At 54.8% G+C, this 135768-nt stretch overlaps 10 protein-coding genes and 2 non-coding genes across 27 annotated transcripts in view; 5 read left to right on the top strand and 7 right to left on the bottom strand.

Moving 5' to 3' along the window:
- The window catches only part of Adamtsl5 (ADAMTS like 5), a 7209-nt gene extending 4331 nt beyond the window's left edge, over nt 1–2878 (top strand). The window contains exons 8-14 of the mRNA XM_032907912.1: nt 1–96; nt 657–768; nt 1307–1393; nt 1478–1641; nt 1761–1959; nt 2041–2112; nt 2257–2878. The exon at nt 1–96 is cut by the window's left edge and continues 32 nt beyond it. Of these exons, the coding sequence (XP_032763803.1) occupies nt 1–96; nt 657–768; nt 1307–1393; nt 1478–1641; nt 1761–1959; nt 2041–2112; nt 2257–2558 (1032 nt within the window). The 3' untranslated portion in view covers nt 2559–2878. The remainder of the gene's footprint in view (nt 97–656; nt 769–1306; nt 1394–1477; nt 1642–1760; nt 1960–2040; nt 2113–2256) is intronic.
- Nucleotides 2879–7783: 4905 nt separating this feature from the next.
- Reep6 (receptor accessory protein 6) lies at nt 7784–13202 on the bottom strand. 3 transcript variants are annotated; one of them, XM_032907938.1, is made up of 6 exons: nt 12987–13202; nt 9711–9804; nt 9481–9619; nt 9071–9239; nt 8413–8493; nt 7784–7953 (listed from the first exon to the last, which is right to left on the bottom strand). In XM_032907938.1, exons 1-6 carry the CDS (start codon nt 13099–13101, stop codon nt 7916–7918), a joined length of 636 nt encoding a protein of 211 aa, XP_032763829.1. In that variant the 5' UTR covers nt 13102–13202; the 3' UTR covers nt 7784–7915. The 3 variants fall into 3 exon arrangements, with proteins under 3 accessions (XP_032763829.1, XP_032763822.1, XP_032763814.1); XM_032907931.1 differs by having other exon boundaries at nt 9071–9149; nt 12987–13186; XM_032907923.1 differs by lacking the exon at nt 8413–8493 and having other exon boundaries at nt 12987–13186.
- Nucleotides 13203–13896: 694 nt separating this feature from the next.
- Pcsk4 (proprotein convertase subtilisin/kexin type 4) lies at nt 13897–21923 on the top strand. Its single transcript, XM_032907950.1, is given in 16 exon segments — nt 13897–14076; nt 14294–14398; nt 17193–17285; nt 17368–17496; nt 17588–17664; nt 17762–17850; nt 18028–18200; nt 18284–18496; nt 19209–19309; nt 19386–19489; nt 19562–19679; nt 19978–20163; nt 20308–20432; nt 21039–21135; nt 21137–21165; nt 21294–21923. Coding segments are annotated over 16 exon segments (2088 nt in total). The 3' UTR covers nt 21563–21923.
- Nucleotides 21924–22548: 625 nt separating this feature from the next.
- On the top strand, nt 22549–24717 carry C1H19orf25 (chromosome 1 C19orf25 homolog). Its single transcript, XM_032908032.1, has 2 exons — nt 22549–22900; nt 23409–24717. The coding sequence occupies exons 1-2, from the start codon at nt 22771–22773 to the stop codon at nt 23606–23608; spliced, it is 330 nt and encodes a 109-aa protein (XP_032763923.1). The 5' UTR covers nt 22549–22770; the 3' UTR covers nt 23609–24717.
- On the bottom strand, nt 24671–46399 carry Apc2 (APC regulator of WNT signaling pathway 2). 8 transcript variants are annotated; one of them, XM_032907989.1, is made up of 15 exons: nt 46307–46399; nt 40731–40889; nt 40473–40563; nt 40208–40388; nt 38503–38611; nt 38286–38399; nt 38022–38099; nt 37780–37875; nt 36683–37070; nt 36008–36103; nt 35669–35808; nt 35247–35324; nt 34925–35041; nt 34147–34361; nt 24671–32575 (listed from the first exon to the last, which is right to left on the bottom strand). In XM_032907989.1, the coding sequence occupies exons 1-15, from the start codon at nt 46358–46360 to the stop codon at nt 27577–27579; spliced, it is 6915 nt and encodes a 2304-aa protein (XP_032763880.1). In that variant the 5' UTR covers nt 46361–46399; the 3' UTR covers nt 24671–27576. The 8 variants fall into 8 exon arrangements, with proteins under 8 accessions (XP_032763880.1, XP_032763871.1, XP_032763888.1 ...); XM_032907980.1 differs by having other exon boundaries at nt 38286–38402; XM_032907997.1 differs by lacking the exon at nt 46307–46399 and adding an exon at nt 43380–43582 and having other exon boundaries at nt 38286–38402.
- A 1714-nt stretch (nt 46400–48113) lies between these two features.
- On the bottom strand, nt 48114–49720 carry Rps15 (ribosomal protein S15). The gene is made up of 4 exons (XM_032890688.1): nt 49632–49720; nt 49236–49321; nt 48361–48595; nt 48114–48260 (listed from the first exon to the last, which is right to left on the bottom strand). The coding sequence occupies exons 1-4, from the start codon at nt 49632–49634 to the stop codon at nt 48147–48149; spliced, it is 438 nt and encodes a 145-aa protein (XP_032746579.1). The 5' UTR covers nt 49635–49720; the 3' UTR covers nt 48114–48146.
- A 7341-nt stretch (nt 49721–57061) lies between these two features.
- On the bottom strand, nt 57062–82447 carry Dazap1 (DAZ associated protein 1). 4 transcript variants are annotated; one of them, XM_032908058.1, is made up of 12 exons: nt 82355–82447; nt 71550–71590; nt 71127–71293; nt 70858–70923; nt 67777–67887; nt 67083–67131; nt 64445–64527; nt 62373–62526; nt 61313–61342; nt 61025–61165; nt 60215–60391; nt 57062–57929 (listed from the first exon to the last, which is right to left on the bottom strand). In XM_032908058.1, the coding sequence occupies exons 1-12, from the start codon at nt 82357–82359 to the stop codon at nt 57757–57759; spliced, it is 1197 nt and encodes a 398-aa protein (XP_032763949.1). In that variant the 5' UTR covers nt 82360–82447; the 3' UTR covers nt 57062–57756. The 4 variants fall into 4 exon arrangements, with proteins under 4 accessions (XP_032763949.1, XP_032763932.1, XP_032763942.1 ...); XM_032908041.1 differs by lacking the exon at nt 82355–82447 and adding an exon at nt 78950–79130; XM_032908051.1 differs by lacking the exon at nt 82355–82447 and adding an exon at nt 78950–79112 and having other exon boundaries at nt 67777–67884.
- A 505-nt stretch (nt 82448–82952) lies between these two features.
- On the top strand, nt 82953–85684 carry Gamt (guanidinoacetate N-methyltransferase). Its single transcript, XM_032908081.1, has 6 exons — nt 82953–83213; nt 84040–84185; nt 84290–84353; nt 84725–84792; nt 84925–85035; nt 85380–85684. Exons 1-6 carry the CDS (start codon nt 83033–83035, stop codon nt 85518–85520), a joined length of 711 nt encoding a protein of 236 aa, XP_032763972.1. The 5' UTR covers nt 82953–83032; the 3' UTR covers nt 85521–85684.
- Nucleotides 85685–86869: 1185 nt separating this feature from the next.
- Nucleotides 86870–94543, bottom strand: Ndufs7 (NADH:ubiquinone oxidoreductase core subunit S7). Its single transcript, XM_032908095.1, has 9 exons — nt 94499–94543; nt 94185–94364; nt 90982–91018; nt 90276–90341; nt 89869–89992; nt 88667–88846; nt 88550–88596; nt 87651–87739; nt 86870–87026 (listed from the first exon to the last, which is right to left on the bottom strand). The coding sequence occupies exons 2-9, from the start codon at nt 94198–94200 to the stop codon at nt 86929–86931; spliced, it is 657 nt and encodes a 218-aa protein (XP_032763986.1). The 5' UTR covers nt 94201–94364; nt 94499–94543; the 3' UTR covers nt 86870–86928.
- Trnan-guu lies at nt 94471–94544 on the bottom strand. Its single transcript has one exon. It is a non-coding gene; the product is annotated as a tRNA-Asn (tRNA).
- A 122-nt stretch (nt 94545–94666) lies between these two features.
- Nucleotides 94667–94739, top strand: Trnaf-gaa. The gene has a single exon. It is a non-coding gene; the product is annotated as a tRNA-Phe (tRNA).
- Nucleotides 94740–99239: 4500 nt separating this feature from the next.
- On the bottom strand, nt 99240–116044 carry Pwwp3a (PWWP domain containing 3A, DNA repair factor). Of its 4 annotated transcripts, none has more exons than XM_032908128.1 (14): nt 115980–116044; nt 114198–114304; nt 113573–113658; nt 112419–112489; nt 109871–110707; nt 108701–108811; nt 106209–106279; nt 104283–104359; nt 103763–103823; nt 102754–102829; nt 102314–102364; nt 101521–101957; nt 101202–101290; nt 99240–99690 (listed from the first exon to the last, which is right to left on the bottom strand). In XM_032908128.1, exons 2-14 carry the CDS (start codon nt 114252–114254, stop codon nt 99633–99635), a joined length of 2082 nt encoding a protein of 693 aa, XP_032764019.1. In that variant the 5' UTR covers nt 114255–114304; nt 115980–116044; the 3' UTR covers nt 99240–99632. The 4 variants fall into 4 exon arrangements, with proteins under 4 accessions (XP_032764019.1, XP_032763999.1, XP_032764011.1 ...); XM_032908108.1 differs by having other exon boundaries at nt 108701–108814; XM_032908120.1 differs by lacking the exon at nt 115980–116044 and adding an exon at nt 115876–115915 and having other exon boundaries at nt 108701–108814.
- Nucleotides 116045–135768: the final 19724 nt, after the last annotated feature.

Genomic DNA, 135768 nt, shown 5'->3' on the forward strand with positions numbered 1-135768 from the left:
GAAGGCCACGCCTTCTACCACAGCTTTGGCCGCGTGCTGGATGGCACCCCCTGCACCCCGGGGACCCAGGGTCTCTGCGTGGCAGGCCGCTGTCTGGTGAGGACCCATTGATCCTGCCCCACCACGCCCATTTCCTTGCAGACTCCGCCTTAACGCACGGCTCCACTCCAAACTGTCTCAGGACAGTTACATCAATTTCCACCCCCCTCCCCAGCCCCCCGTCCCTAAAAACTACACTCCACCCCCCCACCGTTCAGGTTCAGACCCCAAACCACACTGGGGCTTCTCTCTGACTCCTCCTTCAGGGCCCCGCCCACATGGCTCCAGGCTCCACCCACCTTCCAGTCACAAGTTATTCGTGGCTTCTCTCAGTCTTTTCTCCAGGCCCAGCACACCAATTTTTCCAGTCTTGCACACCCTCTCGCCCCTTCCTCCCTTCAAATCCCTCCTTAATATTCACGCCCTGCCTACCGCCAGGCCACGCCCACCATCGTGCCCTGTCGCTAGACTCTGCTCAAGTGCCTTGTTCTCACTAGGTCCCTCCCACGTAACCCCTCCAGTCCCGCCCACCTACCAAACCTTTCTTCTCAGCCCCGCCCTCTCCACAGCCCCGCCCGTCCTGACCCAGTTTCCCCCCCCCACCTCCAACCCCACAGAGCGCAGGCTGTGACGGACTACTGGGCTCCGGCACCCTCGAGGACCGCTGCGGCCTCTGTGGTGGTGCTAACGACTCTTGCCTGTTCGTGCAGCGCGTGTTCCGCGACGCCGGTGACTGCCCCATCCCGCCTCACCGCCTGCGCTTGAGGAGCATGGTGGACAGGGGTCCCTTTAACGAGTTTGGCTCCTGGGAGCCAAGACTCTTGCTGATTGGACAGGTTAAGGCCCGGCTCCTCGAGGCCTTCCCCTGATTGGCCTCTGACAGAGCGTCCCACCCTCCCTCGAATAGATGCGCTTTTAACCCCTTCCCAGCCTCCCCTCAGTATCATCTCATTTATCCTCAGCTATCGGTCCCTGAGCGCACTATCGCACCCAAAGTGTAGCTCGCCGCTGCGAGTCCCAGAGCATCCCTCCCCTGCGCATCCCAGAGCGCCCCTGCCCTGCGCACCCCAGAGAATCCCTTCCCTGCGCACCCCAGAGCATCCCTCGCTTGTGTACCCCAGAGTATCCCTGCTCTGCGTACTCCAGAGCATACTTCCCTGTGTACCCCAGTGCGTCCCAGTGCATCCCACCACAGCGCACCCCTGTACATGCCACCGCGTCCCAGAAAATCTTGCCGCGCTACACCCCAAACTCCCGCCTGCCTCAGGTGCCTTCGCCGGCTACTGGAACGTGACTTTGATCCCCGAGGGCGCCAGGCACATCCGCGTAACACAGCGCAGCCACAACCACCTGGGTACCTCGGGGCCTCTGGGGAAACTGAGGCTTGGGCTTGGGGGCAGGCGGTTCCTGCGAGAACGGGCTGACAGATTCTTTGCAGCGCTGGTGACCCGCGACGGGCACTACGTGCTCAACGGTGATGGTGTGCTCAGCCTGCCTGGCACCTATGAGGCCGCGGGCACCCGCGTGGTTTACACCCGCAGTGCGGGTCCGGAGGAGACTCTGCAGGCTACCGGGCCCACCTCCCAGGAGCTGTTGTTGCAGGTGGGCCGATGTGGACAGTTTAGGACGAGGCACAGGCGGGACACTGAGGTCTGTTAGACGGGAGGCACGGTGCTGAGGGGAGGTTAGGTCACCAGCTCCAGTGCGCTCTCCCGCTCCAGGTGCTGCTGCGGGAGCCCAACCCGGGCGTAAACTTCGAGTTCTGGCTGCCCCGGGAGCGCTATGGCTCCTTCCAGGCTCAGGTGCACGCTCTGGGCTGGCCCCTGCGACAGCCTCAGCCTCGGGAGGTGGAGCCGCAGCCTGCAGAGACCCCTGTGGTCCCCGAGGCCATCCCTGCCCGTGTTGCATCCCTGGCACCAGGTGAAGCAGGAACAGTGGTGCTGGGGTTTAGGGGGTACCAGGCAGCGGGCAAAGCTCGTCTCACTCACACCTCTCCCCTAGACCCCTGCGGGCCATGCCCTGACAGCCGTGGTCGCGCACACCGGCTTCTTCACTACTGTGGCAGCGACTTTGGTGAGACCCCTGACCTTTGACCCCTTCCACTGACCCCAGTGATCCTTAACTCCTCCTGAATAGTTGCTTTGACCCTCACCCTTGATCTCAGCTGACCCAAAGGTCCCGAGGGCCCACATGACCTTCTGTGTCCCCTTTATACAGTGTTCCAGGCCCGTGTGCTGGGCCGCCACCGCCTGGCCCAGGAGACCCGTTACGAGGTGCGGGTCCTGCTCATCTACAAAAACCGGTCGCCTCTGCGATCTCGAGAGTATGTGTGGGCACCAGGCCACTGCCCATGCCCACCACTGGCCCCACATCGAGAATACCTGTTGGCTACCAGGCGACACGTCAGCCCTGATGGCACACAGGACCGGCTACTGCTGCCTCAGGCTGGCTATGCTCGGCTTTGGAGTCCTGCGGAGGACAGCCGAGTTCGACTAGCTGCCCGGCGTTGTCCAGTGTAACCCCCCCCCCCGGCGGTCGGGGTCACCCGGTTCCTGTTCTGGTGTCCTATGACTCAGGAAAGTCTCCCACTTGGAAGCTCGTATATCTTAATTCGGGTCTCCCTGTGCGCACAACCCTGGCTGGCCTGGAGCTCTCTATGTAGACCAGGCTGGCCTTGAAGTCACAGAGATCCACCTGCCTCTGTCTCCCTAGTGAATGCTGGGATTAAAGGTGCACTCCATATCTGAGAACTTTAAGGAGCTTCAAAATCCTGGGCTACCTTTCCTTTAAACAACTTCTGTTTGTCTCTTTTCAAATTACTATTTAAGTTTTACAAAAACATGGAAACAAAGAATGCCTTCCCCCTCACGTGTTGAGCTATAGGGACTCCAAGACACTCTAGGAGTGGCAGGCACTGTGCAGACATAAGCCCATTCCCATCTTTTTCTGATGTGACCCAACACCCAACGCAGTGCGCTCATTATGAGACCAACACAAGAAGTCTGGGAGGTTGGGGTGCACAGGAACCGCTGGACCTCCATTCCTCTATGCAATGGGTTCATTTGCGCCTTTGTATATCGTGGGTGTCTGTCCTATAGACACACAGCAAGCTATCCCCAGTGGGGTGTCCTTTAAGGCTATCCCCTCTGGGTTCTGAATCTGTCACGTGGTCTAACCAGTTGCCCCGCCCCTTTGCCTCAGTTCTCATCTCTGCCTGTGGACACTTAGTTCTCCAATGAGCAGCTATTGAGCACCGACTGTATGTGAAAGACCCGGCGGTCCAGGGGAGGTGCAGTGCTGTGCCAGGATAAGCAGGGGTCACTTTGTCTAACAGGGCTTTCTATGGTGCCCAAGAGCTCCCCCCAAACCCCACAGTGTAGCTCCACAGGGATCTGTGGAGTCCTTGCGCCCCCTGGTGGCTGGCCGTGGATTCCCAGGTTGGGAGATGGTCTGCAGCAGGCTTCAGGGACTTCACCCAGCTATAATGGCTGGCCAATGTGACACTAGAGACCAGGACAGGGTCATCCCTGACAGGGTTCCTGTGCTGAGCCTCATAAACAAGATGGAAGTTAAGAGGTGGTGGCACATGACTTTACCCCAGCACCAGGGAGGCAGAGGCAGATAGATTTCTGTGAGTTCGAAGCCAGCCTGGTCTACAGAGTGAATTACAGGACAGTCAGTGCCATACAGAAAAACCTTGCCTTTAAAAAAACAAAATCAAAACAAAGCTCTTGCCTCTTGCTCTTGCCCTCTTCCCCTCTTCTCCTCTGTCCCCTCTCTCCCTATTCCCTTCCCCCCTTCCCTCCACATGCTCATCTTGGCCAGCCTTTACTCCTGTCCTCTTTTACTCTTCTCTCATTAAACCTTTCCATGTGGATAAAAAAAACAAAACAAGGGGTTGGGGATTTAGCTCAGTGGTAGAGCGCTTGCCTAGTAAGCGCAAGGCCCTGGGTTCCGTCCTCAGCTCCGAAAAAAAGAAAACAAAACAGAACAAAACAAAACAAAAAACCCAAAAAACAAAAAAATTAAGATGGAGAGCCATTAAGGCCTCAAATAGCCCAGGCTGGACCCTAACTCCTTGGAGTCCAAATCCTATCCTAGTCCACAGCAAGCTCATCTGTGGTTTAAGAGCCGGGCTAGTGAGGAGCTGGTTTTGGCTTGACCTGGAAGCTTGGAGGGCTTCCAGGAATTCTATAGCCTCCCCACCTCCAGCTGACCTGAGGGAAGGAACTACTGTCAGTCCCCTACCCAGGACTTCCCATGACCCTGACTCAGAGCAAACCTATCCCCCCATGGCCCTGGCCATGCTTGTCATTTCAAAGCAGCGGTTACAAACCCTGCTGCCTCTAGTGGCCAAGGGGACCATCACCTGGGACGAGGATGGGAGTCATACATGACTACCCATGTCCCAAAGCCAAGGCCAAAGCCGAGTCGACCCTCCCTCCTCTTCTACCTCCAATGCTCCAGCTTCAGGGACAACGGCTTGCTCAAGTGCCCCTCCAACGCACCAGGCCCATCCTGCCCCAGAACCTTTGAACAGTGGCTCCTGGTGTCCTTGGAACACACCATCCTGACGACCTCACTTCTATTTCTTACATTCTTTTTTTCTATTCTTTTTTTTTTTTTTTTTCGGAGCTGGGGATCGAACCCAGGGCCTTGCGCTTGCTAGGCAAGCGCTCTACCACTGAGCCAAATCCCCAACCCCTATTTCTTACATTCTTTAAGACAAGTTCTTACTATATAGACTTCGCCATGTAGCCATTGCTGGTCTGCAATTTGCTGTGTAAACCAGGCTGGCCTCAGACTCCCCAATATCCTCTGGTTTGTGCTGTGATTAAAGATCTGCTAGGCCTAGGCTCGCCTCAAACTCCCTATGTAGCAGAGGATAGCCTTGAATGTAAGACTCTTTTCTGGAAACCGTTGGATGCACAGCACCCCCAGGACTGAGTCCCTCCTGGCAGTCACTGTTATGGCCCAATGAGTGAGCAAATATGCTGAGGTCCATGGCTGACCTCACTGCTATGTTTCTAGCAGATATTCTTTTCTGAGAATGAATAAATCTGTACTCTGTACATGAGTCCACTGTCACTGTCTTCAGACACACCAGAATAGGGCATCAGATCCCATTACAGATGGTTGTGAGCCACCATGTGGTTGCTGGGATTTGAACTCAGGACCTCTGGAAGAGCAGTCAGCGCTCTTAACCACTGAGCCATCTCTCCAGCCCCTTCTACTGAACATTCTAATTGAAGGGCCAGGGGTGGAAAGTTCAGCGAAAGTGGGGGGCTCGGGGAGTGGTTGGGGGTGGAGCCCCAGCCCAGTATTCAGGAATTGCTAGATTCCGTTGCAGATCTACAAAAATTAAAATCTAAACAGACATTATAGTCCGCAGCCCCTGCTGTCTGCAAGCATTCACCCAGGCTCTGGCTCTGTCCCACACTGATCGGATGCGCACAGACCAGCCCTCGCCTGCCCAGGCAGAGGTGTCAGGTGTGTCGAGAATTACTTCACAGTCCTGGCTCCCTCTCCAAGCTAACCCTAGCCCTCTTTCCACCTCTGCTTCAGGGAGAAAGGTGAGGGAATGAACCTGGCCACCAATCTATCACAGGGGTGATGGGTCTGTGTAGCTGCGTTCTCCTGAAGACATTTCTCCCTGAGGCAAAATGGAATAGAGAGAGGAGAGGGGGGCTCAGGCAAACCGACAGGGCGCCAGGAGAGATGCTCCCAGCACCTATGTTGTTGCTCATACCTGCAGCTCCGTGTCCACGGGCTCTGGCCCCTCTGCCCTTCCTGGCACCTTGTGCCAAGGCCAGAGCACAGACGTAAAAAGATTAAAAATCTTAGAAAATCCCAAGAAACCTCTCCGGTCTCTGAACAATAACAGGGAGAGGCCTGGTCACCCATGCTGGGGTGACCTGTTCATGGAGACTTCCTGCCTGAGTCACTCCTGCTCCTGTGGGTGACCCCAGTAAGCTCTACCTCACAGGCAGACCTGCCACACCGCTTGTCTTTGGCCTGTGGTGCCCTTTCTATCTGGAGTAAACACTAATACTATATTTTTTCCCCAGGCAGAGGGATGCCATAGCTGTGAAGTAGGAACTTGACAGCTGAGATGGGAGAGCGTATGTTCTGGGCCAGCCTGGGCTATCTATGAAATTTCTGTCTCAGGAAGGGAAGACATAGGTTTCCTGCCTGGGTGTGCTTGTGTCTTGGCCCCTTTAGCAGGACCCAGGGTAGGTGACCTGCTTTCCTCTGCCTCAGTTTCCTTGGGGCCTGACCAGATAGTTGGACACACTCGGCGAGCCTGAGCGGGTGATTTTATTGCGTGCCGCGGAGGTTAGATGTTACATGGGGGACCCCGGATGGTGTTTCACATGCACCTTGATGGATGTTTTGTTGAGGGTGTTTCACATGGGGCTTCGTGGTTGGTGTCTCACCCGGGAGTCCACGGGCAGGTTTGACGTGTGACGGCCTAGCTGGTGGGTGTTTCACATGGCGTTGTGGCAGATGATTAAACTATTTGCATGACGGGTAGTTATTCAACGTGGCTCTTGTATGGTGCTCCGGAGGTCTAGTGCTTCTTGTGGCTCCCCTGGGTAGGTGTCTCTTGTGGTCTCATGGCCCACGGGTGTCCAGGCGTGGCGCTAGTATGCCAGGTGTGGCAGGAGCCAGCAGTGTCTAGGGCAGCGCAGCTGGTGACCGTAGTCTGGCCATTTGCAGGTGATCTCCGTGGTGGACTCGGACAAATAATCCAGAGAGGTGTCAGAGTGACAGGGAACCAACAGCTCGGGCACACAGGTGCTGCCAGCCGCCTGTGTCTTCTGGTTACGCTTGCTGATCTTGGGACCTGCATTCCCTGACTCAACCGGAGCCTTGCCGGCCGCCTGGTTGAGGTCAGGGGATGCGCAGGGAGACGTGACCCTAGGTGAGCCCTGGACAGACACACTGACACGCTGTGTGGGAGTGGTTACAGATGTGGCTGCTGGCGCTGGCACTGGAGCTGCTGGGGCAGCTGGGGCAGCTGGGGCTGCTGGGGCTGCTGGGGCTGCTGAGGCTGCTGAGGCTGCTGAGGCTGCTGAGGCTGGGGCTGGCGCTGCCGCCACCGCGGCCACCGCTCGGCCTGGGCCTGCCGTGGAGACCTGGGGGGTCTGCTGGTTTGTTCCTGTGTGGCGGCCTGTTGTCCGGCTGGGTCCCAAGGACCGGCCTGCTGACTGTGGGGCAGCAACAGAGCGCACGGGCAGCTGAATGGACCCCAGTGTTCCACTGGGCAGCCGGGCGCGCTGTGTGGCCCTGGGAGTCAAACTGCCCCGGCTTCGATGGGTCCGGGTCTTGCTGGGAAACTGGGAGCCGATGACGAAAGAACCAGTGGCCAGCTGACCCCGGGACGCAGACGCAGAGCCTGGGCTGACTGGGGACGGGGACTGCCCATTTGTGGCCCGTGAAGGGCTTCCTAATGGTTTACTTGGACTTGAGGGTCGGCGTGATTGTGGTTGTGATTGTGGTTGTGATTGTGGTTGTGATTGTGGTTGTGATTGTGGTTGTGATGGTGATTGTGATGGTGGTTGTGATTGTGGTTGTGATGATGGTTGTGATTGTGGTTGTGATTGTGGTTGTGATGATGGTTGTGATTGTGGTTGTGATGATGGTTGTGATTGTGGTTGTGATGATGGTTGTGATTGTGGTTGTGGTTGCAGTTGCGGTTGAGGTTGAAGTTGAGGTTGTGGTTGAGGTTGCGGCTGCGGCTGTGGCTGTGGTTGCGGCTGTGGCTGTATCTCCTCTATCTGGGAGTCTGAGGAACTGTCGGAGATCTGGCCATCATCGGCTATGTGTTCCTTGTCAGTGGTTGGGGGCTCTACACACAGACTGCCAGCAGACCTCACTTGTGCTTCAGGAGTGTGGTCTGACTTGACTTGGCTGTGGAGAGAAAAGATCGCCGGTGTGGGTGTGTGAGGGCAGCTGAGGTTGGCTGGGGGCCCTCCCACCAAGTGTGTCTCTGAGGGAGAGCTGGTAAGAATGTGGTGTCAGGGGGTTGGGGATTTAGCTCAGTGGTAGAGCACTTGCCTAGGCGCAAGGCCCTGGGTTCGGTCCCCAGCTCGAAAAAAAGAAAAAAAAAAAAAAAAAAAAAAAAAGAATGTGGTGTCAGCTCTGCTCTGCAGGCAAGCTTGCCCCCACTTTGAGGACATCTGAACATAGGCCTGCAACTCTGCTCCTCATGGGACACGCTTGTCCAGAGGCCCCCCGTACACGCACATATGCAGACGCACACCCAGAGCGGCATTCGCCGTGCTCGTACGTACACACACATGCAGACAATCACACCACATGCACACTGAGTGAACGTGCCCTATACAATCCCTTCAGAGGATTACATACGGTCCGGTTCCAGAGCGGCTGGGGACTCCGATGCTGATGCTGGGGTTACGAGAGTCCGACCCCGAGCCAAGGCCTGTAGCACTGGTTCCCGACAGCCAAGGAGAGAGAGGCAGACAGTAAGAGGATAGTGGAGCCATGCAGGGGGTGGTCGAGACGCAAGACAAGGAGTGTAGCCACAGTCAGGAGGCTCGCAACAGGTAAAGGGACAGATAGGCAAATTCAGTCATGGGGACAGACAGACAGAGGGTCAATCAAGACCCAGGAGCAAGCTAAGGCGGCCTGATAGTGCCATCCCGGCACCCAGGAGGTAGCGGCAGGAAGATCAGGAACAAAAGACCACCCTTGTGAGGAGGGGGGTAGCCTGAGCTACTTGAAGTCCTTTGTCTCAAAATAACCTAATTAGCCATGTGTGGGGCCCTTAATCCTAGCTCTCCAGAGAGAGGCTTAGAGAGGTGGATCTTTATGAGTTTAAAGCCAGCCTGATCTATAAAGCGAGTTCCTAGCCAGCCAGGGTTACATAGTGAGACCTTGTCTCAAAAGAACAAAGCAGAAAAAAATGTAAAAAAAAAAAAAAAAAAAAAAAAGGTGTGTGTGGGGGGGAACAAAACAAATACAGTATCCAAACCAAGCCCCGTGGGCATCTGCCCCATGTACTTACCGTCCCTGGTTATCCCAGCTGCTATGTCCAATGCTCTTCCGCTTAGCTGGCTCGCGGCGCTGTCTAGAGCCACGTGGTGCTTTAGAAACAGAGGTCTTATGACGCGATGATACAGTAGCAATGCCCCGTTCCAGGGCCCGGGTGTCATGCAAAATAATAGGAAGGCGCACTGCATAGGGACATGGAGCTGTCACCACAGGGTCCGGCCCCACGCATGGGGACAGCATGCTGTCACCACAGGGCCCGGCCCCATGCATGAGGACAGCATGCTGTCACCCACAGGGCCCTGCCCTACACAAAGGGACACACCACAGGGTCAAACAGGGCACCTATGCCCCCCCTTCCCCCAGGACTAGCCCACCTGTCCCCCTTGCCTGCCCCCTGCCCCCAGGGCTGGCCCGCCTACCCACCTTGCCCGCGTAGTAGAAAGGGAACCAGAACAGGAGTAGATCGCTGAAGAACTCGACTAGACCGAACAGGGCGTACACCACCCAGTAGGTTAGCCACACAGTGTCGTCTTCCTTGTTTGGGCTCTCGATAGCTTTGACTCTGTCCAGGTAGGAATGCACGTGTCTGCCCTCAAGGTGCCATCTGGGAACACCAGAAGCCCCCCACCCTGTGGACTGCCTGCTACACTCACGAAGCATATGCGGGGTATACAAATCCGATGACATTGCAAAGTAGAGACGCCCCGTAGCCGAACAGAAGATACAGGCCTAGAAGGGTGAGGGCTCCTGCAAAGACAAGAGCTTTGGGCAAGGCCTGGCACATAACACCTATCTGACAGCTCCCTGTGCCTCTTCCTGGTGATGCCCTGGGCAGTGAATCCCTATCACTGAACCCTGGCTTCACACCCAGGTCTCAGTTTTGGATCACAAATTCAGCCTTTTTCCTCCTCTTCTTCCTCCTCCTCCTCAAGACAGGGTTTCACAATGAATGCAGTTCTGGTTGGCTTCAAAGTCATGGAGATCTGCCTGCCTCTGCCTCCCGAGTGCTGAGATTGGAGGCGTGTTCTGCCACATTGACTGTCTTGGGCATTTTGTTTTGTTTGGAGTTTTTTTGAAACTGTCTTACTGTGCAGCCCAAGCTGGCCTTGGACTCTGCCCCCCACTCCCACCTCTGTGTCAGTCTTTGGAGCCCTGGATGACAGAGCACACAGACTACACAGTGAGCTCAATGGCAGCCTGGGCTCCAGAGTCCACGTTTCAAACCCCACTACCCAAAAAGGGTAGGGAGAGATGACTCAGTTGGCCAAATGCTTTCTATGAAGGCCCAAGGACATAGGTTTGGAACTCATGACATGCTAACAAAGTGGAACCAACAAGAACAGGCTTGCTGCAGTGTGTCTGAAACCCAGCACTTGGGACAGGGTGACAGAGACAAACAGATCCTTGGACCTCACTGGAACAGTCATTCTACTGAAGCGATGAGCTACAGAATCGGAGAGCAAGTGGAGAGAAGCCAGCGATGGCTCGGCAGGCAGGGGCACTTGCCAAAAAAGTGGGCCATGTAATCTGATTTCTGGAGCCACGTGATGGAAGACCTGTGTCTCTGTGTCTCTGTCTCTCTCCCTACAGCATGTGCTGGAACTCCCCGCCTTCCAAACAAACAAGGTGAAATATCCCCTGCTCTCAGGTTTCACTTGCTCTCCATGTGCAGGTGTGTCCGGGGTTCACCTTGGCACCCTGGGGCGCTTGTGGTTGGTTGTGGTTCAGTAACTTCCTTACCACACTCCACAGAGCAGCCTTTTGGCCACTAAGACATTCTAGGCGATGAAAAGATGGGAACCACCATTGTGAACTTGCTGAGGGAGAGCCAGGGGCTTTGGGAAAGTGTTTGGGGGAATCTGGGGCATCATTGTGCTCCACTGAAAGTCAGAGGTTGGGCAAAGGGGGGGGCGGTAGGAAGGCTTATCCACTTGAGGGGACCTTTGCCCTCGGGGCAGCTGGGACATCTCCTTCCTCCCCCAGAGACTGTTATCTGCAGGGACACAGGCTTCTGAGTCTAAGGTCAGAGTCCCTGCCCCTCCTTCCATCTGCTCTGGGTCTTATCTCCTGGGACCTGAGGACAAAGAAGGAGGGGGCAGCAGCTGGCCCCAATGACCTTTGTACCACTGCCCCGAATCTAAGTAGCCAGTCTCATTTAGTGTCTGAGGGCACAGTGTGGCCATTTGGGGCAGTTGAGATAAGGGTCCTGAAGCAGATGGGGGATGCCACTCTGTCTCTGGCATTTGTGGGGGTGGAGAGGGCTCTCCCAGTGTACTCAATCTCTTTAACTGCAGCCTCAGCAGGAGGAAGATAACCTTGGACAAAGGCCTTCGGGCAGGGAGCATAGGCATAGAGATGGACGGACAGGACAGGTGAGGGGTTTCCCAACACAGCCCCTGCCTGGTGGGTCTCAGGTCCCCTCCTGGCCGCCCCCTGCCAGGGTACTATGATGCAATTTGCCTAGTGATGTGGAAAGCCAGGACACCTGGGCTTGCCTGCACAGTGGGGCAATGAGCTGTCTTGCAGTGCTGAGTCACAGGTGGAATCTGGACACAGATTTGAGAACCCCCACAAACACGGGAGTACGGGAGTACGGGAGCCCGTCCTCCAGCTAGGGAGGAAGTCACAGTACATGTAATCTTAGGGATCTGTAGCAAAAGGCTTCATGTCCTTCACACAGAGCCACCATAGTCTGGAGACTCAGGGAGGGAGGGGGACTTCAGAACAAGGCTGTGGGCCTCTGAAGACCCCAAAAGAAGCACACTACAATCATTTCAGAAAGATGACGTGCCAAGGACCTTATCACACTTCAGAAGGGTCTGGAACAAGAATGGACCTAAACACAGTTGGGTGTTTGAATGGATGGTCCCTCCAGACAGATTCCCCACTTCCCAAACCCCATCCACCACCTAAGCTCAATAAATATTGACTCAAAGCTCTTGTGCTGGGGCACAGAGGAAGAGGAGCAGAGAGTCTGGGTGCTGGGTCAGTTCCCTCCCAGCCTGGGCCTTAGATGGCCCAGAGATACATGGGGACATTTCTCCATGAGAATATGTGAGAAAGAGTTGGTTGGGAATACACAATGGATTGACTTGACGGGATGGGGGTGTTGTCCCTTGTTTTCCTACCTACATAAGGGCCAGTTGGGCCACTGGAAAAACCAGACTTGCAAAGAAACCAGACTTGGGGCCTGGTATACAGCCAGAGCTCAGAGGAGGCAGGTCACAAGGAGAGGGCTGCAGGACCCTAGGGTGCCCTTTTCCAAAGACCTTGGAGGAGAGGCAAGGCAGGCAAATGAAAATCCCCCTTTTCAGGATTCTAGGATGATATCCTAGAGGTAGGCCAGAGTACCAAGATAATATCAGGATCCATGGGGAAACCAGAATGTGCTCCCCTTCCATGGATAAGGATTCAGGACATCTTGGTTAACTGTTGGGGACCCAGCTAACGCACTCCTTCCCAGGCAGGACCCTACCTCGGTGCCTAGTACCTCATAAGGCCTTTTGCCAGGTCCATCAGAGACCTGAGATATGCACTCCTTCTAGGTCTGAGTCCTTATGGCCTTGTAGAGGCCCTCAGGGACCTAGAATGTGCAAACTTTCCAGGTCAGAGTCCACAGAACCTCACCGTGCCTAAACAGGGACCTGGGATGAGAGTCCACTTGAGAGATGGGATGCCACGACTAGGCCGGAGCTCTCAGGGCCACTCATAACTCGTGGGAAACCTAAGTTGTAAACCCCACCAAACTTCAAGGTGCCTAATCAGTACTTGGGTCGTGCAACTTATCCAGGGATGGGACCCAGGAGCCAGGTCTGGGTTCCCGGGGCCTCCTGGAACTCGTCTAGGACCCATGACATGCGCCCTTTACAGTGATGGGACCCCAGGTGCCCGTTGGGGACCATGCGACATGCACCCCTCTCCAGGCTCACCCGCGGCGAGATACCGCTTCTCTACACCGGTCCTGGCTTCGAGCGCCCCCAGCGCGTCGGTGGCCACGTTCTTCTGTTCCAGAAAACGTTCGAAGCGCTGGCGCAGACCGTCCATTGCAGCGGCGGGCGCGGGGCAGGCCACTAAAGCAAGCCCGCAGCCTCGCGCACCGGTCCCGCCGAGAGCGCACCACTTTGGCCACCCGCACACCGCCCTGCCCCGCCCCCAGCCCGCTGTTTTCCGCCCCCGACCCTGACTCCGCCCCCGCCTCCCGGCTCTGGCCAATGGGAGGGCAGGGCGGACAAAGGAGGTGGGGCTTGCCCCGTCTCCCCGGCCGCATGGCCCTCTGGCCAGGGTGGAGGCCGGGGCGGCAGCAAGGAGTCCTGAGGGGGCGGGGCACCAGGCTGCTGGCATGGTGATTGGTCAAGAGGGTGTGGCACGATACTGATTGGACAAGCAGTAGATTATTGACGGACAGCGAGTGGAGTGGGTGGAGCTAGCTGTGGGGCAGGTGGGAGGGGCCTGGCTAAGGTCAGCGCTGATTGGACAGACCAGAAAAGGCGGGGTTGATCACAAAGGAGGCGGGACTACACTGGAAAAAACGAAGCTGATCTCGAAGGAGGGGCGTGGAGAAAAGTGGGCGGGACCAAAAAGGTTGAAGGCACCTGTTACCTTAAACCTGCTTCTAAGGGGCAGATGGAGGCGTTGCCCTTGTGTAAGTGGGGAAAGTGAGGTTCCCGAAGGCTTAGGTCCGTATGGATGTGATTTTCCGTGTGGGCTATTCCCACCCCTCACGGGTGGGGGAGGAAGGAAGCGCAAGGCCCCTTGGGAGTTGAAAGCTTCAGGTTGCTATGGTGTCCAGGTTGGGGAGGCTTCCTGAAGCCCCGCCCCCGCCCCGCCCCGCCCCCCGCTATGCGGCCCTCCCAGACAGCGCTGTGGCTGGGTCTGGTTTTGTCTTTGGCCCTCCTGGCTGTGGGGTGGGCCTCAGCCCGACCACCCATCTATGTCAGCAGCTGGGCAGTGCGGGTGACCAAAGGTTACCAGGAGGCTGAGCGCCTGGCACGTAAATTTGGCTTCGTCAACCTGGGACAGGTGGGTGGGTCATGGGGTGTGGGCCTGGACAACCTCAGACCTGGACCAATGGAAGGGTGTCCCTAAGACCTTCCCAAATATGCGTCTGTGTGCCCCTCCATGTTCAATTTGGGATTCTGTGGCTCTCATCCGAACCCCTGGTTGAGGCATATAAAGTCGTGGAGACCCTATCAAAGGAGCAGGATCCCAGCAATGCCCCTGTCCATCGCATTCCCAGATCTTTCCTGATGACCAGTATTTCCATCTGAGGCACCGGGGTGTGGCCCAGCAGTCCCTGACTCCGCACTGGGGCCACCGTCTGCGCCTGAAGAAAGAGCCCAAGGTGAGGCTGAGCTCATGACTGCTGTGTTCTAACCAGTGGCCTTCTGTCATTGTTACAAGTGGCCTGTACGGTTGTGAAGTGGGCCTAGTTGGGGAAGCCATGTGTGATCAAGGTGCATCTGTAACACAACCTAGCATCTGGGGGTACTCTTTGATAACCTTGCTTATCATGGATGGAAAGTCTCATGCGCTGTCCTTTTTCCACTGAAAGCCATGGGATGTAGGAAAGGGAACTGGTCCATTTCAATACTCAGGCAAGCTGGAGTCAGTGAGTGTGCAGGTGACCTGGGGCAGAGCCTGAGTTTTTGGTGCTTCTGTAGGTGTCCAGTCTACATTAGGCCAGTCTGCCAGTGGGAACAGCCCTTAGATGGCAGTCATAAAATGGGGGCTCAGTGGTTAAGAGCAATGACTGCTCTTCCAGAGGTCCAGAGTTCAATTCTCAGAGACCACATGGTGGCTCACAACCATCTGCAATGGGATTCGATGCCCTCTTCTAGTGTGTCTGAAGACAGCGACAGTGTACTCATATGCATTAAATAACTAAATAAATAAGTCTTTAAAAAAAAAAAAAAACAGGCATGGAGGTGTGGTAGTATGAGCCATAAAGGATTACAGGAGGGCTGGAGAGATGGCTCAGAGGTTAAGAGCACCGACTGCTCTTCCAGAGGTCCTGAGTTCAAATCCCAGCAACCACATGGTGGCTCACAACCATCTGTAATGGGATCTGATGCCCTCTTCTGGTGTATCTGAAGACAGCTACAGTGTACTTGTATATGATATAAATAAATAAAATATAAATAAATCTTTTAAAAAAAAAGGATTACAGAATACACTCGAGGGGGGGCTCACCCACACCAGGACCTGTCTTAATTATTGCTATGACAAAACACCATGACCAAAGCAATTTATAGAAGGAAGACTTTATTGGACCTTACTGCTTCAGAGGATGAGTCCGTGGCCACCGTGTCGGGGAGCACAGCAGCAGCTGGTCAGACCGGCGCTGATAGCTCACACGGGGGCAGGGAGAGCTAGTTGAAAATGGCATGGCTACTGAAACCTCCAAGCGCACCACCTCCTGATCCTTCTTAAACAGGTCCACCTACTGGGAACCAAACAAAGTATAAAGGCCCATGGGAGCCATTCTCATTCAATCCACCACAGGGACTCAGTGTCTTTAGAGGCCAAAGCCTCTAAGGAAGAGATTGAAGACAAATAGGAGGGGTAAGGGGGAGAGGAGGAAAGGGGAGAGGACAAGAGGAGGAGAGGAATGGTGGATGGACAGAGATCAAGCCAGATCACCCAGGAGAACATGGCTCCTGCGAGAGATTAAGATGGGGTCTAAGGGGAAGGAGACAGGCGATGGTTTTCGCTCATCAACAGCACATGCAAAGGTCCGGGGTAGAAGACAGGACTTTTTCCTGGCCAATGGCTGTAGCTTTGAGAGGAGCAGGCTGACTGCTGTAGGCCAGCTGGGCAGTAAGTGTGAGACTGGAGGAAGGTGGAGGGGATTGGGGCTAAGGCTCAGAGGGTAGCGTGCACAGTGAGATGGAATCCTGCATTCCATCCCAGAACCACCCAGGCATGGCAGCACACTCTAGTCATCCACTCGCTGGAGGAGTGGAGGCAGGAGGATGAGGAATTCAATGTTATCCTCAGTTGCATAGAATTTGGGGCTAGCCTGGGCTACATGAGACCCCCATCTCTGAAAACCAAAATGAAGCGACAGTGAGATGGCTCACAGGGTGAAGGTGCCAGCCGCCCAACCTAGCTGAGCTCAATCCGCAGATCCAGGTAGAAGGAGAAAACAGACTCCCACGGTTACTTTTTTGTTTATTTTTCAAGTCAGGGTTTTTCTGTGTAGCCCTGGCTTTCCCAGGAACACAGAGCAGCCCACCTCTGCTGGGATTAAAGATGTGCACCGCCACCTCCCGGCACCGCAACCTCCTTGCACCTCTGTTAGAATTTAGGATTTTCCTCTTTGTGTTTGTTTTTATTAACATGGATTAGTACTTGGCCAGCCTGTCTGTACCCATGCGTCTGTACCCATGTGTGCAGGTGCTCGAGGAGCTCAGAAGAGGGCATAAGATCTAGTCAGAGCTTGTTCCAGGTACCCGTGAGCCATGTGGATACTTGGGATTGAACCTAGATCCTCTGCCAGAGCGGCCAGCGCTCTTAAGCCTTGGGGCACCTCTCCAGGCCCACAACTTGACCTTTGACCTCCACACATACACCATGGTGCACGCATGTGAGGGCACACACACAGAAATGAGAGGGAGGGAGAGAGAACGAGTGCTGGGAATACAAATGGAAAACAGGAGTAGAAACATGGAGGTTGTGGAGGTCGTGTGACAAGGGCCAGGAGTGTCCTGACGAAGGAAGACTTTCACGCGTGCTGGGGGTTTTGAAGTGCCGCATTACTTTTGACCCCAGCACTCCAGAGTTCAAGGCTAGCTTCATCTCCACAGTGAGCCTCAGGCCAGCAAGAGCTACACAGTGAGACCTTGTCTCATAAGAAAAAAATCACACTGCTGGCCTTGGCAAGAAGGACCTAGGAAAGGGGGGAGGGGAGGAATTGGGCAGACGAGCCACACTTGCCCCTAGCGGTTTGACTCATGAATCATCAGGCCTGATGGTGTCTGAGAACACAGCTTTGAGGATTGTCGGGGACCCAAGCAGCAGCTCCTGCCAACGTGCCTGTCAGTTAGCAAGGACCTCCTCAGAGGTCTACAGCCCTTCTGCCTGTGGTCCCCCACCCCTGGAGGCAGTAGCTGGTTCAGCCCCCATGCCCCCTGCAGGTGCGGTGGTTTGAGCAGCAGACTTTGAGGCGGCGGGTGAAGCGCTCCCTGGTGGTACCCACAGACCCCTGGTTTTCCAAGCAGTGGTACATGGTGAGCACTTGGACTGGATGGGGTGGACAAGGGAGACCATCCCGAGACGCTCTGACCCCAGGTCCCTCCTTACCTCTCATAGAACAAGGAGATAGAACAAGATCTCAACATCCTAAAGGTTTGGAACCAGGGACTGACTGGCCGGGGAGTGGTGGTCTCCATCTTGGATGATGGCATTGAGAAGGACCATCCGGACCTCTGGGCTAATTATGTGAGTTGTCCAGGGATCAGAACAGTTGGCCAGGTCCCCCGGACACAGCTGGCCTCACCTCATTATCTTATTTCCCCTGCTTGCCCTGCAGGACCCCCTGGCCAGCTATGACTTCAATGATTATGACCCAGATCCCCAGCCTCGCTACACACCCAACGATGAGAACCGGTGAGCTAGACGCCGAGTATCAGGTGTTCCTGGGACCTGCAGAGACACCAAAGTCGCACGGGACAAATGTCCGTTTTCCTCCTTGCTCTGGAACTAGGCATGGAACACGCTGCGCTGGGGAGGTGTCTGCCACAGCAAACAACGGTTTCTGTGGTGCTGGTGTGGCCTTCAATGCCAGAATTGGAGGTACCAGGGGTGAAGGCTGGGGACAGGGTGTCAGGCTAAGCTTGACCAGTGCAGGGACCCCCGTTCCCATCACTGATCGCTGAGCAGAGCCAGGCCTCAGGCTGAGGGTGGCAGGGAGGTGGCCTGGTAGGGCAACCAGAGTTGGTGCTGGCGCAAGGCCCACGCCCACCCGCGCAGGCGTGCGCATGTTGGATGGAGCCATCACTGACATCGTGGAGGCTCAGTCCCTCAGCCTGCAGCCGCAACACATACACATCTATAGCGCCAGTTGGGGCCCCGAGGATGATGGGCGCACGGTGGACGGACCCGGCCTCCTCACGCAGGAGGCCTTCAGGCGTGGTGTAACCAAGGTGCACAGGAACCCTGGGCGGAGGGGGTGGGTCCCCGGGGTTTGGAGGGCTAACTCTGTTCTCTCGGGTCACTCCCCACCCAGGGCCGCCAAGGGCTGGGCACGCTGTTCATCTGGGCCTCGGGAAACGGTGGCCTCCACTACGACAACTGCAATTGTGACGGCTACACCAACAGCATCCACACGCTGTCAGTGGGTAGTACCACGCGGCAGGGCCGAGTGCCCTGGTACAGCGAGGCCTGCGCCTCAACGTTCACCACCACCTTCAGCAGCGGTGTGGTCACCGACCCACAGATCGTGAGCATCCAGCCAAGACCACGCCAGGCCCCGCCTACAGGGGCGTCTTCACCTAGGCCCGCCTCTTCAGGCTTCACCCCCAGGCGTCAACCTGGCTCCACCCCTCCAGATACTGGTCCCCAAGCATGTCCTGGGGCCACACAGGCCCTGCCCCTCCTTCCCCCATCCCTGGGCAAGATTTGTGCTAATGCCTAAGCTAGTTTTGCCCCAGTTACATGGAGGCTTCTGGCTCTGATGTTCTCCACCAGGAGGCCATTGCCTGTGTGGTCTCCACTCCCCTACCCCCACTTCACCAACCTTGAAGTCTTGAGTCTTGGCACTTTTTAGATGTAGGGCCATGTATCCTTTTGAACTCAGTGCTCAGTGGTTTTGGAATTTAGTCCTTAGCAGACCCTTAGTCCTCAGGGACTTAGTCCTCAGTACTTGCTAAACTTGGTCGTTAGCATTCTTTATTTGAGCCAGGTGCTCACAGTGTAGACCAGTCTAGGCCAAAAGTCCCAGCTTCTGCCCCAGTGAGTGCTGGAATTAAATTCCTGCGTCACTAGGCCCTCGCAGTACCTTTTGGGCTTAGTCATTCATGTGTTTCCCCAGCTTAGTCTCGTACTTAAGCTGATGTTCAGCACTTTGTAAACTCAGTCCCCAGTACCTTCCACACAAGTTTCCCATCTGGGCTGCGCACGGAGATCAAGGTCCCTCTGCTGTCTGTCCCCAGGTCACCACGGACCTACACCATCAATGCACCGACAAGCACACGGGCACCTCGGCCTCCGCCCCGCTGGCCGCTGGCATGATCGCCCTGGCGCTGGAGGCCAAGTAGGTGACCGTGGGGCCCCGCCCGCCGCCCCGCCCTCACGGGCGGCTCCCGGCTCACCCGCCCTCGCCCCCCCAGCCCGCTGCTGACCTGGAGGGACCTGCAGCACCTGGTGGTCCGCGCGTCCAGGCCGGCGCAGCTGCAGGCGGAGGACTGGAGGATCAACGGCGTGGGGCGCCAAGGTGCGGCGGGGCCAGGCAGGGGAAGGGGATGCCGTGTACGCAGGGCCAGTGACGGCTACCCCTCCCGCGCAGTGAGCCACCACTATGGCTATGGGCTGCTGGACGCGGGGCTGCTGGTAGACCTGGCTCGCGTGTGGCTCCCTACTAAGCCTCAGAAGAAATGCACCATTCGGGTGGTGCACACCCCAACGTGAGAGAGGCCCCGCCCCGATGGAGGGAGGGGCCCCGCCCACTGGAGGGAGGTCCAGAGGTCCAGACCCGACGCCCGCGCGGGGGGTTCTGTCCAGGTCTCCACCCTACACTTTGTTGTAGCCCCCTTCCTCCAGTAATTCCCCCACCTTAGTCCAAGGCAGGGAGGATGCCCCGAAACCTCAGTTTACCCATCTGAGGAAAGAGTGCCCTCAGGCCCTTGGACAGTGCACCCCCAAACCCGCCTCTGGGCTCTACCTGGCCCGCAGCAGACCCACAGGACCGTCCTCACCCACCAGCCCCATCCTGCCTCGGATGCTGGTGCCAAAGAACGTGACTGTGTGCTGCGATGGCTCGCGCCGCCGCCTCATCCGCTCGCTCGAGCATGTTCAGGTCCAGCTGTCGCTCTCCTACAGCCGCCGCGGGGACCTGGAGATCTTCCTCACCAGCCCCATGGGCACGCGCTCCACGCTTGTGGCCATCAGGTGTGAGAAATCCCCAAGGGCCCTGGGGACCAGCGGTGTCCTCCCTAACCTCCCACAGGTGGGACCCTACCCGGTGGGACTCAGAAAACTCCTGTGAGATGACGCAGTGAGCCCTTTCTCTCCTGTGCCACCCACTGGCCACAGACCCTTGGATATCAGCGGCCAAGGCTACAACAACTGGATCTTCATGTCTACTCACTACTGGGATGAGGACCCGCAGGGCCTGTGGACCCTGGGGCTGGAGAATAAGGGCTACTATTATAACACAGGTGAGGGAGTTGGCTGCGAGCTTGGGGCTGCTGGCCCTGCCTTGGTTGACCCTCAGCCACAGAGGGTCCTAGAGGGTTTCTTGGAGAGACCATGCCTTTCTAGCACAGAGTAGATGGCCAAGTCTCAGACATCTGTGAATAGTAGGTGTACAGCTATGGGGGGAGAGGGAGGGAGGGAGGGAGGAAGGGAAATCTGACTCATGGGGAAAGTGAGGATCTGGCTGGTGGTGCAAATTAGGTATAGGGTTACCTAAAGGAGGGGGGCACTGTGAGCACAGTGGCACACAGTAGGTGCAGTCACCTAAGAGAAGTGGGGAGGGGGTCTGGCCACTGGCACACAGTGATGTGCAGGAACCATGGGGGGTGGTCTAACCAGTGGCAAACAATAAAGTACCTACCTGGGAGATGTGAGGTGGTGTGGCCACTAGCACACAGTAGGTGCAGTTGCCCTGAGGAAGTGGGGGCCTCCAGCCACTGGCACAAGTAGGTGTGTAGCAGCCAGGCTTGGTTGAATGGGCCCTGGTTAGGAGGTACTGAGGTCAGCTACAGAGCCTGGCAGGTCACCGACAGCGTGTCCCCCTCGGTGTCCACGCGACCCCTGCCCAGGAACTCTGTACTACTGCACGCTGCTGCTGTATGGGACGGCAGAGGACATGACAGCGCGACCCCAGACCCCCCAGGTGACCAGCTGCGCGCACGCATGTGCAGAGGGACACAGAGGGGCTGTGCCAGGGTGAGTGGCCGCAGCGCATGGTCACTTATTGGGTGAGGAGGCGCAGCGGCCGGGATGGGCGGGCAGGCACTGGCTGCTCCCACCAGCTGCAGCCTCACTCCCTGTGTTTCCATTTTGTCCCTTTGCAGAAAGTCATTGTCCCCTCTCCATCGTGGCAGAACTCTGCCTCATCTCCAGCAAGCAGTGGTGGTGGCTCTACAGCCACACACAGCAGCCAGTGACCAAGGGACAGGACAGCTGTCACCCTCCTACCACACCTGCTTGGCAGCTTGACCAGCGACTACACTGCCTGTTCCCTGCCCCTCATGCTGGGAGTGCTTCAGAGCCCCTCCAAGGCTTGTCACCTCTGGCAGCCATCCTGGCTATCAGTCTTGGGCCATGGTGCTGTCCCTGCTAGCCAGGGCCTTTGGAAGGCCCCTCATCTTGAGGAAGGCCCACCTCTCCCCAGGCTAGATACCCCTGGAGAGCCAGAGATGCCCCACTCTCAGGACAGAAGGCCGGTACCCCAAGGCCCTGTTCCCAGGCCGGGATAGGAACATGCCCCAGAAGGCCAGGGCAGAGATCTGCATGGGTCACGTGACAGCCCGCAGCTCAGCCTCAGCTGCTCCCAGTGGAAGAGACGTTTCCTCACTCTTTTTGGAGCAGGTATGGCAGACAAGAGGTCAGACCACAGCCACCAACCACCTGCCCCTTCCTGTCTCCAAACCATCCCCATGTCTAACCTCATAGTTGGCAAATAAAGTTAAACAGAAGATGTCGAGTTTGTGGTATCCTTGAGGGTAGGGTGGGCTCAGGGTGAGACATGGGCCCCTGGAGGAATAAGGAACCACAAAGGAAGACTGCTCTGAGCCCAGAGACCCTTGGCAGGGGGATCCACCAAGTGCTGAACAGCCATAAACAGAAAGCTAGCTCACCGCCATCCCCCGTACACACACACACACACACACACACACACACACACACACACACACACACACTGCTCTTTTGAGACAGGGTCTCACTGTGTAGTCCAAGCTGACCTGGAACTCACAGAGGTCTGCCTGCCTCTGCCTCCCGAGTACTGAAATTAAAGCTCTACCACAAGGAAACAAGACTCTAGGAATACCTTACCCTGCAGCTAGGTTCCATCCAGCATTTATTGAGCGCCCACTGTGTACCTGGCAATGGTTGGACACTGATTACTATTTACTGCTCGGCCAGGGAGACACGAACTCAAAATCACTCCTTGCCTCCTACCACACGTGGTGACAGAAGGCACAGTCCCCTTTGATCTTACTGGATTGTGCCTAGGAGCATCTAGGCCTAGGGCTCTTTAAGAAGGGGGAGGGGTTTCCCGAGGAGTGGCTCTGGAGCGGACCGGAAGTGCTAGAACGTAGGGGCGCTCAAGGAGGAAGCGGAAGTGGTGGCGGCTTCCTAAGTTCTTGGAGCGAAGATAGGCAGCAGGGTTTTTCTACGGCATACTGACGCGGAGGTCGAACCAAACTCCGAGGTCCCAGGAGGAGGGCCAGGGAGCTCGGCGCAGGTCCGTAACGGGTGCGTAGGAGTTCGCGGGGTGAGAGGGCCAAGCCGAGAGTGCACCCCGTTAGCGCGCGCTTCGCCTACAAGATGAGCTCCAAGGCCAAGAAACGCGTGGTGCTGCCCACTCGCCCCGCGCCTCCCACGGTAGAGCAGATCCTGGAGGACGTGCGAGGGGCACCCGCCCAAGATCCTGTTTTTACTGCCCTGGCCCCAGAAGGTAGGAGAACATAAGAGTCCCGAGTCCCAGCCCGAGTGGGGAGCAAACCGATTGCAGCCAGACACCTAGGGACCTATCTTTTTTGTCCCTGTTCTTCTCTTCCCCTACAAAATGAGATCATCAAAAATAAAGCCGAAGTGCTGCCGAGCTTGGTGATTTAAGCCAACCCGGGGGTCTAGGGCAGGAGGATTGCTGTGAGTTCAGGACCATGTCTCAAGGGGGCGTGGCCAGTTGCTCCTACAAAGAAATGGGGGAATGGTCCGTGTAAGGGCCATTTGTGTGAATCCGGTCCTAGAATCCAGGAACCCAGACAGTCCTGGGTAGAACAGCAAGGCCAGGGTGGCTGGAGGGGACCTGTCCTCTCCGTGACCCCCAAACCCTGGGGTTTTTCAGGCCTGAAACTAATTTTCTAGTGTCTAGGTAGGTGTATGTTACCCTCAGATTCACCACATAGCCAAGGAAGACCTTGAATCACTGATGGATGGTCACACTGTTTTGTTCTCTTCAGACCCCCTAGAGCCACTCCCAAGGGCTGAGGACTCTGATATCCAGCAGGAGCAGATCTACCAACAGAGCCGGACCTACGTGGCTATGAACGAGAGGCTGCGGCAGGCGGGGGATGCACTGAGGCAGAAGTTCGATGGCCTTCGGCAAGCTGGTCAGAGACTGGAACAGGATATTAGTCAAGTGACTTCAGCCACCTCCTAGAGCCAAGGTTAAACCTGATGTCCTTGGCCCAGGCCTGGGCACCTGACAACCAGAAGCTCTGGGTCAACATTTGCTGCTCCAACCCTACCCTTGGGGGACCCAGTGGCCCACTCCCCGTGCTTGGTGCTTTGTCCCCTCTTCCATCCTTAATGGCCTCTCACCGGTGATGGGACTTGGGGACATGGCCACCTCGTTTTGGGGACACCAGCCTAGATTGCATCTAGGACTTGACTGCAGGTCAGGGCTCAGAGGCAGTCTGCCCCATCGTTACCAGTCTTCCACCAATGTGCTCTTCCTGCCCCATGTCACCTTGGACAGTGAAGATCTCCGTCCCCAACATCCACAGCAGGTCAGCCACTATTGGCTTGGTTGAGAGAGTAGTCTGGCTACCCCCTTCCTAGGGCTGGGGCTACTCAACTAAGGGGTTTTCATTCTGGGGAGTCTAGGAGTCCCAGAGGAGCCCCCCAAAGGCTGGAGTCCTGTGTGTGGTGGACGTTGACCCTTCTAGACTAGGGTTTGGTTTGTCTTCTTGCAGAAGACCCACCACTCTTGGAGTGGCTGGACTTTAGTTCTGAAGATGAAAGATGTTTGATGCCTGAACACAGATCTCCCTTAAGCTGGACTAGATCATTGGGGGCCCAAGTCCATGCCACCCCTTGGCCACTCGGGTGTTGGCACCGCACCGGCCTTCTTGGGTCCCAAGCTGGCTGGACCTGTTTTGTCAGAAATGGTTTTAGCTTGTGGGCCATGTCATTCCTGACCTTCCACATTCCTGGTGGTCACAGGGTCTGGCTTGCCCTGACTGGTGCAGCCTGGATTCCTGGTCCCCACTCCCACCATGACACCTCCACCACAAGTGACCAGTGGCTGATGGCCAAGTACAGCTCCGGTGACCCTCAATCAACCTTGGCTCCAGCATGTGGAGACCTGACACGTTGTCCAGTCAGCGGGGAGCTCGGGAGCCCTGAATCGCCTTCTGGGGTTGGACAACAGCTGCAGAAGAAGGAAGGTTCTGGAACAACCTCCCCACTCTGGAGCCCATGTTAAAGATGAAACTCCAGAGCAGCCAAGTGTCTCGCTTTATTAAAGATATGAACAAAGAATCAGAAGCCAGGCTGGGCGTCCTCCGGGGTCAGTATGTACAGAAGTGTACACTGTAGATCAGGGTGCAGAGTGTACACTGTAGATCAGGGTGCAGAGTGTACACTGTAGATCAGGGTGCAGAGTGTACACTGTAGATCAGGTTACAGAGTGTACACTGTAGATCAGGGTACAGAAGTGTACACTGTAGATCAGGGTGCAGAGTGTACACTGTACATCAGGGTGCAGAGTGTACACTGTACATCAGGGTGCAGAGTGTACACTGTAGATCAGGGTGCAGAGTGTACACTGTAGATCAGGGTACAGAAGTGTACACTGTAGATCAGGGTGCAGAGTGTACACTGTACATCAGGGTGCAGAGTGTACACTGTACATCAGGGTGCAGAGTGTACACTGTACATCAGGGTGCAGAGTGTACACTGTAGATCAGGGTGCAGAGTGTACACTGTAGATCAGGGTGCAGAAGTGTACACTGTAGATCAGGGTGCAGAAGTGTACACTGTAGATCAGGTTACAGAGTGTACACTGTACATCAGGGTACAGAAGTGTACACTGTACATCAGGGTGCAGAGTGTACACTGTACATCAGGGTGCAGAGTGTACACTGTACATCAGGGTGCAGAAGTGTACACTGTATATCAGGGTGCAGAGTGTACACTGTACATCAGGGTACAGAGTGTACACTGTACATCAGGGTGCAGAAGTGTACACTGTACATCAGGGTGCAGAGTGTACACTGTACATCGGGGTACAGAGTGTAACACTACAGAACAGGCGGAAACAGTACGGCAGCAGAGAACACACTGACCAGCTGTGAGCAAGGGAATGACATTGGCCATGGGACAGTGCGACAGACACACAGTGAGGTAAATGGTGGGCATGGTGCCCTGGTCAAGCACCCAGTGGTTAGTCTCCAGTAGACCACTGGTGTCCAGCTCAGGGAGCTAGCAGCCTGGCAGGTGGCAGATCTGCTCGGTCTCTAAGGACACTCCAGAGGCTGCTGCCCTTCAACAGCGCTTACCTACCCTGGGCTGGAAGTTCCACTGTGTCTTGTGTCCCCCACTGTGTGGGGTGGAGAAGGCAAACCTGGCTGCTGGGCCCAAGGCTGACAGGATAGGAGGAGGTGGCTGGGAGAAAGATGGCCCTTGCATGCTGGTGCTGCAGCCTAGACGTCTCTGCTGCTCCACCCTGAGTCCTCCCCACGGCCCACATGGGGAAACCAAGGCTCAGAGCAGCGCGCGTGCCACCTGAGCTCTCACAGTGCGTGGTACACAGGCTCAGTCTACAAAGATGAGGTTCACCGTCCGACCCCAGCTGCCAGTCTGTGCATTGTCTGTCCCCAGCACAGAGCCATCCTGGGGTGTGTCTTAGGTGTTCTAGAGAGGGTGTCCTAGAGCCACTTTGCTCTGTTCTGAAAAGGGCCTTCCTTGTCCCCTCCCTACCAGTCACCCAAAGGCCAGCGGCCCTGTCTGGCAGGCAAGATCCTGGCATTGAGCATTTAGTGTCTGGAGTTTCTGCTGTGACACTGTCCCCACAATTAGGGCCAGAGCCCCAGACAAGGAAACATCAGGCATCGCAAAGCACTGGACAGGTGTAATAGGTGTAGCCCACAAATGGTGTCCTCAAGTCAGCCTGCCCCTGGGAGGTGGCAAGCTTGGGTCTGTCAACTCCCTGCCTTAAAGGGGACCCTTGGGAAGGGCAGCAGAATTATCAGTTCCTCCCAAGGCCGCCTCCCACCCCCGGTTCTCAAAGCCACTTCCCTCATCTCAGAAGAAGGACTTGAGGCCAGCTCAAGGGACAGTCCGTTCTCTGGGGACAGCTCGTGCAGGTGTCCATGGCTCCCCTAACAAAGAGCAGCCTGGGGTCCCACAGGAGGTTGTTGGCTCTACAGGAAGACTCTGCCCTGGGTCCCTGTGGTTGGCACACAGACCCACCGCCCAGGTGCTCGAAGGCTCGGCTACCTCACATCCGCATCCTACTCTCCACCTGGGTCCCTGCCCTCCGTAGCAGCTCCAGGCTCCCCACACCGTCACCAAGTCCCCGTTTTGATTCCAGGCTGTGACTGAGTGAGGCCCGAGGAACTGTTCTGGTCCTGACGCCTTCATCATCTTAAGGCAGCCAGGGCTGGGAAGGACCAGGCTCCCGCAGATGGACCTGCCTTCCTCCCTCCAGGCCTGCCTGCCTGCCTGCCTGGGCCCTGGAGCCTAGCCAGGTGGCCTTGGGATTAGAGTCCCTCCTATCAGTAAAGGGACAGAGTATGGGCTGCTCCATAGCTCCTGCGTCAGGAGGGCTGTTCACCCTCAGCAGTCTCTCATGGCTATGACGAGTGCTGGGTGAGAGAGAAGCTTGTCTACTACCCCTCACCCAGTGCTCCTCAGCCGCCTTGTAGAAGGCAAACACCCCTGGCAGAGTCATCATTAACCAATTACCCCAGCACTAATTACAGGCTTCCACAGTGCAGGGCTGAGGCGGCCCCAGCTGCCAAGCAGAGGCTCCCCGCCCCATGCCCCAGCCTGTCCCCCCACCTCCAGCAGGAAAGCTCAGTCACCTGAGAAGCCATGTCCACTCTCCTGCTGGGTGCAGCTCACAGCCCCACATCTAGTGACTTTCAGAGACTGGCTGTCCACCCCTTCCCAGGCCGACCTCAGAAAATGGCGCTGCATGTGCCCTATGGCCAGTCTACAGCCGATTCCCTCGAGCCCCGGGCATAGAAGCAAGGGCTGGCCCTAAGGTGCAGAGATGCGAGCTGGATGGGGCCTCTAAGGGCACATATGTGCCTACTCAGAGCAGCTAGAGAGCAGGCCCACAGCGCAGCCAGCCTGGGCCACAGGGTGAGGAGAGAGTTCCAGAAGGCAGGCCTATAACCACTACTCCAGGAGGCTGGCTGGAGAGGTAACAGGGGCTTTCTCCACAGCTGAGTCACTGGTCATTGTAGCCGCTACCATAGGGCTGGGCACGTAGTTGAAGGGGGGAACCCGTGCAGCCCTACTGGGGGAGCCATGCCTGCTAGTGGGAAAGCCCCCCGTGACAACACTCAGACCCTCATGGGTGAAGGGCGCTGAGGCAGGAGGCTTGGCGAGTACTGGTCCATCCACATCGCTGCCCAGTGGAGCAACGGGGCCACTGATCGGGGCCTGTGGGGGATCCCTGCTCTCCAGGCTGGGCGACGTGCTGGAGTTGGTTTTAGAGGTGGCCACATCCTCTGTCTGTACCACTGCGTCGCTAGTCTTGCGGTGTGGAGTTCCAGCAGGACTGTCTTCGGGTGATGAGCCCCTGAGAGGCAGGGCAGTGGCGGGCAGTGTGCTGCGCAGGATGTGGGGGACATCTTCATCTTTGATACGACGCCAGGTCGTACCCGGCGCAGCCACCCTGGGCAGCGGCCTGGCCTCGCCATCACTTCCCCTGCGAGTGGCATTGGCCTGGGTGGTGGGCACAGAGACAGCGCTATCGGGCCTGCGGGACACACTAATATGTGGCAGGGAGGCGTACCTCTTGACTGTCTCGGGCCGCCCAGGGGTCGCCCGTACAGGCAGGCGTGAGGGGCTCTCGGAGCTGGTGCGTCTGGGCGCACGTGGGGCAAGACCTGGCTTGGCCTGCGGGACCCTCTGTGCTGCCAGGGGCTGCCGTGGAGACGCTCGCAGCTCATCACAACGAGAGGAGCAGAGAAAGACAGCGGGGAGTGCGGGCCGTCCGCGGCAGGGCGAAGCGGTCTGGGAGGTGGAGACCGTGGAGTCCGCAGAGGACAGCTCCGATCTACGGCGCCGGAGGAGACCTGGGGACTCCTTAATGAAGGTCAGCTGCCTTCTGAAGCCGGAGCGGTCTGAGGACTCACTGCCACTAGAGCGAGTTGAGGCCACACGTACCAGGCCCAGGCGGCTGCCACGTGCCCCAGGAGTTCCCTCAGCCCCAGCTCGGCCCCTGGAGCCAGGCTCTGGGGATGGCCTGGCCAGTGGAGGTGGCACTCGCCTGGCTGGCCTTTGCATGAATGGGATACGCACAGGTGACTTCTGGGTCTTGTGTTGCTTAGCCAGAAGAGCCCGGGCTGGTGACTTGGGCACTGGGGACCCCCCGGGTCCAGGCAGAGGCCCTCCTGTTGGAGTGGCCAGTGGGGACCGCCTAGGCAGGGACTGGGATGCCGGGGAGGTCTGTGAAGAGCTTGAAGACGGGGTCTTGGTGAGGCGGGCTGGAGGAGTAGCACTCCTGGGCGGGTGGCTCAAGGCTGCCAACTCAGAGATCTTGCCTGGTCGGTGCAGGCTCCGAGAACGTTGTTGCTCAGGGCTGGGGGTTTTGGTGGCAGTTTCTGGCTGAGTGGTACCAGATGTCCCCATCTTCTTAGGTGCGGAACAAGGTCCAGAAATACCTTTAGACTGAGCCCGGGAAGCAGGGCTGGCGGTGTAGATCACTGTCCTTCCCCGGAGCATGGCTGACTCCCCTGCCATCGTTTTCTGGGTACCCTTTGCCTTCTCAGGGCCACTAGGAAACCGGGGACTCCCACTGACCTTAGTGGAAGTTGTGCCCCGTTTCTCAGGACGCCAGGCACCCCCAGCCTCAGCCACTGGCTTTCGCCCTTTTCTGAGCTTGGAGGGCTGGAGGGTGGAGCCTGCTGACAGCCCAGACACCAAAGACAAGAGGGAGTCAGACTCAGAAGACGCTTCCAGACTGGCTTTGGCCGCTGCCTGATGCAGCCACGTGACAATGGAGTTTGCGCCCTCTTGGATAGCCTGCCACTCGACGCTGTCTAGGTCAGAGGCTGGATCAGAACCAGGAACCTCTTCACGGCATTTCTGTGGTAACTCAGTGGGCCTTATGTCTGACCTCACAGCTCTGGGCTTGCGACGCCGTGAGCTGGGTACCTGGGTCCGGCGCCTGGGCATAGCTAAGCTGATACACCTCTGCAGGAGCTCCTCTTCTGCTCTTGGGCTACCATCTTGTTTACTGCCCTGCTCCTCCACTCGAGGGTGGCGGGCTGGCTGTTCAGAGGCCTCAGGCTCGCTGAGGGAACTAGCCGAGGAAGTCAGGGAATAGCAGGGTGGGGTCTCATCTACTATCAGTCTCGGCTGCGCCCTCACAGGGAGTGTGGCAGGCTGTGTCGCCCTGGTTGGGGTCTCTTTCCTGCCTGCGGGTTTCTCACGTTTAAGAGCCCGAGGGATGGCGGATGCCCGCCGAGTTGGCGGTGCTGTGGCTGGTGGCTCCTCATCAGAGTCATAGAAGCAGTACACAGCTTCCTCTGTGGGTGTCGTGAGGCATAGCGACTGCAGGGCACCGTCTCCACGGGTCCGGGTCTGGCATGAGCCATCCCTGTTGGACCGAGCACTCTGGGGCCGGCTGAGGGGTAGTTCCAATCCTGCCCGGTTCCTATTAGCCCCCCGTGTGTGCTCGGTGCTCTTACCAGCACCTGCTCCTGCTGCCTTGGGCCGGTGCCCACGGGTCTGCCTGGCAGGAGCAGCTCGGCCTGTAGGTTTCTGCCTGTCCCCAGGCCCGGCCGGCTTATCCCTGGAGGGTCCCTGTAAGGTCTCGTCACTGAGAGAGGCTGCACTGGAAAAGTTGACAGGCGTGCCCTCTGCAGAGTCTGTGCCCGAGTCATCACCCCGAGCCGGGGCGGGCACTAACATGTACACGGGGACCGGCAGTGCACGGCGGCCAGGCACCAAGGCCGAGGCCACCTTGCGGAGCCGGGCCGGCATGGCTGCCCCCAGACATTCACGCAGCGCCTCTAGTTCTTTATCAGCCGCTGACCGAGCTCTAGAGCCAGCTGGTGCTGGGCCATCCAGGCGGCTGGCAGCCTCGTCCCTCCGACGGTGGCCCCCACCACCACCCACCGCACGTTCTGGACAGGCTGGTGGCCTCAGCCGCAGTTCCACGTCCTGCTGGACATACAGCTCATGCAGGGCCAGTGCGCTGAGGCTGGAAGCACAAGAGAAATTCTCGTCCGGCTTCTCCACCGTGAAGCGTACGCTGCCCGCGTCCAGCTCCGAGGGCGGCTGGCATCTTTCCCGACAGTCTGCGATGTCCAGGAAGCGCTTCACGTAACTTTCCCACTGCAGGCTGAACTGGCTGGCCTCGGGCTGCCCGGGAGGTGCCGGTGGAGTCCTGCTGCGGCTGGGTGGCATTGTCTGCCCGGGGCTGTCTGGCAGCTCACTGGGACTCACTGTACCACTGCCCAGCCCACTGCAGGGGTCGCTCGGGATGGAGCTGGCGATGGAGCGGCTCTCGAAGCTGCCCAGGGAGCTCACAGAGCTACAGCGGCTCAGGACCAAGGGTGTCTCCTGGACGCAGTTCTCAGATGAACTGGATGGTGTAGCATCCTCCACCCCAAGACCTCGACTGCGCCCCCGCTGTGGGGCCGGAATGGACACCGGAAGAGAGGTGGACCCGGATGCTCTCCACGCCCTGTCTAGCTCGGCCTCGCCAGGACCAGCCTCCTCAAGCTCTTCCAGGGATGAATCGCTGTCATCAAGGTTCTCCACCTGGCTGGGGACTGCATGGCCCGTGGAAGACAGAGAAGACAGGGAGCTGCACCTGGAGAGGGACATCGGCCCATCCTGTGCCACCAGCTTCTGCAGGACCTTGCTAGCCACCGGCAGTGGGGAGGCCACCAGCTTCTCGGGGACTTTACTCAAACTATCTGCAGGTATCCACGCCTGTTTCCGAGCTCCCGGGGAGGTTCCAGGCCCAACCAGGGGTCTGACACCTGCCCCAGGGGCCCCATCAAGCAGTGGCACGTGCTGATAGGTTGGGGATAACTTAATGGTGCGCACTCGGGCATCAGTGGCTGCTGTGTCCCGGGCAGGAAGCTCAGCCCGGCTGGGAAGGTCTAGGTCCAGTCGGCTGGGCCGAGTCTGTCCGCACACTGGGCCATCGCGGTGCTCGGTCAACACGGCCAGTGGGCAAGGCGTCATGTGTTCCCGGGTACAGTAGCCATCGCTGGTGCTACCACTGTTCAGGCTGTCGTTGGAGAGGCTGGTGTGGGCCGCCTTGAGCCTCAGCAGAGGGTGCGCCCGGCTGCCAGCCTCACGCCGCCCACCCTCTGTGCCCCGGCATGGAGAGCAGGACTGCGCACGGCCCTCCCTTGGCGCCTCCTGCCCGGGGTCCCCCGAGCTGAGACTAAAGCTGTCGTCTGATGAGGTGTGCAGGGCAGAGATGTCCTCCACCAGTCGGTCGATGCGAGCCACAGCCAACGCTAGCTTAGCCTTGGCTTTAGCAGCCACAGCTGCCTCCCCACCAGACTCCTTCTCAGCTTCTAGGCCACCCTGGCGGGCAGGTGGGGTGCGGGCCAGTGCCTGGCCCTGAAGGAAGGGACCACCAAGGAACATAGACATCACTGCTGGGCTGGCGGGCTCAGCTGTGGTGGCCGCAGCAGCCAGGGATGGTGCATCATCATCATCAAAGCAGCCAGAATCAGAGGCATAGTCCTGCACCAGCCCGTCCAGGTGGCGGAGGGGTGGCAGGGGCTTCTTTGAAGTGGTCTCTGCCTCAGGCAGACCCTGCTTCTCCAAGTGACCGAGCGCATGCACCAGGTGCCGAGTGTCCAGCTCGGCCTCCAGGGCCCTCTGCTTGCGGACGTACAGACTGGGCACGCAGGTGCCTGGGGAGACTGCCATGGCTGCGGCCTGATACTTGGCTGGTCGGTGGGCCAGCAGGTTCCGCAGAGCGGCAGCGCTACCCATGGCGATCATCTTGTGTTTGGAGTGGACGAGGTTTCGTAGCATGCCCACAGCCCCCAGGTCCCACAACAATTCCTGGTCGCGGGGGCTGCGGGCAGACAGGTTCCAAAGGGTGCCGCAGGCATTGCTCACGATAGTCAAGCTGTGCGACGTGAGGTGCTGCAGCAGTGTCTGTAGGCAGTTGTGGTCACGGAGCACCTGCCTGAGGGAACCCAGAGTAAAGGAAGGTGAGCTTGGATATCCCAGCCCTGCGGTGCCCACCATCCACACCACACTGCCATCCACGCTACAAAAGAGCTCCTCCGTCAAGGTCTTCAGCCCAGCGGTGCTTGCTTGGCTCAACCGCTCCTCTAGCCTAGCTCAGCCACGCCCACCCCTGGCCGTTCATACCCCCAGCTCCGTTATACCCACCTCTACCTTGCTGAACTCTTAGTCCAGTAAATCAGGTTCACCCCTGCCTGTGGTGACCCTGCTCAGCCAATCACAATTCTGCCTTGCTATGCCGCAGGCTTGCTCCGCCCTGCCCCGACCATACCCTCCAGTCAGGTGCGTGTTCAACCACGCCTACCTCCACTTGGCCGCAGGCTAGCTGAGCTTCCCCAGCTAGCTAGCAAGGTTTGGCCACGCCCCTGCTTGCCCCGCCCACTACCCCCCCAGACTAGAACCAGCAGACACCGCAGATAAGCATGTCCACCTTTAGGTTTGAATTTGAGAAAAAAACGAAGTAGCTAGAGCATAAGCTTCCCCAGCCCGCACTGCACGACTCCTCGCAGCTGTTTGGGTTTCGTTTTGTTTTGAGAAAGGCTCTAAGGAAGGCGAGGCTAACTTTAAACTCCATAGTCAGATGAAGGTGGCCTTCCTGTACTTCCATATCTAGGTTATGTATTTAGCTTGTTTGGTTTTAAGACATCTCGTTTTTTTGTTTTTCGAGACAGGGTCTCTCTGTATAGCCCTCGCTGTCCTGGAACTTACTCTGGCCTCGAACTCAGCGATCCTCCTGCCTCTGTATCCTGAGTGCAGGGTTAAAGGTGTGTGCTGTGTACCACCAGTGCCTGGCTATTCATTTGTTTGTAAGACTTAATTTAAAAATTCTAGGGGTTGGGGATTTAACTCAGAGGTAGAGCGCTTGCCTAGCAAGTGCAAGGCCCTGGGTTCGGTCCCCAGCTCCGAAAAAAAGAAAAGAAAAAAAAATTCTTATCATTTTATTTCACGTGTATGGGTGTCTGTGCACCATGTGTGAAGTGCCCACCAACGCCATAAGGGGGCAGCAGAGCCCCTGGAACTGGTTACCTGTGCCGAGCCGCCCACCCTGAGGGCTGGGAACTAAACCCAGGTTCTCGCTTAGTAAAAATAGTACATGTGTACAGTTATTGAGAAGCACCCCATACCTCACCCCCACCCCTTTTCTTTCCTTTTTTTTTTCTGAGAAAAGATCTCATATACAGTCCTGACTGGCCTGAAACTTATTGATAAAAGCCAGGCTGGCCTTAGACTCCCTCTGAGGAGCCTGCCCTGCCAGGTCTGCCTTATTGTGAACATTATTTAATAACGTGGTTTGTGTTATTTGTGTGTGTGTGCTGCATGTGTGCCTGGTGTCCACAGATGTAAGAAAAGAGCACAGGATTCCTAGGAACTGGAGTTAAGGGTGGTTGCGTGTCACCATGTAGTGCTGGCAACCAAACAAACCCAGGTCCTCTGCCAGAGCAGCCGCTGCTGCCCCACCATCTCCCAGTCCCGACCTCTGCACTTGGACGGATCACGATGGAAGCTGACCTGTAGTCCTCCCGCGTGGCAATGAGGCTTGACACGTTGCGCAGGATCCCACCACCACTCTCGATGACTGCTAGGGAGTTCCCTTGGCAACGGTATGTTAGGGTGCTCACCAGGAAACCCAGCGCGCCATCCACCTGGCAGATAGCTGCCTTGTTCTCTGTGCTGTGTGCCGACAGGTTCCACAGAGCACTGAGCACGCTCTTTAGGGTGGACTCCTGGGGTGGGAGGGAAGGATGGTCAGCATGAGGCGTGTAGCCACTCTGGGCCCCTCCACTACTACGGCCAAGAGATTTTCCACAGAATCAACAGCCCAGCCTGGTGGTGAAGGCCTGTCATTCTGCACTCAGGAGCCCGAGGCAGGAGGATTACAAATTCTAGACCAAGCCTGGAATATCTGTAATATGAATAATATGCAAAAATGCTGTTACAGTAGCTCTATAGTGGAGCCCCGCCTAGACTCCCAGTGAGGGGGCTGGGGGCGTGGTCAGGATGTAACCCCGCCTAGACTCCCAGAGAAGGGCTGGGGGCGTGGCTCAGCAGTGAGGTTGCTGTCTGATACGCGAATGTCAGTACTTTCATCCTGGCAATGTGGTGTGTAGGGCTGGAAGTTTCAGAGCTGTAGGCTGGGAACCCTAGGCTCACTCCCTAGGCTCACTCGTCCAGTTCCTTTGGTTTCCCGAGAGACAGGGTCCCCGACGCCTGCCCGGGGGTGACTCCCCATTCTGAGCCTCTGGGTGGCGCCCTCTCTCCTCCCCAGTCCCAGGCTGCCCATTCTCACCTTGGAGGCCCGCAGCACACATTCCATCAAAGCGGTCATGCTGCCAACCTCCCTCAGCACCTTCTTGCTGTTGATGTCCGCCCTCCACGACAGGTTACGCAGAATACTGGAAACAACCTGGCCAGGGAGTAAGGGGTGGCCTCAGTGGACCCAGAGCCCAGGTTCCAAAGGGGTCATTTCCTCCCACCCACTGTGACCCTGGAAGACGGCCAATAACCAAACGTGGTGTATTACTCTTTGAGGGGATCAGGTGGAGACCTGTGGTAGTTGTCCCAACCCAGGAGAAGCAGACCAAGCCCGCCGCTAACCCCGCCCTGTGTACCTGATGCAGCTCCTCGCTCTCAGAGGCCAGCTGGGCCACAATGGCTTCCATGCAGCCTCGGCGGGCACACAGAGTGGCCTGTTGGGATTGACATCGAATAGTTGAGCTCACAGCAGTAAGGGCAGGGGACTCCCCAGCCCTTTCTCTCACTTCACCCAGCTAAGGAAAGTGAGCCTCAGACAGATGGACACATCTGGACTCTGCCAGCCCAGAGGTCACAATTCTCCAGACCTTGAGGGTCAGGGAGGCAGTGTGGATGTGAGCTCCCGCCCTCTCTGGGCCACATCACCTGCCTGCTCTACCCATCTGACTACTGGGAATGACTGTCCCTACCTCTCAGGAGCATATCCAGTCTGAGGTTAGGTGCCGCATGCCTCAAGATGGTACCTGACCCTTGCCCACCCTCCTCCCACCCCGGGAACCTTGTTGGCAACGTCTCCGAAGGTGAGGTTGGTGAGGGTCATGCCAGCGTAGCGGCGCAGGGCGAGGTTGAGTGGATCCTGGGTCATCTTGTGCATCTCATAATCCACCTGCAGTAGCTCGGCCACAGCCTGCAGCCCCCCTATAGGTGTGGTATGAAGAGCTGGGTGTCATGGAAGGGCTGAGGCTGGCCAGAGGGGCCAGTGTCCCCATTCCACACACGTCTACCTTCCCAGTTCTTTTATAGCCCCCCCCCACGCACTGGCCAGCCCACCCTCTGTGTCATGGCACCTAGAGCGTCGTCAAGAGCTGTGGCTAAGGCCCAGGAGAGGGACACTCACCTAGCTCATTCATAGCCCGACGGTATTCCTCGTCAAATGACAGCTTCATCACTGCACAGGCGGCCTGGCAGATCTGAGGCTCGATAGGGACGGGAGCTGTGGGCAGGCGTGAGGTTAGATTCCCAATCCTGAACTGATACCGAAGTTCTCCTTTGCCTCTCTCTCCCCTTGCGATATCTACTGCTTCAAAATCTGTGGCGAGTCACACACTCCCTGACTAACGCCTCGCGGCAGCAGAGTGCTGCTGCTCACATGTGCTGGTGGACTGGCCTGTGACCTTATAGGCCCTAGGCTATAAGGCAGGTTCAAGACCAGTCTGGATAACTTAGTGAGACCAGACTGAAAAAGAAGAGGAAAAGGGACTGGTGGCCTGCATCAACAATACATCCCTGCCTAGACTCCTCCAGTGAGGAGCAGGGGGTGTGGTCAGGGTGGACCCCCTGCCTAGAATTCCCCAATGACGGTCTGGGGGCGTGGTCATGGGGTAAAGCCCCGGTCTAGAATCCTCCAGGGAGGTTTTGAGAGCATGGTCCAGGGGTAGAGAGATTCTTCTTCATTCCTTTGCCACACTGTCTTAAGATCCCTTGGGTTCAGCTAGAAGCAGTAAGAAGGTGTAAGGCTTGGTTGGTTCCCTGCCCCAAGCCAATCCAGGCCCTGTGGATGTGGCATACTCACTGTCTCCTGTACCACTCTCTGTCCCGCTGTCCCGCGCCTGAAGCCAGTCCCAGCAGGTCTCGCAGTAGGCTCGGATCTGCTCCAGCACGTGCAGCACACGCATCTCCTTGCGTGCCAGGCCCTGATCCGGCTGGGAGAAGACGATGTTGTGCAGGGCCGCGTTGGCACGCATGCGTGCATCTTTGGCACCGGGCGCTCCGGGGGTTCCTGTGCGCCCCACAGACCCAGCCTCAGTGCCATGAAGGATCTGGAGCAGCAGTGGCAGACATCCTGAGCGGCGCATGGCTACGCAGCTCTCTGGCGAGCTGGACATGGCGAGCAGCGTGCGCGCAGTATCTTCCTGGTCGCGCGTTGCCAACATAGATAGAAGCCAGAACACGACCTCCACCTGCAGGGGAACACGCGATGTCTGCAGGCTCACAATGGGAGCTGTCTGTGCTCCATCACCTTTTTTTTTTTTTTTAAAGGTTTATTTATTTTATGAGTACACTGTCGCTGTCTTCAGACACAACAGAAGAGGGCATCAGATCCCATTACAGATGGTTGTGAGCCACCATGTGGTTGCTGGGAATTGAACTCAGGACCTCTGGAAGAGCAGTCAGTGCTCTTAACCGCTGAGCCATCTCTCCAGCCCGCTTCATCACCTTTTGTTGGCAATTCTCCTTCAGAAGGTGGCTTGTGGACCGGTAAGATGGCTAAGTAGGTAAAGGCTCTTGCTACCGAATCTGACAACCTGAGTTGTATTCCCAGGGTTCAAATAATGGAAGGAGAGAAAAGACACTTGCAAGTTGCCCTCTGACCTCCATACTGACACCAAAGCAAGACCCCGCCCCGCAGGACGCCCACACTAAGTAGGCCGCTTTAATCCCAGCACTCGGAGGCAGAGGCAGGTGGATCTCTTGAGTTTGAAACCAGTCTGGTGTACAGGGAAAGTCCCAGGCCAGCCAGGGCTATATAGTGAAACTCTGTCTCAGAAAAACAAAGACCTCTCACCTCACAGGGAGCCTCAGTCCAGAGTGGCTTTTTAGCAACCCGGATTGCTTGAGGACTCCCAGTCCACGCCACTGGCGCTCCATCGTCAGATTTTCCCTTCTTACCTTGCTGTTGCCAGGCTGAGGGGTGACATCCTCAGGGTGTGTGGGAACTTCTGCCTCCTGCTCCTCCACTGCCACAGGCTTCACCGCCAGCAGCGCCTGCAGGAAGAGCATAGGCTGGGCGGTACAGGCTGCACCGCGCACAGGCTGCAGACCCCCTCCAGGGCCCAGAATAGGGGAATACCACTGAGTTGACAGGCATCTGCCACTACCCCTTTCCGCCCTAGCTCTGCTTGGCTTGGTACCTGGGGCTCCGTCTGCTGCACCCGGTCCTGGGCTTCCAACAGCTCCTTGTCAATCTGCTCCAGGCGTGAAGCCCGGATCTAAAGAACAGAGAACCCGAAGTAAGCTTGTTCATTTTGGTGACCTGGTCCCTGACTGGCCCCGCCTCTTTCTAGCCTTGACTCCTCCCATCTCTGACTCCACCTTCTAATTCTCCTCCTTGCCCCGGACTCCTCCCATTTAGCTGGTCCTCCACTCCCTGAAGTCCGGGTGTGCCCGCCCCGAACCTGAGCCCGCTGCACCATCTCGTCTGAGGTACCGAAGCGCTCCTCCATCAGCGAGCGGATGTGCTGGGCTTCGAACTCCAGCTGCTGCCGAATTAGATCCATCTGCATCGAAAACTGCTGGGAGCGGGGCACGGGCTATGGTGAGTTGCGTTTTGACCTGGACCCCTTACCACCGCCACACTCCTGCACTTTCCTTAGGTGCGCCCCGGGAGCTCACCGTGTCCACGTGTGGCAGCTCATCCAAGCGCTTAGAGAGGCCCTGGAGCTGAGAGTAATACCACAGCTTCTCCTTCTCCTCTTTCTCTATCTCGCTCAGCAGGAAGCATCTGGAGGAGAGGGTACACACGAGACCTTATAGGTGGCATTCTCAGGGATTCCCCCCACCCCGACCCCGCTCCCAGCTCTGAGGTGGACACTGGAAGGAACTGAGTGGGTGAAGAAAAGCTGACAGTGGGTGAAGAAAAAAAACAAACAAAAGAAAACAACAACAACAACAACAACAACAACAACAACAAAAATCCCTTGGGAGGCGGAGGCCCGAGGATAGCAGAGTTTGGGGCCAGCCCTGACTACAAAGTGTAGCCCCGTCCGCGTCCCTAACAAGGGTTCAGCGAGATGGCTCAGCAGATACAGAAACTCATAGCCAAGTCTGACGACCCAAGCTCCATCTTCAGAACCCACATGATGGAAAGGAAGGAAGGAACTTGTGCAGGTCGCCCTGTCACCTACAGGCTCACTGGAGCGGAGCACATACAAATATAATTGTTAATAAATGTAACCGGAAGAGGACAGAAGCCCAAAGCTATGGGACTGGGCACCTGCCATCTTGGCATTTTGGGAAGGTCAGGATCTTGACCAGCCTTGGCAAAGTCGAGGGCTACTTGACAGCCTTGACTTAAAAAACAAACAAAAAAGATAAAATAGCCTGGTGGTGGTGGCACACACCTTTAATCCCATCACTCGGGAGGCTGAGGCAGGGGGATCTCTGAGTTCTCGGCCAGCTTGGTCTACAGAACAGCCAGAGCTACACAGAGAAATCCTATCTTGGAAAATAAACAAATAACCAGATAAAAAGGAAAGAGCTGGCCATCTTAGGAAAGGCCTGAGAAGTGCTCCAACACTTGCTTATCTCCAATGTACACACCAGGTGTCAGGCTGAGAAGTTAACCCTGTCACTCCAGCACTGAGGAGGCTGAGGCAGGAGACTGACCAGCCTGGACCAGACGCTGAGACCCCTTTCTTTACATTTTTTTTTTTTTTTAAACAGGCTGGCAAGTTAGGGAAGCAGACAAAGTTCAGCAAACTGTGAATCCTGAGTTTGACCCCAGGATCTCCTAGTGTTCTCTGACTTCCACACACGTGCTATGGTGTCCCCAAAGAAATAAATGTAGTCGGGGAGCCAGAAAGGAAAAGAAATATCAATCAACAAAACTCTATTTCCATTTAACAGAGGAGAAGTCTTAAAAGTTCCTCCGCGGAGCAGACTTCAACTGTGTGTCGTGACCTTGTGCAACCCAGAGGGGTTGAGCCGGGTTGCCCCCTCCGCCGCTGCCCCCTCCACTGGCCCTGGGCCCAGAATTTTTGGGCTTCTGTCCTTCCGTCAACAAAGGCCTCCTTGAGGATCTCTGGCGTTAGGCCTGTTTCTGAGCCCTGACTTTGGATGCGGCTCTGTCCCTAGAGACGCCTGTATGTCTCGGACCCGGGGATGCGGGTGGGGGCTCTTCTCCCAGGAGACTTTCCCCTTGCCAAGAATGTCCTCATATCCTCTGTCCACCAGTTGGGGTCAGCCAGACATGGACAGAGTGGAGAGGAGCTTGAAAGAGCCGGAGGTGGGTGTGGCTAGTTGGGGGCGGGGCCACTGCCAGCGACCCAATCCGAGGGCAGAGGTTCCTGGGGGCGGGTCCTTTCCCACGCCCTCTCACCTCTCCTGGTCTAGTTCTTCCAACAGGCGGATGGTGGCCCGGCTCAGCTCTCCGAAGCTGTCCTTGGACGGTGCAGGGCCATGCACTGGGCTTCCCTCTGGAGTCTGGGCGGCAGGCTCAGGGCCCAGGGCCGGGGCATGGAACTTCAGGTTATAGAGGCTACTGATGTCAGTCTGAAGAGCTGGAGGGAAGGAGGCACGGGTGAAGTCAGCAACCTGCTCCTGCTGTATCCCTGCCGGCCATGGCCATTCTGGAAGTCACTCACCTTTCAGTTGCTCTAACACTTCTGTCTGCCCGGAGGATACCAGCACTCTCGCCTCCTGCTCCAGCTTGCCCTGAAGGTGTTTCAGGACCTCCTGCGGATGTGGTAGGGAGTAAGGTTGTGAGCATCAGGACTGCCTGCCCCCGGACGTCTGTCACCCTGGCAGTCCACATGCCTTGGGGACCCCTCTCTTAGCCCGCCCAATACATCAGCGCTTTCGAGTCTGTCTGTCCGACCCATGCCCTCCATGCCGGTTCTCACCTTCATGCCAGAAGTCTCTGTCTCCAGCTTGGAGAGATGGCTAGAGTTATCCCTCAGCTCCTGCCTTAAGTGAGTGTTCTCCGCCTTCAAGGCCTCCACCTGGCGCACCAGCTGCTCGTACGAGGCCACGGAGCTGGCCATTTTCAACTCCTGCAGTGCCTGGGGCCAAGGGGGTCACAAGAGTGAGTGCTGGTCACTGGCGCCCCTTCAGAAAATCCTGGACTGGAACCCACCCCTGCCACCCATCGTGGCTGTGCCCTCAAGACAGGATTGGCTGTCTGGTGTGAACCAGTCACCTGGGAGCCAGCATTTGCGACAGACATAGAAACAGGAGGAACTGAAGCTGGGAGGCCGCAGACGGCTGTTTGAGGCATACAAGGTTAACTGATGGGTGGACAGACAGAAAGACTCTAAGACACCTGTACTGACGACAGCCAGAGGGACATATAGACATCTGTCACCCTGGCAGTCTAAGTCAGAGCCACCTGGAGGCCACCAGGTTCACAGACTGATACAGGAGAAGCTGACTACAGACAGACAGACAGACAGTCAGAACTGCTCAGGCTGGCAGACACACTGGGAAGGAGGGGTCACTAGCTGGCCCAGAACACCGTGAAGGCCAAGGAGCTCTGGCTAAGAGAGCTATGGGCAGGAGTCAGGGAGGGTGGTGGAGAAGATCCGAACTCACCACAATCATCCCAGGAGTTTGTGACCTGGGCCGGGACCCCCTGTGGTCCCACACCCCTCCATTCATGCAAGGGTCCCCGGTAGCTCTGCTCATGGCTCCAGTCCAGATACCGTACCGCCCCCAGCTCTGTCACAGTCCCGTTCTTTGTGCTTCTGCCTGTCTTTCCTCTCTTTTGTGCAGCCTCCTCCCTCTGTCCGGCTGGCCAGTGCCTTCTCCCTCAGCCTGGCTGTCAGTCCACAGCTAGCCTGAAGCCCCCACGCCCGATCCCCCTTCCGTCTTTGTTCCCTTCCATCTATGGGAGCCCCCTCCCTCCACCTTTGTCTGAGGTCCACCAATAGCGTCTCGTCCTATCCGCTGCTCCCTCCTCCTTGGGAGCTTCCTCCTTGCCAGCCTTGAGGAGGCTTCATCAACCCAAACCAACCACACCCCCCCCACCCTGCTTAGGTGACACCTGCTCCTTTGCCCTCCCCCTCCAACACACATAATCTAATGCTCGTTTTTTTCTCTTTCTCTAGAAAGCCCTGCCCACCCTGATGTCACCCAGGACAGTGACTGTCTAGGGTCTCAGTCCCTCATCATTCCGTCCCCCGGAGGCCCTGCTGTGAGTCTAGCCATGCTTTCTGTTTTCTTCCTACAACCGCTGTTCCCAGAAAAGAGACTGAGGTGGTGGTGGTGGGAGCAGAGGAGGGGAGAGAAGACAGATGTAATCAGAACCCAGACCCTGAGATGCTTAGAAGTCCAAGCGTTAGCCAGGCATGGTGGCTGACCTGTCATTCCAGCACTCAGGAGGTGATAGGTAGGAAGATCAAGAATTCAGGACTAGCTTAGACTACATATTGGCTAGCCTGGGCTACATATGGCTCTATCTCAAAAGACCGACAATTAAAACAAACAAAACAGACCTGTCCTCTCTCTGTGCCTTGGTGTATCCATCTGAAGGGTGTGGAAAATCCACCCCTGGCCCATCCGAGGGCTGACAGGAGGTTCCGAGGAGACCCGCTCATTCCATCCAAGCCAAATTTGGAGCTAGAATAGAGTCTCAAATCTAATCTAACCCCTGGTTGGAGCTGGCCACCCTTGCCATGCCTAGCCAGGAGAAACAGGCTTGGCAGGTAGGGGACATCTATCCCCTCATGCAGACCTGTGCGACGTTCCCAGCCACACTTGATGCTCTTCCTCAATGTAGCTTGTTCCGACTACCAGCATTCGAATCTGCTCCACAGACACCCCTCCAGGCCTCTGCACCCCTCACCAGGCCACTCCCCCAGCCTCTTCTAGCCTGCTAGATACTGAAGTCACACTCCCCTCCAGAGGAAGCCATGAGGATTTCATCCTTGTGCTATGGTTCCCAGTGCCCTCGGGATAAATCCTGACCCCACTGGCACACCTGGATTCGCTGGGGACAGAGATGTACGTGTCCTCAGGTTTGCACACCAGGCCACCTTTGACTGCTGTAGCCTCACACCCTAATCTTCCTGCAGAAGCGCCCCCTCCGCCCAGAGCCTGCCTCCAGCCCCAAACCTCTGTCAAGAAGCCACCTCGGCCTCGGCAGATGACAGCAGATGACAGACAGGGAAACAGCCATGACGGGACATCAGTCTACTGAGAGCGATTCAGAGTGGGGAGGCACAACACCCAGAGGGCTCATCGCCGATTTCCTGTCGTCCCATCCCCTTTACAGAGCGGAAAAGAAACAGAGCAGGGCACACAGCAATTCCCCAGGGGCGCACAGCATCCTGCCTCTCCCAAGGATCTGGTGTGGGAACCGTGTGTGTGTGTGTGTGTGTGTGTGTGTGTGTGTGTGTGTGTGTGTGTGTGTGTGTGTCCAGCCGGACTCAGCTGCCCGCCTGCCTCGTCCAGATTCAGTTTCCCTCAGCTCCTAGTCTACCTTCGAGTCCGTACTGACAGGGCGCGGCAGGTCGCGCCCCTGCCCTCCTCCCGGGGTAAGACGCACGGCTTACTTGCGCCTGGGATTGCTGTAAAAGCCCAGGGCCGTCTCCCTCTTGGCTAGGCCTACAAGCCAGACCTGGGGTGTCTAGGTCTCCGGGGGTCTCGGCAGCACAGGCGGAGGGGGTTGTTCCAGAGGGACAAAGCCCGATCCCGGCCTGGCCAGGCGGCGCTGCCGCTCCGGCGCTGGGCGAGACCACTGCAAGCGAGCAGGGGAGGATGCGGGATGCAGGGGCCTGGGCCAATGGCGGCGCGGGAAGACGAGCTGGTGCTATGGCGACAGCCAATAGCAACCCGGGGCAGGGACCCGTGCTGACCGTGGGGCATCGGGCCTCGTCTTGGGCTCAGGGGCTGATGGGGGGAGGGGGCAGTGAGATTGGCAAACCCCTTACCAAGGGGGAAAGGGAGCGCCAAGAGGACCAAGACCCCATGCAAAACATCAAGTTGATAAATATTACACCAAAGTCTTGGGGGGAGGGGACCACCCAATCCACCTGCCAGGTGTGGAAGTTTCGAGCAGGAGGCGCTGGGGACAAGCAAAGCCAAGAGTGCCCTGAGGTCCCGAGTAACCTGGGACTTGGAAGGTTGGGAGATGGGCAGGCACTCTGGGGGAGAGATTGGCATCCCTCCCCATCTTTCTCCAACCCTCTGGCAGAGTATCAATCACTACCAGGGCCTGCCATTTTCATGTGACAGTTCCTCTGTCTCTCTGTCCCTGTTTCTATCTCCCCTCCAGTCTCTCTCCAGCTCCAGCTCCCTGATGCCCAAAGGGTCCTTGAAGGTGCTTAACCTGCAGAGCCTGTGGCTGGAGCCGATGGCTCAGTGGTTAGCAGTACACGTTCCTCTCCACGGGACACAAGTTCGGATCCCAACAGCCAAGTCTGGAGGCTCACACCTGCCTGGAACTCCGGTTCCAGGGGATCCCACACCTCTACTGATTGCCTGCACCTGCTCATGGGAGCTCACATGCACATGCACATGCACACACACGCACACATACACAGAAGGGGGGGGAGGAGAGAGCGAGCAGTAAGTGCTTAGGGCAGCAGGGGATTGAAGGCTTGCAGCCAAGAAGGCTCATCTTAGACCCGCAGTTGCAGTACCAGAAGCGCCCAGCTGACTGAACAGTGGCATCCAGAGTTGGACACAGCTGTCCCTGCGGCCCCAGGGAGGAGGTAGCAAAAGGGGCTCTTGCTGATGGAGACGGGCAAGGCTGTTCTCCATGTCTGTCATCCCAGCACTGAGGCTGAGGCAGGAGAATTGCATGGAATTTAGGATCAGCCTGTGTCCAACATAAAAGGGGGAAGTAGAGGTGCCATGGCCCATTGGTAGTCAGCTTGGGGGGCAGGAGGGGAAGGTGCCTGCCACGGAAGAATGAGGGAGGGCTTGATCCAAGGTGGGTGCCTGGCACAGCATTGGAGGAGCGGGTCATGAGGTTTAGCCAGGGCAAGCCATTGAGCCTTGGAAAGCTACAAGGATCCCCTAACAGCGCAGGATTGAGCAGGGCTGGAGGTGGGGTGTGGTCACTGGGGGGCACAGAGCTCAGAGCCTTTTGGCTTCAGCTCTGCCTCCTCCTCCCTTGGGAATACCTGTCTCTGGCCTCAGTGTCCAGCTTGGGTGGGAGTCCTTAGTCTAGTCTGTTCCCTCCCGGACACCACCACTTGTCTGGTCCTCACAGGCAAGGGCTGGTGGGAGGAAGGGAAGACTGGCCGCTCCCATACAGACAAACTGAGACTCTGGCTAGGACACACACAGCTTCAATTCACACCGCAGCAACGCCATTCAGATTTCTGGGGAGGCCAGGACAGGCTTCTCTCCTGACTTCTCTCCAAGGAAAGCTAAGGGACCTACACGCAAGATGCCCTTAGTCCCAAGCCTTTAGAACATTCCTCACTCCTGTCCCCCTCCTTGCTCATGAGGCACAGGCACTCCCAGTCACCAAGTACCTGAGGCCTGACCTTCAAGTGACACAGGAGACTATCCCTGCTGACCCGAGACCATGTCTCCCAGCTCCAGGGCACTCCAGGCTTCTCAGTGGGCACTGTGCACCTTGGGACCTCTGTCCATGACACTGCAGAGGTCGCTGGGCCTCTCTGATGACTGCAGGTGTCCTCTTGGCGTCCCGCCAGCCACCCTCCCCTAAGTGGGCTTCACTGAGTGCGGAGTGGGCACAAAGGGGGCTGCACGACCACATGCTGGTATCATTTGGCATGGCTGTGAGCTGGGTGACAGGGCACAGCCCTAATGGGTTGGAGTTAGCAGCCGCTGGACCAGAGTAATGGCCCTCAGTTCCCCAGAGGGGAGCAGGCTGACTGCACAGTCTGTCCCTCCCGGAAACCCCAGCACACAAGCTTTTCTTTGGCTCAATCATGTGACCTTGACTGCTTAGCTGTGCCCCAGCCTCAGTTTCCCTTTACATGTCGGAACTGCAATACTGCAGGACTCAGAACAGAACCTTTGAAATGTCATAGTCAGTGGACGACGAGCGGGGGAGGCCCTAGCTCAGCGTCCATAGGGAAACTGAGGCCTAGCAAATGTAGGGCGTGGTCGAGGCCTGCATCCTGCCCTGGCTGGAGCCTGAGGTGGATGTGCACCAGCTGCAGCCCTCTGTTCTTCCGAGACCTGCAGGTCTCCCCAGAAGAGAAAAGGGAGAGGAGAGGGTCTCCTGCAGAGGGATGCTCCCACAAGGGAGGCCTGCGCCTGCGCAGGACGGGGGAGGGGTCGCTGCAGTACAAGGGAGGGGAACCCAGCCCTATGCACATGCTCAGGAGGTTTCCTTGGCAACTGTCTCCAGAGCAACTATGAAAGACCCCCGACCCATCAAGTTGGTTACTTCTAGCATGAGCGTCCTCTACTGTCCTCGCGTCGCCATTCCCACAGTCAGGACCTCACCTGACTCTCCCCACACCCTCATCTCCGACCAGGACTCCCTGCATCCTACCTGGTTCCCAAAGAAGGTTGAGTGCAGCAGGCTTAGGAGTCCCAAGAGCCCCATGGAGCTGCGGCCGCCCGGACAGCGCGCGCCCCGCCCTCCACCGCAGGGATGGAAGGGGCGGGAGTATTGCGCCTGCGCGCACAGACAGGGGTGGGAGGGGGTGTCACTCCACTGATGGGGGATGACCCAAGACTCTGAAGATGGAAGTTTAAGACAGGACCCCCTTTGAGTAGAACGACAAAGGGTGTCTCTGATGGACTTGGGGCACCCTAAGGGTTGGAACCGGTCCAAGGAGCTAGCATTGGAGAACATGGGTTTGTGGGAGCTAGAAGCGCCACCCTGTGGCTAGGACACCGTGTGTCCGCGTGTGGATGTCAGTCACCTGGGAGCCCGGATACCCGCTAAGATTCACAAGTCATTCAAGAAAAATGTTCTGGGTGCCAGCCTTAGAGCTGGGCACAGGGCATGAGCGGCCACTGGACGTGGACTCTGTCGTATGAACATTATTGAAATACATACTGTGTGCTCAACCCTGTATAATGGACAAACAGTTCTAGAACCCTGGTCTTTGGCTACTTAGCAATAAGCAAAAAGTTAAGTCGGTCATGTGGGGTGGTTGCACATCTTTAATCCCGGCACACAGACTGTCATTTGTTCTAGGTGCTGGGGACGTGATCTAGGCGGATGGGTTAACACCGAGCTACCACAGGAGGAAGTGTGTGTAGTAGGCGACCCCCAGTGACTGAGGAGCAGACCTGGTTGAGGGGTTGGTCCCCATCTAGTCCGCCTCTGCCTAGAACTGAACCGGGAGGGGCGCTGTTGCCTTGTGCAGTGGGAAGTGGGTGGGCAGCCCACCGGGTAATCTCCCACGAGGTGATGACCAGGAATCCACCAGTTATTTGATGGATGTCACTGGCTTTGACCGCCCCTCCCAACACCTTCTAGGAGCCCCTGGAACAAGTTTATCTTTTCCTCCTTGTGTCACCTGCCTAGGGCTGTGGGTGGACTGATGACAGTGACACCAGGGGCAGGAAGACAGAGCACAGCACCCACATGGTGACCTATGGTTCAGGTAATCTCCTGGCCTTGGTGGACAAAGTCACTTACATATATGCACACCCACATAGTTAGGTCTTCAACCAGGAGCCCATGGTGGACAGCTAGGCTGGAGGCCTGCTTCGAGGCAGGATGACTGGAAGGTTCCAGCAACCCTCCCTGACATGCATCCCCAGAAATGCAAGGTTCTCCACTACCATGCGAGCCAGTGTGGCGTTAGTCCACTCCAGAGGCAGAGGCAGGCAGACCCAAGTTCCAGCACAGGGACTGGCCAGGTTGGAGGACAGAGATCTCTCCACCGCAGATGTCAGAATTCCACCAGTAGGAGGCACTGAGCCTTTCACACAGCCTTGGTGACGCACTTGAGCTCTTCCAGGACACCACTACTATGAGTGCAGGCCAACACCTGCCACCCCAGGGTGCAGGCAGCTCCAAGCTCTGCAACAGCACTAAGCCCAGGGAAAAGGACAGCAGGCCTCCTGTGTGCCACTGTCAGGGCAATCCCCTCCCACACAAGCACTTCCTGCAGTGTTCACCTGCGCTGACTGAGGGGACCCTGCCGACCTGTGCTCAAATCTGGAGCCACCACCTCCCAGGCCTACACCCTTCCTAATGTTCAGCTCGCAATGTTGGGCCGCTGGAGAGGCAAAGGAGGCTACATGTAGCCATTCACCTCCATCCTGAAGGATCGACAGCCACCAAGGGCTCCGGGTTCCAAGTACAGGGACCAGCCCCACCCCCCCAGGAAAAACCAGAATCCAGGGCTGAAAACGAGTCTTTATTGTCCCCACTACTTGAGGGGGATAAATCGGGAGGAGTGGGTGGCGCCAATGCCGGGCCTGCCGTGCTTCACAGGCTTGTAGGTGATGGAGAACTCGCCCAGGTAGTGGCCGATCATCTCGGGCTGCAGGGGGAGAGTAAGCAGAGCAGTAAGTGTGAGTAAGTGTGAGCAGCTGCGGCCGCGGGCAGCCACCCGCCCGGTCACACCCCCAGACCACACTCACTTTGATCTCCACCTGGTTGAAGGTCTTGCCGTTGTACACACCCACCATGCTGCCGACCATCTCGGGCAGAATGATCATGTCCCTAAGGTGGGTCTTCACCACCTCCGGCTTCTCCATGGGTGGCGCCTCCTTCTTGGCCTTCCTCAAGCGCTTGAGCAGTGAGTGCTGCTTCCTCCGCAGGCCTCGGTTCAGGCGCCGTCTCTGCCGGGCGCTGTACAACTGCATCAGCTGCTCACTGTGGGAGAAGGGGGTGGCTCAGGGCCTGACCACTCCGCTGCGGTCTGGAGACCCCTGGATGTGGACCACCCAGGGGCAGGAGGCTGCACCAAACCCACCAACCCGGTTCAAAAGTCCTCACCAAGTACTGTGGCCAACCTTCAGGACACAACCCTCCAGCCCACCCAATCAAAACACAGCACACCCAGACCAATTGTCAACCCCTGGTTGATTTTTCCCCTCGGTCACAGGGAGGCCTGGAGAAGGCCTGTCAGTCAGCCATGCTGGAGACGGAGGCAGGGTCGCCATAAACACTGTAAAACAGTATCAGGGGGCTGGGGATTTAGCTCAGTGGTAGAGCGCTTACCTAGGAAGCGCAAGGCCCTGGGTTCGGTCCCCAGCTCCGAAAAAAAAAGAAAAAAAAAAAAAAAAAAACAGTATCAGGGACTGAGCTGGTAGAGCGCTTGCCTGGGAGGCCAGGACGCCCCAGCACCGTGATGGTGACCCAAACACTTGAGAGGTTGAGACAGGAAGATCGGGAGTCGTCTCTCCGTGTGGCATGTGTGTGTTAAGTTCCTGTCTCCATCTCCAGCACCACGCACAGAAAAAACACGCAAACGGACAGAAACCCGGCGGACCAAGGTGACGGGGCCTCTTACTAGGACATGTCCAGCAGCTGGTCGAGGTCCACGCCACGGTAGGTGAACTTGCGGAAGGTTCGCTTCTTCTTCTGCTCCACTTCGGCCTGCGTGAGCGCGAGTCGGGGTTAGCGGGGGCTCGCGGTGCTTTCCCAGGAGCACCGGAGGCGGACTGCGCGAGCTGCACAGCTGCCCGGTAAGGCTACGAGCTCCCGGTTATGGAGGCCGGGCGAGGCGATACACAGCCCCGAAGCCGCCCGCAGCCTTCCAGGCCCTTCCGCACCCGCCATCCGCAGTTTCCGAGGACCCGAGCACATCGCTCCATCCCCGAGCAGGGATTCCCGAGTCCTGCGAAAGGGCCCCGGGAGGATGGCGACGGATACACTGGCGCAGTGAGCGAAGAAGACACATACTCACCATCTTGGCGGCTGCTCGGAAAAGGAAGCGGTGTCAGCGGCTGCGCAGTTATCGCGAGCTCTGCTGGGAGGCCCCGCCTCCCGCCGCACAGGAGCTTCCGCCCTCGGAGACTCGCTATTGCCCCCTTCTGTCCGGAGGGCAGAGCGACGAGCGCAGCTAACTTCGGAGGGGCGTGGCTCCCTTTGGGGTTTTGTATCTGTCTTTCAGTCCCTATTTCTCTTTCGCTCGGTCCTTTCGGATCTGTGTGTCTCTTTCTCCCGTTTCTGTGTGTTTTTCCTTGTCTTCTTTGTCTTTGTGTTTCTGTCTCTCTCATGTACAAGGTCTCAAGCAGCGATTCTCAATCCGTGGGTCACAACCCCTTTGGAGGCGCCATAACAGATATTTTACGGTTCCTAATAGTAGCAAAATTACGGTTACGAAGTAGCCACGAAATCTATACATACATTTTTTTGGGAGGGGGGCGCAGACGGGTTTCTCTGTGTATCCCTGGCTGTCCTAGAACTCACTCTGTAGACCAGGCTGTCCAGGAAATCAGAGACCCTCCTGTCTCTGCCTCCTGGACGCTGGGATCAAAGGCAAGGCCACCACCATCTGGATGATTTTGTATTTTTATTTCAAAATAGTTTTGAGTCAGGGTCTTACTAAGCACCCAGCCTGTGAAACCAGGCTGTCCTCTAACTCCGAGAAAGATCTGCCTGTCACTGCCTCCTGAGTGTCCACCATGCCCGGCTTAGCTTGTCTGCTTTACTTGTGGGATGTGTGAGCCTGCCACCTCAAAAGCGTGGGGGTTAGAGGACAACGTGGAGGGATCAGTCCTCTCTCTCCAGCAGAGTCTTCAAGCATGGCAGCAAAATCCCTGTCCTAGTGAGCTTCATAAAAAGATTTGGAGAGGGCTGGAGAGATGGCTCAGCGGTTAAGAGCACCCGACTACTCTTCCAGAGGTCCTGAGTTCAATTCCCAGCAACCACATGGTGGCTCACAACCATCTGTAATGGGATCTGATGCCCTCTTCTGGTGTGTCTGAAGACAGCTACAGTGTACTTATATATAATAAATAAATAAATCTTTAAAAAAAAAAAAGGTGATAAAAAAAAAAAAAGATTTGGAGAGAGGGATTATGTTTGGTGGAGGTGCAGTCAGGTGTGGGGAAGGGGTGCCTCTGTGCGCCCAGGCTGAGGCATTCCTTCCCACACGGCGGTATAGTATAGAATGGAGTTTATTCAGGACATGGGGAGGGGAGTTGAGGGAGAGAAAGCCAGAGGGGGTAGGGAGAGGGGAGTAGGGGCGGACCATGAGCATGGGGCGGGGGAGGGTGAGGGAGGAAGGGCAGGAGAGCAAGAGGAGGGGGCAAGCAGCCCCTTTACAGTGAGTCAGGCACACCTGGCTGTTGCCAGGTAACCGTGGGGCGGAGCCTAGACTAAATGCCAACAACACCTACTTCTTTATGGTTTAGACCGGGATTTTGTTTAGCCCAGGCTGTCCTCAATCCTGTTGTGTTGCTGGAAATGACCTTTAGCTTGTGACCCTCCTGCCTCTGCCTCCAGAGAGCTGGCACAACAGATTTGTGCCACTCAGCTGACTGTGCTGGGCCATCGATGTCCCCTGGTCAGGCATGGTGGCATGCATTGCTTGCAGTTGGTCACAGTTTGTTAAGTAGTCATGCACAAAGAAGAAACAAGGAGCTAGAGAGATGGCTCAGTGGGTAAGAGCACCGACTGCCCTTCCAGAGGTCCCAGCGGCGACATGGTGGCTCACAACCATCTGTAATGGTTCTGGTGTGTCTGAAGACAGCTGCGGTGTACTCGTCTGTGTAAAATGGATAGACGGGTCTGAAGAAGGAATTAGATGTCCTGACGGCGAAGATCCAATTTGCCCCAAGCAACTCCAATGCTCCAAAGCAGCAGGAAGTGGTCTGAGGAATGTGGCTTCCTGTTCAGCACTTTTCCCTCTTATCTAGTGGTCGGGGGTTGAAAGGGTAGGAGAGGGGTGGAGAAGAATGGAAGAAGAGCAACCCACAAAGTAGCAAAGTCCAGCAGCAGAGGCAGATGCAGTGTACACAGAAGGCAGAGCAGACTGGATGGGCTCCAGAGAGACGCCATCTTGAAAGAGAGAGGAGAGGGCAGACAGTGGTGGCCAGGACAGCCAAGGCTGTCCAGAGAAATGTCGTGTGAAAAAAACAAAAGGGAAAGAGAGAGAGAGAGAGAGAGAGAGAGAGAGAGAGAGAGAGAGAGAGAGAAGAGAGAGAGAGAGAGAAGAGAAGAGAAGAGAAGAGAAGAGAAGAGAAGAGAAGAGAAGAGAAGAGAAGAGAAGAGAAGAGAGAAGAGAGGAGAGGGGGAGGGAGGGGGAGGGGGGTGTGTGGCCAGGGAAAGAAAGATCCCCTCACTAAATCCTGGCAGGTTTAAAACTCAAGACCGTCCAGAGTCAGCACCCTGGGTTCCGGGGTGACAGGGATGCTCCTGGCAGTGGCTACCTCAGGTGCATACTCTGTAATCCATTAGACAGCAAGCATTCACTGAGTTTTTTTTTTAAGATTTATTCATTTATTATATACAAGCTGTCTTCAGACACACCGGAAGAGGGCATCAGATCCCATCACAGATGGTTGTGAGCCACCATGTGGTTGCTGGGAATTGAACTCAGGACCTCTGGAAGAGCAGTCAGTGCTCTTAACCGCTGAGCCATCTCTCCAGCCCATTCACTGAGTTATTACTTGCAAGTAGGAATGGTTCAGGGGTTCAAAGCCGGTTGGAGGAGGTTAAGGATGTGTTGCAATGATAGAGCTACCAGCAGGGAGGTGTTCCCTGAGAGCCCCCGGGCTTAAATCCAAAGGAAGCTAACTTGGTGCATGGCTGGGTCTGTTACTCGGGCACAGACATGTGAGGTTAAAGAATTAGCCCTGGTGGGCTGGAGAGGTGGCTCAGAGGTTAAGAGCAGTACCTGCTCTTCCAGAGGTCCTGAGTTCAATTCCCAGCAACCACATGGTGGCTCACAACCATCTGTAATGGGATCTGATGCCCTCTTCTGGTGTGTCTGAAACAGCTACAGTGTACTCATATACATTAAATAAATAAATCTTAAAAAAAAAAAAAAAAGAATTAGCCCTGGTGTGTGTGTGTGTGTGTGTGTGTGTGTGTGTGTGTGTGTGTGTGTGTGTGTGTAAAACCATTTGTCCTGCCTACTGGGGAGGCTGAAGTAGGGGGAGCTCTTGAGCCCAGGCAGGCTGGGAGGAACAGTGAGACCTTTGGTTAAGAGCACTGGCTGCTCTTCCAAAGACTGGGGCACCCATCCGATCATGTAACCCTACTCCCAGGGGATCTGAAGCCCTCTTCTGCCCACCTCCAGCACTAGGCACAGACACAGTTGTACTTGCAGGCAAAACACGTACACTTAATAAGTACCTGTGAATTAAAGAAGAAAAAGAGGAGGAGGAAGGGGAGGCGGAGGAGGAGGAGAAGGAGTTCTTGGGCATGAGTAGCCAAGTTCAAGGCGTGCACCAAGCCTTGGGTTGCAGTCCCAACGTGAGCTGGGTGAAGTAGTGACTCCTGCCTCTCAGCCCTACAGACAGGAGGGCCAGGAACTGCAGGCTGGAGGTCAGCCCGGGCTACGTGAGAACGCACCTCAAAATTAAGAATGGGTGGTGGGGGGCTGGAGAGATGGCTCAGCGGTTAAGAGCACTGACTGCTCTTCCAGAGGTCCTGAGTTCAATTCCCAGCAACCACATGGTGGCTCACAACCATCTGTAATGAGGTCTGATGCCCTCTTCTGGCCTGTAGGTGCACATGCAGGCAGGAAGCTGCATGATGTATACATAATAAATAAATAGATTTTCAAAAAAAAAAAAAAAAAAAAAGAATGGGTGGTGGGTGCTGCAGGGATGGTTCAGCTCAGAGCCACTGCTGCTCTGCAGAGGCCAGAGCCCGGGTGACTGCTAACCAAGGGATGTGATGCCCTCTTCTGGCCTTGGAGAGCGGAAGGCACCGGCACAATTCGTAGACCTACAGGCACCAGTCATACCCATTAAAATCACTATTCATCACCTGGAGGTAGAAGCAGGATTGTTGTGAGTTCCTGTGTTTACCAAGTAGTACCCCGCCCCCCTTTTGTTTTTTGAGGCAGAACTTCTCTCTAGGTAGCCCTAGCTGTCTCGGAACTCACTCTAGCCTCAAATGAGGCATCGTCTCCCAGCTGTGAAGCCTTGTCTTAAAAGAAACAAACAGGGCAGGGCACACATCTATTATCCCAGCATGCCCCGGAGGCAGTAGATTTCCCGGTTTGATTAAGGGACCCTGCCTCAGGTGGTGTTGACACACACCTTTAATCCCAGCCCTCCAGAGACAGAGAGGAAGGTGGCAGGCCAGCCTGCTGTACAACGTTAGCTCCAGGACAGCTAGTGCTACACAGGGAAACCCTGTCTCAAACAAACAAACAAAACAAAACAAAACAAAACAAAAAATCAACAACAAAGAACCAGAGACCTTGCCTCCTTCAGTAAGGGGGAGAAGCCACTGAGATCCTGACCTAGGGCCCAAGCCCTGTCCAACACATGGATCCACCCGTGTGTGTGGGTGTGGAGGGGGGCAGAGTCCATACAAATGTACCCGTGAAAACTTACGATTCTACAATTTAATATAAAAGGAGCCGTTGGCTGCCTGTATAAAGATCAGGCGGGGATATGAATTGCCCATCTAGGTCCGGAGACCAACAACTGTGATTCTACTCTGCGGGAAGGATGGCAGTGTGGCTCAGTGCCCTGACCTATTTCAAGGCAGGGCTTTTATATTAACTTTTTTTTTTTAAATAAAATAAGCATTTATTTATTATATATATATATGAGAACACTGTAGCTGTCCTCAGACACACCAGAAGGGGGCATCAGATCTCTTTACAGATGGTTGTGAGCCACCATGTGGTTGTTGGGAATTGAACTCAGACCTCTGAAAGAGCAGTCAGTGCTCTTAACCACTGAGCCATCTCTCCAGCCCCAACATTTTTTTTTTTTTTTATTCTTTTTTTCAGAGCTGGGGACCGAACCCAGGGTCTTGCGCTTGCTAGGCAAGTAAGTGCTCTACCACTGAGCTAAATCCCCAACCCTTTAAATTAACTTTTTAAAAAAAGATATTTATTTATATAAGTCCACGATAGCTGTCTTCAGACACACCAGAAGAGGGCATCAGATCAGATCCCATTACAGATGGTTGTGAGCCACCATGTGGTTGCTGGGATTTGAACTCAGGACCTCTGAAAGAGCAGTCAGTGCTCCTAACCCGAGCCATCTCTCCAGCCTCATTAAACACCTTTAATAAGGGTGTGTGTCTGTGTACAGTTTAGTGTGCATGGATGCTGGCACCTGTGCTAGGTACATTAGATCCCTTGGAGCTGGAGTTAGACAGGACAGGGTCTGTGGAGACCATGCTGGCCTCAAATACTTAGCTTCAATCATCTTTGCCTCCTTAAGGCCTTCCTGGGCTCTGCGTAACCTGGGGCAGCCCAGTTTAGTCACAAGAACCTGCATGCAGTCTTCACAGGTCCCTCCCAAGCTGTGGCTGAGGTGTGTTGCTTGATTCCTTGGGGGCTGCTGTACTGACATCTTTTGGGAGGTCTCATGTAGCCCAGGAAGGTTTTTAACTCATGTAGTCAAGGATAACTCCGAGCTGTTGAAGGAAAATATGGACTCACAGATTTTATCTTCTTTGCACCTGTGTGTGCAAGGCTGGATTCCCCCCAACCACCCCTTGCCCCCCTGACTGGAGTTGTGAGCCATCCATGTAGGTGTTGGGGACAGAGCCAGGGTCCACTGTAAGACCAGTGTCTTAGCCTTCACTAACATTTTTTGAGACAGTCTCACAGGCTGGCTTTGAACTCAGAGATAAACCTGCCTCTGCCTCCCAAGTGACGTGTGTGCATCCACACCTGGAAACACTTTTTTTTTTTTTTAAAGTTTTATTCATTTATTTTATGCATGAATACACTGTAGCTGTCTTCAGACACACCAGAAGAGGGCATCGGATCCCATTATAGATGGTTGTGAGCCACCATGTGGTTGCTGGGAATTGAACTCAGGACCTCTGGAAGAGCAGTCAGTGCTTTTAACCGCTGAGCCATCTCTCCAGCCCCTGGAAACACTTTTTAAATTTTAAATTAAATGTACTCATTTTACAGCCCACGATCAGCGTTTCTCTCCTCTCAGCACCCCCTCAGGTAAGTCCTTCACCCATTCTCCTTAGCAGGGGAAGCCTCACTTTGGCTGTCCAGCCCCCAGCCCACCCCACACTGCACACCAAGTCCCTGTGAATCTAGCCATCTTCTCTCATGGAGGTCAGACAAGACTGTCCATGTTGGGGTGTGGAAGCCACAGGCAGGGAGGGAACAGGCTCAGGGACAACATCTGCTCTAGTTGTTTGGGGGATGGGCAGGAAGACCTAGCTGCTCCCTCATCTGCTACATAGGCACAGGAGGCCAAGGTCTAGCCTAGGCTCACTCTGATGGTGATAGTTTGTCTCTGTAACCAAGGGTCCAGGTGAGTTGCCTCTGTTGGAGTGCCTGTCCTCCTTGGGTCCCTCAAATCTCTCTCCCAATGCTTCAGTAAGACTCCCCAAGCTCTGTCTGTCTGGGTGCCTGGCCATACTTCAAAGGTGTATTTCCGGCACGGAGAGATGGCTCAGCAGTTAAGAGCTGCTCCCCTCCCGACCTCCTGGCAAGGGCTGAGGGCTGTAGTACACAAGTCAGAGGCCTCGAACCAGACCAGTGACCGGTGGCAATGAACACATGCAGAGTGTGACGAAGGGTACACTGTGACACATCAGGGCTTCCATGGCAAGGGCTAATTTTTTAATGTTTCCTCTTGGGGGAGCTGCAGGGCCGGGGTCAGACAGGAGGGACAGGGATAGTGGGGGACCGAGGCGCACAGGGTGAAAGAAGCACCAGCTGCTCTTCCGAGGAGGACCTGGCTCAACTCGCAGGCCGCCCCAGGCCCACAGCAGCTCACCAGTCCTAGGGAGCTGAGCGCTGCTGTCTTCTGTGGAGGGGTCACAGTGCACACACAGAGGCAGACCAACACCAGGCGCACAGGGCTGAGAAGGATCAGTAGGTTAAGGCACTGGTCACAGAACCAGGAGATCCACACTCAAGTCTGCCCTCTGACCGCTTGAAACATAAGCCCTCCTCACACCAAAATAAATGCAAAAAAAAAAAAAAAAAAAAAAAAAAAAAAAAGGGTACTAAATACATCGTGTGGGTGTCGCTTCAAGGCCAGAGACGGGACTCCATGTGCCCAGCCCTGTCTCCTGCTTCCATGAAGCCTCAGCCCTGCACAACCCACTTCTAATGGGACAGGTCCTCCTGACCTTGGTACCCACAGCCCCTCCAAAGCACGTGTGGAAGGACAGAGAGGAACAGGTCAGAGTTACAGACACAAGCAGACAGCACTCAGGTTCTGATCCAAACACGCTGCTTTATTCAAACCGGGTCAAACTGGTCAGTGGGAACCTGGGCCCTACTGAGGGGCCTCCAGCAAGGCCTTGCCTGCCACCCACGTGGGGCCCAGGCCACCCGTGACTTCAGCACTGCCACCTGTGCCAGGGGCCCTGTGGCACTCGAAGCCACACAAGCCGCTCAAAGCAAGGAATGAACAAAAAACCAAACGCACGCAGTAGTCTCTGCCCACACCCCAGCCCGCGCCGGCGGGAGCCAGGGCCCCGCTTCCCACACCCGAACCCTGCTTTAAATTAAAAAATAAGCCAGTATACATCGTAGAAAATTTCTCTTAAAAATCTCACAATTTGTAAATGTATATTTTTTCTTTAACATAAAAGTTTACAATATACGGTAAAACAAAAGGCTCAAGAAAATAATCTCAAAAAAAGGAAAAAAAAAAAAGAAAAGAAAAAGAAACCTGAAATTCTGAATTAAAGCTGAAGGCGTTTTTTAAACCCTGTTGTTGAACCAGTGACGTGTTTTTATTGTGCTGATGGGTCAGAGAAAAGAAATATATTTAAAACCTCAGTCCAGACGCGGCCTTCGCTGCCCCTCCCCCCCAGGTCGAGTGGTCATTTATTTTGTCCCGAGCGAGTGTGTGATTGTCACGAGTTCACCAGTCCCAAATCCTGCCCTGCTGCCGTCCCCTTGGCTAGCGCCTGTAGGGATGGAAGCCCTGCACGTTGTGGTTCTGCCCACGTCCGAAGCCACTGCCACCAGCGGGGGGACCCCCTGAGCCCGGCACAGAGGGGCCCCCATAGGAGGGCGGCTGCTGGCTGGGGTCTGAGAAGCCCTGGCCGAAGCCGCTCAAGTCCTGCCCGTAACCTGTTGGGAGAAAGGTTGCTTAGTTCAGGGTCAGGGGACAGTGGCCCACCCCATGGTTCTGCCAGAGCATCCCTGCCTAGCTTTGTCCCAAGGAGAGGCACCACTTTTCAGGCCTGGGGTCTGTGGGCTCCCTAGTGGCCTGTCAAGACACCCTGATGCATCACACACACACTCACTCACAGACACACGCGTACACACACACACACACACACACAGACACACGCCCACACACAGAGCCAGGGAGCTACAGGCACACACACACACACACACACACACACACACACACACACACACACACACACACACACACGCCCACACACAGAGCCAGGGAGCTACAGGGTGCTCAGTCCCGCAGTAAAGGCACAGCCTGGGCTGTGGTAGGAACAGGACAGACGTCTTGGGGTTCAGTCTAACTCCCCCATAATCATTTCTACTAAGCCTGAACAATTGCTGTCAATCTCCCCACCAGGGTGAGGCCTTGTGAGGGGCAGAGCAGGGCAGAGCCTGCGGCCTGAGCAGCAGCACATGTGGACGCGGGCTCCACTGGCTTGGCCTTGCTTGTTGGGACTGTTGGCCCAGGGCAGCAGGGGAGCAGCTGGGAGCACCACTCCTACCCACAACAGGGGCCACCCGAAGCCTGGCTCACAGGTGCCCAGAGCGGAGGAACGAGCAAGTCCCCAGGGGGATGGAGCAGGTCAGAGTGCTGCTACACCAGCGGGCTACAAGACAGTGGCGCTCTGCGGTGTTCACATTCAGCTTCAGGTGACCAGGCTACATGAGCACGAGCCAAGCATCCATGTCTGACAATACCATGCACAGTCAGTCCTCCATTCAGAGCACTGGCTTCCCAGCACCCACTTGGCACCTCACCCCTGCGGTACCTGCAGTTCTCAGAAGACCTTCTGGCTTCAGATGGCCCCTGAACACATGTGCTACACATGGAATAAAATAATTTTTTTTTTCTTTTCTTTTTTTCGGAGCTGGGGACCGAACCCAGGGCTTTGCGCTTGCTAGGCAAGTGCTCTACCGCTGAGCTAAATCCCCAACCCCATAAAATAATTTTTAAAAAGAAAATCCCATTCTAAGTAAGACAGAACAGGAGCCAGGTGTGGACGCACACTTTCAGTTCCAGCTCCGGGGAGCAGAGACAGGCTGATGTCTGTGAGTTCAAGGCTGACCAGGGCTACATGGCTGAGACCGTTTCAAAAAAGAAAGAGAACCAATAAAATACAGCAGTAACAAAAACAAACCGAGGTGCAGTGGATGGAGCACATTAGTCACCAAAGCCTACTGAGAAACAAGAGGCAGGGGACTTGTTCTGAGTTCTAGGCCACCGTGCTATAGAGTAAGACCCTAGCAAAAAACAAGAAAGGAGGAGGGGGGCCGACAAGGCTTGGTTGGTATGGTGTTTGTCACCAAGCAGGACAGTGTGAGCTCCACTCCTAAACATACAGGACAGGAGAGAACAAATGCCTAGGGTGCCCTCTGACTGCCCTTGTGTGCCAGGGCACACATATGCACACACAAACCATAAATGAAGAAAAAAAAAAAAAAAAAGACTGAGGAGACATGGCCAGCATGTGTAACAGTGGTGATTCAAGCTCAGGGCAGAAGCTCAGTGAGGAGAGTTCCTGCGGCAGAGGCAAAAGCAGCCTTCGACCTCCCTCAATCAACCATGACGTGGTACCAGTGTCACAAGGAGCTACCACTGCAGAGCCTGGCCACTCCCCTGACCTAAACCTCAACTGAGCACTGGGCTCCTAAGGGGCGAGAGCAGACACAACCTCTAGGCAGGTGAGACACAGCAGACACACACACACACACACACACACACACACACACACACACACACACACACACAGCAGACACACAGACACACACAGCAGGCACACACACACAGCAGACACACACACACACACACAGACACAGACACACACACACACAGCAGACGCACACATACACACACACACACACAGCAGACACACACACAGACACACACACACACACACCCTGCCACACACACACACACACACACACACAGCAGACACACACAGCAGACACACACACACACACCTGCCCCCCCCCCCCACACCCTGCCCACATACCAGAGACTGCTATGACAGCTAGGCTCTGACTGGTGATTTGGGCTTCCCCAGGAAGACAGAGACAAAAGGTAGAGCCTACAGTAACCCTGACCCAGGGCTCAGCAGGAGTTCTGGGGGCCCACCCTCTCCCAGGGGTTTCTGCTCTTGCCTGCTCCGGGAGCAGCGGGCACAACCACTTACCATATTGACCATAGGGGAAGTCCGGCTGGGCTGTTGGGGGTTTGCTCATGTCTGGGGCAGCCTGAGACGGAGGTGGTGGGAAGGCCAGTGGGGCAGCCCCTGGGGTGGCAGGTGGAGGAGGGACCCCTGGAGGGGCGAACTGATCAGGGGGTGGGGGCGGAGGACCGTAGCCAAAACCTGTAGGGATGGGAGAGCAGGGCACAGATTGGTGCCAGTTTCAGAACTGTCTGAGCATGGGCTACCCCATACTCAGGATGTCCACCCAGCACATCCTACCAGACACTGCACAGGCTGGGACTCAGCCCCAGGCCATGACCCTGAGCAGACAGCTCAGGCCAGAGCACCGGGCAGTATCGTACACACAGGGATTCTAGAGGAAACTCCGGAAGCCACAGCTAGCCACTACCAGGTGCAGGACGCAGCGATGGACTGAATGCCTGTCTAGCTGCACGCGGCCCTGGCCTCCACCCCAGTACCAGAAGAAGCCACCACTGAACACAGCATCAGAGGTCAGCCACTCCAGCCGGCTGTGTCTGCTAGCACCAGGCCAGGTGAACTGAACCTAGGCCACCGTTGGGTGGGGTACAAGTCCCATCCGTGCTAACCGGGAATAACCGGGTAGGGTGGGTCCTGGGTCAGCTCCATTCCAGAGTTCTACCACAGGCTAACTGCAGCTAACTGCACCAGCCCAAGCCTCCGAGAAAGAAGTGCAGCCCAATAGTACAAGGTCCTCCTATGGACTCTTAGCCAGCCCTGCCCGTGGGACAACAGTTGACCTGCTGGATCTGCTGCAAAGGGGGTATCACTCACTGAACTGTGGTGGAGCGCCGTAGCCCTGTGGGAAGCCCTGTGGTGGGGGGAAGCCTCCAGGAGGTGTGGACACAATGTAGGAGGTGAAGGGCGGGGGCGGGGGCGGGGCTCCTCTGCCCGCAGGGGGTGGGCCATAGCCACCTGCAAAACAAGAGTCATAAGGGCGGGATAAGCCGCCTGGCACAGCCCAGACCTAGGTCAAATCCATGGTCTCCTCCCAACGCCAGTAACCCAGTGCCCACAGTAACAGGCCTGCGGTGTGCACTTGGCCCCTTCAGCACGACTCACCAATGGCCTGTCCTGCTGGCACCCACATTCCTAGACAGAAGACAGAAGAGAAGGGCCAGTCAGCCTGCCAGTGACCTCCCTAGGTGTCACCCAGAATCCCCGCTCGAAGGCATACACTTCTCAACAGGGCTAACTGAGGAGGGAAGGGCTGTCCACAACTGCAGCCTCAACCTCAGAAACAGGAGAGCCCAAGCAACAGGTCCCCTCTGTTGCACCTGTTCTGCCAAGAGGGCCTGTGCCCTCAAACCGTGAGCCTTTGCAAACTTCCTTAAGCTGCTTCTGTCAGAGCAGCAAGGAAAACCTGACAAGGGGTGTGTCACAAACAGGGTCCCTTGGTGCACAGCACAGGACACAGAGATCCAATCCATGCGTGCCAAAGCGGTGCCAGCGAGAGGCAGGTGCAGTGTCTCGGACAAAGCCGGCCCCCGCCCCATCACCAACAGGCACTGTGCTGGCACCGGGAGGCCGCGCCACACACACTGCAGCTGAGGGGAGGCAGCCGCCTGCAGGGCTGCCAGGACAGAACACGGTGGCCAGGAGCCTGCCCTGGACAGTGGTGCGGGAGTGACAGAGGTCTGCCACCCTAGCCCTTTGAGACTGAGGTAGGAAGGCTAGCCTGGGCAACACAGTGAACCTGTCCCCGAGGCCCTGTGTCTGTCAGCAGTAAACCTCAATGCAGCCTGTGGCCTGAGCTCATGTCCAGCACTGAGGGAAACAAACTTTCCCGTTCATTTATTTAGGTCAGAGGGAATTGTAGAAATGGGGGTGGGGATCTCACCTGCAGAGTGGGGCCTCCTAGGCAGCCCTGCCAAGCTCCTGTTTACCATTGCTAGCCAGGGACTGGGCTCAGGTGGTGACACACTTAGCCAAAGTGACACCACATGGTCCTCAAAGGACAACTCAAGAGCCGCACCACATGCTTACCAGGCCCTCGAGCCTCCTGTAGCCTGGCTCCTAGGCAGTGGCTTCTGTGGTGGTGCTTGTCCCGCCACTGGGGAACAGGGAGGCAGCTACCACCTCCAAGGCATGCAAGCAGGGACAAACCACACCTGTGCCTTACCTTGTGGGCCATATCCTTGTTGCCACGTTGGCGGGGGCTGGCCCGCCCAGCCGTTGGCTGCACTGGGCGCCACGCGGCTACCCCACTGGCTGGCTCCTGGCTGTCCTGGTGCTTGGTTTTTGCTGTCTCGAGGTTCAGCCCGTTTAACCTCCACCTAAACAAACCGAGTGCACTTTAGGGAGAAGCCAAGGTGGCGCCCCTGCCCTTCAGACACCCGTGGTGACTTATGACTACACTTAACGCCTTACGACTTAAAGTGAGTACTTAAGATAAGCTTACTTAGGCCAGTAAGTTTCTTTCTTAAAAAAAAAAAGTTTGCTCTTTAATTTCTTTTTATAAAAAAAATGTTTCTCAGGTACAACAGATGTATCTAGAAGATGCCCTGTGCCCCCCTCCACTGCAAGCAGCAGCAGGAGGCCAAGAGCCCTGGAGAGACAGCCAAGGTGGGGCACCGAGGGGTACCCTGCTTAGAGAAGGCAGTCAGTCTCCTTGCACCCAAAGAGCCCACCCACCACCCCCGTGCATACCTGAGAAACACGCTGGCTTTGACTCAGTTATTTAATGTCTAGTGGAAGATAAAGACTTACCTTCCTCAGGCTAAGGCTTAAAGAATCTCAGTTAACTCAAAGGCGTGTCAGAGGGAATGGATGTAAGAGCCTTACCATACAGCTAACAAAAAAGTCAACAAACATGCAAGAAAATGGACATTGGGATCAGTAAGCAACCTTCATACTGTGTTTGGCAGCAGCCCAGCCCTGGCCCAGCAAGGGGACAGGGGACAGCAGACAGGGGCCCTAACAGAAGCTGGTGTGCATGGCCTACTTAGGCCGGGGTGTGTGTGACCTCACTCTTTGAGGGCTCGCTGAATACTCAGCAGTCCCGGCCTGGGCTGCCTGTGCCCCCAGGGCTAAGCCCAGAACCCGGGCTCCAGCGGGCCCTTCCTCAGGCAGAGTGCTTCTCGTTTTGCCAGCAGAAGCACAGCCCCACCCCCACCCCCACCCCACCAGTGCCCAGAGCGGTCTGATGGTGGAGACTGGGGGAAGCAGATGCTGTGAGCTGGGGCAGTGTGAAAGCAGGAACACAGCGAGTTAATGAGCCCCTGAAGCCCCTGGGGACTCGTCCTGCTTACAGAGCAGTGTGTACCCAAGACTAGAGGAACTTGGGCTGTGGCTTCTCACATGGGGTTAATCACCATGCAGGCCCAGCTGTGGACACTCAGTCCCCAGAGGCTGCATTGTCCAGCGAAGGTCAGCAATGGGCAGGCTGAGCTGTCTAGGGAGAGGACCGGAGGTTAGGGACCTTCACACCACACAGCACTCTGCACTGTGGCTAGCTGCTGTGCTCTCCGGTCTGCATGCTGGGTTAAACTGAGCTGCAGGGAGTGTCAGAACAGGGCTGCCCCATCTCACTGGGGTCTGTTTGGGAGGAAGCCCAGAGCCTAAGATTTCCCTGTCCCTCTATACTCGGGCCCAGCACAGACAGGAAGCCACAGGAGTGGCGGGGTGTCTAGTCTCAGGGCTAATAAGGCCCACACAGCTGGGGCATGCATGCTGAGGAGGTGGGGTGGACTTTAGAGGTCTGAATGGGAGCCCTGCACATGCGGCTACAGAGAGCTGAGGCCCTGGGCCTGCCCTGCCCACTCTGGCAGCAACACAGTATGAAGACGGAACACCAGAGGTCACTTGACTGCACGTGGTTAAGTGCTATCAGAGCATGTGGCTGGTCCCGGAGTTTCACAGTAAGTGACCCGATAGAAACCAATCCTTCAGGATGTTTCAGTCTGTTTGGAGCTGGGCCTCAGCTCCAGGAGGCTTCTGCTCATCACATTAAGGTCACGGTTATAGAAGGGGCTGGGCCACATCTGAAGGAGTGGTCATGGAAACCAAGCCTCAGGCAACACTAGGGTCTCACTGAAGGCCCCCCACCTCCCAGGGCCTCACCCTCTGCCCCATCCCCCATCCATGGGCAGCACCCCATGGATGTCCTGCTGGGAGTACCCACTTTCCAGTGAAGCCCCTCATTGCCTAAGGCTTGGCTTGTTCTTAAGGTAAAATAAAACTACAACTACACACTTTTTTGCCCATGATGTCGTGAAAATGCATGTTGACAGCCTGGTCCACTGATTGTTCGTCCTCGAAAGTAATAAATCCAAAACCTAGCCAACGACGAAGAGTGAATCAAGGTAGCAGGGCGTGTGACACAAAACAGGATGATGAACAGTATCAGGGCGGCCACAGGGTTGAGCTGGGTTTCAGACAAAGCCTGTGTGTAGAGGGGCTATGGCCCACAGCAGGTTGGGGACAGTGGGTGACATTCACCCTTCTCCAGGCTGAGTGCTGCCATGGGGAAGAGGGGTGCCTGGGAGGTGGGGGTGTGTGTGGTGTACTCTGGCTTTTCTGAAGCCCAGCTTCTCCCCTGCGGTTTGCAATTGGCTTCGCAGCTAGTGCTGACAGCAGCCCCCGCTGTTCTAGGGCACCGAGTGCAGTTCCTATTGCGCCTCGCCAGGCTTACCCAACACTGTTGGCTAAGCCCGCGGAGTCCTACGTCTAACAGTTCTACTCCTCTATGCACAGACGATATAGTAATACAGTAATACACAAAGATACAGGCCACAACGGGTTCCAGCAGGTCAAATTCTGCTGTCAGCAGCAACAGCAAGAGGCATGGTGTCATCAAAAAAAAATAAAAAACAGAAAAAGAAAAAAGAAAAAAGAAAAAAAGTAAAAAGAAAAAAAAGAAAAAAGAAAAAAGAAAATTTCAAAGAAAAAAAATTTAGCATTTCCCAAACACAAGAAAGTGGCAGTATAAACGAAGTTTGGTTGGTCTGGGGCAAGCGCGGCCACCCGACTAGGGGCAGAAGGGACAGGGCCAAACTGAGCGCTAACATGTCCTGCAGCAGCGCTCAGGCCCAGAGACCTCAGGGAACAAGGGTAAGGGAGGCTCCAGACAGAAGGGCCCAGAAGGGCTCCAAGAGAACTAACTTTACAGCAGACAGAAGGATGTGTGACAAGGGCCCCTGTGCACTGTGGCAGGGGAGCTGGGAAGAAGTGGCCTAGGGATAGGACAAGCTGATGAGATGGGGTACTGGGGCTGAACCAGGAAAGGAACCGTAAGAGGACACGGCCGGGGAGAGACGGAAGCAGGAAGAGAAGGCAGTGAGGAACCAGAGGAGAGACGGAGGGAAGGAGGGCTGGGGCTCCTGCTGCCTTATGCAGAGGGAGGCAGGGCAGGGCAGGGCAAGCCAAATGGATGGTGAAGGTGAGCTCTAGCGGAGCTGGAGGCTGAAGAGACAAGACCAGGGACAAAGGACAGAGGTGAGAGAATAAAGGAGACTGCAGACAGGGTGCTTGGGGACTAAGAGGGAGGGGGACAAGATGGCCTGCTATCCAAGTCAGCAGACAGGAAGCAGGAAGGAGAAGGAACACTGAGACCCACCAAGACCCTCAAGGAGTCAGCAAAGCCAAGAAGACAGGAGGTGCTGTAGGGGGGCCCTGCTGACCCAACCCCTGCTATCTGCCACCCGATAGGACACTTCCAAGCCCCCAGGGGACACAGGCCCACACGCCAGCCCCTCCAGCACGGGTCAGCAACACTAGCTGGGCCTGGCTGGGCCGGGTGGCGGGAGGGTGGCGGCAGCTGTGCCAGCCGTGGGCGGGAGCACCTAGGAGCTGCCCTCAGAGTCCCGCACACCGAGGCTTCGCAAAGTCAGAGGCGGCATTTGGAACACAACATAGTGATGAAGACATGTGAAAAGTTGACATTCTCTCAAACGGCGGGAGTGTCTGAAGCCACCGGGCTGGCTGGGTCCAGGCACAGTGCAAGAGGCCGTGGGTCGTGGGGGAGGAGCCGGGGCAGGCTGTCTACAACGCTGTGTCAGAGGCAGCAGCGGGACAAACACACTGAAACTTCGTTTACACCCCACGGGAGCAAAGCCGCTCCGTCCTCTGACTGCGGGCGGGCCTGTACCTGTGTGACTTAACTTAGCACCTGGAGAGAGATCTAGAGAGACATCGTTAATCACAGACAATCACAGAGAGAGGAGACAGCTTACTTAACGGTACCGTATTCTATGACACTACGTACGTCATTAAGCATGTATGTCTACCGTAAATTAAGACTAAGACTTAACAGCTAAACCACACGAGTGAGCAGTGCGTCCTGGACGAGTGAGGAGGCTCAAATGGCAAACTATGCTCCTGAGTGGTGGCGCGCCACGAGCACCTGAGCAGGGCGTTCGGGGACAGGGGGACAAGTGGATGAAGGCTGTGTGTGCTGAGGGGTGCAGAGTGTGAAGGGAGGGTTGTGTGAGGTGAGGGCCCAGTAGTGTGGAGCACTTTGGTCCAAAACAGATGCTGAACCCAAAATGAGAGTAACCAACAGCCAGAAAAGGAAAGGGGTTGGAGAACACGGCTGTCTCCTGCTCCCTGGCGAGTGTGGACCGAGTGCGGGAAGTGAGGGCAGTGGATGGAGTCTAGGGTTGGTCAGCACAGCAGACGGGGCAGCTGGATATGTTCTGGAGACAAAGCTGTCTGTGTCCATCTTCATGTGAGGGCCAGGAGGAGTGTGATGTGAGTGGGGGAAGGAGACTGTGTCTGGGCATGTGGCCCAATGGCAGTGGCTGTGCAGCATCTGACCGTGGCCTGTCTAGGGCGAGATAGTTTGCCATCTGAGGGGAGGACATGGGTCAGGATGAACAGGCTCAGCCCTTACCTCGAGGCCGCTGCTTCTCGGCATCATAGATCATAACGACCTCTGTGACCTGTGAACAAAGTGTGATTGAGGCAGACTCTGTGGAGGCAGGTGCCACTGACCCACTCAGCCCATTCCAGGAGGGCCCAGGGTACCAGCTAAAGGAGAGCTTAGCTAAGGCAAACCAGCAACTGTGTTGGGCTGCACGCCCCAGGCGAGATAAAGTCTGGGAGGTGCTAGGCAGTCTTTCCCCAACCTGTGCTGTCCTATCTGAGGGACATACTACCCAGGGTCACCAGGATGCTGCCATGCCTGACAACTCCCCCAGTGCACTACCTAGCAGTTTAGGCCCTGCTGTCTTGTCTGCCCCACCCAGCTGCTCAAATCCCCACAGTGAGCAAAGGGCTCCATCCTGTCCCCAAAGGCATGGCCACACCCAAGAGTTCCAGGTGAGACAGTTCCAAGATGCCAGGTGAGACAGTGCCAACATCTCAGTACGAGGTCAGCCACCCTTATAGCAGAATCCTTTGTGGGCATAAACCCAGGTAGGTTTTGAGGAGGCACAGGGCTCAGAGTCCTTGATCTAACTAGGGCCAGCTACCAGGCCACAAGGCAGCATGTATGCCTCCCAGGCACGACCTGCTCTCCCCAAACCCCGGGCAGGGCATGACAGGACATGTAGCCAGGGATAGCCATGGTGGCGCGCAGAGCTCACCACTCCAAACTTCTTGAAGTACTCCCTGAGCTCCGTCTCGCCGCAGTTGTGGGGAATGCCCCCAACAAAGATCTTGTTGGATTTGCTGCTGTCGCTCCTGGGTCCTTTCTGCTGTCAAAAAGGGGGGAGGGGGAGATCAGTGACTTCTGATGGACCATTCCCCCAAAGGCTGGCTACCACACAGCCCTTTTCCATGGCAACGGTCTCACTGTGTAGCCCAGGCTAGCCCTTCAACTCATGGCAGTCCTGCTGCCTTGGGCTCTGCAAAGCTGGAACAGATGCAAACCACTGGCCCTGCCCCTTGTACGGCCTTTCCTCATCGTCGTTTTGTTGAGGCTGTCTCACCATGTACTGCTGGTCCTCCTGAAACCCATTATCCAGACCAGGCTGACCCTCAATTCCAGTTCCCCTGCCTCTGCCTCCCAAGCACTAGGATTAAAGGTGTGCGTCTCCCATCCCCGCCCACTGCTGCCCATATCCGCTTCTCAGTCAGCTGAAACCAAAGCACATCCTGAGACTGGGCTACTGGGGATACTAGGAGGCAGGCACCTGCAGCGCTTCCTCAAGCACGACACACACTGCCTTCCTTGGATCACAAGAATGGAAGGTCTGTGGGCAGGGCAGGTACGTGTGGGACTGCTGCAGAGGTCACCTGACAGCTTGTCTCAAAGCAACAGAAAGCCTGTACTCTTGGGCTGGCAAGATGGCTCAGTGGATATGGGTACTTGCCATCAACTGAACCCCAGTCTGATCTCTGCAACACACATCACGGAAGGGGAACCAACTCTTAGCTGTCCTCTGCTGTCTATGTGCACACTATGGCATTCATGTCCACAGACACCAAACATACAAATGGAATTAAAAAACCACTTAGGGAGGGTTGGGGATTTAGCTCAGTGGTAGAGCGCTTGCCTAGCAAGCGCAAGGCCCTGGGTTCAGTCCCCAGCTCCGGGGGTGGGAGAAGAACCCACTTAGGAGGGCTGGAGAGATGGCTCAGTGGTTAAGAGCACTGACTGCTCTTCCAGAGGTCCTGAGTTCAAATCCCGGCAACTACACAGTGGCTTGCAACCATCTGTAATGGGATTTGATGCCCTCTTCTGGTGTGTCTGAGGACAGCTACAGTGTACTCACACAGAATAAATCATTAAAAAAACAAAACAAAACAAAAAAAACAAAAAACCAACAACAACAACAAAAAAAACCCACTTAGAAACAGTAACAACAAGCCTGCACAGGTGGATCTCTGAGGCCAGTCTGGTCTATACAATAAGTTCCAGGACAGGGAGGGCTACAGAGTAACCTGTCTCAAAAACAAACAAAACAACCTGTGATGTGAAGATGGGGCTCTGGCCCAACTTTTTTTTAGTGCTTGGGACAAAACTGGAGCGTTACACATCCTAGGAAGTGCACACCAATGACCTTCATTCCCAGTGTGGATGAAGATTTTTGGCAAGGTTAAAAAAAACACAAAAGCAGGGGTTGGGGATTTAGCTCAGAGGTAGAGCGCTTGCCTAGCAACCACAAAGCCCTGGGTTCGGTCCCCAGCTCCGGAAAAAAAAAAAAAAAAAAGAAGGGGTTGGGGAAAAAGCTCAAAGAAAAAAAGAAAAAAAAGGCCAAAAACAAAAAAAAAAAAAAAAAAAAAAAAAAAAAAAAAAAAAAAAAAAAAAAAAAAAAAAAACCAAAGGCGGGGTTGGGGATTTAGCTCAGTGGTAGAGCGCTTGCCTAGGAAGCGCAAGGCCCTGGGTTCGGTCCCCAGCTCCCAAAAAAAGAACCAAAAAAAAAAACAAAAAAAAAAACAAAGGCAGTCTCAAGAATACCAGCTGGGCTGGAGAGATGCTCAGCGGGAAGAGCACCGACTGCTCTTCCAGAGGTCCTGAGTTTAATTCCCAGCAACCACATGGTGGCTCACAACCATCTGTAATGAGATCCGATGCCCTCTTCTGGTGTGTCTGAAGACAGCTACAGTGTACTTATATATACTACATGAATAAATAAAAATTACATAAAAATAACCTTAAAAACACAAAAACACCAGCTGGGTGTGAAAACTTGGGGACACAGGGGAAGGCTTTGGCAGTAGAGCAATCGTGGAGGACCTAAGCCTTGTCTCACCTGCCCCCGCTGCTGCTCCTACTTGTGGCTCTAACCCTGTCCCCTATGTGAGGACACAATCAAGACTGGACTTCTGTGCTAGCTGTACTTGGACAGGGCTGTCGGCCTAGCAGGAGTCTTGGGTCCTGGGCTACACGGTAAGACGGGAGCACATACTCTGTTAGTGATGTGGGCTCACCAGGGCAGGAGCTCATGTGTGCAGTGAGCCAGCTGGTGCCACGGTGTGGACAGCAGTGCCCACTCCACCCCACGAGGCCCACGGAGCAGCTCTGAGGCAGCGAGCACAATGCTGTGCTAGGCCCACAGCCTCTGGGAACTGACTTCCCAGATGACACAGGGGCAGGGCTCCTGAAGCTTACTAGGCCTGGGTGCACAGCACACTGTCACACACAGTCTTGACAGGAAAGTGCTGAAGACATGGCTCAGCAGGTAAGGGTAGCAGTCGCTCTTCCGGAGGACAGGATTTGCCTGAGCACCCACATGCTGGGTCCCAACTGTTACAGCTCTAGTCCCAGGGAGCACGACACCAATTCTAGGTCCCTGGGCATCAGGCACTCAAGCAGTGCCTAGACATACAAACACACAAGAGCAGAAAAATACAGAGACATTTGGAGAGTAATCGGGGAACAGCAGCTTCCAGCTAGCGTCCCAGCACTTGAGAGGCTGAGGCCAGCTCACTAAGGTGCCATTTACAGTGCCTGCCGCCTCTCCCTGGTAGCCATCTCTGCCTGCACAGCTGGCACACATGGAAGTGAAGGCACAGCCCGCTGCCAGGCAGGGACTGCTGAGGTGTGGGGTGGGGTGGGGTGGCTCCACCTCCACAGAGCAGCTGGACAGGTGGCGGGCCCCGAGGCTGAGGAAGATTGCGCACACAGCCCAGGAGATGGTGCTTGGCTTTCAATGGCTCCTTAAGTCAGTGAGCAGAGTGGAGTAAGAGTGGCCACCCTCTAGCATGACAGAACTCCTTACCCAGCCTTCCTTGGGCCGCGTTCGCTCTGGCTGCATCCCCCGAGGTGTGCATGGCTTCGGGTCGATCTGTGGGAAATGGTAAGGCAGAGCTGTGAGCAGGAAGCTACTCTGGCCAGGGCACTGCACTGGCCTCAGTTGCAAGCAGCCACCACACCCATGGCTTGTTGCCTCGAGGGTCTACCCTCTGAGATACCCGCTTCAATAGCCTGAACCCACAGCAACTAATCCAGACAGGTGGGCGAAGATGAAGGACCCATGAAGTCACTTACATTCCGGCCATCTAGGGTGTGTGGTCTGCTGGCCAGCACTGTCCCCACACAATTGGGGTCTTTAAACTTGACAAATCCAAAGCCTCGAGACTGGTTGGTGGTTTTATCTTTCATGATGACACAATCCACAACCTCACCATACTGGGAAAAGTAGCTGCGCAGAGTCTCTGCTCGGAGACAGAACAAAAGCACACATCCCCAGCTTAGGCACAGCTTCAGCGCGCACACGCGCACACTTGCACGCACACCCCCCCAAACCCCACACGACCACTTGTGCAAGCTCACACATGGACATCTCACACACATATGCAAGACCACCCGCCCAGACGATGACTTTAGAGCAAGCCTTGCCAGGGGACCCAAGCTTAGATCCACAGGCACCAGAGCCAAGCCCATCCATGGCTGGGACACCACAGTTCCTACCTTGAGTGGTACTCCAGTCCAGGCCGCCCACAAAGAGCTTCCTGTAGAGAAAAGAGGCTCGGGCTCAGGCGACCCCTTGAGGGTTGTCTCAACCACCCCAGGCCCATGGGAAGAGGAGTGTGCTCGTCAGCCTTTGAGCCACACAGAGCTCAGTGAAGGGCTTTCAGGTAAGAGATATGTACGCCCTTGTTGACAGAGATGGCCCTGTCAGAGCCATACTGCTAGGACAAGAGCCACCTGCCCATGATAGGCCACCAGGAGAGGAGTACAGCCTGAGCCCAAGCGAGGTCTAGCCAACTAGATAAGACCCTAGCCCAGGATGTGGTCCCATGAAGCTGCCGAACTACAGCGGTGACAGAGCCTCAGCAGTGGCCCAGCATGCCTGGGGCCCACGTCTGGACAGCACTTCTCCAAGGCTAGCGGCACCCCCCCCCCCAAGTGAAGAGACGCAGCTGTATCAGATGGCCCTTGGGCCTCAGCAGTGAGTACTAACTGTGTCACCCGAGGCACAGGGACTCAGGCACGCATCATTCGATCCCTCCACAGCTCTGGGTCATGAGCATGGCTCAGCAGAAGAGCCTGCCCTCTGTAGCTGCCACACTGAAGCTCTGCTTGCCAAGCCCAGGGAGCAAATCTTGGGGCAAAATTCTGAGCAGGAAGGGTCCTCAGAGCCAGCACCACCAGTCAAACTGCAGACATCTTACAGGAAATGCTAGATCCACTGCCCTTTGCCACCCATAGGCAGCCAACTATACCACGGCAGGCTAACCCCGAGGGCTCTGTGCAGGTGGGCACAGACTGCCTTGTAGGAGTAACCAGGCCCTGCATGTGAGCCAGGAGCTCCAAGACACAAGAGTCCTTACGTGGTCCAAGTGACCCACAACCAGGTCCCACAGTAGCGGTGCCAGCCATGGATAAGCTTGGGTGACCACACAAGTTCCTTCCTTCCCAGTTGTGGACGAGATGCCCTGTCCAGCAAGGTTGCCAGCCTGCTGGCTCCTTTAGCCAAATCTTTGCAAAAGATCCAGCCTCAGCAACTGCACGGGTGGCTCAGGGCCTGGCCTCATTAACATGAAGCCACGTCTCCCCAGGCCAATGCCCACTGAAACCAAAGTACAGCAAGCTCGGCCCTGTGGCAACACCAGCTGCCGCCAGCGGGGCTTCCGAACCAAGCAGGAGGCTGGCCACAGGGCAGGAAGAGGAACCGGTCAGATGGGTCCAGGCCCTGGGCCCAGGTACAGTTTCAGGTAGACACTGGGCAAGTGCTAGGTGTGGTGGCACATGCATGGAAGACACCCAGCACTCAGGAGCTGTGGAAGGATTGAGAAGCCGGAAGCCACAAGGGCTTTTTAAAAGGACGAAAAAGAAAGGGAGAGCAGCCACGCAGGAGACAGGCACCAGGAGTGGGTGGGGTTCCCATCTCTTCCTGGCTTCAGGCAGCAGAGCGCACCCACATCCCGCAGTGCCACAGGCTGCAGATGTCTAAGAGGGGCTGTATATTGGTGTGGCTATTGTTTTTGCCCACATCCTAGGTAGCATGACACTCTGCAGGCAAGGCTCCCTGTGGAGCCCATGGGTGTTACTGAGGTTGTACATCACCGGCTCTGAGGAAAGCAGGACTTCTGCCTGTGTGCAGAGGCTTTCTGCCTGGCTCAGTAGAGTCCATCAGGTGAGACAGGCCCATGTTCACAAAGGTTCTGGAAGGTTCCGGGATGCAGATTTCAATTCCTTTGTGGCTGACCTCTAAGCCTCGGGCGAGGGCACAGTATTCAATCAAGTAAGAAGGAGAAATGAAAGCCAGAGACTTGGGAGGGCATGCTGATCAGCCAGCAGGGAGCCAGCACGGGCAGACTGGGGACTAGGGAAGGCCACTCAGCTCTGTAGGACACACTAAAGGTAACAGCAACAGTCAAGGTGCCTCCAGGGGGAGCTGGTGGACTCCTCACTTATGGGCAACCTGCCATGGCTGGGTCCTTACACCCCACCCACATCCTGCTGCTGGGCCTGGAGACAGGCTTTAGGCAGGGCATGGTAGGCTCTGCAGCACAGGGGTGAGCCTGAGAGGGCCAGCCCCTGCTGCTTGTCCCTAGGCTGACTCCCTGACTCACCTATGAGGACACAGAATGGAGAAGCCCATGATCCCCACAGATAGAGTGACATGAAGATGTGACTGAAGGGGCCTTATCTCTAGTGACTAACTTCACTAGTGGTCCCGCCCTCCCAGCTGGTCCTCAGTGCAAATGGAGCAAACTACAACCTCAATTGCTATGATGGCAGCCCCTGGGGAAAAAAATGATGCTGTTAGCAACACTCTGCTCTGCCATGGCCTCCAGTCCTGCATCCTGTTCCTCTCTTCCCCAAGGCCACTCAAGCCTGAGGCCCTAAGTATCTCTAGGAAGGGACAGATCCTCAAGTGCCCTTGAGGAACCGGCTCAAACCCACCGCAGGCTCACAGCAGGCACCTACAACACAGCATGTACAGCCTCTGGACTGTGGCCAGGGAGCAAAGGCCTTGGGTGAAGGCAGCCCGCCATGGCTGGCAGAACAGTCAGTCACCCCATCGGCTGTTCACGCCTGGCTCTTCTGAACCCAGGGAACCTTGGACCATTGTTCAGCACCATGCAGCCAGCAGGACACACACACACTCACACACACAGAAAATCACCCAAGAAGCACCCCAGGGCTGAGGGACACTTATCTTCACCATGTTCTCCCATGGCTTCCTGCCGCCTCTGTACCCACTGCGTCAGAAGGAGCAACTGCAGCCAGGCTGGCTGAGGTCTGAGGTGCTCCAGGGCTCAGGGCCAGGCAGCTGGGTCCTAGGGCAGAGCCACTAAGCAGTGGTGGTCACTAGGTGGGACACACGTGAGTATGAGCTTGGGCCTCCTCTCCTCTCACAGGCCTTGCACTGACTGCACCTTCTGCCATCGGAGCAGCAAGGCACTCAGCCCCATGTGACGCGCCCAGCACCCACATAAAGCAGTCTGCACAGACCCCGCACAGCCAGGACCCTCATCCGGGTCAAAAGAGGAGCCCTAGCCTTCCTGATAGGCCACCTTTCATTCTCCAGGTGACACTGACAACAGTCAGTGTACCAGCTGTCAGATGACCTGTCCCACAGGCCTGTCACTGGAGGAGCTGGACAGCAGAGTGGCCTGGGCCACCCAAGGGGACTGCAGGAACCTCCGCTCAACATGGGCATGAGCCTGATACTCAGGATACAGCATCTGACACCAGGCCACTTGTGATAGCTCTAGCAGGGACAAGGCCCTCCTGCACTGGCTGACTCAATACCAGAATGCAGAAAAGCACACTCAGGAAGCAGTACCCACTTCTACATTCCCTTCAGACGCCAACCCTTCAGGCCAACCTTGTTATCTCAGCAAGGCACAAGCCTGACAACCTGGGAAACACAAACACACACACACGCACACAAAGTTTTAAAAGAAATGGAGGCTGGGCATGGTGGCGTATGCCTTTAATCCCAGCACTCAGGAGGCAGAAGCAGGAGGAAGCAGGAGGATCTCTGTAAGCTCAAGGCCAGCCTGGTCTACAGAGTGAATTCCAGAACAGCCAGGGCTACACAGTAAAAATCTGCCTCAAAAAACAAAAACAAAAACCCCACAAACAAAACAAAACACACACACACACACACACACACACACACACACACACACACACACACACACACACACACACACTGCTCCAGGCATACTGGAGCATACCTTTAATCCCAGAGCTCAGGAGACAAAGGCAGGTGGATTTCTCTGAGTCTAAGGCCAGCCTGGTTTACATAACAAATTTCTGACCAGCCAGGGTTGTCTTAGAAACCACCCCCCAAAAAATCCAAAACAAACAAAAGGAGACCAGCACAAGTTGGAGGTGACCCCAAGGGTGGCCCCCTGCTACCTTCTCCTGGAGAGAGGACAGTCACACCACAGGCTCTGCAGCAGTGGTTTTGAGAAAGATGGGATAGCTCCTGCCATAACCTAAGCCCCCAGCCCATGCATGCCGAGGGTAGAGGCCCCAGGGCAAGTGGCTCTAACAGGGACCTCAGAAGGCCCACTGATGGCACAGCTGCTAGACTTCTCAGTAACCAACCACTGCACTTGGAGGCTCAGCGATTTGCAACTGTAGGGTCCATTCCCAGCATTAAAAACAAAACAATTCAAAGCTCCCTTTGTAAATAAAGGTTGGGTGTGCTGGGGCTGGCCTTTAATTCACACACTCAGGAAGCAGAGGTAGACTGGGGCCTGGGCAGGTGGATCTGTGTACATTCAAGGCAGGTGTGGTCTACAGAGCAAGCACTCTAGGACTACAAAGAGAAACCCTGCCTCAAAACCAAAACCAAAATAAACCAAAAAACTGGCCCTTTGGGTGGTTTCCCGGGAGCCACAGAGCAGATTCCCAGTCTGGTCCAGTCTAGGCACATTCTCCTTCCTAGTGCTCAGTGGGTTTATGTGAGGCTGCAGATATGCAATAGGGTCCGGCACCTCATTAAATGTCCAGGTGGTGCATGCTGTGACAGGAAGGCCTGCAATAGATCATAGAACCAGCAACCTCCGACCTCTCTCCCAGGCCCACAGTGGTCTTCCAGACCCCAACAGCATGTCACAGACCCAGCACCTGCACAGGCGCCAGCCCCCTTCCGCACAGCAAGGTGCGCGGATTCTGGGACAGATGCACAGAAAACACACCCCTTGCCCTCCTCAAACACACTGCCTACTAGGCGCAGGTCCTTAGCGCCAGACACACTAACACTGAGGGCATCAGGCAGCTCACCTACATCAGGAAGTCTGCCAAACGGCAGCCAGACTCTTCCTACGGGGACAGAGACACCTGCTAAGGAACCAGGATGTAGGGAGGAGATCTGAGAGGAATGAGGGTGTCCCAGAGGACAATGTGAGGAGAACCTCACTGTCCCCCAGCCCAGGTGGTACAAGCTGTAGGCAGGAGAATGGACCCCACCATGCCTGGCTATGCTATGCGCACCACCCTGTCAAGTTCCTGCCCCTGTAAGGGGAACTCAGAATGCCACTCTGTGCTCCCTCGGCCAGAAAACTGACAAAGCAGCAGGGGAGTGGAATTCAAAGTCTACTGGGGACCCAAAGTGTCCCACAAAACCCCAGGCTCCTAGACTCGGATCTTTTAGAATTCCAACTTTGTTTGGACGCCTCAAGCTCTGGTTGATATCACAGAGATCCCACAAAGTCCCCCCCTGGGGCTCCCCAGTCCTCCGTCTCCTTTGTGATCTTCCTGATTTTCAGACTCCAGGATCGGGTTCCACAGCTCTAAAAACTTCCCTCTGGTGGTGCCCCCAATCTCCTAGCACTCTTTTTTTTTTTTTTTCTTTTTCTTTTCCAGAGCTGGGGACCAAACCCAGGGCCTTGCGCTTTCTAGGCAAGCGCTCTACCACTGAGCTAATTCCCCAACCCATCTCCTAGCACTCTATATAGAGACTCCATATTGAGCTATTGTTGGGGTTTTCCTGACCCCAGGCTCTTTGAGGGTCTCTATACCACTAAGCTACTATTTAAGGCCTCCCAGGTCTCACTCCTGCCCCCCAGCTTCCTAGCACTTTGAGTTCTTGTTCTTTTCTGGGTGCCCTGGCATACTGAGCAGTTTTAGGAGTGGGAGCTCTTCCTGGCTTCTGGGTTCCTCTTTCAGGCTTCCCTGACCCTTTATAGTCTCCCTATCCCACTCGAGAATCCTTTTGGCCTTAAGGCCCCCTTTGGGGTCTATTCTTTGGTGATCACTGGTGTCTCCCTCTACCCACTGGAACTCTGAAACCCCAGGCTCATGAGCTATCTCTTGATGTCTCCATGACCCCTGAGCTCTCATTTGGAGTCTCCCCAGCCTCTCATTTATCCTATGAACAAGCAACAACAAAAATAATTAAAAAACAAAAGAGTTCTCTTTGACTCCTTACCTTCTAGGCCTCACTGGCTCAGGGGCTCCATTTGGGCGGCCCCCAGTTTGGCCAATTATCTTTTGGAGTATTCCTGGGCCTTGCACCCCCATCTGGTATTCTCCCAGTCCCCTAAATTAGCCTTTTAGGCCTCCCTAGTTCCTTAACTGTCCTTTGGGGTCCCCCCAACTATCCACTGGGCTCTTCTCCATTCTGTGACTTCTGTTGTAGATCCCCCTAGCCTTCTGAACTACCCTGTCTGATCTCCCTACCCCATTCCCTTAACCACAATCATGGCTTATGGTCTCCAGTAGAACCAAGGGTCTCTCTTGGAGTTCCCTCAGCCCTCTGAACTATCCTTTGGTATCTCCCTGACCCATAGCTCAACTTCAGGGGTCCCCTTTACCCTAATCTATAATTGAGGATCCCTCAATCCCTTATTCTATAGGGTCCCCAACCACCTCACCCACATAACCCCCCGCTACCCTTTGAAGTCTTCTTGAGTTCTAACTAGTCCTATGTAGGACTCAGCACCTTGAGTTATCTTTTGGAGTTTCCCCAACCCTTATTTTTTGGTGCTCCCAAACTCCCTGAATTTTATCTCCCTGACACCCAGGCTCTACTTAGGGTCCCTCTAACACCTGAACTATCCTTTAGTGTCTCTCAGTCTCCTGATGTGATGGTCACCCTAATTCCTGAACTCTGGAGAGTCCCACAACCTCCAAAATTACCACTTAAGAGACTCCTTGACCCCAAAGCTCCACTTAGGAAGCCCCAACATCTGTTCTTTGTGATCCTCCTCATTCCTAAGGTTCTAGTAGATGACCCCAGCACCCTAATCTTTTGGGGTACTCCTCAGATCCCTGAGTTATACCATGGAATCTGAGTTGTAATCTATATGTTGAGGCTCCTCAGCACCCAAAACCTAATTATGGAGGGGAGGGTTATCTGACCTCTATGTATTCGTTAGGGTCTCTCTGCATCCTTAATCTATCTTACAGGGTTCCCACTGCCTGCGACCTATCTTTTACAACCCAACTCCCTAGAGTAACTCCATGGGGTCTCTCTGCTCTCTAATCTATTCTTTGGAGCTCTCTCAGTTTCACCAATCTAATATTTAGGGTTCCCAGGACCCTAGTCCTTTTTTGGAATCTCCCTGCCACTTAAAATCTATGAGGGGGGTCTCTCAGCACCCTAATTATCCTACAGTACCTTCCTGACTTCAAGGATCCACTTAGGGGTTCTCAACACCCTGATCTACCATTTCGGGGTCTCTCAGTCCGGCGAGTTATCCTACGAGATGCCCCTGACGGGTGAGCCTTCATTTAGGGTTTCCCCGACTCGTGAGTTATCGTCTTGGGTCCCTTGAGTTACCCATGGGCTGCCTTTGGGACGACCCCCAGCACCCCGGCTCTGCTCTGAAATCCCGGCCCAGTTGGCCCGGCACCCCGGCCTCCCTCGCTCAGGGCCTGGCCCGGCACCCCGGCCTCACCCGATTTCGTCGGCGCCCGCGCTGTTCATGGCGCCCCGTCCCGGCCCGCTGCGCCCCGCTCCTCCGGAAGGTCACCGCTCGTCCCTCCCCGCAGCCGCGGCCCGGATCTGCGCAACGGCGGCGGCGCTGAGCCTCCTCCCTCCGCGCCAACGGTCGCTGCGCGTCCCCGCGCCTCCGCGCCTCCGCCCTGCGCCCTGCGCCCTGCGCACGCCCGGGCGCGTTCCCGCACGGGGCCTCCGGGGGCGGGGCTAAGGGCGCGCCGCGCGTGCGTGCCCGCTTGCAAGCGGGAAGCAGGGCTCGGCGCCGGCGCGGCAGAGACAACTGAGAAACGCGCTTCCGCTCCGTCGAGTCTAAGCCTTCTGGGAAATGAAGTCCTGTGCATTATCTGGCCTTCAGAAGGCGCGCGGAGGGAGGCAGCCACGTGCGTGCGTGCGCGTGCATGCGGCGCCGGGCCCTCATGGCGCGCGCAGGCGCAAACGCGGGTTCCCTTTCTCCACTCGCGGATCTGGGTCTTGCGTGGGGGCATGCGAGGTGGGGGGGATCCAGGCCGCCCATCAGAGGCCAGTTCATAAAGCAGGGTTGCACGTTCATGCTCTGAACTGTGTAATCTCCTGGTCTTCCCTTTTCCCAGAAGATGATACAGAGGGTCACAGAGGCTCACCTGTCCAAGGTCATTCAGTTAAGGCTCGATTGGGTTCAAAGTAAAAATTAACCAAGTTCACTGTTTATTAAAAAAAAAAAAAAAATCGCCGTCCCCAGTACCACTAACAGCCACACTCTTATTACTGTCTATTGTCTGCTGGCTGACTTCTCAATTAGATAATCTGCCTTTCCTCTCATAACAAGTTCTCTGTCTCTTATATACTCAAAAGGTATATAGTAATAAACAATGACAATAACAGCAGTGACAACATAATAAATAAGTAAATGAATAAAACGAGGTAAGTTTAGTTTGTTGAGCATCTTCCCAGGCTGAAGGCCTGGATTCCATCCCCAGCACCGCTTAAACCAGGAATGGCCTACAAACTTGTCATCCCAGCACTCAGGTTAGAGAGGGAGACTGGGAATTCAAGGTCATCCTCCCTTGGTCAGATACATAGTGAACTAGAAGGTAGCCTGAGCTATGTGAGACTTTTTTTTTTTTTTTTGGTTTTTTTTTTTTCGGAGTTGGGGACCGAACCCAGGGCCTTGCGCTTCCTAGGCAAGCGCTCTAACCACTGAGCTAAATCCCCAACCCCGAGACTTTTTAAACATAAAACAACAAAACATGGTTGGGGATTTAGCTCAGTGGTAGAGTGCTTGCCTAGGAAGCGCAAGGCCCTGGGTTCGGTCCCCCAACTCAAAAAAAAAAGAACCAAAAAAAAAAAAAAAAAAACATATAAACAAAAAAAAAGCCTAGAAGCGGGTAGTAAATGTCACGCACACTTTTAAACCCAGCACTTGGCAATAGGAGCAGGCTAATCTCCGTGAATTAAATACAGCTGGTCTACAGAGTGAGCTCTCCAGGACAGCCAGGGCTACACAGAGAAACCCTGTCTCAAAACACAAACAAACAAACAAAAACAAAACAAAAAACAATCATTACTTTGAATTTGAGGGTGTCCTGGGACCTAGTCTCCACAGTGAGGTCCTATGTCAATTAACAAAATATAACAAACAATTCATTTCTGTGCTGGGTATAGCGGCTCAGATTATAAAAAACAGGCAGAAGCTTTTGTTTGGTGACAGAATCTTCCTATGTAGCCCTGATTGTCCTGAGACTCATAGAGATCTCCCTGCCGCTGAGATTACAAAGCTACCCATTTTACGCTTTAATTAGACCACATGAGATCATCAGAAGGACACTAAGAGTGGTGGAGCTGTGGAGGCTGGAGTGGAGCTCGAGTTCAGTGGGGGAAGTGCTCTCCTGGCAGGCACAAAGCGCAGGGATCCATCTCTGAGCAAGAGCTGCAGAAACCAGGCACACGGTATACATTGTTGATCCCGGCACCGGAAAGGTGGAGGCACCAGGATCTGGAGTTCGAGGTCACCCTTAGTTGCATGAGAGTTTGAGGCTATCCTGGGTTACATGAGAACCTGTTTTTAAAAATCAAACAGCAAGGGGCCAGCGAGATAGTTCAGAACAGTGGCTGGTCTTCCAGAGGACCACAGTTTGATTCCCAGCACCGAACGTGGGGAATCACAATGCCAGTAACTGAAGTTCAGGGAATTCGGTGACCTCTGCACTGCACACATTCACTGCCCCTCTACACAACACCCATGTACATTTAAAAAAATTAAGAAACAAACCAAAAACCCCAAAACAAAAGTGTTAACTGTTTCAATTCTAGACTGGAGCCCTGGTCTCCACTCCTGGTTTTTAGCAGTTTTCCCTGCCTGTAAAATGAGAGTACTAACAGTTACTGCTGTAGCATCTTCTAAGGGTTAAGAGTTTCACTGTTGGGGTTGGGGATTTAGCTCAGTGGTAGAGCGCTTGCCTAGGAAGCACAAGGCCCTGGGTTGGTCCCCATCTCCAAAAAAAAAAAGAACCAAAAAAAAAAAAAAAAGAGTTTCACTGTTCTTCTAGCAGTTCTCAGAAAAATCATCCAATCACTAACTACACCTAACCTGCCCAAGTGACCCAGGAGCTACAGCGGGTGAATGACAGGTGTGGATTGGAGTAGCTGGGAGAGGACCGGCTTCTTGGACCTCACCAGGCCAACGAGTGTCTAAACTTGAGGCATCCAGGCAGGCATGGCGGCACACGCCTTTAATCCCAGCAGTTCAGAGGTAGAATCAGACAGAACTCTGTGAGTTTGCGGCCATCTTGGCCTACACAGCAAGCTCCAGGCCAACCAGGAGCTCCTGTCTCTAAATAAACAGATTAAAGAGAAATAAAAAAATCAACTTTTTGATTTGAGGAGCATCGTGGAGGGCACGCTAGGATCAGCAAGTTTCACAGCCTCTTCAGACAGTAAGTAGAGTACCCTTGTCAGCCAGCCAAGCAAATGCATTAAGTCAAGCTTCATTCCAAATGTCTGGTATCAGGGAGCTTGCCCCGCACCTCGCAGAAGCCACAACAGTGCTTCTCTCCGTGGCACTGGTCCCACTGGTAGTCTCTAAGCATCCCTCCCTACACCGCACGCACTTCGCCCCTCAAGGCTACAACTTCCTGTCTAGATAACTAGGCTCCGCCCAGGCCCGTAGGCTCCGCCCCACTCATAGTAAAAGACTGGATTCAGCTCCACCCTCGAACAACTACCTCGGCCCTCAGGCCCGGCCTCCTAGGCGCCAACCTCACCCTAGCGGAAAGCTAGGCCGGGGCTCCTGTTTTGCCTCTACCAGGCTAGGCCCCACCCGTGGGAGAAGACTAGGCTTCGCCACTAGCAGAAGGCTTGGATTTCATCCTATCCCATAAACACCTACCCCATGGCTCTGTCCTCATCCGTAGCAGAAAGCTGGACATCACCGTCCCAGCCGGCTGGCCCCGTTCCTTAGCTTCGTCTCTCATACTTAGCAGAAAGATGACCCCACCCCATTGCTCCGGTCCCGCCCCTAGCAGAAGGCTGGACTCTGCCCTACCCTACAGGCTCCATCCTGTATGGCTCCTGCCTGCATCCCTCATACAAGTCTGGATTCTGTCCCAGCCCACAGGTCTGGCCCCATCCATAGCAAAAGGTTGGACTCCTCCCCAGCCCACCACTGCAGGACCTATCCCATTCCATAGATCCGCCCCTCACAGAACTTTACTCCGGGTTCCAGCCAGTAGCCCCTACCCTGAGCACGCTCCACCCTGCCCTCAGACTCCATCCACCCAGGCCCAGCCCAGTACTAGGCTGGCCACACTCCTCGATCAAGGCCCAACCCTTTTCTAATAACTGGACCCTCCCTATCCCAGCAAGGCCCGCCCCAGCTAGTAGGCCCCGCCCACCCGGCCAAGCACTGGACTCCCTCAGGGCACACAGGTCCCGCCCCCGCCTCAGGCTCCCACCCACCCCAGTGCAAGGCTAAACTCCTCTTTGCAGAGGCGCCGCCCCACCCCGCCTCCTCCAGCCTGGTGGTTCCGCAGCCGTACTCTCCCGGCCTGGTGTGCACAGCCTCACCATGAGTTCTTCTGCAGCCAGCCCGCTTTTCGCGCCTGGCGAGGACTGCGGCCCCGCGTGGCGCGCGGCCCCCGCGGCCTATGATGCGTCTGACACGCACCTGCAGATCCTGGGCAAGCCAGTAATGGAGCGTTGGGAGACCCCCTACATGCATTCGCTGGCGGCTGCTGCTGCCTCCAGAGGTACTCTGCCCAGAAGAAACGGAGGCTACAGTTTAGGAGTGTAGGAGTTCCCATGCATGCTGCATGCCTCAGTTTCCTTACCTGAGGCACTGAGCTGCCTTGGGGTTACCTTGGCAGGGAAGGGAAGAGTGTTGGCAAAATGTGGACGCAGGCAAGAGAAGCCGGCTGGCTCCGAACTAGAACTTCCTCTCCTGGGGAAAAAGACTTCTACTTCCCGGAGCTGGGTTGGAGGGTGGATCTTCGGACCACAGCCTCGAGTGGAGCTTAGACACAGAGTGGAGGGGCGTGGGACTTGTGTGGGTCGGGAACCTCCGAGTTTCCCCAGGCTGTTGCTAAGAATAGCTTGGGAAAACGGAGCAGAGAGGCAGCTGTCCGGTGCTATGGCCCTGAACTTCTGGACGAGGAGTGGTGTCTGGGACACCCCAGCCTCAAACAGGTCAATAGCCAACGGGCTTCAAAGTTCACCCGGAGCACATGAGGACCTGGTATCAAGTGCAGAATGAAACATGGAGGGCTTACAGGTGTCGGGCCTCAGAACCAGGCTTGGCCCTTTCTAAACCCACAGTAGGGCCATAGCACAAATAGCGTGGGTGGGCATGGGCTCAGAGTCCAGGGATCCCTGGGGCCAAGCCCAAAAGCAGTGGCCAGTCCCTAGGCTCCCAGGCTCGCCGCTCTGATTGGCAGCTGGCCAGGGCCCACACTCTCTGTGCTACTTTGTTCTGTCCACCCACTGCTGGCTGGCTGTCCTTGAGGCATGTGTGAGCCAGGCCTCCCATCCAAGTCCCCCTCCCCCACCCAAGCCAGCTGTCGTGTTTTGTCCTCCTAGGGGGCCGGGTCCTGGAAGTGGGCTTTGGGATGGCCATTGCAGCCTCCAGGGTGCAGCAGGCCCCCATAGAGGAACACTGGATTATTGAATGCAACGACGGGGTCTTCCAGCGTCTACAAAACTGGGCCCTGAAGCAGCCACATAAGGTACCTTCTGTCACTGGAGAACAGGCTGGGAGTAACCCCCGGGACTGGGAGATCATGGGGGTCCAATGTGACCCCTAACCTCTCTTGTCCCTCCCCTCTCCAAGGTTGTTCCCTTGAAAGGCCTGTGGGAGGAGGTGGCGCCTACACTGCCTGATGGTCACTTTGATGGTGAGGGCACTTTGGGAGCCTGGCAAGGGGGTTGGCCTCTGGGTACTGCTTGGCAGCCTCTTGGGCTATCATACCCTCCTTAGCTCGGTGGAACTTGCCATCAAGAATGAGGACCAGAGTTTGATCCCCAGGATGCATGTGGTGTAAGGAGAGAATGGGTGCTCATAAGTTGTCCCCTACCCCAACAAATGCACCTCCAATGTGCACTGGGGACACAGCCTCCGGGAAAAGGCTCCACGAACTGGCTAGCAGAGGTGCTAAGGCAGCTGGGCGGGCTGGGCAGTTTGGCCTCCAAGGCCATGGGATAGGTGGGATGAAGCTTGGGCAAGGCTGTGCCAGCCCTGACTGGCAGGCCTGTGTTCACACTACAGGGATTCTATACGACACATATCCACTGTCTGAAGAGACCTGGCACACTCACCAGTTCAACTTTATTAAGGTGGGACTGCAGGGCCGGGGACTGTGGGCCTTGGACGGTCAGGTGGGCAGGGTGTGATATCTACAGACCAGCAGCTCTCTGCCCATGGTCCCTCCACCCCTTCCTGTCCATGGCCTTTCTCTCTCTCTGCAGACTCATGCTTTCCGCTTGCTGAAGCCCGGGGGTATCCTCACTTACTGCAACCTCACGTCCTGGGGGGAACTCATGAAGTCCAAGTACACAGACATCACTGCCATGTTTGAGGTACGCTACCTGATAGCAAGTGGGGGCTCCGACCCAAAAGCCTGGCAGTGGCCCGGCAAGTGTGGTGTTGAGACCCATGACATGGGGGAGAGGTCCAGTCAGGGCTTCTGTGCAGCCCTACCTACTGCTCTCTGCCTGTGGGGTGGTGCCTGAGAGATGCCCTCCAGGGCCAGCAGGACAGCTTCCCTTCAGTGCTTGCTCGAGAGGCCTACAGCAGGCCTGTGCAAGGATGCTGGTCTGAGACACAGCTGAGGTCATCAGGAAACTGTTGCCTGCATAGAATTCACACTCACACTAGGCCCTGTCCCCCATCATCAGTGGTGACCTGTGACCCCTCCCTACAGGAGACTCAGGTGCCTGCACTGCTGGAAGCTGGCTTCCAGAGAGAAAACATCTGCACAGAGGTGATGGTGCTGGTGCCCCCAGCCGACTGCCGCTACTATGCCTTCCCTCAGATGATCACACCCCTGGTCACCAAGCACTGAGCGGCTGGCCCAGGGCTACAAGGAGAATATGTCCTCCTTAGTGCCTTTGTAGCTGGAGTGTGGGCTCCAGCCTCTCCACTATCCCTGCAGTGTGACATCCTAACCTCTGCCTGGTACGGCCATCTCCCCAGAGCTCAGGAGTAAAATAAATGCTACCAAGACTAGTAGTGGGTTGGCTGGCGGTGAGCCGGAGGTGAGGCCCGCATCTGGTTCAGAGCCTGCCTCTCCCTGCCTCCATAGATGTGGCTATTCCATCACTGGTGCTCAGTGCCCCGACCCACCCAGACATGACCAATCAACCATTGTCTGTTTTCAACAGTGGCCCAGGAAGAGTCTGGGGTCTCACCAGGGTCAGGGTAGGGAGAGCCTCCACGGGCCCCAGCCCAGCACACAGCAAGTCATGCAACCCTCGTGGCACAGCCCTACTCTGAACATCTCTGGTACCAAATCTGCTGAGTGGGTCCACACTGTGGGGTTCACCCTGCAGCCCACCCCTGCGTGACCCTTGGAGGGTCTGCCCAGCTCTTCACTTCAGGCTGTTGTCCTGTCGCCAGCCAGCTCCTGGAGACCTCTGCTCGCACCCAGCCCTCTGCCAGGGAAACCCTCCCTACAGCTTCCCACAGACTCTCCCTGGCAGGAAGGCTGGCTAGGGTCAGCATTCAAGGCGGGGAGCACTGTTCTCTTGGCCTGGAGAACCTCCACATTAACAGGTTTGTCTTAAAGCTGCCTTGGAGTAGGATATGGTGAGGCACCTGGGACCCCCACACTCGGGAGGCAGAGGCAGGCAGTCTGGGGTTCCAGGTCAGCCGGGGCTGCACAGAGAAACCCCATCTCAAAAGACAAAGGCTCCTCTTGACTGGGCAGCCTCACCTGACCCTCTCACCCAAGTCCTGGGTGTGCCACCCCAGTCCAGCAACAGACAATGCTGGCTCCCAGACTCATCCCTGTCCCAGTGGGGCCTTTGAGAGCCACAGAATGGAGATCTGCAGGACAGGAAGGCTGAGCCATGAAACACTCTAGGCTGACGCTCTGCAGAGGGCACTCTGCTGGGTCTCCTCCTCCTCCTCCCAGGAGTTGACAGCTCCTGAAGGGCAGCTGGCAGAGACGTGTCTTCTACTCGAGAGGAGACCTATTACCCTTCCTTACTCAGAGGTGGGCAGTGACTGGTCTGAGCTGCACGTGGGCAGAGGCCACAAGGCTCAGATGTGAGTGGACAAGTCGCAGAGTGAGGGGCCACAGCCTGTTGCACACAGCTAGGCCCTCAGGGCCCAGAGTCTTCACAGAGGGTGCAGAACCGCGCCTCATCTGCCACCTGAGTGCTGGGCCAGAGTCCACACAGAGCACACAACTGGATCAGGGCGGGTTTATTCACAGGGATTTCGGGATCCTCACGTCCAGCCTGGCAGCTCTACCTGCGGTACCAGATCTTCAGCTTCTGTTCGCGCTTGATCTTCCGCTGCAGCTGCAAGATGCCGTAGAGCAGCGCCTCGGCCGTGGGCGGGCAGCCTAGGGGCACACGCAGTTGACACCCCACCATCTGCCTCCACCTGCCCACATGGAGGACTCTCGGGGTACCCCGGGGTTGGCTTCAAAGGGACAAGGGTCCTTGTGCCAGGCCTTCTGACACCCACTTCATCCCTGAGCTACCCATGGCTCCACAGGGAAAAGGGCCAAGTTGTGACCCTGGAGACCAGCCTGGTCCTCAGGAACACTCACAAAAGTGGGACCACTTGGTCGGGGAGATGGGCTCGGGCTAAGGGCCAGGAGGCAGCTTGAGATTCCAGGTCTCAGAATGCCAGACGCCTCCGGACTGCACCCTGGACCCTCCCTCCCTATCCAGCTGTCCCCTGCTGCCCAGCAGCCTGCTGACAGAGAGCCTTACAGGGCAGGGACCACACAGGTAAGACAGACAGAACCTCTAAAAGACCCTGCAGCGCAGCTAAGCTGAGGCCCATGCAGGGCGGCAGAGGAAGGGGAGCACACCCTTGGGGACAGTGGGACAAAGGCAAGGCACGGTCCATCTGGCTCTCTGCTCTGTAGGACACAGGAGACATCAAGGTCTCCTACCCAGGCTGGCCCTGCAGCTTGGAGACGATGTCTGGTGTGACAGGGCAGGGCGGCTGATCTCACCTGGCACATAGATGTCCACTGGCACAATTCGGTCACAGCCACGAACAACCGAGTAGGAGTAGTGGTAGTAGCCACCGCCATTGGCACAGCTGGGGAGAGAGTGGTGAGGCAGTTCAGATGCATGGCCACCAGGCCAGCCCACACCCCACACCCTGGCACTGGCTGAGGGAAAGGGATTTCCAGAACCTTCACAGAACATGCTGCATACTGGGTTCGAGGAGCCACTGATAACCTCACAGAAAAGTGCACTCAACCAAAGTGGTTCTGATGACAGACCTGGGGTGGAACTGTGGGATCTAAGGTGGCCTCGCAAAGGGCTGGAGTGGAACCAGCCTGTCTCCTGTGGGTGACAGGAGTGCAGTATGGTATGGGTTACTTTGTGCTGGGGATGGACCCCAGGGCCCTGCACGCGTGAGCCCCTGATAGCCCAACCACTGTCCACTTCTCCTTCGCTTTGAGACGGGTCTCGCTGCTATGCAGTTCAAGATGACCTTGATCTCACAGGGATCTGACTAACTCTGCCTCCGAGAGAGCTGGCCACCATACCCAGGTTTGTTTTGTAAAGATTGGATTGTCAGGCGCTAGTGTCACAGGCAGTTGTGGGCCTCTGTGTGGGCGCCAAGGTTCAGGGTGGTTCCCAAGCGGCTGGACTGATGTACAGAGCACAGAAGGAGGGCACTCGCCTGGCGGCACAGGGACCTGGGCTCCATGCCTGCATTTACTAACCAATGAGCAACTTACAGCTGCTGAAGAGACTGAGGAGAGGGAGATGAGGGAGTGGAGGAAGAGCCTTGGGCTGCCTGGAGCCTTTCCTGTCTACAGAGGAGAGCTGGGAGGAAGGTGACAGCTGGGGACCCTGGGGGTGGGCCCTGCTCCCTTCGGCAGCTGAGCACACTCACCTCCCCATGGACACCACATAGCGGGGTTCGGGCATCTGGTCGTACACCTACAAGACACACAGGTCAGATGCCTGCAGGTGGAGAGGCAGCAGAAGGAGCCAAGGGGACCAGAAGTACCTTGCGGAGTGCTGGAGCCATCTTGTTGGTGAGCGTGCCAGCTACGATCATCACGTCAGCCTGGCGTGGGCTGGCACGGAACACCACACCAAAGCGGTCCATGTCATAGCGCGGGGCAGCCATGTGCATCATCTCCACGGCACAGCACGCCAAGCCAAAGGTCATAGGCCACAGGGAGCTCTACAGGACACCGACAATCAGCCATGTCCAGGCCTGTCCCTCCACCTCACCAGGGCAGTGACACTGAGGGCTTGTAAGCACCTGAGGCTAGTGGCTGCCCTACGTCCAGGACTCCAAGTAGCACCCAGGCCTAGCTGCTGCTCTGGCCATCATGAATAACCCCGCTGATGTCTTTGGCTCAACTGTCCCTCAGGAATCTCCTGGGACTGACTGGCCGCCCTCAATGTCTCTGTCCTCTGTGCTTAAGCTCCTCATGGATCCAGTCAGCCCTGTACCTGCGTCTGGTCCCAGCAGTGGGCACCCTGTCCTGGCAGCTTCAGGCTCCAGCAGGGTACCCACTAGAAAGAGCCTTGGGCACAGCACCGGACAGCAGGGCAGGCCATGCCTGTCAATGGGCACCGAGGCACGGGAGCCAAGCACAGCTGCCCAGCGACTGTGAAGTAGACATCAGAATGCACATGACAGGGCATAAGGTGTAAGGACAACTGAGGACAGATGGAGAGGGAGGTCACCCATGTGCTTTGCAGAGGACCCACAGCTCGCCCGCCTCTGCCATGAGAGGAATTTTTAAAGCCAGGCACAGTGGCTGCTTTCATTTCAGCAGGCAGGCAGGGCTCTATACAAGGCCAGACTGACTTACACAGGAAGTTCCGAGGCAGTCAGGGCTATGCAGAGACCCTGTCTCAAAAAACAGATCCACTGCAGAACAATGAATGAATAAAAGGGGCATTTTTATCAGCAGCTGAGACGGCGCAATGAGCACAGGTGGTTGCCACCGAGCCTGACAACCTGAGCTGCATCCTGGAACCAAGTGGTGGAAGGAGAGGGTTGAATCCTGCAAGTTATCCCTGACCTCTACACCCATGCTATGGTGCATAAACACGCAGGTGCACATGAGCGTGCACACATGCACACATGCGCACTTTGCTGAGGGTCCAGATCACCCTGAGTGGAGGCTGCAGGAGCAGGCAGGCCCTTAGAAGGGAGCCCTGAGGAGGGTCAAGTCTGACAGGAGGACTTACCCGGCGCGCCCAGTTGATGAGGTCATCCAGCTTGGTCACTACATACTCGGCCCGGCTTCTGGGAAGATGGGAGGGCTTAGGGACCACGGCTCCAGCTCCAGCCTTGGACACGGCAGACTGTGTGCTAAGGGCAAAGCAGGTGGGCATGGGGACAGTTAGCCAGGGGCCCCCAGTGTCCCTGTCCTGGGACCCAGTGGGGAGGGACAGACAGGATCCCAAGGCAGAACCGCACCACCCTGGGGGCCCACAAGGCCCACACTAGCCTGGGCAACAGAGAATGGAGGAGCAGTCACACTAGGGAGGTAAGATCCAAAGCCAGGGCCACATGTAGGGTTGGAGTCCAGGCAGCAGTCAAAAGTCAGAGCTCTAGAAGCCAGCGTGTAGACCCTTCTCAGAGCATGGATTACCTGCTCGGGCTCCCAGTGGCTGCCACACTCTGGTGGGCTCTGCGCAGCTGGGCCACTGTGCCTGGGCTGGAGAAACAAACAGGGGAGACACTGAGAGGTCACCGGGACCCAATCAGCAGTTGCTTGTCACCACCACCATCTCTACCCAACACAGGTGGCTTCCCTGCCCACCCACGGTCTCCTGCTCATCTCCAGGCTGCCCTGCTCTTTCATAGGGACAATGCTGCCACCGTCCTTGGTGACAACTCAGACGTAAACAGAGCCTCTTTGCTTCTAAAAACTTCCAGCTGGTGAAAAGGTTGTCAAATGTCAAAACGAGGAGCCACTGGGATGCTGTGCTTCAGCCCAGGAGACAGCTGGAAGCTCCCCTGGGCTGGTGACCTTCGCAGCACTGCCACAGGGCAGCCAGCCTGTGGAGGCCCAGCTGGCAGGCTCACAGAACACCTTGTTGGGACAGGCGGTGCCATTTCCTTCAAGGGCCCCAAGCCTGTGGACGACACTGTCCTGCCTTGGCCATTGCCCTCCCAGACAGACACACCATGTGAGGACAGCAGGACGCCCCACTGAACCTACTGTGCAATCCTCACCACGCAGTCCCTTCCCGAGACACTGCTGGTGACCCTCCCAGCTCCAAGCCCTGCAGTTCCAGGCTGTTTGCTAATACCCAGATGGATCTAGCCTTGTGACAAACAGGCCACACACTCACCGCAGACCCAGGATCCGTACAGAGAGCAAGCCAGGAGCTAGAGAGAAAAGCACAGAGCTCTGAGCTGTGGGCAGCACCAGCTTGGGCCCAGCAGTTTAGTCCCCAGGAGGCGTCCATGTTCCAGTCCCAGCCCTTCCCTGGAGGGCTCCAGCATACCCTCCCTCTCATCCTTTGCTCACATTCTACACCAAGTCGCCTTTTTTTTTTTTTTTTTTTTTTTTTTTGGTTCTTTTTTTTCAGAGCTGGGGACCGAACCCAGGGCCTTGCGCCTCCTAGGCAAGCGCCTCTACCACTGAGCCAAATCCCCAACCCGTCGCCTTCCCTTATAAGTACTCTCCCTCTGCCTCCCATGTCTCACTTCTCCACCCAGGACCCCAACCAGCTGCTCCTGAACAACCTGCACACAGCAGGCCCTTTCCACACATCAGGGCTCAACCTAAGGGGATTTTTCAGAAGGAAAAAACTGGAAGCAGGAAGAGAAACATGGCAGGCAGCTTTGAGGCCAGGATGTGTGGCCATGCCCTACACTACTTACACCCCCATGTGTTGGAACCTTCATCCTCGCACCTCAGAATGCAACTGTATGCCTGAGTGCGTCACCCCAGCACGTCAGAATGGAATGTGACTGTATGCACAAGCCTCTCCAGAGGTGAAAAGGCTATGATGAGGTCACTGAGATGTGCCAGAGGTAGCAGGACGGCTAGTCTTTGTTAGGGAGGGTGTGAGCCAGGTCTGAAGATGTGCCACTGTCTGTCTTCCTAGCACTTCCGAGGCTGAGGCGGGGTGATGCAAGTCCTACAACAGCCTGGCTTGCCCTGGAACAGCTTCCAGAAAACCCCGAACAGCATTGAAAAACACAAAAACAAACAAAGCCAACCCTGGGTAGGGTATGTAGAGATAAATAGGAGGTCAGCCTCATGGGGACAGAGGGGATGACATCTGTGAGCTCACCAAACGCCAGCCCAGTGACTCTCTGACCTTGGACTCCAAAATTCCAGGAGTACAGGATAAATTTCTGTCATCTGGGGCTGGGCTGGCCTTGAATCCCAGCACTCAGGAAGCAGAGCAAGGTAGAGCTCTGTGAGTTCCGGTCAGCCAGAGCTACATAGCAAGATCCTTTCTTGGAAGGAAAAAGTGGAAGGGGGTCTCATCTGGGACTGCTCCTCCATGACAGAAAGGTGGGACTGGGAGAGGTACACCCACCAAGACATGGGGGTTATCCTGCCTTCGACACTGGGGGCTGCGTTGATGGCTGCTTTCCACGTTCCTTCTTTAACCTCAGCCCTCCTCATTCTGACTTCAGCCTTGCTCAGAGCTACTGCTTCCCAAGGTCACGACTGCTTGGACCAAAGACAGACTCCTGTAGACTCTAGACTTTCTGCCTGAGCGGTACACAGCAGGCCCTGGTCTTCCCCGTCTGAAAACTCAAAGCTTTGGATAAACTTACAGCAAAGTAAATGCACTACTAAGTGGTTGGAGGGGCCAGCAGCAGGCTGTTGTTTTAACTGGCACAGGGTCTCTCTATGTTACCCAAGCTGCCTCTGAACTCTGACCTCAGGATAGCCTCTTGAGCAGCTAGGACTGCATGAAGGCACATCAGGCCTGGCTCGGACAAGACTTAGGTGCTGTCATGCTGAGAATGAAATGTGGGCCCTTGAACACATTCAGTGAGTGCCTTAATTATGGATCACATCTCCAGGCCCCTCCTCTTCCTGCCTTTTAAAATGGTCTTACTATGTATCCTTGGTTAGCCTAGAACTCACAAAAACCCCAAATTCCCATCTTCTGAAGCTAGGATCCAGTATAGCCCAAGCTAGGTTCATCCTGCCTCAGCCTCCCATGGATTGGGATCACAGCTGTACCGCACAATGCCTTACAGCAAACATCATCTTTGTTGCCTCTAAGGTGTTAGTTTCTCCTTCAAATTGGACTATAGTAAGGTCTATTAACTGTCACCGGCAAGCTCACAGCTGAGCCTGAGTGAATTCAGAAACCAGCAGTCAACACCACAAATCCATGCCCTCCACTCTTCAAGGGATCCACATCACAGCTTGGCCAGACACAGCGATGGGGTCTATAACCCGAGAACGGGAGACTGGCAGGAACATTATGACTTATCGGAAGACCCTATCTTTAAAAGAAAATATAGGGGTTGGGGATTTAGCTCAGTGGTAGAGCGCTTGCCTAGGGAAGCTTAAGGCCCTGGGTTGGGTCCCCAACCAAAAAAAAAAAAAAAAAAAGAACCAAAAAAAAAAAAAAAGAAAGAAAGAAAGAAAATATACTGTTGGGCATAGTAGCATAAACCTGTCATTCTAGTACTTGGGGATAGAGCCTGGAAGATCATGCTTCCAAAGTCAGCCTCTAATACATGAGATTCTGTCTCAAAAATAGGCATCTGGGGCTGGAGTTCTGTTGGCAGAGTCCTTGCCTAGCATGCACCATGTCCTTAGGTTCCATCCCTGGGGCTGTGTGAATGGACATGGTGGTGCACACCTGTCATCCCAGCACTAGTGGTGAAGGCAGGTCACCATCAAGCTTTCAAAATCACTCTCAGTATACAGTGAGTTTGAGGCCAACCTGTGATTCATCAGACACTGTCTCAAAGCAGCAGCAAAACACACATGGAGTGTTCTGCCTGAGTTCTCCCATTTCTTATGTTAACAGTGCTACCCGCTAGGCGATGCTTGGCAACTGTCGCTCAAGTCTACCAAATTGCATTGGCGTTTAATCCCTGTTCGTAAAGAGAAAGACACCATAACTTCGGCAGGGAAATTGAGGCATCTGCTCTAGTTGCCCTAGCTGTCCAGGGCGGTGATGAAGGTGAAAGAGCCACAGGGTGAGTGCCCTAAGTGTCCTGGGCCTCTTCCCGTCCCACTGTCTGTGCTTCAGGGTCATTAGCTGGGCTCCTGCAATCAGTCTCCTGAGGTTGAGAGATATACAGGCCTCAGCGTCCACAACTACAATCTGCTGCAGTAATGAGAGGCCTGGAACTTGCTAGGTAGACCAGACAGAACTGTGTGAAGTGGATTCAAACACACTTCGGCCCAATCCTAGACCCCGACACTATCGCGGGCTGGGTTCTGACCTATAGGTCTCTCTGCGATCCCAACGCCTGTCAATACCGGGCTTGGGCTCAAAGGTCCCCGAAGCCCAGCTCGAGGCCCAGGACTGCGCCACTACCCCGATCTCAGATCTTCACTCACCCGCCAGCGCCGCCATCTTGGCCTCGGCCTTCAGACAACCTCTGTGGTCCGTCTTCCAAAGAGTTCCGGTTCTGGTCCAACGCCCAAATAGACACCAGCGGAAACCGGAACCACAAACTGAGCGGTTCCGACCCGCTTTTTTCCTGTGATCGCGCCCGAGCAGTGTACACAACCGTCCTCCTGTGACAAACAGGAAACAGACAAAAGAAAAAACTTCTATTTTACTCAAATTAGGGGACAAAAAGGGTAATTACTCAAATTAGGGGACAAAAAGGGTAATCATAGTCGTCCCTGGGTGGGCTCGAACCACCAACCTTTCGGTTAACAGCCGAACGCGCTAACCGATTGCGCCACAGAGACGACATTGTGAAGCTTTCTATAGTATAAACCTACGAGGTTTAACTCATGAGGTGTGAAGTGCGCTTGCGCACAGGAGCAATGGCACGGGGCGGAGACCGAGCAGTGCTGACGTCCTGCACGCAGCCAAAATAGCTCAGTTGGGAGAGCGTTAGACTGAAGATCTAAAGGTCCCTGGTTCGATCCCGGGTTTCGGCAGAGGTTTTTTTTTTATCTCATCGACCAATGTCTCCTGTTTTTGAGATTTTGATTCGTTTTGACCCACAGTGTTGAATTCCTCCAATCCAATGTTGAACTTTTAAGTTCTGTTCAGACGTTAGCAACCAGTCCTATATTCTTCGACTGGTAGGGCTAAAGCCATTACTGATTATGAAATATAAAAATATCACGGTAAATTGTTACACATCTGTCAGTCTAGCACTCCAGAGAAGCAGGAGGATGTGTACCAGATTACGTTCTTTCTCTCAGAAAGCCAATATTAGTATAGTTATTGATATTGATGTTGTTAAATAACACTTTTTAAATCCTCAGCAGTTAAGAGCATTCAATTCCCAGCATCCCATAATCTTCTAAAACTCCAATTCCAGGGTCTCTGATGCCTCTTCTGACCTCTCCAGGCACCAGGCATGCATGCAGTCAAAACGTCCACACATACGAAACAAAACAAAACAAAAAAAGCAAATTGAATCAAATCTAGGAGGTTTGTGAGCACTTTCTCCTATCATGCAGAGGACCCTGGTTCCACCCTGGCACCACATAAGCAGGGCACGTGTGGCATGTCTGTCATCCTATCACTGGGGAGGTTGAGGCAGTAGAGCTAGGAGTCCTTGGCCAGTCAAGGCCAGCCACGGTAATGATAATGATGATGATGTTGGTGGTGGTGATGGTGATGATGATGGCTGGAACTATAGTTCCGTGGGTAAAAGCAGTCGGCTGCCAGATCTACTGCCTGAGCTAGATCTCTAGATCCCACAAGGTGGCAGGAGAGACCTGACTGGAAAAGTTGTTCCAGGCATGAGTACAACTGGCTCAGGCTTTGCATTTGCATGAGCGCTCGAGCGTGTGCACATGTGCGCGTGCACACTGCACACACACACACACACACACACACACACACACACACACACACACACACACGCTATCCCTGCCTCTCAGCCCCAGAGCTTGGCTTGGCACGAAGGGGCGTAAGAGGGCTGTTATTTGGTAGGAAGTCAGTAACGCCTTGGTTGGAGCCTTATTTTCCGCATTTTTAAACTGAATAGACTCATACGCACTTAGCACACTCTTCCGTTAATTTCCCTTTTTGTAAGGATTTATTTATTATAGGTTGTGTGAGTGTTTCTGTGTGTGTGCGTGTTTGTGTGCATGTGTGTGTGCATGTGCATGTTACAAGGCTGGGTGTGGTTGGAGAGAGCTGTGGACTTTCAGGATTTTTTCCTTTGCTTGCTTTTGAGTCAGAGCTTCACTTTTTAGCCCAGGCTGGCCTTCAGCTCACAGGCCTCTCTCTGGCTTCAGTCCTACCCTGCCCATCTAGAGTTTTAGATTTACAGAAAACTTACAAAGATGGTTCAGAGACACCTACGTAGAACACAGCCTGCTGAGCCATATTAGATGTTAAATACTTCATGTGTGTGTGAGATCTGCCGAGGCTGTAGATCATCATTGTACACACTGGTCAGGTTCTCTGTGCTTGAAACACAGCGACCCATCCCCTTCAGTGTGCTGGACCACACTGGACACCCTCTACCCTGGGTTTCCCTCACTTTCTCCCTGGTGTCCTTGCAATGCTGGCTCCACAAAGGTGCTGGTTACTCAGCAGCCTCAGACCTGTGTGAGCAGATCTCTGTGAATTTGAAGCCAGCCTGGATTTCATAGACCAGGACAGCCAAAGCTGTGCAGAGACACAGATCTTGTCTCAAGATAGAAACAAAGAGACAGAGTGACTAAGACAGAGTAGATTCAAGGCCACCTTGCGTTACATAGTGTTTGAGACACACTTGGGACTAAACAGTGGGAGAGGCAGCCATGCAGCTGAGTATATTAGAGACACTTGCCACCAAGCCTGACTACCTATGTTCCAACCCACATAGGCAAAGATGTCCTTCGACCTACACAGACACACAGACACACAGACACACAGACACACAGACACACACACACACACACACACACACACTCACACACAGAGCCATTCCTGCTTGCCCTTCTCCCTCACGCACAATAAATGCAGTACATTCTAGAGGAGGATGGGCTATGGCTTGGTTCCCACGTGCCACATGAAGGGTGGGCACAAACAAGGTTTTGGTTCATCTCCAGCACTGCCTAAGTCCAGATGAGTCCAGGGCCTTTGGCCTGACGATGTCTTCTGTGCCCAACCTCTGAGGTACTGTCAATTGCTCCCTCATGATCCCCTGATCTGCAGGAACCAACCATGAGTCTGTCACCAGGCTCTGGGCAGCATGCTGTAGCTGTGGCCTGTGGAGGATTGATCAGTGTGTCCAGCTGCCTGACAGATGGACAGCAGTCAGGCAGACAGTGTAGTGTCCAGGAAGCCAGAGCTTCAAGGACTGCACAGGAACAGATCAGGAGAGAATGAAAGGGCAGATGGGGCTTCCTCAACAGCCATGGGCAAAAAGGTTGGGGACGATGGGATAGGAAGTGATGAGGATGAAGGGGAAGAGGAGGAAGGAAGAGGAGGGGTAGATGGGGAGGGTCACTTCCCATTTTCTCAGCATGGCACAGCATCAAAGATACACTTGCTAGCGTGCCAGGCTGTTGGGATCCTTATGTCTCTGCTGACCACCCATTGCTTCTTGAGGGGGACTATGAATCTTTTTACCCTGTGGTGCCAGGGTCTCTGGTGCCTGGAGACACGGGGTTAAGGTCCCCAAGATACAGGTGGGAAAATACCACTAGATGGCACCAGGGGGCTTAGGCATTGTAGGGAAGGGGTGGGGAATACCAACCTGCAGAAGAGGCCTCAGGCCCATCTCCACAGAGGGCGGGAGGAGAGGCCTCTTACTGACTTGCATCCTAGTTGTTGGACAATGCATAATGTCTAGGGAACGTGTCCACTTCAACCAGGGACATTCCGTCATATAGGCTGGCCAGTGATGCCCCTATCATCAACTATAGGGCCTCGGATGGCCCGTAAATGACCCATCTGGTGTCAGGTCTGAGGCCCTGAGCACAGGGCTCATGAGTCATGGAGGGCGTGGGGGCACTGACAAGACAGGGGTGAGTGAATCATATCTTGGCCCCTCCAAAGCAGCCAGATCATAACCCAAGATGTAAGTCCCCAACTAGAGATAGAAATGTGGCCTCCGGACAAGTTGAAATACAGGCCATCGTCACCCTCAGGATGCAGGGCTTTTTTTTTTTTTTTTTTTTTTTTTTTTTCGGGGCTGGGGACCAAACCCAGGGCCTTGCCCTTGCTAGGCAAGTGCTCTACCGCTGAGCTAAATCCCCAACCCCAGGATGCAGGGCTTTTAAAGGTGTTTAAGGCGCTCAACGGTGAGAACACTGCAGGCCCTGACTGAATCTGTGACCATTGTGTCTGTCTCCAGGATGGCCAGCGTGGGGTTCCCAGGACAACAGCTGCGTGTTGTTTGCCCAGGCTCAGCACACGGGCAGGCAGCAGTGGGGCACTGTCAGCCAGGTGAAGTGCCACTCTGATGCGAGACAAGCCTATTCTGGGGAGAACCAACTAAGGCCATCATCAGGTGCACAGCACACTGAAGGGGAAATGCACGGGGCTCCTTGCCATTCTGAAAGGCCTCCCACTCCCTGCCAGAGCTGGACATGGACCAAGGGCAGGTCCACTTTCCAGTGACAACAAGAAGCACCAGGTCTCTTCTCGTCATTCTGCTCAGAGGCCCTGACAGCAATATTCTGACACCTCAAATCCAGTGTCCCTTCCACAAGTGACCCCTGTGGGTGGCAGGACAAGTTGCAGCCTAAACCAGGCCTTTGACCTGCTATGCCCCCACCCCCAATTTCAACAGATGGTGGAGTGTGAGTGTAGAGGCCAGCAGACAATGCTGCCTTGTCGGACCTGTCCTGACAGGCCACCTGTCCTGTACCGTCCTGGCACAGTAAGCTGTTGGATGCAGGTGTCTCAAGTGACACTTAATCATTGCCATTGAGCCCATGTCCCCATCTCACTCCAGATGGCCACAAGTGTGAAGGCATCCATGTGTTCCCTATCCAGTAACCAAGCCCCTGGCTGAAGTGTCCCTGTGGGGCTTTGTGGCTGACAGGCACAGCTCAGCTCAGCACCATCCACTGCTGCAATGGCTCCATCCTTGTTCCTGGGAGACAGCGTCCACACAGCCACCATGAGTCCATGCACACAGTATGGCAGCAGTGTGGGAATCTGCCTTTTCCTGCTATCATGCCCACCATCCCCAGCCCAGGAGGTTTGTGGGGGGGACCAGGCTAGAAGTCGATGGCCGCCCTGGGTAGATTCAGTGCTTGGCTATGTGGGGACGGGGGGGGGGCCCTGAGTGCAGCTGGCCTGTCCATCCTTGCAAGACTATACAGTCACCGGTAGACAAAAGTGTTCCCACCCTCCTAACATCTCCCACCTGCAAAGACTGCTGCTGCAAGGGTCCCTACCTCCTGCTCACCACACAGGAGTGGCAGAAGATTCCAGAAACCATTGAGAGGAAATAAGCAAAACAATGCCAGGGAAACATGTCAATGCTCTGGGAACTGTGTGTTCAAATCAGTCTTTCCAGAAACTCTGTAGGGTTGACACACCAAGCAACATAAGACCTAAGCGAACATGCCAGCCACACTGCAATGACCATGACACATGTGCATTCAAACGCATTTATAAACAAAATAATAATTAAAAAAATAAAACCAAACATACACGCGTACACACACAGAAACTTCCAGAAGCAGCTGTTCATAGATGCAGCAGTCTTCTAGTGTGAAGATGGCCTCTGATCTCCCAGGCTCAGGGCTGAAGACGCAGAACCCATGCACAGATCAGTCAGCACACTACTAGGCCTCTTGCTTCTAGCACATTCTCACAGGCCTCTGGCAGGCCACAGACACGGCACTGGCCAGGTGGAGACTGCGGCATCAGCGACGGCGACGGTTCCTCTCCTCCAGGAGTTCATTGTCGAAGATTTCCTTTTCCCTTCAAGAAACAAGAGACTGCCGTGAGACTCTCGGGCCAAGTGGACACCAGCAACTCTGAACGATCAGCACAGTGATGCAGGCTGAGCGGTGTGCACCGCTGCTCTAATGAAGAACAAAGATGGCCTGCAATGGCGGAGCAGCTGACAGCAATGCCGGCATCCACGGGGACACTGCAGTCTGGAAGCTGAGAGGGTCGCAGCCTGAAGGGAAGGGTGATGACGTGGGGCACAAAGAGCTGCTGATTCCACACATCAGACACAAAAACAGTAAATTTTACTGCACTCTGTGGCCTTAAACTTTCTGAGGAGACCTGGGATGGAGCATGGGGCTCCGACCACTTAGCATAGCCCCAGGCTGACTCTATGTGTGTGACAAATCTCACATAGCCCAGGCTAGCCTCGTCCTGCCCAATCACACTTACCCTAAGGAATATAACTCAGGAGCTGCTGCATGAATGGCCCAGAGACTGGGGTAACCTGCTGACCTCACCAAGGACCTGAGTTCGGTTCCGAGCACCCACCCCTATGGTGCCTGCATAACGACCATCCGTAACTGCGTTTCCAGGGGATCGTTAAGCACCAGGCACACACAGGTATCCATGCACACATACCACAATATGGAGGCCACAGGGTGACGTCAGGCATGTCCCTCCATCCCCCATACTGAACATGGTATTTGCTGATTAGGGGGCCGACACCTAGCCCAGAATGTCTGAGCCTTTTATTGACTGGGAGAGCTTCTCCAGCCCAGGCAGGCTCCTCCTTACCTCCCAAGTGCTGGAGTGAGAGCGCTACGCTCATGTGCTTAGTCAGTGTGGAGCCCTTGACAGCTCAGAGCTGGGACTGGGCTGCAGCCTTAGGGTCTGCCCAGAGTGAGCGGGTCAGTGGACACTGCCACCTAACGTGGCTGCCCTGGGTACTGGGAGGCCCTGTGCCAGTGGCCTCACTGTCCTGCTGGGGATGCCAACTTATTTTTAGAGGCAATGCATCTGGCATGTGGGTCTGGATGGAGACCCCATTTGTGACTGCAGTGGCATCCTCTGCTTGTTACTGCCCTGCCCGCCTCCCATTGAAGTCTGGCAGCATGCCCAGAGGTGGATTAGAGGCTCTGGGGCTACACGTCTTAGGAGTGCTGTAGGCGACAGGAGAGACAGCGTCAATGTGCTGCCCTGCTGACGGCTATGATGCCTCTTAATCTAGCTCTGCGCTCTCTCTATCAGCCACAGGGGAGCAGGCGGGGCACAGGCCTCAACAAGAGATTACAGAGGTCTCGGGCAGAGCACGCGACAAGGTCGTGACTGCAGAGGAGGCTGTGGCCCTGCCCTAGGGTCCTGGCTTGTAGCCAGCCTGGTCCACAGAGGAACGCAGCCTGTAGACCTGGGCCTCTGTCCAGCCCCTGCCTGGAGAGAAGGACCAGATGACTCCACACCGGCGCACTGACAGACAGCGTCTGTACCACTTGTGGACGGGACTGGCAGCCCTGTCACAGCACACGGCAGAGAGGACCTACCGGTAGCTGAGTGTGGGGCCACGGAGGTACTTCTGCTCGGCTGTCTTGTAGTCCACTGCCTCCACTGCCGAGATGGCGCAGATGATCGCCTGTGGAATGGGGGTCAGGCACAGCTCAGTGAGCAGAGCTAACCTGACATGTACAAGGCCTTTCCTGTGTCATGGTCAAAACCACCCAGCTCCTGTGAGCATGTCCCATCCACAGCAACACAGTGACAGGCAGACAGACAGGCTGGCAGCTTCTTCCTCTAAGTGACCGACTGATCTCCGCACCTGTTCCCCTCAACCAGAAGCAGGGACGCAGCACAAGGGCCCCTCACCTCAGGCAGCAGCACATCCAGGATGAAACGGATGCGGTCGCCGCTGCCGCGCGCAGGCATCTCACCATCCATGTCTCGGCAGACGCCCTGCAGGTACTCCACCACCTCATCCAGCTGCGCCTCATCCTCCAGGTACGTCTCCATGCATGTCACGTACTGATTGGAGCTCAGGAACGTCTTCAGCCAGCGCGAGGGCTTGCGGCTGTGCAGGATGGCCCGCAGGTGGCTCTCTGCACCCTTGGCCTTCACGATGTACTCCACCAGCTTCTGGTTGGCTCTATCCCGGGCAGCCCTGGAGCGGTCAGGCAGCACCTTCCTGCATGGCCGCCACTGTCCCAGCCGGCTGTCCCCTATAGGCTCCTCAGGGTCCCCCTTGCCCAGCTGAGGAAACCTGGTCCCCAGGACGTCCTGTTGGATAGACTTGCGCACAGGATAGCCTGCAAGAGGAGCACAGATTCGGAGCTTACATCCTCCCTTTCCAGCCTCAGCCTCAGGTTCCCCTCCATCACTGACCCCTTCTCCCAAGCTCCCATGTGCACCGGGAGAATCTTCGGAGAAGCACTGAGTGTGTCAGCTGAACTACTCAGTGTAAAGGCAGCAGCATTCCTTAGATCTCGCTACCCCCTGCCCAGCACACAGCTGCCACCTGACGGGGATGCAGGGCACGATGGCAGCTGAGGTCACAGCTCTGCACAGGATGGAATTGGCACTTCAGGACAGCAGGAGACTTAAGAAGATGGGTCTCTCGAGGACCAAAAGCAGACCCCATGTTGAAGATCACACTTATACTTACTGATATCAGCAGCATAATATTCCAAGAACGACCCAGCGAAGGAGCCGCAGCCTGTGGAGGGCACAGGAGAAGGCTGCACTCAGACTGAGCGCTGCTGCTTCTGTTGCTTAGGACTCCTGGCCAGGAGCCTTCTGCTTTGTGCTTTACCCTGAGGCAGGACTGCGGGGTGCGAGTCTGTCCACCGCCCCAGAAGGAGCTGCCAGGGGTTCAGGTAACAGCCAGAGTTACCACTCAGAGGGGGTACTGTAGGGCCTTCAATCAGGAGGGCTGCGCCTGCTCCGGCCTTCCAGAGGCAGTAGCGTCTCAGGTTAGCCAGGCCAAGAGAGGATATAGGGCTAGGACCACATCTGTCTTGGCCCCTCCATCCTGTCCTCAATAGCTCCAATGACATGATACCCCCCACCTCACACCACCCACTCCCTGGGGTGCAGCCCACATACCCAGCCGCACGCGGTAGTCAGTGATAAGCGAGACACACCAGCCAATAGCCTGGGCAAAGTCCTCTTTGGCTCTGTCCTACAAAACCCAAAAGCTAGGCATGAGTTGGCTGTATCAGCCCTAAAGGCGCTCAACCTTAGTTTCCTAGGCTCCCAGGCTTAATGGGAGCTGTGTGGCCAGGGCTCAGTCACTCCACTGCAGCCTGGCTCTTTAGGAGGTATGACAGGCAGGTACTTACAGGCTTCAGGAAGCCATTAAACCAACAATTGACTTTTTTGGTCTTTTTCAGACAGGGTCTCATGTAGTCCAGGCCTTAGATGTAACCAAGGCTGGTTCTTGAACTCCTAATCCTCCTAACTGTGGCCCACGCCCAGACTTGTGTGTGCTCACACATGGAGGCCAGAGGTAGACGTGGTGCCTTCCCATGGGGGGTGTGGAAGGGTCAGAGCCTAACCCTGCACACATCACTGCCTGGGTGTGGATGCGTCTGGTGTGCGTCCACAGCAAGCAGACCTGCCTTCGCCTTGGTGTTTCCCAAGGCTGCCTCTCAGAGAGACGGACACAACGACTACAAGCAGGAGCTGCGCACCTAACTACACAAGGTAGACTGTCACTCCATGATCTGATTTTGGTTTGAGTCAATAGAACAAAATAATTTTTACTGGCCAGGGAGACAAAGGTTATCCAGGAAAACAAGTTCAAATCCCTAGAACCACATAAAGTCAGATGTGGTAGTGCTGGCCCTCTTCTAGGATGAGACAGGGTTCAGCGACAGGAGAATCCACAGAAACACAAGGGCCCGTGACACAGCCTCGAATAAGGGGAAGGAGTTGACACCGGGCTGTCCTCTGACCTGCACAGGGACGCCTCAGACACACCCACCTTCACATCCGTTCATATGCACATACACACAGATGCACTCACACACATACATGTGCAGACTCGTATGTACACATACACACACACCCCAGAGCAAAGCTCCCAATGCCAACAGAGCATGGCCCCACTTACCAGTAGTGCATGCTTTTCCTTGCAGTCAAAGTGCTTGAGCCGTCGCAGCGACACGGTGATTCTTGACAGAGCAGAGGCCAAGGTGAGCACAGATGGCTTCAACCCAGGAGAGGGACCCTCCTCCGAGACTTAACCCTGCTTTAGACTGGAGCACCTCCATAGCACTGGGGGCCCAGGTCCCTACTCCAACCAGCCACCCTGGGTACACACAGGTGCCCAAGGTCACCTCTGGAAGGTACCGGAAGGGGCTCTGAGGTCACTGTGAGCAGGCTGGCCAGCTCACTGTGCTGCTGATGTGGGCGAGGACTGGCCAGAGGCAGTTCTCTAAGAACCATGGTCTGCGGTAGCTCTGCTCTGGTACAGCATGCAGGGACAGTGTATCCTAGCTGCCAGTTCTAGCCATCTGGCTGAGATACCAAGTGACACTGTGGACTTTGGACCATGTCGGCAGCTCTAGTCAGGGGGACCACAAAGGTTTCCCACTCCTGCCCATGCCCTAACTATGAGAGTGATCACTAACCCTCGGCCCTTGGGATTCATGTTGCCCTCAATGAAGAGCACACTGGCCTTCTTGTCCCTCCGCCGGACACTCTTGACCTGTGGGCAGAGTGGAACACCACGGCATGAACAATGGGCAGGGCGGGAGCTCTCCACCTCCTCCAAGGCCTGCTCTAGGACTGGGGTGGGGTATGTGTGACCCCACTGCTGCCCATGGCTCTGTGGTATTACAAGGCAGAATCCACAATTCTTCATTTGGGTCTTCTTAAATCCTTGTATGTGCAGGGGTGCAGGGGTGAGTGGACAGTCTCAGGCATTATCCCTGACCCTACTTAAGATGAGGCCTGAACTGCACAATTCCAGACACAGGGTCTAGAGGGTCCTCCTGAAGACCCTCCATCTTCCCAGAATGCAGAGGGTCTCCATCTTCCCAGAATGCAGGCACACTAGTCTGGCTTTCTGTGGGATCTAAGAGCTAACTCAGGCCCTCATTCTAGCACATCCAGAGACTCACGGATTAGACCCCAGAGTTCCCCATAGCCGAAGCTGGCCATGAACTCTGTGTGGCTGAGGATGACAGGTGAATGCCACCATGCCAGGCTCCCATCTTGGAGTTTCAGTAACAGGCTATGTCCCTGCCAGTGCCTCTCTGTCTAAATACCAGGCAACTGCCTTGGGCTGAATGTAAACTGTCCAGAGTGGGCACTAGGGAAACACAGCATCCACTATGGAGCCATGAAGCAGTGAACCTGGCAAGCCTCTTCCTGAGCAGGACAGACTGTCCCCAAGACACTAGCCCTCAGATGTAACCCTGTGCCTGGAGGCTGTCACTCCAGAGACCTGTCAGCCCTGTGGACACACTGGAGGCAGGTGACCATGAAGACAGGGCTGAGGGAGGCCAGCTGCCCCCACACGACCTAGCAAGCTACTAGCATTACCGCTGCTTTCACCCCAGGCCTTCTGTCTCTCCCTCTCCTCTGCTCATCTCTTGGGATGGTCTTGAACTCGCATCCTTCTGCCTTACTTCCCACATGCTGACAGGCCTGTGGCACCATACACAGCCAACATTCCACAACCACTTCACAACACTTAACTGGGGCTCAGACTGTGGCCCTGGTGGCCCAGGCACTGGCCCCCACCTTTAAAGCAAGCATGGTGACAAGAGGGAAGGCGACAGAGGCACACTCTGGAAGCAGAGGTGGTAGACTTTTGAGTTTGAGGCCAGCATGGTCTAGAGAGAGAGAGTCTCAGAACAGCCAGGGCTACACAAAGAAACCATGTCTTAAAAAAAGCTAAGGGAAAAAAAAAAAATCAGAGACAGGACATAAACCCACAAAATAGCCTGGGCTGTGCGGACAGCACCCGTGAGAGGGGAGTGATGGCGGGGACAAAGGATATGACAGGGCACGGAGTCTCCACACCTAAAGAAGGACTTACAGGAGTGGTTGCAACGCTGGGCACAAATGTAGCTAAGGGACTGCCCTTGGAGCAGACTCACAGGTTATAGGACAGGTCTTTGGTAGGATTGAGACACATTTGGAAATAGCTCTCGTGTAGCCCAAGCTGGTCTCCAATATTCTCATGTAGCTGGGCACCATGAACCTGATCTTCCCGCCTCAGCCTTCTGTGCAGGGATCAGTGTGCAAGCGCCCGCCATCATGCCCACAGTGACCATAGACCTACGCTCGGGGGCGAAAGAAGGTGGCCTGGTGCCTTCGTGCAGCTTAGTAGTGCACTGCTCAGGCTCCTCCCAGGCGGCAGGGCATGAATCCCACTCAGTGCCATGTGAGATAGCACTCAGTGACCAGGCCCTGCTGGTGGTGCTGTGTGCCCATGTCTGAGTCACTAGCAACCAAGCCTTCCAGCATTAACAGAGCTACCAAACTACCTACTCGAGCAGGAGGACGGCCTGAGGACGCGGGCTCGGCGCCATGGCAGATGCACTTACCACGGCTGGCCAGAATGGGTATTTTTGGTATTTAAGCCAGACCAGCATTCCTACTTCAAATGATCGTGGTTCTGTGATTAAAACAAAGGAAAAAACCCAGATGAGTCGAGACTACCTCACACAAGCACAGACAAGAAGAGACAAGGAAGACCCACTCATCACTGCACTATTTAAAGTCAACTCTAACCTCATCTACCCAGGAACCCAGACACCGGTGGACACGGACACGGACACACACACACACACACACACACACACACACACACACACACACACACACAGAGAGAGAGAGGCAGAGAACGGTGTCTCAGTGCCCACTGTAGGGCATAAGGCCATGACTGTGTGTGTGTCCGACAGACATCCTGTGCCAAGAGATAAGGCAGCAGCAGGATGAAGAGTTCCATCTCAAACCCCACCTAAGGCTAGCATCCTCCAAGAGCAGACATTTACAGTCTGCATCCACGTGAGGTTCGTGCCCGGTGCAGCTCCATACCAAAGTGCACATTATACCATCAGGAGGATGACAAAATAAACTGTCCTCTCCAGGACAGCAAGTTCAAAGAATCTGAAACCAGCAGTCACACAGTGCAGAACACACGCTCTCAGAGGAGGAGACGCCAGTCTTTGTGGTTGTTTGAGACAGGCAGGGTCTCCACTTACACCAGACTGGTCTGAACTCAAGAGTGCATGGTCCTGCCTCCCAAGGGCTGGGATGACATCCCTGCACATGCCCAGGTGACTAGCCCTCAGGTGTAACCCTGTGCCGTGGCACCCAGGGCTTTGCAATGCTAGACAAGTGCTCTACACAGAGCCACAGCCCTGCCTCTGTCCTTTCTTTTAAGGCAGGCTCTTAGTATGCAGCCCAAGCTGGCCTTCACCTGGTAAGGCTCCCTCTGACCCGCCTAGCTTTCTGCATAAAATTTAACATTTTCTACTTGCCAAGGATCCCAGGGTGTGTGATTCGTGTAGACTGTTAAAGCTTTGTCAGGAAAATGAGGGGAGGGGGACCACCATGCCTCCCATCATGAAACCCAGAGGCTTCCAAGGGCTCCCCAGGGTTGGGAGGCACTTGGGGAGGAGGTGACAAGGCTCTTGGAAAGGTCACAGCCCACTGAGGAGACAACTTGGCTGGGAAGTGACGATTGTCTTGAGCTTGGTGTGGTAGGTTAGTGAGGCTGTCAGCTTAAGTCTGCCACAGAAGGACACAGAAGAGGGCCGAAGGTCAGGAAGCTGGGGTCTCTTGGCAGCCAGTCTGAACTGGTCTTCAGATATGGCCCAAGTGCTGAGGACGTACGAGGTGCAACTCACATCAGCACCAGGCCCTTGTAACAGTCTAGATACTCAGTGATACTTAGTCCAGAGTACTCAGCAGTACTTAGCCAGAGGTACTCAGACAGCACCTAGCCTGGGAACTCATGCCCAAGAAGGGAAAGGAGGTGAGTTGGCCCCCTAGCCTGCCCCACATCATCCAGGCATCGATGTGCCCATCTCAGTGTGCAGCTAAGGCAGTCGGTGGGTTCTTCAGTGGCTGAGCTGTACCACTTTGCTCTCAGTGAGCCTTGGCTCACGGCACTCTGGGCTGCACACTGCACTGTGTACTGCCCGTAAGGAGAAGCTGCAGTGCCCTGGACAGACATCAGCTCCTGCACCACTGGTAAAGGTAGCTCTGCCCAAATGGGCCTCCATCTTTACTCAGTGCCTGGATAGGGGACAGGGCCAATGCTGGCCTCCATGCTGGTTACGTCTCCCAAGTCCTCAGCCTCTGTTAGAGACAGAAGGACACAGGGCTCTGGACAAATCTCAAGTCAGAGCATAGAAAATGAAGCAGAGGGGCTGGAGAGAAGGCTCAGCGGTTAAGAGCACCGACTGCTCTTCCAGAGGTCCTGAGTTCAAATCCCAGCAACCACATGGTGGCTCACAACCATCTGTAATGGGATCCGATGCCCTCTTCTGCTGTGTCTGAAGACAGCTACAGTGTACTCACATAAAATACATAAATCTTTTTTTTTTTTCTTTTTTCTTCTTTTTCTTTTTTCTTTTTTTTTGGAGCTGGGGACCGAACCCAGGGCCTACCACTGAGCTAAATCCCCAACCCCATAAATCTTTAAAAAAACAAAAAATTAAAAAAAAAAAAAAAATGGGGGGGTTGGGGATTTAGCTCAGTGGCAGAGCGCTTGCCTAGGAAGCGCAAAGCCCTGGGTTCGGTCCCCAGCTCCGAAAAAAAAAACCAAAAAAAAAAAAAAAAAGAAAATGGAACAGAACCAGGGATGGAGGCACCCGACTTTAACACTCGTGCTCTGGAAGCAGAGGAAGCCAGACTGTGGAGTTAGAAGCCAGCCTGGTCTACACAGCAAGTTCCAAGTCAACTAGAGGTACAAAGTGAGACCCTAAGAACAACAAAAACTCCACCAGCACCAAACCCCTCGCTGGCTTTATGGGATACTGCGGAGGACGGGCCTTACCCACTGCTCTCGAGTACAACACCCTCTTACCGTGATACAGAAGGATCCGGGGTGGTTCCTCCTCTTCCTCCTCCTCCTCCTCCTCCTCCAGCAGGGAGTGGACGGACTTGAACCCTGTGGATTCTTCTGAAGACATAGGATCTGCTGAGACAGGGTGACACCACGATGTCTATCATTTCACCCGACAAAGGGCCGTCCAAGACAAAGGACAGATCCTGAGCAGAATTCAACCAGGGGGCACTCTGTGGCCAGAATTGGGTTTGTATTTCTTTAAAAAAATGTCTCTATGTTTATTGTATTTGTACATGCTGTGTGTATTTTCTCTACATGTATGTGTGTGCATGCTTGTGAGTTTTGTGTGTGTGTGTGTGTATGCATGTATGTGCACTAGAGCACACATATGGAGATCAGAATAACTTCGTGGAGTCAATTCTCTCCACCCTATAGGTTCTAGGGAATCAGACTCAGGTCACCAGGCTTAGTGGCAATCGTCTTCCCCTACTGAGACATCTCGATGACCCTGTTTTTACTGTTTCAATTCTGGTGCTGGGGATGGACACAGGGTATTGCGCTGAGCTCCAGCCTCAAATATATTTAAAAAAATCAACTGGAGAGAAACCAAGAAGAGTGCACAGAAACGTACAGATTCTAGGAGGCCCCTGCCTGATGTGGCCACAAGAGAATGCAAACAATGGGCCCCGAAACCAAAAGGTGACTGCAAACAAGGCCAGAGACTGTCCCCTTCTCCCTAAGAAACGGTGGCAGGCACCAGCTGCTCCCTGTAGGCCATCACAGGGCAGAGTATGGTCTTGTGAAGGGTCCCACTGTATCTCACACCCACCCGACTACATGCCCCATTTCTGAATCTCCTGCCAGAGCTCAATGGGTCAACAAATTTAGAGGGGGGAAAACCCCTGGCTGCAGCCACACACAGATCTCGGTGTGACCTCAGAGCAGCTCCTGACACTGGGCCTCCTAATCCCCTTCGCAGGCAGACCCCTCATTGACCAGGAGCATTCGGCTAACTGTGCAGTAAGGAACAACACAGAAGGGCTTAACAGGGACCCCTGCCTGGGCCAACCAGCTGCCACGCTAGCTCGGCCTAGCTCCCACTCTACCCTTAGGGGGATGGGCAGACCTGGGGACACTGCCCACAGCACACCTCGGCACCCCACGACAGGCGTCCCCGTCCGTGGTTACCTTCCTCTGGTCTGTCACTGTCTCCAGCCCTGCGCAGCGTCGTGACCTCCCCAGAGCAGCTCCTACGGGAGGGCACTGCCCCCACAGTTCTGGTTCCTAGATGTCTGGGCGGTGGGTTCCGGCCTCCGTCCAAGCGTGGCCTCTTTGTGGGGCGTCCTTTGCTTCTCTCAGAGTCCAGAAGCGGCCTGATGTTGCCGGATGACTCAACTGGGTCACAGCCTTCGACCCCAACACATGGATCCCCCTCCCAGGTTTGGGAGGGCAGCCTGGGTGAAGCCAGGGCCACACAGCTGCTTGCCTGTCCTCCACTCTCTGCGACACTGTCTCCCTTGGAAAGGCCAGACTCTGCTTTTCCGCGCCGGGCAGGTTTCTCTCCCGAATTCCTCTGTCTCTTTTTGGTTGTGCTCTCCTGTCCATGGTCCAGCTGTGACCCAGAGCCATCCTGAGACTCATCCCCAGTGGGGGCAGGCACTTCAGCCCCCAGGGCTCCACTCTCTGAGAGGCCTGTCTTGGGGTCCACTTTGCACCTGAGACCCTCTTCCGAGGCAGACAGCGGCGACAGGCTTTTTGGACTGCACTCCCACCTCCTCTTGGATGCACACTGGGCTGCCGCAGCCTGATCATCTTCACTGAGAAAAGATGGAGAAGGAGCACTAGAGACCTGCCAGGCCACATCTGCATCTGGCTTGCCCTTCTGAGATGGTGTGCTCCCATTTTCGACTGGATGACTTTCAGGACTCAAACTGGTCCTCTCGTTCAAGACATCCAGGGCCACTCGCAGGGACCGTCGGTAAGTCAGCTCCTCCAGAGGAGTAGCTGGGACTTCATTCTGAGAGGCTGTGAGGACAAAGATACACAGTGAGGGTTCCACTTGGATGCCTAGGGCTCACAATCACAGCTATGGAGCAATAGACTCAGTGAGCACTGAGTGCACGCACCCATCCCCGTGACAGGAGGACAAAGGTAAAGATGGCTATACATTAACTCGGCTATGACTTAGGATAACATCCCAGGCTGACTTCAGCCCGACTGGCAAATGCTAAATTCCCCCAAGTCCTAGAGCAAAACTACAAATGGATCTGATGTCTCACACGAGCAGCACTGTTTGTCTGACTCGGGCGGCGGGGACAGCTCCACACTCGCCAGGCGCACCACCTCTCCATCAGACCCACACTTGGCAACTGCTTGACAAATACTAAACCGGGCTCTCAAGCCATCAGCCCTCACACTCTGGGCCCGCCCAAGGGTGCCCATGCTCAGTCAGCAAGGCGGTCAGCACCGCCTGCAGCTGCCCCGCAGCCATGGACTCCTGAGGATGAAGCCTGTCTTTGCTGCTGTGACTCAGTCTGAGGGAAGGAAGCAGCTCATGCCTGGCTCTGCTGGGTGGTGACCCTCGCCATGTACGCCTGTGCCAGGTCCAGAGCAGAGCGCACAGTAGGCTGGCTCAGCCACAAGAGGAAATGGTGGCAAGTGCTGAACTGAGGCCCTACACATACAAAGGAAGCGAAGTCCCAACCGGCATGACTCACCCACAGCACCTGCAGGTGACGCAAAGGTAGCAGCATGGAAGCTGACCACTCTGTCCTCACTCCCCTGGGCTTTTTATAACTAGCAATGTATGTATACTATACGTGTGTGTGTGTCTGTCTGTCTTTATGTATACATGCACGTATGTCTGTATGTCTGCACGTGTGTCTGTATATTATGCATGTATGTGTTGCATATACATGTGTGTCTGTTCATATGTCTGCATGCGTGCGTTGCTGTATGTTAAGTATGCATGCTGTAGTCCCGCGACAGAATACAAGGCTTCCTGTGAGCAGGGTTCCCTGTCACAGCAACAGCCGCAGCCTGTTATTTCCTGCTCAGGATGCTGAGTGTCTGTGGCCCGGCTAGGAGAGACCCCATTCACCCTGACTGCCTAGTCACCCCTGACCAAGCCTCTGTCCATTTCCATCCCCACATTGTGTGGGACCCTCCTGTGGGGCAGGCGTCCTCTCCCGTCCTCCAGGCCCAGCTGGCAGATCTGGTTTGGGGCAGAAGTGTATGAAACAGGTAGCTGGGTGGTGTGGAGGTCCCCCAGCTAGAGCCGGGCCCCGGGCTCCAGCAGGAAGATAGCACCACTCTCCTGCCTGGCTGGCTGCAGTACGAGACTCCAACTCAAAGCAGAGAAATACAGTGTAGAAGCGGTGAAGCTCAGTGACTGCCTTCATTCCCCGGCGCTGGGGTTGGGGAAGGTCTAAGAGGCTTAAACGAGCAGATGCACAAGGGCCTGGGCTCTGTCCCCAGCACCAGAGGAGGACCAGGAGCAGTGGCTGGGAAGGGGAGGCAGGATCAGGAAGGAAGTCAGGGTCAGCCTCTGCTACACAGTGCTTTCAAGACCAACTAGGCTACTTGAGACCCTGCCTTAAAAGGGGAGGGGAAGCAAGCAAGTCCATGTCTCCCTTCTATGGGGTTCCCTGGAACAAAGCACCTATCAGGAGCGGCCTGTGGTTGCACTGCCACCACTGCCGCCGTAGCACCTTGGTGATCTGGCTGTAGCTCTTACCCAAGAAGGCGGCAATGTTCTCAATGTGTGACTTCTGCAGTGCCTCCACGGCTGAGCTCTTAACCTGGATCCTGCAACCACAATGAGCTGGTTAGCGCCAGCAGTCTGCAACCCAACTGTCCAGACGTCCCTCTCAACCTTCCACTCACACCCAAAGTCACCATGAAGGAAGGACAGGGACGGATGCTATGCCCAAGGGAACACGCACAGCCAACCAGGGTGGGTATATTCCCCCCTCCCAGTTCTGCTCCTCTTTTAAGAAAGAAAAGGTCGGGCTGGAGTTAGAAGCAAAAATAAATTCAAATTGGGACTTTCATGAGGCAAATCCGACTTCCAACTGCACAAATAACTCCTTTGTTAGGTTTTCTGAGTAGCCGCTAATGTCACCAAGAGCTGTTTACAGCCCAGCAGGCGCGTTTTAGTTTAAAAGGACTTGCTTTCCTTTTAAACTCAAGTATTCAATTACCTTCCCTGCCGCAGGGAGAGCGGGAAGCTGGGGACTCTCCCGTGGTGGCGGGCTCTGAAGACAGTGGCAGGAAGGAGCAAGCCAGGAGGGACCCAGGAGACAGGCAGCCAGTGGACTCTTCAGAAGAAAGGACCATACCACAGGCCCACACCCACATTGTCCTTGCTGGTGACCCATGAAGGGTTACCAGGTGCAGGACAACAGAGTCCTGTCCATCTGCCTTTCCAGCAGTAAAAATCTTTTTTTTCCTTAGTGGAGCAGTGGGCCTGGCACCAGCGGATCAGAAAAGAGTCCTTGGTGGGAATGGATACCCCAGGATGGACCCCTGGGGATAATTTCTCTGTCCTTGAAACCCCACTCCCCAGATCCCCTGCACCTCAAATAAGATCTTCAGCCTGAACTGGTGTCAAGTAAAATCTGTTGTACTCCCCACAAGATTCTTAGAGTAGAAACGCAGAAGCAGAGAATTAATAAGCCCAGAAGAAGCAGGCTTCTCTTTCTTTTGTAAAAAGCGTCATCAGAAACCTCAGACAGAAGGGGAAAGATGTATTAAGAAAAACAACAGGGTTGGGGATTTAGCTCAGTGGTAGAGTGCTTGCCTAGCAAGCGCAAGGCCCTGGGTTCGGTCCCCAGCTTCGAAAAAAAGAAAAAAAAAAAAAAAGAAAAACAACAAAAACACACACTTAACTTTTCCTTTAGTGAGAGTATTTGAACATCTAGAAAGAATTCCTTTTTTCTCTTGTTTTTTGCTGAAGTCTCAGTTCTGGCCAAAACCTATGTGAAAAAAGAAAAATACAAAAAGGACTCTTGTTAGGCGGTGGAGGGACAGCGCCAAGCCTTTCTTCCCAGGTAGCAGCCACGGATTTAGCAGAAACCTGATGTGAACTGCAATCACTCAGGCATAGGCTGAGGTGCCTGAACCCACAGCCTGGATAGGGCCTCGGAGCACTGCACTCCCTGTGGTCTTGCTACAAAGAACTCACCAAACCCCAGTTACTCCTCTGGGGCTCCTGTGTCCACTGCCTGTGGACACAGCCTTCTGAGCCTTTTAGAGCAGATGGCTTATTTTTCCTAGGTGGTTTTTCCTTAGTGTGAAAAATAACTACAGAGGATTCTAGATACAGTGCTTCCTGAACACCAGACCGAAACCCACAGAGCAGAGGGAACCCTGGGACTCGTGCCAGCAGGTCCGGGTGCCAGCATTCAGGCTCAGTTCTCTCCCAGCATCACTCTGAGGAAACAGTCTGATAAAGACTTTATTGTCACCCAAAGTCATTTGTAATTCCAGAAATTAAGAAAATTAGGGCTGTCACCTTCGCAGGCCACAGTCGCTTCTCCCATCGGCAGAGGACATACTTGGCATCCGTCATGACTCAGAGAGGAATGTCTGGGCTCACGGTGCTACTGATGCCAGAGGTCCCTGCAACAAAATGGTGTTTTAGAAAGGTGTTGCTTGCATTCACTGAAGCTCACACAGACAATCTTCCAGGGCAGGGGCTAGCCTCACACACACAGCTTCTAGGACACAGGTCAATTCAGAGCCTGGCCTTGAGATATTGGACAAAAAGCCAAGTGACAGTCAAGTGCAGGACCCTGGGATTTGAGGGGATTTGTCTTGTTTTCTGTAAATAAAATTCAACAGATTCCCTCTTCAAGGTTGCACACAGAACATCCTGAGAGGGAATGTGCAGCAGCAGCAGCAGCAGCACGCCTTCCTTTTGAACAAGCGAAGCTCACAGCCCTCCCTGCCTCAGGCTCAAGGGTGGCTGCAGCATACAACATACCTCACATACACGGCTACCCCATTCCCTGGAAGGACAGGGACAGATGCAGGGCTCATGACAAGACACCTCTGGCAGAAGCAGCCAGGGCTGTGGCCAGAAATGGAAAGATGGGGGAGGGGGAGCAAAGCAGCAGCAGGGACAAGGAGGACCTACCAGCAGAAACAAGGGTGTATGTGGTAGAAGGGCTCATAGAAGCAGGAGAGGCTCTCCAGAGGGGTACAGGGTTCCCAGCAAAGACGGGAGTTCATTAAAGCAGGCTGGGGTTTCAGGAGGCAACAAGGATGCTGGCCACGGCGGTTATGGGAATTCAGGTAACAAAAGATGAGGCTCAGGTAGCAGGGACTGGGGCTTGGGCAGCAAATATGGGGTCCAAGGCAAGGGAGGAGGTAGGAGAGTCAGGTAGAAGATGTGGGGTTTGCAGCAGGGATCAGGTCCACAGAAGTGGGTAACTTAAGGAAGCAAAGACTGGGTTCACCAAAGGGACTGAGCTGCAGAAACTTGAGTTCGGCAGGAAATACAGGTTTAAAGCAATGAACGGGAGGTCAGGCTAGAGGGAATGTGGGCCACAAAGACTGCGATTCTGACTCAAAACTTGGGGTTCACAACAGGGATAAGGTTTGAGCAGCAAATTGGGGCTTAGACTGCAGAGAGGGGATCCAAAGGGAAGAAATGAGGCAGGAAATTCAGAATTCTCAGCAAGGACACAGATTCTGGCTGCAGAGATGGGGTACCAAGCAGTTAACTCCCGATTCAGACTGTACAGAAAGGCAAATGTTGGTTGATACTGCAGAGGTCGGGGTATCGGGTTAATACGGGGCTTCCAGGAGGAAACTCGGGGTCTCAGCAGGGACACGGGTTCAGGCTGTAAAGAGGGAGGAGAAGGTGGGAAACTTGGGGCTCATGTTGCAGAAGAGGGGTATAAGGCCGGAAACATGGGGTTCAGGCTGCAGAAGATAGGGACCAGGCCGGAAATACGAAGCTCTCGGCAGGGATGGGGGGGCTCAGGCTGCAGAGAAGGGATTTGGGTGAGAAATACAGGGTTGCAGCAGGAAACTGGAGGGTCTCTGGCCCCAAGGGCCTCGGCTGCACGTGGGCCCCGCGCAGAACCAGCCGCGGCCCAGCTGGTCCGGCATAGCCGCCGCCCTTCCCCAGGCTCCCCGCCTGCGCCCCGCCCGGCCCTCCCAAGGCCGCAGCGGGCTTCACCCACCCCCAGCCCGCCTGACGCGGCGTCCGAGCCTGAGCGACCAGGCCGCGGCGGTCCCAACGGCGGAAGCCCGCCCGCCAACCGCCGCCGCAAGCCCGCGCGCTCACCGCCTCCGCCGCCGCGCAGATCCCCGCGGGCTGGGGGCGGGACCTGCCTCACAGCGGCGCCGAGCCCCGCCCACACGACCGCCCAATGGAAGCCGCGTACCTGCGCTTCGGCCCCGCCCCCAATAGCGCGCGACCTCCGCGGGCCACGCCTCGATCCACTGGTCACGCCCTCCACCGCCTTCTCGCGGCCCAACTTGTACAGTGCGCGGTGAGGGCTCCCCCTGGGCCCGAGGCTGGGTAGACCCCGAGGCCCATCCAAGTCCCATCCCCCACGCTGCTTGCCAGAAAGAAGATGGAGCTCACGTCTTGGCCCCTCCCACAGATGGCTCCGTGATCCACGCCCCAATTTTCCCACAGCCTGCGTGGTTCCTGAGAGGGAGAGCTGGCCCTTTTTCCAGTCAGATTCCCGCCTGCGAGCGGTTGTGCGAAGACAAGGGGGTGGGGAGGAGTTGGGATGATGAAGGCCTCATGAACTCCTGACAGACTCCAGGAGGAGTTGGGATGATGAAGGCCTCATGAACTGACAGACTCCAGAAGGCAGTTATCCTACCCATGAGAGAAAAAAAAAACCATTCAGTGAGGATGGCCATGTCCTGGAGTGGAAATAGGATGTGAGATGACCTAGGTCACCAAGGTAGCCTGTGACTGGGAGGGCGGGGAGAGGCGCGAGGGCTGCATTCAGGACCTCCATGGACTTTTCTGGAACTAGAAGCTTCCAGTTTGGCTGCCCACAATGTTTTGTGTTTTGTTTTTTTTTTTTTTTTTTTTTTCGAGCTGGGGACCAGAACCCAGGGCCTTGTGCTTGCTAGGCAAGTGCTCTAACCACTGAGCTAAATCCCCAACCCCTGCTTGCTTTTTTTTTTTTTTTTTTTTTTTTTTTTGAGACGGGCTCTGTATAGCCTTGGCTGTCCTGGAACTCACTTCCACCTGCCTCTGCCTCCCAAGTGCTGGAATTAAAGGTGTGTGTGTGCCTCACTGAAGGTGAGATTCACACTCAAGTTTTTTTTTTTTCTTTTTCTTTTTTCCCCGGAGCTGGGGACCAACCCAGGGCCTTGCGCCGCTAGGCAAGCGCTCTTCCGCTGAGCTAAATCCCCAACCCCCACACTCAAGTTCTTAACCTGTGCAACATCTCTGACCTGGTCTCTCACAACTTTTCCTTTTAAAATGATTTACTTATTTCTACTGTGTTTTGCTTACAAGCATGTCTGTGCAAAAGTGTCAGATCTTGGAGTACTACAGGAAGTTGTGGCTGCCTTGTGGCTGCTGGGAATTGAACCCAGGTTAATGCTCTTAACCACTGAGTCATCTCGTCTAAGAGTCTTTTTTTTTTTTTTACTATGCTTATTACAGATGGAGAACAGGCTTTGCTGGCCATAGAGGTGGGATGACGGGCCTGCACCCTGAGTTTCATTAGGATGGTGGCCTGTGCCCCAAGTTCCATGGGGCCAGGAATCACAGGCCCAGACGCTAGGATGGTAGTTCTATGGCCTCCTGAAAGCACTGGCCAAAAGGGGTTTTGTGTGCTACAGGCCACTAGTTCTTCAGGTAATGCTCTTGACATAAGAATTGTCAATTGGTCTGCTTAAGCTCAGAGTGGTAGAGGGGGTGTGTGTCGGGGTGGGTGGTGTGAGAGGGTCAGTGGGGTGGGTGGTGTGAGAGGGTCCGTGGGGTAGGTGGCGTGAGTGGGTCTGTGGTATGTGTGGCATGGGCAGGTCTCTCAGCAAGGCTGGTTCCGTAGGTTCGCAATTGGGAAACATGGCAGAAGCAGTGAGAACCCATATCGGTAAAATAAGGGAATTAGTTAAACCCAGTCACCAGTTAACCAACCCATTCATCAGTTTAGCCATTTACCAGTCAACCCATCCGTCAGTTAACTTGGTCCCTGGTTAACCCACTCACCATGTACCCTTCAGCTTCAGTCAACAGCTAAGCCAGGGCCAGGCACCCAGTAACCTAGGCCTTGGCCTCCACTGCTAGTACAGTTTCCCGTGTCTTTTCCCATTGGGGTCCGGTAGAGGTTCCATGATGTGACTGTCTGTCTGCTATGAACTGACTCTCCTACCTCAGGCTAGTACCTCACACACATTTGTGATTGGACAACAGTAAAACTTGAGCAGGGACACAGCACAGCGTAGGTGGGTGCTATAATTCTGTTAACAAGTGGGAGGGGCACAGTCCAGGTTTCCCCTGAGCTCCCCTTAGAGCCTAACTAGGGTCTTGGATATTGGGAACACTGGTGCTGCCTTAGTTCAGAGGAGATTTTTGATGTTCTGACGTGGTCTTTCAGAGCATCCACGATTGGAAATTCCCTGGACTAGCTGTGCGCACAGGCTTCAGTCTCAGACCGAGTTCGTGGTTCAAAAGAGGAAGAGTCTGGGGAGATGGCTCAGGAGGTAGAGCGCTAGCTGTGCAAATGTGAAGACCGGAGTTCGATCCCAGGAACCCATGAGAAAAGCCAGATATGATTTGGCCTGCCTCTAATCCTCTCTCTGGATGCCGGAGCTTGCTGGTGGGCCAGCCGAGGCTGATGGCTGTGCTCCACATTAAGTGGGAGACCCTGTCTTCAAAACCGAAGTGAGAAGTGAGGATCGACACTGGAGATTGACCTTTGGCCTCCATGTGCACATACACACAGACATGCTCGCCAAGAGGCACAGACACCGAGATGCTGTGGTTAACAGTGCAGACTGCCACTCTTGCGAGAGACCTGTGTTTGGTTCCCAGAATGCACGCACACACACACACACACACACACACACACACACACACACACACACACACTCTCTCTCTCTCTTTAGCAAAGGTTGGAGAAAGAAAGTGTCCCCTTAGCCACTTGTGGGGTACAAATGTGACTGAGGCTGCCGCCCAGCAGGGATAGACTCAGTCCTGAATCTGAATCTGGCAACCGCCCTCTTCAGATTTCTCACTGCTGGAGATTTGCCCTGAGGAAAGTTCAGTGGCCAAAGCTGTCTGGGCAAGGACCAGTCACACGGGATCCCGGCCTGGGAAAGAGCCTCACTTGTTCCTCCACATGCCTGTTATCCTAGCACTTGTGGGGCAGAGACAGGAATTTAAAGATCAGGCGTTCAAGGTTATCTTTAGCTCCTTAGTAAATCTGAGGCCAGCCTGGGCTAACTGAGACCCTGTCTCAAAGCAAAACTTACAAATAATAAAAGACAAAACAGGGGTTGGGGATTTAGCTCAGTGGTAGAGCGCTTGCCTAGCAAGCGCAAGGCCCTGGGTTGGTCTCCAGCTCAAAAAAAAAAAAAAAAAAAAAAAAAAGAAAAGAAAAAAGAAAAGACAAAACAAAAAACTTTGTTGTCTTTGGTCACCAAGCCCTGGGGACATTTGTTTCCAACCTTGTAATGCAGGTGGTAGGCTTTTTGGGTTGGATGCAATCATCAGCCTGTGGTCCCAGCGTTCCCGGGATACTAGTCTGCTGCGGGTGCCCTTCAGTCCCTCACTCTGTATGACAGAAGCAAGGGAGGGAGTTAACTTCACCAGCTGGCTTCAGAATTCATTTTCTGAGATGCAACCAGGCTTGTTTAGGAAAATGCCTTAATTAGTCCTGGAGGTGGCGAGGGGGCCCAGAGGACAGGAGATAAAAGGACCTGCAAAGGCACACCAACCTCCTCCACAGGGCGACACGGGAACCTGGCATGGAACAAGCAAAGCTCCGAGAGGCGGGACCTGAGATCAAGAGCCAGGAACAGATGGGGTGGCATCCGACCTTGGGCATTGCGATCTCAGGCCCTGTGGCTGCAATGCAGGGACGACGGGGAGACCTTTTCTGAACTGGGTCTGTTCAGAAAGAAGGAAGAAACAGACAGGATTCAGGGCCCTGCTAGAGCCAGCCTGGGCTGACATCCACAGGTAAGAGACACATGCCTGTCTTCCACAAAGGAAGGATACCAAGATGGCTCTTTAAAAGTCCTAGTCCCGGGCTGGAGAGATGGCTCAGCAGTTAAGAGCACTGACTGTTCTTCCAGAGGTCCTGAGTTCAATTCCCAGCAACCACATGGTGGCTCACAACCATCTGTAGTGGGATCTGATGCCCTCTTCTGGAGTGTCTGAAGACAGTGACAGTGTACTTATATACAAATAAATAAAATAAATTAAAAAAAAAAAAAAAAAAAGTCCTAGTCCCTGAGACACTCCAGCAACACCCGGCGAATGATTAAAACACAAAAGTATATTTTGGGAGTCTAGGGGAGAACGGGGGTTCTCATATGGGCTCCGGCTGCTGCCACCACCTTCCCCTCTTTGGTGCCTGGTTTTAATGGAAATGGGGGTGGGGCCAGGGGCCCCTGCCCTTAGTTTTGTTCGTGAGGGTGAGGGGTGCATGTGTGTCTGTGTGTGTGTCTGTGTGTGTGTGCATGCCCTGCACAAGATTTCTACATTTCCTGAGATGAGGTCTCATATAGCCTTGTTAAATCTTGAATGGCTGACTCTCCTGCCTCAGCAGTGCTGGGATGACAGGCATGCGCCATCATACATTGCTTTAGGTAAGGATGTCTGTGGGTGGGTGGAGTGGGTGGGTGGAGTGGGTGGAGGGCTGCTAATTTGAGACAAGGTTTCACTGTGTAGACCAGACTGGCCTCAGACTCAGAGAGATCCACCTGCCTCTGCTCGAGTGCTGGGAGTAAATCCAGCTGTTTTGCTTAGATTTCGTTAGTTCCAATCAGTGTCTCTGTGGCTCTGAAACACAGAATGTATCACAGGCTGTCTAAGCTCAGGGCTGTCTCCTGCCTCAATCCACAAGCCTAGGTGAAAGGCAGGCCCCACTGCGAGGCACAGCCTGGTGTATAAGTAAGACGCTGGTTCCAGCGATGATCGCCCTTGGCCATGGATGGATCCAAGTGTGGGGCTGCCACAGAGGAGTGGGCAACGGGCAGATCCATCGGCTCCCTCATCGTCTTTGACCTTCTCTTCACATTGATTACACTGGACCTGCAGTAATTGTCTTACCGGAAGAAACAAGAAACATGAGATGGGCATGGGGGCTACACACCTTTAATCTGAGCACTCAGAAGGCAGGGGCAGGTCAGCCTGGTCTCCAGAGTACATGCCAGGGATATGTCAGCTCAATAAATAAAGATGATTCCTATTTAGGAATCCATAGTAATCTATAAAAATATCCAGGAAGGCATAGGGTGAGGTGTCCTGAGCGCCGTGGTGTGCTCAGTAGAGCCATGGCCCCAACCCCATCATACTCCACACCAAGAGCTTCTCCACCACACCAGCCACACGTGTGCAGACCTCAGCCAGCATCCGCTGGAGGAAGAGTCACCTCCACTAAGACCGCTTTCTAAACGAGAGCCCCCAATCCCCAAGAGACACTGTGTATGTCTGTTCTGCTGAGGTCTACAATGTGAACACCCACAGGGAGGAGAGGCAGGATCAGCCCTGCCTACAGACGCGGCTGTGGGCTGCCAGTGCCTTTGACCCCCACAGGTACCCTGGGTGCAGCAAGATGGCTCCATGCTGCACACAAGGTACAGGCTGCAGAAATAAGGGGTACATAAACACCCCTGCCACTGGGTGGGATCCCCACATCTCAGTGCTTCTCCACGGAGGAAGGGAGAAACATGAGGAAGTCTAGTTGGCTAGAGGAACCCTAACCCAAACCACGTCTAAAGAGTTAGAGGCATGGTTCTCACCATGTGGGTCTTGACTCCTTCAAAGGTAGAATGGCCTTTTTTTTTTTTTTTTTTTTTTTTTTTTTTTTCGAGCTGGGGACCGAACCCAGGCCTTGCTTCCTAGGTAAGCGCTCTACCACTGAGCTAAATCCCCAGCCCCTAGAATGGCCTTTTCATGGGCCACATACGGCGATGTGAAACGTGGATGTTGACCTCGTGATTCAGAACAGTAGTAAAATTACAGTTATGAATTTAAAATCATAAAATTTTGTAATTAGAAAATTACAAAAATAACGTTACAGCTGGGGTCCCCACAACACGAGGAACTGTACTGAAGGTCAGTTACTTCAGTTGAGAAGGTTGAGAAGCACTGGGTTAGGCAGAAGATCACAGGCTTGCCTCAGCCATCAGCCTGCCCTTCTCCCTCCATCTTGTCCTGAGTGCCACAAAGGATGTTTAACTTCTTTCTGTTCCCCTTGCACCTGAAGAGCACCAAGTGATCCTACCTTGGAATTAGTTGTGGGGCTCAGAATCTGTGTCACTCCTCATGAGACAAAGCAGAGTGGCATCAGTCGGTGACTTTTGTATCTCCAAGGACATGTTTATAGTATAGGGTGCCCCACCCAGGTGCCACACAGAGACCAGCAACACTGCCCTGGGGATGCCATGACGACATGAGACGTTTGCCATCTCATCACCCCAAGTACCAAGATGTAGTGACAATTCTGGTATTCTCGTTTTAGGTGTGGGATGTGGGGCTGCTTCGGACTGTCCACAGCAGCTGACTATGATTTGCCTTGTGCTCTAGCAGAGGCGTGGTTTTGCCTGCTACAGATGGTCTCTGAGATTGTAGCTCCTTCCCCGGCTTGGGGAGGGTTTTTGCCACTTCTGGGGTGTGGGACTGCAGACATGCCCTGGCTGGTAACTGATTCACTTTGGGCCCGCCTCTGCTCCACACTCTTCTGGGTCTGTGCCAGAAGTCCCCTTATTTCACCAGGACATTAATCTATGGAGTTAGGAGGCCACACTTTAGACAAAGATGACCTTATTTGAAATATTTTTTTCTACAAGACTGTGATATCCATCCATTCTTGGTTTCAACTTGACATCTGGAATTAAGTAAAACCCAAAACTTGAGTGGCACACCTGGAAGGGATTTTTGCTTAGTTTGACATGGGATGACCCACTGCCGACCCGGACCTGTGAGGTAGAAAAACACGACTTTGATCCAGCTGGGAAACTCCGCCTCTAATCCAGGCCATATCATCTGCTGGAAGATTGCATAAAGACACGGAAGGAGGAGACTTCTTCCTGCCTGCTCCACTGTTGAGCTGGCTGGACCACAGCCTGTAAGTCATTCCAGTAAACCCCCTTTCTATATACACGCCGAACGCTTCAGTATCTAAGTTCTGTGACTTTAAAGAACCCCGAATAACAAAAGTACTTCGAAATACAGTCACATTCAGGACTGGTAAGATGGTTCAGTGAGGAGAGGTTCAGCCAAGCATGAGGAGCTAGGCAGTTAAAGAAGACAGTTTCTGGGCTGGAGAGATGGCCCAGGGGTTAACAGCACTGACTGCTCTTTCTGAGGTTCTGAGTTCAATTTCCAGCAACCACATGGTGACTCACAACCATCTGTAATGAGATCTGATGCCATCTCCTACAGTGTACTTATAATAAATAAATAAGTCTTTAAAAAAAAAAGGGGGGGTTGGGATTTAGCTCAGTGGTAGAGCGCTTGCCTAGCAAGCGCAAGGCCCTGGGTTCGGGTCCCAGCTCCAAAAAAAAGAACCTAAAAAAAAAAAAAAAAAAAAGACACTTTTTGCAGTGGTCCTCTGACCTCCTGCCAACCACCACATACACAAATGTTATAAAAATTTAAAGAAAGCAAACCCACAAGTTCTAAAGGATTGTGTAAGACCTGGACTTGGTTCTTTCTGTTTTGTTTTCTATAGAGTCTCCCTACTGTAGCGTTGGCCAGCTGAGAATTCAACTAGGCTCGCCTTGAACTCACAGAATTCCAGTTGCCTCAATTCCCCAGGGCTGGGATTAATAACATGTGCCACCACACCCAATTTTGTATATCTCTTCAAGGACACAATTTCTTGTCAGAGGAGGGGGCGTGGTCAGGCTGGAGTCCCGCCTAGCGTCCCCAGTGAAGGGGCTAGCCCAAGGTCAGCAAGAACTCTTGTTCATTGTGCAGAAGCTCTGGATTCCACCTGTAGTATTTCAGGTTAAAGCAACAGTTCTGTTCCCCCTCCATGCTCAGTCTTTCCCAGCCTCCATTTCCATCCAGGTCCCATCAGCTCCCAGAGCCCCACTCTAGAGGTCTATCCTCTGGAAACCTGGGCACCCACCACAGGCAATTCCTCCTTGCACACTCGGTCACCAGCTCACCTTCCCTGGCCTTGACAATCCTTGCTCATCTGTCTGTTGTGGTCATTTTCCTGGGGGACACAGAAGTCAGCGAGTCCACCCTAGTCACCTAACCCTGAATACCTGGACCTTGACCGCCGGGGGATGCCTGCTGAATGAGAGAGCCGGGGGATGCCTGCTGAATGAGAGATGGGGACCAAAACACTTAGTGCAGCCAGGGTAAAAAGGCTCCGGTTGTTCCCAACCCAGCCAGGAGAGGAGGCAGGAGACTGGGGACATGGTGTAAGCTTCTGGTCAACAGTCTGTGTCTGAGGGGTTTGGGGGCCCGGGCTGGGGGTAACGGGGTTACAGAACATGATTGTATTAGGATAGCACTGTCACCTAGTGGGGAGAGTGCTGGGCTGTCAGCATTCCCCAGGCAGAAGGATGAGGAATTCCTAGGTCAGCCTTGGCTAAACATCAAGTTCTAGTCCAGCCTGGACTACACTATCCTGTCTGGAAAACAAACAAATCAACATGTGGAGAATTGAAAAGGCAGACAAATACCCTTGTTTTTGCCCATCCTACTGTGTGTTTGCGATGCACCTGTATTAACTCAGGCAGATTCCCAGCTTGGTGGTGTTTCTAACAAAGGCCTTTGAAAAACACTCCCATAAGCCAAGCATCCCCCTCCCCGCCCCCCAGTGTGGGATGCTTCCCCACAGAGGATCAGAAGGGGACTGAGGGTTGGGGACAAGTCGGACACTCAGAAAGTGACCCTGGCCCCCAAGGCTCTCTTTGAAGACTGCGGTGATTCTGTGATTCCGCAGCGTCCTCTCAGGGAGAAGAACCCAGCCTGGTCCCCAGCCCCAGCCCCTCAGAGCTGCCCCAGCACAGTCAAGGATTAGGCCCCATCCAGTTTCCATCCTTTTGCCTTTGATTTATTTCTTTTTAAGTCTTTCATTTTAACTATTAGGCAATTCTGGGAGTGTCATTTACATTTCAAAAAACACAAAAACCCTCTCCAGCTAGGATTTGTTTTTTTTTTTTTTTTCTTTCTTTTTTTTTTTTTTTTTTTTTGTGCTGCCTTGTTCTTCCAGGAGACTTCCTCATTTGCTGTTGCTGTGTTTCCTCCTTTGTCCCCTACCACAGCAGCTCACACTTACTCTGTGGAAGCACCCTCCAGGCAGTCTCCGCCCACAACCTGGCCTCTCTCTTCCTGTATTCCCCCAAAGCAGCAAATGACCTTTCGATGACAGCATCAGCTTGGAGAACCCAAAATTCTAAGTCTCACTTGAAATCTATAAGAAAATACACTAGACATAGGGGGATTTTTCTATTTTTGGAATGTTTGTAGTCCTCCTGGACCAAGTGAAGACCTTGTATAGTGTCCAAAAGGGTTCATTGCCAAGCAACACCACCAAGCCTCTCTTGCTCCTGACTCTGAGATAGTGTTTATTAAGTTGCACAGAACTTCCCTCAGTGAGGAGCTGGGGGCGTGGTCGGGGTGGAGCCCCTGCCTAGAATCCCTCAGTGAGGGCCTGAGGACTCACTCTCAGAGCTAGACAGCTGACCTAGAGAGACAGCCAAGGTCTCAACAGGGTTCAATGTTGAAAAGGAGCTGAGTTTCCCCAAGGGGTGTCAGTAAGGGTTGCATTTGCTCTGCAGCCCCTCCCTCATCCCCTCTCCCTGGTGTTTGAGCCCAACTTGTGGGGTTTGGAATCCCTCTCCTCCTTAAGGAGTTCACCTTTCTCTGTATCCTGTCTCCCCAAATCAAAGATCCTAGGCAGGCAGATTTTGTCTGCTTTTATTTTTTTAAAATACAACACAGCTATAAATGTTTTGTAAACACCCTAAACTCCCTATTTGCTTTTCTGTCCTGTTTCCCTCTTGGGCTGCTGTTTGATAGCTCCATGGTTTTTTGGATTTTTTGTTTTGGTTTGGTTTTGGTTTTTTTCGTTGTTTTGTTTTTGTTTTTAAGGGGGGCAGGGGACAGGTTTCAAAACAGTGTCTTTCTACATAGCCCATAAAAGTTCTAGAATTCGGGGTTGGGGATTTAGCTCAGTGGTAAAGCGCTTGCCTAGCAAACGCAAGGCCCTGGGTTCAGTCCCCAGTTCCGAAAAAAAGAAAAAGAAAAAAAAAAAAAAGTTCTAGAATTCACCTTGTAGGCCTGGCCGATCATGGACTCACAGAAATCCACCTGCCTCTGCCTTCAGAGTGCAGGGAATAAAGGTGTGCATCACTAAGCCTGGAGACCCAAGGGTGTTTGTTTAACTAAAAATTAAAGTCCTGGAAACACAATCCTTGCCTGCTGTGCTCTGGGCCAGGATCACTTCAAACTCTGTTCACCCCAGCTGGGCTGGTAGCACACCTTTAATCCCATCCCTCTCTCGGGAAGCAGAGAGAGGCAGGCAGAGCTCTGAGTTCGAGGTCAACCTGATCTACAGCCCAAGTTTCCAGACAGCTAGGGCTACACAGAGAAACCCTGTCTCAAAAAGCTCAGACCAGCCAACCAAACGCTCTGATCAGCATAGAGGTTTTACCTTTTTGTTTTAGAAGTAGTTAGATGAATTCCAGAACTTCATTCCTACACCCTCCCTGGGAGACTCTAGGCAGGGCTCCACCCTGACCACGCCCCAGCCCCTCAGCGGGAGGTGGGGGGTGGGGGGATTCTTGACAGTCCTCCACCATGGCCACGCCCCCAGCCTGTTACTGGGGAATTCTAGATAGGGCTCCACCCTGACCACGCCCCACCCTTCCACACTCCCAGTCCTATTTTGCATTTTTTTTTTTTTTTTTTTTTTTTGGTTCTTTTTTTTCGGAGCTGGGGACCGAACCCAGGGCCTTGCGCTTCCTAGGCAAGCGCTCTACCACTGAGCTAAATCCCCAACCCCTATTTTGCATTTTTTAAAACAAAGTCTTGCTGAAATATGTCAGTGAGCAGGGCAGAAGGTGGTGCTCTGGAAGCAGAGGCAGGTGGATATCTGAATTCAAGGCCAGCCTGGTCCACAGAGGGAGTTCCAGGGCAGCCAGGGCTATACAGAGAAATCCTCAGTGTGGGGCTCGGGAGCCTTTAACTGCAGCTCCCCTGTCCTCAGCCTCATAGCTGGGATGACAGGCCAGCACACCAGACCTGTCCTGAATGGTCCCTTGTACCCTTCTGTAGTCTCTCCATCATTTTAAATTAAAATGCTAAAAATACAGTCGTAAATTAAGCGACGGCTTATTGACAGAACTCTGAGACCAGTTGTAGACAGGAGACAGAGGCAGAGGGGTAGAAACTGACCCCACATGAAGTAGAGGCCCTGGCACCTTCTAAGGTGGAGGAGGGGTGTTAGGCCCTTCCCTTAGCCCAGGTTCCTCCAGACTGAGTTTCCACCACACCGGCTGAAATCACCTCCTACCCCCTAAGTATTCAGCCACAGCCAGAGTCCTGCAGATGAGTCAAGGTCTTGGCTGCACTCTGAAGCTCATGGAGGGGCTGGGAGGCTGCGTCTCACTGGGGAGAGCACTCACATGGCATGACATGCATGCCACCCTGGGTTCCACCCCCTGAACCCCATAAACCATGGTAGTAGTGCCCACTGGTCACGCCTGAGGAGGCAGAAGCAGGAATATCAGGAGGTCAAGGTCAATCTCAGTTTCACTGCAGATTGGAGGTCAGCCTGGGCTACCTGAGACAGTTTCAAAAGGAAAACATATACATAGCCGGCCACAGGTTTCGCTCCACCCTGATGGAATGGCAGCTCCAGTTCCACTTCTCTGGGTTTCTACCACGTTTCTTTCTTGATAATGGGGTTTGGCCTTGTACAACTATGGCCATTTTGTTTTAATTCATTGAGTTTAACTATTTATGTGCCGTGTGTGCATGCGTGCTTGTGTGTGCTTGTGTGTGTACATCTCCGCCCGTGTGTGGGAGTCATAAACAAACTTTGGGGTGGTCGGCTCTCTCCTTCGATCATGCGGGTCCCAGGGACTAAACTCAGGTCCACAGCTCACTGGCTGCCACCACTCCTCCCTGACTCGTCTTTCCGACTCCTAAACAGTTGTTTGTATATATTTATTTTGGGTTTTCCAGACAGGGTCTCTCTGTGTAGCCCTGGCTGTCCTGGAACTCACTCTGTAGACCAGGCTGGCCTTGAACTCTCAGCAATCTGGATCCACCTTCCTCTGCCACCTGAGTGCTTGAATTAAAGGCACAAGCTGTTAGGCCCGGCTTCCTAAACAGGTTTTTAGAACCCGAGACTTTTTCTAGTCCCAGCCTATGGATGGCTCTCCAGCCGTGTCCACAGAGAAAATTGAGGGGCACAGGCAGTACAGGAAGGACCCTCTGTCCCTGGCAAGAACCTGCTACACGTTTTGCACGCGAAGTGTATAAAAACCTCACTGTAGTGGCTGGAGAGTTGGCTCTGTGATTAAGAAGACTTGCTCTTGGGGCTGGAGAGATGGCTCAGCGGTTGAGAGCACTGACTGCTCTTCCAGAGTCCTGAGTTCAAATCCCAGAAACCACATGGTGGCTCACAACCATCTGTAATGAGATCTGATGCCTTCTTCTGGTTTCTGAAGAAAGCTACAGTGTACTTATATATAATAATAAATAAATCTCTAAAAAAAAAAAAAAAAAAAAGACTTGCTCTTGCTAAGGACTGGGCCTCCCTCAGCCCTAGCAGCCACACAGTGGCTCACAAGGGTCTGTAACTCCGGTTCCCGGGATCCAGTTCTCTCTCTGGCCTTCAGAGAGCCCAGGCATGGGCATGGTACACAGACAGACATGTAACAAAACACCATACGTATAAAATTAAAATACATGCGTTTAAGGCCAGGCGTGGTGGTGCAGGTGGTGCAGGCCTTTGACCCCAGCGCTCTGAGTTCCACAGGCAGTGGATCTCTGAGTTCAAGGCCAGCCTGAACTGAGAGGGAGTTCCAGGATAGCCAGGACTAACAGAGACACCCTGACTTGAAAACCAAAGGGGGTCAGGGTGGGGGGAGAAAAATCACTTTACTGTCCAAACAGGCATCTAAAAGCTTCCTTCTACACCCCAGCCCCAACCATAACCCCAGCTCTCTTGCTCCTGTAGTTGAGCAGGCCTGAGTGACGGTCTGGGGCCTGTGAGGTGAGTCCCAGATTCTTCTGTAGCCATGGAAATATGTTACAATGCAATCCAGACAGTGCATACATGTGCCTGTCCCCCATGCTGACCCCAGCTTCCTTTGGAAAACAATTTTTTTGTAGCAAATGACAGGTTTGCATCCAACTCTGGAGAAAACAGGTTCCCTGGTGTTGTGAGAAAAGCTTACAGGACTCCCAGGGAGGTGGAAGTCCCTCCTTCCCCACCTGGCCTGTGTGAGTTCTAAATCCCATGGCCAGGACAGACATGTTCCCCTAGCAGGCAAGGTGATCCCAAGTTCAAGGTCATCATTAGTCACAAAGGGAAGTAAGGGCAGCCCGGGGTACTGGAGCTCCAGTAACAGAAGAGTAATAACCAGGGGGCAGCCATGCCTTTAATCCCAGCACTCGGGAGGCAGAGGCAGGCAGATCTGAATTCTGGGTCAGCCTGGTCTACAGTAAATTTCAGGACACCAGAGCTACAGAGAGAAACCCTGTCTCAAAAACTAAAAAAAAAAAAAAAAAGACAAAATGTGAAGACTGAATAGAAGAAATAAGGGAGAGGAGGTGGAAGGGAGGAGGGGGAGGCAAGCAAGGGGGAAGGAGGCAGGGAGGGCGAGAAGCAGGGTCCGGGCCGGGAGGAGGCAGGGAGGGGGAGGGGAGAAGCGGAGGGGGAGAGTGAGGCGGAGAAGGGGAGGAGTCGGGGAGGAAGGAACTGATGTTCGGTGTTCAGTGGGGCAGAGTACTTGGCCACAAGCCTGGCCAGGCGACTTCCATCCCAGGGCCCAAGTGGTGGGAACGGAGACTGGACTCCCACAGTTGTACTCTGACCTCCGCGCACTAAAGTAAAAATGCACAATCATAGGGCTGTGGCACACGCCACACCTCTGCTCATGGCAATCCTCAAGCAGGTCCCTCAGTCCTCTGAGCTTCAGGCCCAACCATGACACTGCTACCCACACCCGGGGGCTGGAGACAAAGCCCAGACAGGTGGCAAGGTGGTCAGAATTCTCCCAGATTCCTAGCCAGACAGTGGGGGTGGTGGGGAAATTGTTGCGGATATGAGCACACCGTTCCCCAACCGTCCTTACAGCCCGGACATCCGATCTGTGCCCTAGCCTGACGTGACGACGGATGGACCCCAGGGGGAAGCAGCCTGGGCCTCCAGAGGCCTCCCGGGGCCAACATGTATGTAATGCCCCTCACGAGTGGGTCATCCCAGTCTGCTGCACCCCAGCAATTAGAGGATGAGCGACGGCTGCTGATTGCTGCCTGGTCGCCTCCGCGCGCGCCTCGTCAGTCTCCCAGCCTGAGGCCTGATTATGCATTCGCTGTGGGAGAGGAGAGCTGGCTGCGCCTTCTGTATTATTCATGGAGCTGGGCTCCCCTGAACCATTACCGGTTTTTAACACGGAGGCCTAGCTGCGTGTGCAGGGTGTGGAGTGGCGGTTCCCTGCGGTCCATACCACAGACGATGGAAATGTTGTAAAGATCGTGTAGACCTGGGAACCACGCACAGTGTTAGGGTCTGACGTGGGACACAGGACAAACCCAGGAAACCCACAAAGAGCTCCGAGTGAGCAGTAAGCTAATTAAAAAAAAAAAAGTAAATATTTTAATTATATATTATATAAATATATAAATATATAATAATATATACATATAAATATTATATATATATATTTTTGGGGGGACTTTGGTTTTTTGAGTCAGGGTTTCTCTGTGTAGCCTGGCTGTTCTGGAACTCTCTTTATAGACCTGGCCTCCTGCTCCCCTCCGGAATACTGGAACCAAAGGCGTGCACCTCCACTGTCCACTTCCATTATATTTTATATCAAAAGATGACATGAAAGATAGCTCATCGAGGGCTGGAGAGATGGCTCAGCGGTTGAGAGCACTGACTGCTCTTCCAGAGGTCCTGAGTTCAAATCCCAGCAACCACATGGTGGCTCACAACCATCTGTAATGGGATCCGATGCCCTCTTCTGGTGCGTCTGAAGACAGTGACATTGTACTTATATACATAAAATAAATAAATATTTAAAAAAAAAAAAAAAGGATAGCTCATCGATTAAGAACTCTCGATGCTCTTGCAGAGGGTCCAAGCTCAGATCACAGTCCTCACAGCTCCGCTAGCCACCACTTGTAACTCCAGCTTTAAGGGGTCTAACCCCATCTACTGCCCTCCAGGGCCACACACCCATGCTTGGGCACACACATGTAGAATAAATAAACAGTTTTAATGTGTGCATGGCGCATGCCTTGCTCTCTCTGGTAATGACGGTCTTCACCTCGGCAGGTGTTGTGTCCCTTGTACTTCACTGTAGCACCCTGGAGGCAGAGGATGCAGTTAATGAGGTCAGCCTGGTCTACAGAGTGAAACTGTGTCTCAGACAACAGCACAACATCCTGGTCACAGCTCAGGACGCCGTGGGGCCTGGGCCCATCTCTTCTTGGGGAGGAAAGGGCTGGCGACCTTGCGGGATCTGAGGAGCTGAGGGACATCCTCCTCTTCCCATAAAGGCCTCCAGCCTTCAGACATACATGGGTCAAGCGTGACTGCTCCCTGCTGAGAGCTGTCACCCAGGCCTTGTGCAGCGGGGCGGGTAGAAAGAAAGCCTACTCTACTGTCCCCCAATGGGGACACAAAACCCCAACAAAGACAGCCTGCCTGGAGGAGGCTCAACTCTAGTTTCCATGGCTGCCTGGGGCAGACAGAGGACGTGGAGAACGACAAAGACAGAGATTGCAGAAAACTCGGGTCGACAGGCGACATTGTCCCCCCAGCTTGAGAATCTGAGATGCTTGCAGCCGTGGCAGTCTGATTTGGGGGAGATCCAAATCCATAGAAAAACTCAAGGGGTCTTTTATAAGCTCCTTCCCCATGTCCCCTTGGCTTACCCCAGGCCCTCCCTGGCTCCTGGGGCTGCCTCACCCCAGCAGATGGGGACTTTGGGGGAGAGTTTCCCAAAGGTAGACAGGGCCAGTCCGGGACCTGGAAGTTTCTGCCGTCCCTAAAACACACTTGGAAGAGACTCCCCAATTGCCTTCTTTCTGTCCCTCAAATGGGACCAGAAAAATCTTCAAGAAGGAGACGCAAGGTCGCAGGTAGGAAACAGAGCACACAGGATACACACCAAGCAGCTGGTGATGGAGGGACAGAAACTAAAACTAACCACAACTGCCCGGGGAAAACCAAAACCTCAAATTGACCCATATGCATATTCGAGTTCAAATGCCAACAGACTTCGGGGGCTTCCGAACCAGACAACAATTGAAGTTAATCCAGTGCAGCCCTGTGCACTGCACACCCACGGTGCCATCCTAAAAGCCCCAGAGAGTTCCATGTGTCTTAGACCCTCACTGTCCCCAGTGGAAGGGTCACACGAGCATCCAGGGTACAGCAGTTTTTACAAGGCCCGGGAGGGAAAGCAGCTGGCCTCTGTGGTTGAGGGGCTGAGGAGCACAAGCCTAACTGCAGGAAGCCCTAGGTCTCTCCCCTGCACAGCCTAAGCTGGGCCCGCTAGCGTGCACCTGCCCTGGGAGGGCAGGTGGAGGGAAAAGAGGAGGAACACCTTGAATCGTGAGTTCTAGACCAGCCTAGACTACATGGAACCTTGTTTAACAAAACAGAACAGCAGCAGCAGCAGCAGCAGCAGCAGCAGCAGCAGCAGCAGCAGCAGCAGCAGCAACAAAACCCACAGAACAAAGTACAGAGAAAAAGGTCTGATATCAGCTCAAGTAGACAGATTTGAGATCAGCACGTTCACACGCCATCACTGCCTCACACGGTTTTTCCGTTTCTTTTTTTTTTTTCCTTTTCTTTTTTTCGGAGCTGGGGACCGAACCCAGGGCCTTGCGTTTGCTAGGCAAGTGCTCTACCACTGAGCTAAATCCCCAACCCTTTTTTTTTTTTTTTTTTTTTTTTTTTATGGAGCTGGGAACCGAACCCAGGTCCTTGCACTTCCTAGACAAGCGCTCTACTACTGAGCTAAATCCCCAACCCCTCCGTTTCTTTTATGTGTGTGTTGGGACTGGAGAGACCGCTCAGTAGTCAAGAGCACCTCTTTTCTGCTCCTTCTTTTTGTCTTTGTTTTTCGAGACAGAGTTTCTCTGTGCAGCCCTGGCTGTCCTGGAACTCGCTCTGTAGACCAGGCCGGCCTCCAACTCAGAGATCCGCCTGCCTCTGCCTCCTGAGCGCTGGGATTAAAGGTGGAGAGTACTTGCAGAAGATTGAGTTTGGGTCCTAGCTCGCTCCTAGGAAACCCTGGTGGCAGCTCACAGCCGTGACTCTGCCTCCAGAAAATCTGAGAGGCCCGAGGGGACTGCTTCCAGGCCCTGGGCTGTGTCTTCCAGCCTGGGGTAGCTTTACATTACCATCCATGTTCAGGTATTCAATCCCCACAGGAGATACTGGTCCCAGTGAGGCTGCTATCCAGGAGAGGGAGGTAAGAACCTAGAGACTTGGGGTTAGGGATTTAGCTCAGTGGTAGAGCGCTTGCCCAGGGAAGCATAAGGCCCTGGGTTGGGTCCCCAGCTCCGAAAAAAAAGAACCAAAAAAAAAAAAAAAAAAAAAAAAAAAAGAACCTAGAGACTTGGGAATCTTTGGAAATGTAGAAACGGAGACACAGAGATGGGGTGGGGACAGCAGATCCGAAGACACAAAAACAAACAGAGACACAGACAATGGCAGAGAGAAAGAGAAACAGACAGAGGAAGACAAAGACAGGCAGACAGACATCGTACCAGAGAGATTTGGTGCTCTGCAATTGACTTGAGCCCCATCTCCCTGGCTGTGCTGACCTGCAGTGAGGCTGGGGGCTGGACAGCTGCTGGGTCAGGATCCTGCCCAGGAGCTGCTCTGCCTTGTGTTTCCTGGTTAGCAAGAACCTATTGGGAACGCTCCACCCTTCCCAGGTATCACGCTTGGATTCTCAGCACGCCCTAGCCTCTGAGAATGGAGAAAGCAAGCGGGGACTGAGGCTCGGTGGGTAGGACCTTTGTCCTGAGTGCCTCCTTCACCTCTGCGAAGCCAACCGTGCCACTCCCTGCCGCAGGCACATCTCACACTAGGTCTCAGCTGCTCCCGTGCCCGCCTCTCCCCTTTGCCTCAGGCCTCTGCACAGGCTGTTCCTTCTGCTGACTGCTGATCCTTGTAAGCCTGGCTTTCTTCCCTTCAGCTTCTATGAGCACTCCTGCCGGCTCTACCAGGGCCTTCCAAGACAGAGGGCAGACAGACAGACAGCTCAGGCCAAGTTCCTGAGCACAGGCACCACTTGCTTTCTGTGTTTTTAGTTTGTCCTTCCTCCCTTCCTTAACTTCTGTATTCTTTCCGTAGGGTCCCACACAGTTCAGTCTCGCCTCTAGTTTGCTGTCTAGCGGAGGATGGCCTTGAACTCCTCATCCTTCTGCCTCTAAGTGGGATGCTGGGTGACACTGCCAGACCTTGTTTATTCGATGTGGAGATAGAACCCAGGGCTGAGCAGCCGGTGCTCCATCCACTGAGCAGCAAGTGCTCCACCCCCCACCCCACCCCCGCCCCGAGCAGCTGCTACTATGGCACCCTTTTTAACATTTGACTTTGAGACACTATGGTCTGATCTTCCTGCCTCAGCCTCCCAAATGCAAGGATGGCAGGCCTGAGCCACCAAGGCCTTACCTGCCTCTCAGGACTGGACAGGAGTGTGTTGAGCCCTGGGCCTGAGGCCTGGGTATAGACAAAGCCCAGGCTAGCCTCCTGCTTTCCACACTGCGCTGAGGGTACGCCACAGAGCTGGGTGCAGCTGGCTGCCTGACACCCACCGGCTCAGTCCCCTGTCTCACCTCCACCCCCACACACTCCTTCTCAGCCGTCCCTGAGCCCTTGCTGATGAGGTCCTCCTTGGGGTCCACTTAACAGATTGGAGAAACTGAGGCTGGGGCCCGTCTCCCTGGACACAGAGCGGGAGGGGGAATCCGGGTGCCCTTGGGTTGCAGGTCCAGGTGTGGGTGTCTGGCTGGTGACCCACTTTGCGTTCTCATTCGGTATTTGAAGTTCAGGAGCAGACGCAGGGATGGAAATTCTCCCTTTGTGTGGCACTTCCCAAATCCTTAATACATTGTTTAGACAGCAGCTTCCGAACCACGGGGAGGGGGCTGGGAAGGGAGGTGGCTCCGTGGGAAAGTCACCTTTTTTTCTTGCACAAAGGTCATCGCAAAGACTGTTGTCAAGAGATGGCTGGGTTAAAGATGAAGGTTTAAGGAGGAAGTGGTCTCTCACACACCCGACACCCAGGAAGATGCCCTGGGTTGGCTGCTCAGGGGACCCTGGAGAGCTGGATGGGGACCTTGAGTCCTTTGGTCATCTTGTGGAGTATCCTGGAGGGAATAAAGAAAATTTGTCCATATAAATATTGGATTTATGAGAAATTTACACCTCAATTTTAAAATAAATTTTATCTATTATCAATGAATTATTTTAGGTTTTTAGGGGTTTTGTGTTTTTTTGTTTGGCTGGTTGTTTGTTTGGTTGGTTGGTTGGTTGGTTGGTTTTGGAGTTTTTTGCTTAGTTTTGTTCAGTTTTTATTTTCCCAAGACAAGGTGCACAATGTAGCCATGGCTGTCCTGGAACTTGCTCTGTAGACCAGGCTGGCTCAAACCCAGAGATCCAATCACCTGCTTCTGCCTCCCCTGTGCTAGGATTTAAAGG

This window comes from Rattus rattus, chromosome 1 (assembly GCF_011064425.1).
Source record: "Rattus rattus isolate New Zealand chromosome 1, Rrattus_CSIRO_v1, whole genome shotgun sequence".
Taxonomy (NCBI): Eukaryota; Metazoa; Chordata; class Mammalia; order Rodentia; family Muridae; genus Rattus; species Rattus rattus.

Excerpts from the sequence above, each read along its gene's own strand:
- Reep6 (XM_032907938.1), bottom strand. The coding sequence starts at position 13,101 with ATGGACGGTCTGCGCCAGCGCTTCGAACGTTTTCTGGAACAGAAGAAC. Across the intron at positions 9,240-9,480 it reads CTTTCTACTACGCGGGCAAG|TGCGCCTTCCTATTATTTTG; the intron begins GTGGGTAGGCGG and ends GTCCCTATGCAG. Across the intron at positions 7,954-8,412 it reads AGCCGCTCTGGAACCGGACC|CCAAGTCAAGTCAGACCACA; the intron begins GTATGTAATCCT and ends TTCTCTCCACAG.
- C1H19orf25 (XM_032908032.1), top strand. The coding sequence starts at position 22,771 with ATGAGCTCCAAGGCCAAGAAACGCGTGGTGCTGCCCACTCGCCCCGCG. Across the intron at positions 22,901-23,408 it reads TACTGCCCTGGCCCCAGAAG|ACCCCCTAGAGCCACTCCCA; the intron begins GTAGGAGAACAT and ends TGTTCTCTTCAG.
- Apc2 (XM_032907963.1), bottom strand. The coding sequence starts at position 41,511 with ATGAGCAGAGCTACCGGGGACCCTTGCATGAATGGAGGGGTGTGGGAC. Across the intron at positions 40,389-40,472 it reads AGTGTTAGAGCAACTGAAAG|CTCTTCAGACTGACATCAGT; the intron begins GTGAGTGACTTC and ends CCTTCCCTCCAG. Across the intron at positions 36,104-36,682 it reads AGAGAGTGGTACAGGAGACA|CTCCCGTCCCTATCGAGCCT; the intron begins GTGAGTATGCCA and ends GCCTGCCCACAG.
- Rps15 (XM_032890688.1), bottom strand. Across the intron at positions 48,596-49,235 it reads CAGCTGCTGGACATGTCCTA|TGAGCAGCTGATGCAGTTGT; the intron begins GTAAGAGGCCCC and ends CTTCTCCCACAG. Across the intron at positions 48,261-48,360 it reads TCAACCAGGTGGAGATCAAA|CCCGAGATGATCGGCCACTA; the intron begins GTGAGTGTGGTC and ends CTCCCCCTGCAG.
- Dazap1 (XM_032908041.1), bottom strand. The coding sequence starts at position 78,978 with ATGAACAGCGCGGGCGCCGACGAAATCGG. Across the intron at positions 71,294-71,549 it reads GGACTGGAGTACCACTCAAG|AGACTCTGCGCAGCTACTTT; the intron begins GTAGGAACTGTG and ends GTCTCCGAGCAG. Across the intron at positions 60,392-61,024 it reads CGGCGCTCCACCACAGTTCA|GTTTTGGCTACGGTCCTCCG; the intron begins GTGAGTGATACC and ends CCATCCCTACAG.
- Gamt (XM_032908081.1), top strand. The coding sequence starts at position 83,033 with ATGAGTTCTTCTGCAGCCAGCCCGCTTTTCGCGCCTGGCGAGGACTGC. Across the intron at positions 84,186-84,289 it reads CCCTGAAGCAGCCACATAAG|GTTGTTCCCTTGAAAGGCCT; the intron begins GTACCTTCTGTC and ends CCCCTCTCCAAG. Across the intron at positions 84,354-84,724 it reads GCCTGATGGTCACTTTGATG|GGATTCTATACGACACATAT; the intron begins GTGAGGGCACTT and ends TTCACACTACAG.
- Ndufs7 (XM_032908095.1), bottom strand. Across the intron at positions 90,342-90,981 it reads GTACGGATCCTGGGTCTGCG|CCCAGGCACAGTGGCCCAGC; the intron begins GTGAGTGTGTGG and ends TTGTTTCTCCAG. Across the intron at positions 88,597-88,666 it reads TGGCTCCAGCACTCCGCAAG|GTGTACGACCAGATGCCCGA; the intron begins GTACTTCTGGTC and ends TGTGTCTTGTAG.
- Pwwp3a (XM_032908108.1), bottom strand. The coding sequence starts at position 114,254 with ATGACGGATGCCAAGTATGTCCTCTGCCGATGGGAGAAGCGACTGTGG. Across the intron at positions 112,490-113,572 it reads ATACTCTCACTAAAGGAAAA|GATCCAGGTTAAGAGCTCAG; the intron begins GTTAAGTGTGTG and ends TTGTGGTTGCAG. Across the intron at positions 101,291-101,520 it reads TGGATGTGCTGCTGCCTGAG|GCGATCATCTGCGCCATCTC; the intron begins GTGAGGGGCCCT and ends CCCATTCCACAG.